Source organism: Phoenix dactylifera, chromosome 6 (assembly GCF_051530095.1).
Source record: "Phoenix dactylifera cultivar Ajwa chromosome 6, Ajwa_hap1_PhDact_Kaust_v1.1, whole genome shotgun sequence".
NCBI lineage: Eukaryota > Viridiplantae > Streptophyta > Magnoliopsida > Arecales > Arecaceae > Phoenix > Phoenix dactylifera.
This window is the reverse complement of record NC_143195.1, coordinates 31440094-31573871: the sequence shown is the minus strand read 5'-3', so window position 1 is coordinate 31573871 and position 133778 is coordinate 31440094. Positions and strand designations below refer to the sequence as shown.

Genomic DNA, 133778 nt, shown 5'->3' with positions numbered 1-133778 from the left:
AAACGGGTTGGGTTATGATCTAATTCAATTATTAAACGGATCAAAATGAGCTAAACATGTTAAAAATTTAAGCTTGAACCAAACCTATCTAATAAACATATTTAGACTGATTGAACTGTTTATGACCCAAACCCGTTTATGTTAAATCCGAACTTGCTTAAAGCAAATTATTCGCAGATCGAGCGATGGATCGGATCATAAATTACCACATTGATTCTTTGATGGATATAATCAAGTAATGGGATCGAATCCCATCTTCATCGAGATCAAAGGTATTGTGCCTATTGTTGTTTATCAAAAATATGAATTTAAAATTTAATAGTACAAGTATTTTCCCCTTTTCCTGTACATAATATTGCAATATAGAAATCTAATACTAGAAAATATTAATTTATAATTTAATAGTGTGAGTTTTTTTTTTCCTATGAATGCTTTTGCAATGTGGAGATCTTATACTAAAAAAAGGAAAAAGTATATAGGTAACATTTAATCTCCCCAATTTTGCAATGACCAATAATATGTACCTCATCATATATGAACTGTCAAACTAGTGCAGCCAATCACAGACCTAAACACTTAGATTCTGCTGTGATTTCTTTCTATAGAATAAAAAAAATGTGAGGCTGTGACTGTGAGTGGTGCAATAATAAAGAAAACATAGAAATTTCACTATAAAAGGGGATGAAGCAGTCTTACTCGCTGGACCTTTCACTGTCGGCCAACAATTTGTTAAAGACTTAAGGCAGAAAAAAAAAGAAAAAGAAATTACGCATGGGCTTGCGTACTTTGTTTATTTAAGATTTCTTTGCAGCCCAAGTCACAATGAGCTGTCCTCCTATAGTGGCATGGTTGCATGATACGGAGAGAATGCACCTCCTTTTCCTGCCACGTGTAACAAACACACGGTAAGCCGCTCGTCCGGTGATCCATGGGACCACCGCACGGTCCCCACGGCGTGGCTCCCGAGAGGGTGGGCCCGGCACATTCGCCACACCCTTGGGCCACCTACACGAGAAGGACAAGTGGGGGCCCACAAATACGACTTGGGGCTTCTACCCCGACAAGTAAACGTGCCCCAACCGTTTTGACCGCCGGGGGGCGGGACATTGGCAGGGCCCCACAACCCAACTTACTTCGTGACGGGCCCGGCCGGCAAACGCCGCTGGCGGGGCCGATCACGCCTTACTCCCGGCCCACCTAATGGACCCAACCAAGGTGCGGCCAAACCAGCACAAGAATCTTTTAATGTTTCCTGGTATATACCATGGACAAGTCCAGGTATTGTTTAAAAACTAGAAGGTTTATTTCAATTACCGAAAGTCTGTGCATAAGCTAACTTTGGATGACTAAGTAGGGAAAGACATAGCCAATTAATCTTATCTCGGTAGTTGTAGCCCATCTTCACTCAGTAAATCCTCGAGAAGGACGTCTCTATCATATCTCTTTGGCAAAGGAAATTTTATATAAAATTTATTAAATTATTTATTTTGTTAGAAAAGGTAGGATTTTTTTTTTCCATTTAGAGTTCTTCTGATAATTTAGCGCTCGATCTAAGAATTAAAAAAGAGGTAGTTCAAACAAATGTGTATAGATGTTCTAAAAGTATTTTAAATTTGTGTATAAAATAGAATATCTACATGCTATTTCCAACAACTAGCAATTTAATTAGTTGTTAGTGGTACTTTTGATATTCCACAATTTCAACTAGCAAATAGCATGTCTCCTTATCATTGACCTCCACCTCCACCTCCCCTTTCTTTATCTCTGCATCCCTCTTTTTTTTCCTTTCATGGCCGAGCAACACCCTTCACTTGCTAGCGACCAAAGACCGATGGTGCATGGGAGCCATAGACAAAATGGGCAGGGCAGAAGAGGAAGAGGATTTATATGGATCTCTCGTAGGTATGTAGATTGCGAGGTACTTTCTGATGGAACTGGTCTACCACTAAGCTAGTAGACCTAATCCAACTAATAATTTCTCACTATATGGAAATCGTATCACTGATGCAACCGCAAGAACAATGCCACAAATATAGGGAACTTAACATGTTTCCTTGGCACATGGACAAAACGCGCTCTCTTGTAGATATACGAGGCCCTTTTTTTTTCTCGAAAGGAAATAGAATATAGAGTCCTCTACCACGTCATCCATCCTGAAGATGGATAATTACATGTCGTGTGTGTCATATTTGGTACCCAGCACGGCTCTTTCAATTTTCTGGATGAGAAAACATGCATCATAGAGGATCCGAACTCTCATAAGCTTATTTGTATATCTCATTAGTTACATATATTTATTATTATTCTTTTCTTCAGCATCCAAAATAGATGCAAACTTTTCTTCAACTTCAGCGGGTTGAGTGAAGCAAGCTCCGACGAAATTTCGTACCTGGCTTTTCAATTAGACAATGAGGATTCCAAAACCATCGCTCTCAAAAATTCTATATTTTGGAACCCTAACGGACTTTGGTAGACCTTTCGAAGAATGGAAATAAAATATTTTCTCCATTAAAAACCAGCCACTCGTTCTGGGGTTGCAGAGTATTTGCCATCGAGTCTTCATTTTTCTTTTTTTTTGGGTACAAATCAAGTTTTCCTCGTCACATAACAAAGGCGAACTATCCTATGCTCGCTGCAAGACCATTGTTCGATCATTTGATTAACAATCATATTAGGGTAAAGTGGCTGCAAGTTAAGGTGAGACAGATAGGAGGCGAGGTCTGGAGGACACCAATCCAAACGGGCATCCTATTCGCACTGCCACGGCCTCATCTCTTTGTGCCTCCTTTTCTCACGTGGCAAGAGTCAAGCCAATTTGGGCAGCCATGACCCCAGTTTGCTCGTAGTGGATGAAATGGGAAATGGCTGAGGCTTTAGAAAGAAATTCTAGGTGTACGGTTCTGGCCGGGAATGTAGTAAGAATCTAAAATCACAATCACTCGTTCTTCCTCACGCCAGAATACCATGAAAAGAAGAAAATCTATTGATAGATACAGCATCGATTTAAGTTTCCCTTTTATTTCAAACGGATGCAACTTTTCTTAAGGATACTAAAGGAGCTATAATCAATATGATGGGACCAAGACCACATTGGGATTTAGGTGGCATATGGAGAACTAGATATGTTCATAGTTCACATCGAACAGGATGAAAGAATAACGTATATAAGACCTGGTCCCCACATGGTTGGTTGATGGGTACATAAATCATTTATCAAATCCTCGTTCATTTTGAACTAGTCATGCATGCATGTGCTTTGTATCCATTAAAAAGCACTTTATTGTCAATGGAATCATAATTATTCATTGAATTAATATTTTTTTTCTCTTAAATTAGTCACTCGTGCTACATTTACTGCCAATATTTCATTGATCTCAGGTTCTGATCAAACTTTTTCGTCATTTAATAGTCCTACATAGTAGATCATTTAATCACTAGGGTTTGCACCTCTCCACAAGGTGAAGAGGAATGTCAAATGATGAATGAACGCTAATTGACGAGAAATATGGTAGGTTCCCTATATGCATTATATGTTTTGAATATCATTTGTTGGTGTAGGGAATGGTAAGTGTTGCTGGAAATTAGACCCGGGGGCAGCCGTCAGCTGAGAGGGCGGAGCTCCGGCGAGAACTTGCGGGCAGCGGTCCGTCGGCGGGCGGCAGTCCGTCGGCGGGCCGCGTCTTCCGTAGGGCCTGCAAAAAAAAAACCGGTGGCCGGGGTTTTCCGGCACCGGCCCTCCGATGCCTAAGTCAGAAGGGGCAAAGTAGTGTTGGGCAACGGGCTGTGCCGGCCCGGCCCGGCCCAGGCCCACCGGCCCAAGGAATAAACGGGCCGTGCCTGGCCCGGCCCGTCCAGCACGGAACGCCAACCCGGCCCGGCCCCAGGCCCGTCTATTGGCGGGCCGGGCCGAGAACGGCACGCCACGGGCCGTGCCAGGCACGGCCCGTAACAGGCGCAAATGGGCCGTGCCAGGCACGGCCCGCAACGGCTCCAGACGGGCCGTGCCAGGCACGGCCCGCAACGGCTCCAGACGGGCCGTGCCTGGCACGGCCCGTCTGGAGAGGGGGGAGGAAAATAGCCGTTTCCAACGGCTATTTTCGGGAAAAAGACCATTAAAAAGACCTTTCGGGAAAATAGCCGTTTCCTAGCCTTCCAGTATGAGTAGTCGGATCCATTGAAGAAAGGGAGTCTTTGGGTGGACTGACCCTCAATGTGAGAAGATCCAAATGGGGTTGTCATTTTGATCTTTTAACTCTTGAGTGGAAGAGTTTTTGGCTCTGATACCACTTGTTGCCCAGATAGACAACCCAAGAGGGGGGGTGAATTGGGTTTTAAAATTAATTTAGATATTTAAAACGTTATGGATGATTAATTAAAAACTATTGCAAGTTATTTAATTAATCCTAAGTGCTGTGAGTGATGTGAGAGTAAGAAGAAAAGAGCCAATCAATCACAAACACAAGGTTTTATAGTGGTTCGGAGCTAACCCTTGCTCCTACGTCCACTCCCCAAGTCTCACTTGGGAATTTCACTATAACCCCCTTGGATTACAGCCGGTTGTTTTGCAAGCTCACAACCAAACTTGTTGTTTTACGAGCTCACAACGAACTCGGTCGGTTTTCCCAGGCTCACCGACTAGAACCAACCCCGATTGTTTCCCGGGCTCACAATCAAACCCTTACACACGTTGGTTTTTAACTTGGCTCACCAACCAACTTTAGTCCCCTTGATTCAATCCCCCGATTGAACCAAGTAAATACAAGTTATAGAAAGAAAGGAAAATAAGCTTCTCAAAAGCAGATGTAAAACAATATAATCAAAAGAGGAGTTTAGAAGCCCTCAAACGCTTTTAAGCTGAAGTAGAGGAATGGCTTCTTGAACTCCGGTCTCCTCTCGAATGAGTAGTCGACTTGAATGCAGGAGGAGGAGGCTTTAATTGCTGGGAAGATGTAGTTGGTTGCAGTAAATGCTGATCTTCCCCTTTTTCGTTGAAGAGCACGTTGCAGAGCTTGAAAGCTTGAATGCTTGGAGTGGAATGGTTGTTCTCTGCCTTGCTACAGTCTTCTGTGGCTATTTAAGCCAACCCCCACGGAAACTAGCCGTTATACTGCTTTTTCTGTCCGTTCTGCACACTCTGCGCAGCCTGACAATATGACCGTTGGTGGGTTGGAGTCGACTCGCGCGATCAGGAGTCGACTCGGCTGTAGCGGGAGTCGACTCAAGCTTTTCCGGAGTCGACTCGGCAACAGTTACAAATTTGAATTAAAGTTGCCGTCACGACTGGGAGTCGACTCGTCTTGACCCGGAGTCGACTCGCCAACTTCTGGAGCTGACCTGGCAATTTTGGAGTCGGCTCATCCACAGAAGTCCGTGGATCCAATTTTGAATTTTGTCCACTTGAGTCGACTCGACTGTCCTTGGAGTCGACTCGAATCTCAGAGCCCGAACTCCCGATCCTCTGTCTTTTGGCTCATCCAGTCTTGGAGTCGACTCGAACTTCCTTGGAGTCGACTCGGCTCTCAGTTTCCGAAAGTTGGTCTTCTGCCTTTTGACGTGAAGCTTGTCTTGGAGTCGACTCGAGCTGTCTGGGAGTCGACTCGAATCTCAGAGGCAGTAACATGGTTTTCTGTCTGTCGATGGTCGCGGAGTCTCGGAGTCGACTCGTGCAATGCGGGAGTCGACTCGAATCTCAGAGTCCCAAAAATGCTCTCTGACTTTTTCCTTGTGTTCCGCTGAGAGTCGACTCATGCTTTCTTTGGAGTCGACCTGCCAACCATCGGAGTCGACTCGCGTTCCACTGGAGTCGACTCGAATCTCAGACCCGAAAAACTGCTCTCTGACTTTTCTTTGTGTACCTCTTGGAGTCGACTCTTACTACCCTGGAGTCGACTCGTTGAACATTGGAGTCGACTCGCGCACTTCAGGAGTCGACTCGTTGACAGGTTCTGAGATGAGGCTTTCTGTTCTTCTTTCTGTTCTCAGTCGGAGTCGACTCGTACTAGTCTGGAGTCGACTCGAGCTCGTGCCAGTGAACTTGATACGCTTGGAGTCGACTCGTGATACTCGGGAGTCGACTCGAGTCTCAGACTTTGGTTCATGCAGCCTTCTTAACTTATCCAAAATACTATGAACCAAGTCTAGAGACACTTGGACAGGATTTTCACTGAAACACTCAATTGAATTCATTAGTAATCACAAGATATACTTGTTGCTGGTGGTCCAAACCGAGAACGATTGGCACAGCGGTGTGAACGGGGTTCCCTTGGAGTTGGGTTGGTTGCGCTCCACCTTCCACCGGGAAACCTGCAAGCAAGCCTCGCACCACCACTGGGGTAGTGGGGGCCCTCCGACGATCAAGTCAGAGAGGATTGAAGGAGAAGGAGAGATAGCAGTAGCAGGTAAGAGAATGCTCTGGAAAACCTTTTCTTCCCTCCCCCCTTCTCCCCCCAGCCGCATATATACCAGGCTGGGGGGTCCTTCTGGGGGGTTGGTCATCGTGTAGCACGATGGAGCTGCCACTGACATGGCCGTTACAGGGCGTCGTGGGGCAACGCTGGGTACGGCCATGACAGGGCGTAGTGGAGCTCCGCTTTGTACGGCTGTTACAGGGGATCGTGGAGCAGCGCCGGATACGACCATTGCAGGGAGTAGTGGAGCAGAGGGCCGCGGCGTGCTTCAGGGAAACAGCCTGTCGTTGTCGAGAGATTACTGACTCGGGGTCGGACTGCTGGATCAAGGGGCAGCCGACTCGGGGTCGGGCTGCGAAGCCGAAGATATCCGACTCGGGGCCGGACAGCTGGATCTAGGGGCAACCGACTCGGGGTCGGGCTGCGAAGCCGAAGATATCCGACTTGGGGTCGGACAGCTGGATCAAGGGGCAGCCGACTCGGGGTCAGGCCGCGGAGCCGAAGATATCCGACTCGGGGTCGGATTACTGGATCAAGGGACTGCCGTAGTCTTCCTGGGTGCGCGTGCCGGTCACGTGGGGCATGGCGGCTAAGTTCCCCCGTAACAGTAGCCCCCCACTTCCGAGCCTGGAACCAGGAGGGGAACGGGTGAAGGGAGTGATGCTTCGAGATTGCCGCCATCCCTCGGAAAGGCGCGCGCGCTTCGAGCTCCCCGCCTCCTTTATGGCGTATAGCGGTTGTCGCTGATCTGGCAGTCTGCGGATTTCGGCGGACATCCTTCCTTAATGGCGTCGATTCGCCTTTGGGGCGCGAGCGATCCTTCGGCAGCCAGGCGTCCTCTGGCGTCACCGAGGCGTCACCCGCCTTTCCACCTATTTAACCGGGGGCCCTCCCCCGTCCGCTCTTCTCTTCACAGGCATCTTCGAGTTTCTCCCTTGTGCTGCTGTCGTTGCCGTCGGACTGTTCGCTCGCTCCTTTGACGCTCTCGGAGCCGTTCTTCCTTCCCTTCCGGTGAGTTGCCCCATTCTTCAATTTAGGGCTCTCCATACTTTCTCCTTCCGTATTAGTGTACTCCAGTCGTTCCGGTCCTTTCCCCCTTCTTGACCCCGTCCTGACCGTAGATTCACTGGCCATTAGGTATGGACGAAGTGAGAGCGGACCGCATTCAGTCGGAGCTGGCCTCCGAAGACTTAGATAGGTTCGTGGCTCGGTACCACCTTCCCGAAGCCTGCAACGTTACGCTCCCGGGGCCTGAGGAGAGGATGTCCCATCCTCCTCCAGGGAAGGTCGCCATCAATGAGGGCATCCTCCAGGCCGGGTTCCGCTTTCCCCCCTCGGACTTAGTCGTGCAGGTGCTTCGGGGTTTAAGAGTGGCGCCGACGCAATTGGTGCCGAACTCATGGCGCGCCCTGACGGCCTTCCAGGTTCTCTGCCGCATGCACGAGGTCCCCGCCACCCTGAATGTCTTTTGGGAATGCTACGGCCTGAACGGCCAACCCCAGGACAGAGGGTGGTGGTGCTTTGCGGCGCGGCGAGGGTGCGGCCTCGTCAAGGAGGCTCCTTCCTCCATTCATGGCTGGAAGGAGCGTTTCTTCTTCATCGACGTAGATCCCTCTTGGGGAATCGGGGCAACCTGGGAGACGCCGATGAAGTCCCCGATTGGCCTATCGAGGTTGTCGAGGGAGGAATCCAATGGCGTCGCCGTCTTGAAGGGGTTGGTCGCCGAGGGCCGGCTCCCCCCGGTGGCTCGCCTTATTTCCGAGGATACTTTGGTGAACGTCGGTCTGAGCTCAGTGCCCGTCGACCGTGAGCCTGCCACCGCTTCTTCTTTTTCAGCTCTTTTCTCCTCTTCCGTTTCTTCCTTCCATCAGTTTCTCAGTTTTTAACCACCCCGTCCTTTTTGCAGAAATCGACGACGTCATACGGTCGGACAAGGCAAAGGCTGTCAGTAGGGTGTCCCTACTGGAAGCGGTCCGGAAGAAGAAACGGACTCCTCCGAGCGGGGTCCCCCCGGCGAAGAAGTCCCGCCAGCAGGCGACTCCGATGCCGACAGACGGCTCAGGGCCCAACGATCAGGGGGACGCTGCGGGCTCAGACCGACAATTGACACCGCATCAGCCCTCTGGTGATGAGACTACTGCTTCTCCGGAGGTGTCACCCGGGCGCGCCCGAGACAGCCGGGTCGGACGCGATCGGTCCCCAGCCCGACCTTCGACTCGGTCGGCTTCGGACGATACGAGAAGGAGGGGCGCGCCGAGGCCCCGGCCGAGCGGGACCCTGTCGATTCCTGGAGCGGCCCCCGCCCCGAGCACGGTCAGCATGGCTCTTCCCCAAGCGATGGGTAAGGGTAAGGCTGCAGAACCACCGTCCGGCTCCGGGGCGAAGTCTGGGTCAGCCTTCACTTTCGCCGGCGCCCGAAACCTCATCGAGACGGTGCTGCTGGAGAGCGACCGTAGGCGGGTCCGGCAGATGGGGATCCCTGACGTCGGAGCTGCCAGCTGCGTCTGTCTCATGTTGGTGAGTGTCCTTTTGGTCGCTTTCGTCATTTATAGGCTCTATTGATGATTTCCGCCTGACGCCCTCATTTTTTCTGTTTCTTAGCTCGCCCAGTACATGATCCGTCTGGAGGAGAGCCACGAGGAACAGGCGAGGCTTCTGGCGAGGGCCGAGAGCCAACTGAAGGCTGTAGAGGAGGGAGGCCAAGCTACGGCGGGGAGGACGACCGGGGACCTCGAGACGAGGCTCCAGGTGGCTGAAGAGCGGGTACTCGGCTTCGCTGCCCTCGAGAGGCAACTGTTGGAGACTCAAGAGCAACTCAAGGTCGCCTCGAGTCTCGAGGGCGAGATCAGGAAGGCGGAGGAGCGGGCCAAAAAGCAGTCCCGGAAGGCTGCCGACTTCCGGGAGAGGTGGGAGAAGGCCCAGCAGTCAGCCGACAACGCCCGCAACCGAACCCGGTCTCTTGAAGCCAAGCTGGGCGAATTGGAGTCGGCCTTGGAGGGGTCCCGCGCGAGCGACCAGGAGCTTCGTTCGCGCCTGGAAGAGGCTGAGGCTGCTCGCATTGCTGCCGAGGCGAAGCACAAGGAGGCTCGGGCTGATCTGCTGAGGGTCTCCTCCGAGGCGGACGACCGGATTGTGGCGAAGGTCATGGAGGCAAAGGCTCAGATTACGGAGCGAGCAGAGGCAGCACTGGCCGAGAAGAGCGCGGAAATCGGGCGTCTGGCGGTACAGGCCTATCGTCAGTCCGCCGAATTCACCCGTGACATGTCGGAGGCGGTACAGGCTTATCGTCAGTCCGACGAGTTCGTCCGTGACATGTCGGACGCGGGGTCCGACTCCTTTGTCTTAGGCTTCGATGAAGGCTTGGCAAGGGTGTCGGCTAAATACCCCGGGATTGACCTGAGTGGGGTCTCCCTCCTCGACTCCCCTCCGGCGCCATTGCCTGCTGATTCTCCTGCCGCCTCCCTACCCCTTGCGGACGTGCCCGACGTTCCCGACCCAGGGGCTCCTCCAAGCTGACCCTCTGTACTTTTCTTTGATCTTTTCTTTGTATGTTGGCGTTTTGCCATGTTGTATGGGTCTCGGCCCTGAAGCAATGAAAGTTAATACAAACAGAGTGTTTCTTCATTTCACTTTCGTCCTTCCTCTTTTTAACTCTTGGTAGCGTCTCGCCGACTCCTGACTCTCGAAGTTCTTCCGGCGCTAGGCCAGGCATCCGAGGGTTAGGCCTCAGGAAATTCTTCCGGCGCTAAGCCAGGCATCCGAGGGTTAGGCCCCAGGAGATTCTTCCGGCGCTAAGCCAGGCATCCGAGGGTTAGGCCTCAGGAAATTCTTCCGGCGGCCAGGCATCCGAGGGTTAGGCCTCAGGAAATTCTTCCGGCGCTAGGCCAGGCATCCGAGGGTTAGGCCTCAGGAAATTCTTCCGGCGCTAGGCCAGGCATCCGAGGGTTAGGCCTCAGGAAATTCTTCCGGCGCTAAGCCAGGCATCCGAGGGTTAGGCCTCAGGAAATTCGTCCGGCGCTAGGCCAGGCATCCGAGGGTTAGGCCTCAGGAAATTCTTCCGGCGCTACGCCAGGCATCCGAGGGTTAGGCCTCAGGAAATTCTTCCGGCGCTAAGCCAGGCATCCGAGGGTTAGGCCTCAGGAAATTCCGCTCGTTGGTCGGCCAAGGCTGGCGCAAGCCGAGGCGACCGGTCGGGGCTTCAGGCTAGTCTGCTCCCGGGATGATCATCGAGTTAGCCTGGCATCCGAGGGCCGAGCCTCGGGAAATTCCGCTCGTTGGTCGGCCAAGGCTGGCGCAAGCCGAGGCGACCGGTCGGGGCTTCAGGCTAGTCTGCTCCCGGAATGGTCATCGGGTTAGCCTGGCATCCGAGGGCCGAGCCTCGGGAAATTCCGCTCGTTGGTCGGCCAAGGCTGGCGCAAGCCGAGGCGACCGGTCGGGGCTTCAGGCTAGTCTGCTCCCGGGATGATCATCGGGTTAGCCTGGCATCCGAGGGCCGAGCCTCGGGAAATTCCGCTCGTTGGTCGGCCAAGGCTGGCGCTAGCCGAGACGACCGGTCGGGGCTTCAGGCTAGTCTGCTCCCGGGATGGTCATCGGGTTAGCCTGGCATCTGAGGGTTGTTAGGCCTCAGGAAAATTCCGCTCGTTGGTCGGCCAAGGCTGGCGCAAGCCGAGGCGACCGGTCGGGGCTTCAGGCTAGTCTGCTCCCGGGATGATCATCGGGTTAGCCTGGCATCCGAGGGCCGAGCCTCGGAAAATTCCGCTCGTTGGTCGGCCAAGGCTGGCGCAAGCCGAGGCGACCGGTCGGGGCTTCAGGCTAGTCTGCTCCCGGGATGGTCATCGGGTTAGCCTGGCATCCGAGGGCCGAGCCTCGGGAAATTCCGCTCGTTGGTCGGCCAAGGCTGGCGCAAGCCGAGGCGACCGATCATCCGAGGGCCGAGCCTCGGAAAATTCCGCTCGTTGGTCGGCCAAGGCTGGCGCAAGCCGAGGCGACCGGTCGGGGCTTCAGGCTAGTCTGCTCCCGGGATGGTCATCGGGTTAGCCTGGCATCCGAGGGCCGAGCCTCGGGAAATTCCGCTCGTTGGTCGGCCAAGGCTGGCGCAAGCCGAGGCGACCGATCGGGGCTTCAGGCTAGTCTGCTCCCGGGATGATCATCGGGTTAGCCTGGCATCTGAGGGCCGAGCCTCGGGAAATTCCGCTCGTTGGTCGGCCAAGGCTGGCGCAAGCCGAGGCGGTCGGTCGGGGCTTCAGGCTAGTCTGCTCCCGGGATGGTCATCGGGTTAGCCTGGCATCCGAGGGCCGAGCCTCGGAAAATTCCGCTCGTTGGTCGGCCAAGGCTGGCGCAAGCCGAGGCGACCGGTCGGGGCTTCAGGCTAGTCTGCTCCCGGGATGGTCATCGGGTTAGCCTGGCATCCGAGGGCCGAGCCTCGGAAAATTCCGCTCGTTGGTCGGCCAAGGCTGGCGCAAGCCGAGGCGACCGGTCGGGGCTTCAGGCTAGTCTGCTCCCGAGATGGTCATCGGGTTAGCCTGGCATCCGAGGGCCGAGCCTCGGGAAATTCCGCTCGTTGGCCACGCGCCTGTCGCTTGCCACTCGACGGAATTTCTCCGTGTCCAGCTACGATCGTGTTTCTCCTCCTCTCCGAGCGTCGCCTGGGGAACACCAGAAGGGCATTAAATACTAATTGAAGCGTTACCTGGAAAATCGGACCGCCAGTTGCTGCTTGCAAGGAGTGTCAGTTAAGCGGCCGCGATACGCGCGTTCTTCGAGGCGGATGCGGCCTGGGCGCGAGCGGAGATACGTGGACCGAGGGATACATGCCGCCCGGAGTGTCCTGCACAAAGAATGCAATTAAGAAGAACGACGCTTAGGAGATCGTGGGAGGATACGCCTCGAGAGCCGGAACGGCTCCGGATTCGGTGCGCCCGCCTTTATTGGAGCCACCCGCATCGGAACGACCGGGGGGCCTCAGTTTGGCTATAAATATAAGTGCAGGTGCGGTGGAGTCTGCCAAGCCGAAGGTATTCAGGTTGCCATGGATCGTGGACCTCCTCTCCGGCGTGTGGCTGGGAAACCCCTGCTGGAGGAACGGGAGGCGCGCCCCTCGCGACTTCCGCCAACTAGCCGTTTCATCTGGGATCAACAAGGAGGTTCTCCCCGGCGGAACTCCGCTCTAGGCGTTTCATCCGGGATCACATCCCCCCTCCTTTCAGTCCCCCCTCCCGATTGAGCTCTGCGCCAGACGCTCCATCCAGGATCGCGCCTCCTCGCGCTCTTCTTCCCTTGTATTCCTTCTCTCCCCTAACCTGGGGAGGACCGGGATATCCCTTGGAGGTGGCGTTCCTCTGGAGGCAGCGGGAACTTCTTCTTCGTCCACTTCTTCTTCGTCCGCGCTGGCTCTTCGTCTTTTTGCGTGAGGCGTCCATGGCGCCTCCGGGGAGAAGCACCCACGCCCGGCGGGATTGCAGCTGCTTCGGATGGAGGGTTCGGGATCCCAGATCTTCAGCTCCACGGAGTCTCCACCTCTTCCTTGCTTTCTTTACTCCCTAATTCCCTCCTGGAAATTCTTTGTAATCACACGAACACACCGTTGTAACCAAGAATTATTGAAATGAAAAGAGTTGTACATTCTTCGAACTGTCTTCCTGGTTTTGTCGTTCTACTGGTAATACACCCGCAGGTTAGCGGAATTCCAGCTCCTTGGAATTTCTCGACCATCTAGGGCCTCCAACTGGTAGGAGCCAGGTCGGTTTACCCAGCGAACCCTATACGGGCCTTCCCAATTCGGCGCCAGCTTCCCACCTTCCGCGGGTTGAGATGCTTTGGCTCGCCTTAGCACCAGATCTCCGATTCTGAAAAGTTTCGGTCGGACCTTGGAGTTATAATATCGGGCCACCCTCCGCTGATACATCGCCATCCGAACCTGCGCCATTTCCCTTGCTTCTTTCAAGAGGTCCAGGTTCCCTCGGAGCTGCTCCGAATTGACCTCAGGTCGGTGCGCGGCCACCCGAGGTGAGGGGAGTCCGAGCTCCACGGGGACGACCGCTTCCGTGCCATAGGTTAGGCTGAATGGCGTCTCCCCGGTAGGGGTCCGATGCGTGGTCCGATACAACCAAAGGACATTCTCGAGTTCTTCGACCCAAGCTTGCCCTGTCCGACCGATTCGCGCCTTAATTCCTTGGAGGATCGTCCGATTTGTGACCTCGGCCTCACCGTTGGTTTGGGGATGCGACACAGATGTGAACCGATGCTCGATCCCGAACTCCTCGCAGAAGTCACGGAAATGCTTGTTGTCGAACTGTCGACCATTATCCGAGATGAGGACCCGAGGTACCCCAAATCGAACAATGATGTTCTTCTTCACGAACTTCCGGACTTGCGCCTCCGTGATAGTGGCCAGCGGCTCTGCTTCTACCCACTTGGTGAAGTAGTCGATTGCAACAATCAAAAATTTCCGCTGGGCTGAAGCGACGGGGAATGGTCCGAGGATATCCATTCCCCACTGTGCGAAGGGCCAGGGTGCGGTGATCGGGGCCAAGGGGACAGAAGAGACTCTCTGGACGTTGGCGTGGCGCTGGCAGGCGTCGCATTTCCGCACGTGATCCTTCGAGTCCTCCAACAAGGTAGGCCAATAATAGCCTTGCCTCATGATCTTGTGCGCTAAGGACCTAGCCCCCAAGTGCGATCCGCAGATGCCCTCGTGGACTTCGCCGAGGACGTAGACCGCCTCCGAGGGGCGGAGGCATCTTAAAAGGGGGGCGGTGAACGAGGTCCGATACAGCCTCCCTTCATAGAGTACGTAGTGGGCGGACTTCTTGACAAGTCGCCGAGCTTGCTCTTCGTCTTCAGGGAGGATCCCTTCGGCGAGGTAGGCGACGAGCGAATCCATCCAAGACGGCTCCGAATCAATCGCCATCACCGCTCCAGCCTCGCCGATGCTCGGCGCATCCAGGGTCTCTAGGTAGATCGCCCTCGACAAGTTGTGCGCCTCTGCGCCCACCAAGCGGGACAACCTGTCGGCCCTGGCGTTTTCGCTTCTGGGGACCTGCTGGAAGTCGACGCTGCCGAGGTCGGGAATGAGCGCTTGCACCTTCCGGACGTAGTTCTGCATGGTCGGGCTCCGGGCCTCGAACTCCCCACGGACCTGCCCGACCACCAGCTTGGAGTCGGTGAAGACCTTCAGACGCCGGATGCCGAGCTCCTTGGTGAGTTTGAGTCTCGCGACTAGGGCCTCGTACTCCGCCTCGTTGTTGGTCACTGGAAATCCAAACCTCAAGGCATACTCGGCTATCACTCCATCAGGACTGGTAAGGACCAGCCCGGCCCCTCCTCCTTCGGGGTTCGACGACCCATCGATGTGAAGCGTCCAGATCGGGAGGTCGAGGCTGGGCGTTTCCGGCGGTCTAGGTTCCGCCTCCTGCACCGTGCACTCAGCGAGGAAGTCCGCGAGCACCTGGGCCTTGATGGCGGGTCGAGGCTGGTAGCGGATGTCGAACTCACCGAGTTCTACTGTCCACTTCACCAGCCGTTCCGCATTCTCGGGGTTGCTGAGGATCTGTCGTAATGGTTGGTCGGTTAAGAGAGTGACCGAATGGGCCTGGAAATAGGGGCGAAGCCTCCTGGTCGCGGTCAGCAGCGCGAAGGCGATCTTTTCAGCCTTCGTGTACCGCGTCTCGGCATCCTGTAGGATCCGGCTGATGTAGTACACGGGCTTCTGGAGCTTTGCCTCTTCTCGAACCAGCACCGCACTGACCGCGGTTGGGGAGACCGCCAGATAGAGGTAGAGCATCTCCCCTTCTTGCGGCTTGGACAGCAGGGGAGGAGACGCCAGATATTCCTTGAGTTGGTCGAACGCTGCTTGACATTCGGCCGTCCAGAGGAAGTCTTTCGGGCGTTTCAACACCTTGAAGAATGGTTGGCAGCGTTCGGCCGATTTTGCCACAAATCGTCCGAGCGCGGCAACCCTTCCAGCGAGCTCCTGAACCTCCTTCACTTTGGTCGGGGGGGACATACCTTGGATAGCCTTGATTTTGTCCGGGTTTGCTTCGATACCCCGCTGGTTGACAATGAAACCAAGGAACCTCCCGGCCGAAGCGCCGAAGGCGCACTTCGCTGGGTTCAGCTTCATGCGAAACTTCCGCAAGGTGGTGAAAGTCTCCTCCAGGTCCGCGATGTGCTGATCTGCATGGCGGCTCTTCACCAGCATATCGTCCACGTACACCTCCATGTTCCGGCCGATTTGCTCTTTAAAGATTTTGTTGACGAGGCGCTGGTAAGTGGCGCCAGCATTCTTCAGACCGAAAGGCATCACCTTGTAGCAGTACAGCCCCCGGTCTGTTATAAAAGCAGTTTTCTCCTCGTCCTGTGGGGCCATCATTATCTGGTTGTAGCCGGAGAAGGCGTTCATGAAAGACAGCAGCTGATATCCGGAAGTCGCGTCGACCAGTTGGTCTATCCGCGGAAGCGGAAAGCTATCCTTGGGGCATGCCTTGTTCAGGTCGGTGTAGTCGACGCACATCCTCCACTTCCCGCTCGCCTTCCGGACAAGTATGACATTTGCCAGCCCCTCGGGGTAACTCACCTCCCTTATGAATCCTGCCTCCAAGAGCTTGTCTACCTCCTGGTCGACCACCCGGATCCGATCTGGGGCACAGTGTCTCTTCTTTTGCTTTACTGGTCGGTGGGTCGGGTCGACGTTGAGGGCGTGAGAAATGACCTTCGGGTCGATCCCGGGTACATCGGCCGCCGACCAGGCAAATACATCGGCATTGGCTCGGAGGAATTCCACCAACCGGGCCCGAGCTCCCGAGTCGAGATTGGCGCCGACCCGGACCGTCCGGTCTGGGCGGCCTTCCTCGAGGGGAACTTCGACCACACCCTCGGCTGGCTCCCCCTGCCGCAAGGCCACCTCGTCTCTGGCATCAAGGGACTCGACGCTTAGGGCTTCCACGGGCTTCTTCCCTTTGAGAGTCGCTAGGAAACATTGCCGTGCGGTCGGTTGGTCACCTCGGACCTCTCCGATCCCAGCCGCCGTGGGGAACCGCATGAGCAAGTGGTACGTAGAGACCACCGCACGAAGGGCGTTCAGTCCAGGTCGTCCGAGGATAGCGTTGTAGGCCGAGGGAACACGGACGACCAAGAACCCGAGTCGCACCGTGGCTTCTGCGGGTGCAACGCCCGCAGTCACAGGCAGCTTAACGACTCCTTCGGCCGGGACAGCGTCACCAGTGAATCCGATGAGGGGGGTGGATGTTTTGTGCAACAATTGTCTGGTCAAGCTCATTTTTTGGAAGGCCTCGTAAAACAAAATATCAGCTGAGCTTCCACTATCAACAAGAACACGCCTTACATCATAGTTTGCCATAGTGAGGGAGATCACCATGGCGTCATCGTGGGGAGTCTGAACCCCCTTTACATCCTCATCAGAAAAGGTGATTACATTACCGACCCTCTGCCTCTTTACGATGGCCGTCCCTGACGCTTCCGCCGAGCCCCCTGCGTTCCTCACGGGCCGTGAGCAGCCCCCAGTGATAGTGTGGATCACGCCCGCAATGGGTCGATTCTGCTCCCGAGGCTCCGGAGGAGCCGGGTCGGCTGGACGCGGGTCCGCGGGGGGACGTCGGTCGTTCACATATCGTCCGAGACGCCCCCGGCGGATGAGAGCCTCGATCTCGTCCCGAAGCTGGAAGCAGTCTTCGGTGTCGTGGCCGTGGTCCCGGTGGTACTCACAGTACGCTCGGGAGGGCCTCCTCCCAGGAATCTTCCGCATCTGTCTCGGGGCCGGGAGGTCCTCCCGCCCCTTGATCTCCATAAGGATCTGGGCCCGGGGAGTCAGGAGAGGGGTGTACCGGTTGAAACGTCGGGGCGGAGAACGAGGGCGTGGGGCGCCGTGGTTCCTCGCCGGCGACGGGCTTCTGCGCCGACGCTGGGGCGTCGGGCTCCTCCTCTGGCGTGCCTCTTTTCGCCTTTTCTTCCCAAGCTTTGGAGGGATCTCGGCGGCCTCCTTGCTCCAGTGGGCGGCCGCCTCCTCGGCGTCCGCATACTGGTTCGCCCGGGACAACAGCTCCGGGAAGCTCCTCGGCAGGCGTTTGTCCAGGGAGAAGGTGAGTCTGCCCTTCCGGAAGCCGCGCTTCAGGGCTGAAAGAGCTACCTCCTGGCTCAGGTTCCGGACCTCCAGCGTAGCCTTGTTGAAGCGGGTGAGATAATCCCGCAGGCTTTCTCCCTCGTTTTGCCGAACATCAAAGAGGGAGTCGGAGACCAGTCGCCGCCGGCTACTGACGGCGAAATGAGTGAAGAAGAGGCGAGTGAACTGGTCGAAGGACTGGATTGAGTTAGCCTCCAGGCCGGCGAACCACGCCCTTGCCGGGCCACGGAGGGTTGCTGGGAAAGCCTTGCAGAGGAGAGGATCTGATGCTTCGTGGAGGAGCATAAGGGTCCTGAAACTCTCGACGTGATCCCACGGGTCCGCTGCCCCGTCATAGGGCTCGATCGCCGGCATCTTGAACCCCGGCGGATTCGGGGTCCGCAGGATCCTCGAGGCTAGCGCCGGCTGGGAGGAGATCTCCAAGTCGGCGAAGGGATCTTTGGAATGGCCCTTCAGGACCTGGAGTTGTCGGTGGAGATCGTCCACCCGCCGGTCCAGGGAGCGCGACCGGTGGGCGGGAGACAAGGAGCGGCAGGAGGGAGACCGACTGGAGCGCGGGTTCCTCGAGGACTGGGGGGTCCGGGAATGCGCCCGGGTCCGCCTCTCGTACCCCGCGCAGCTCCGATGAGAAGGTCCCGGCAGAATGGAACGCGCTCGAGAATCCTCCTCGCGCCGGCGCTCCTCCCCATGGGAGAGGAAGGAGCGCGGGTTGAGGAGAGCAGGCGAACGCTCAGGCAGCAGCGGCTCCTGAGCCCGCTGCGGCGCCCGGGACATCACACCCTGCAGATTCTGCACCGCCTCCGCGAGGGTGCGAACCTGCTGGGCTAGCTGGTCGAACTGAGCAGCTTCGACCGTCTGAATAGGCGGTGGGGCGGTGGAGTGTTGCTGAGAGCGCGTTGGAGATGCAGCGGCCTCCCGGCCGGAGGCGCGAGAGGCCCCGCGACCGGAAGCGTTGGAAGCTCCACGACCACCTCGCCGTGCCATTACGATCGCTCTGAGATCCGGCCCTTCCTCTAGCGCCAACTGTTGCTGGTGGTCCAAACCGAGAACGATTGGCACAGCGGTGTGAACGGGGTTCCCTTGGAGTTGGGTTGGTTGCGCTCCACCTTCCACCGGGAAACCTGCAAGCAAGCCTCGCACCACCACTGGGGTAGTGGGGGCCCTCCGACGATCAAGTCAGAGAGGATTGAAGGAGAAGGAGAGATAGCAGTAGCAGGTAAGAGAATGCTCTGGAAAACCTTTTCTTCCCTCCCCTCTTCTCCACCCAGCCGCATATATACCAGGCTGGGGGGTCCTTCTGGGGGGTTGGTCATCGTGTAGCACGATGGAGCTGCCACTGACATGGCCGTTACAGGGCGTCGTGGGGCAGCGCTGGGTACGGCCATGACAGGGCGTAGTGGAGCTCCACTTTGTACGGCTGTTACAGGGGATCGTGGAGCAGCGCCGGATACGACCGTTGCAGGGAGTAGTGGAGCAGAGGGCCGCGGCGTGCTTCAGGGGAACAGCCTGTCGTTGTCGAGAGATTACCGACTCGGGGTCGGACTGCTGGATCAAGGGGCAGCCGACTCGGGGTCGGGCTGCGAAGCCGAAGATATCCGACTCGGGGTCGGACTACTGGATCAAGGGGCAGCCGACTCGGGGTCGGGCTGCGAAGCCGAAGATATCCGACTCGGGGCCGGACAGCTGGATCTAGGGGCAGCCGACTCGGGGTCGGGCTGCGAAGCCGAAGATATCCGACTTGGGGTCGGACAGCTGGATCAAGGGGCAGCCGACTCGAGGTCAGGCCGCGGAGCCGAAGATATCCGACTCGGGGTCGGATTAGTGGATCAAGGGACTGCCGTAGTCTTCCTGGGTGTGCGTGCCGGTCACGTGGGGCATGGCGGCTAAGTTCCCCCGTAACAATACTCAAATGCTTTGAGCTCATCAAAATCAAATGGGGTTTTAATCAATCACTCCACACATCCCATGTTAGATGGAAATTTATTGCATATTAGATGTGCATGTCATATCTTAAATCTTTCTGTTCAAGCTGGCATGGGCATGATTCAAGATGTGATTTCAAAAATTAGAAATGCAGTTTCTTTTATTCATGCTTCAAGATCAAGACTTCAAGAATTTAAGGAATTATGCATAAATCATGGTAAACATTTTAAAAAATTTAAACTTGATGTAATTACTCGTTAGAACTCCACATATAGCATGATACATGATGCATACCCATATAAAAACTTATTAAGTGCATATATTAATGATCGTGGATTAGGCTTTACATTGTCTGAAACTGATTGGAATAAAGGAAAAATTTTGGAAGATTTTTTGCTTAGTTTTTATAATGCTACCAATGTTCTTTCTGGTATTTATTATCCAACTTCATGTTCATTTTTACAACAAGCATATATAATTAGTCAAAAATTTGCAGAACATAGATATGATGATGTTTTAATGCCTATTATTGACCTAATGGAATCTAAATGGAATGAGTATTGGGACAAGATATGTCTTATGCATAACTTAGCTGCTGTATTTGATCCTAGAGTTAAATTAAATGGCGTGCTAATTTTACTTGATGCATACTCTGAAAATATGAATCAAAATTCTGAATCTGCTAAAGATGAGGTAAAACAACTTCTTTATGATATTTATGCTATATATGATGAAAAAATTCGTGGATCTAGAACACAAATACAAACCTCTATTTCTTCTTCTAGTAGTTCTCGTTCGTCATCTATTTTTTCATTCATTGCACAGAGAAGACACACACATGCTTCAAGTTCCTCTTCATCTTCTTCATCTTTAAGTAGTGAACTAGAATTTTATTTACGAAATGATCTTCATTCTGCATATGATGAAAATCAAATAGAGAATCTAGATGTATTATCTTGGTGGAAGAGTGTTAGAAATCAATATCCTGTTATGTCTGCAATTGCACGCGATATTTTAGCTGTGCCGATGTCCACGGTAGCATCGGAATCCGCTTTTAGTGCAGGTCGGCGTGTTCTTGACGAAAAGAGAAGTAGGATGACGGGCGAAACGGTGGAGATGCTTCTCTGCTTCAAAGATTGGTTGGATGCTGAGGCAAGACTTCAAGATAAAGGTGGACATAATACAACATCCTCTGATGATGATGATACAAACACTACTGAAGACTGAAGACTGAAGAGTGAATACTGATTCACTGAATCACTGATGATTAGTAAGATTTCTTAATTTTTTATAATTGTACATTTTTATTGTATTCTGGAGGTCAGACCAAGGTCCAAACCTCGGCCCTTTCTTATTGTATTCTGGAGGTCAGACCAAGGTCCAAACCTCCCTTCATGTACCATTTTGATTTAAATTAATAAACTGGTAGGGGTCTATGCCAAACCCCCCACCAATGGTGGCTTTATATTCATAAATCCTTAGTTTTCAATATTTATTAATTTATTAAAAAAATTTATGAAGCATTAATTTTTATCGGGCCGGGCCGGGCCCAGGCCCGGACCGTGCCAGACCCGCGGGCCAGCCCGGCCCAGGCCCTTATGGGCCGTGCCGGGCTGGCCCGCGGGCCTAGACCGGGCCGTGCCGGCCCAGGCCCGAAGCGGGCCGTGCCAGGCTCGGCCCGCGGGCCAGTACCCTGTGACCCAGCACAGCCCTCTCAAATGGGCCGTGCCAGGCACGGCCCGGCACTGTAGCGGGCGGGCCATGCCAGGCACGGCCCGCTTCGTGCCGGGCCGTGCCGGGCCGTGGGCGGCCCGGCCCAGTGCCCAACTCTAGGGCAAAGATATATGGAGGAAAATATGTCCAGAGTTTCAGTGTTCCCCCTCTCTAAGGTGGGAGGGTTCTCCTTTTATAGAGGGGCCTTGGATTACCTGTGATGTGACGGGACGGACTTTACCGTATGATTGAGCATGTCGGCTGGATCAATGCAGGATCGTGTGCATTAATGTCTTGCCGTAGGAGGTTAGGCCGGAGCCAGGGAGTTGTCACGGCTGATCAGAGGCAACCGAGCTAATTTGTCGTGGAGGACTTGAGATCCGTAGACATCAGAAGCCATGCGCATTAATTGTTGAGTAAGCCAGAGGTCTGCAAAGTCCATGCGCATTAATTGTTGAGTAAGCCGGAAGTCTGCAGAGACCATGCGCATTAATTGTTGGCGACCGTGGCGGGGGATGGTCTCTGGTCGAACCGCAGAAGGATGTGATCGCGGCGAGTGGATGGCGAGGTTAGGCTTCTGAGGTCGGGAGCTCCCAGGTCGGGCGTTTCAAGGTCGAGTGCCATGCTGGTCGTCCGAGGACGGTCGCCAGGTCGGTCGTCCGAGGTAGGGTGTTTCCGATCACGTGCTGGTCGACACGTTCACGTGCTTTGGGAGGACTCGTATTTTTCTCAATACTACCCTCCGACTTTCGAGTTCGAGCTGCTTGCGAGCTCGGACGTGGGAAGTAGTTGCTTTTATTGCAGTGATCGGGGAGAGAAAGACTTAAATTATACCGGCGCTCCGCATACTGGATTGCACAACAACCTGCATTGGAAGTAATGTATGCATTCGACGTACACAAGGAATTTTTGGAGAAGGCATGCATGTCTTATCACGACATATATCATATGCCTCTCTTAGGAAGATATTTTGGCACGTATGCGTGAGCACAAAGTTCGTGCTATTAGAAAGCAACTTACTTGACTAGTTCCTCTTCGAATTAAATTGGCTCGAGTAGTTAATCTTAAAAGTAGGGTCCACTATACATGGCCCTTGTGTTCATCACTTGATCTACACTCAAAAACAAAGAACTCATAATCTTTTAAAAGTAGGGTCCATTTTAGGCATTTGGCACAAAACCCCCTAACGATTAATATTATTGATATTCCTTTCACTTTTTGATAGCTATGGAAACTATCTTCACAAAATTCAATTGCTTGTAAACAAAATTATGCATTAATATTGTTAATACTGCATGATAGACATGGAACATTTTACAGATACTTCTCTCTAAGATGTAGTCCAACCTCTATGAGCGAATTGCCTTGAACATTTTTATTTCTCCAATCTTCAAACTTAGACAGGAATAGCATTAAAAGAAAAATACCAGTTCAGACGAGGCTACCGGTCTGGGTCGTTCCAAAACGCCGTCTCAGCCACACAGGCGAAAAAATAAAAAATATGTCAGACGCGGGGCCCATCCCTCAGCAATTTGGTGGTCCCACATACAGTTGGCTCCATCTGTCTGTACCCGCAATCCGCGACCGTCGGATCCGATATCAAAACGGTGAAACCCCCTTTCCCAATATTCCCCACGCGGCACCCAGTTCCCTATGCCTGGTCCACCCGATTTTTAAAACCCCACGAACCGCAAGGTCGACGCGTGTCCATTCCACTGTGGGGCCCACAACCTCCTCCGTTGCTTCCGCCACTCGTCCGCGTGATATTTGGCGCCGTTTGGACACCGTGCCCGCAACGTCACCCACGCGTCCCGCACCAACCGATACTAAATGTGGGGCCCTAAGGCGGGCAGCCGATCTTTCACGTGAACGGCCGTCTCGGCCGATCACCCGTGTGCGATCGCTCCGGAAACTACTATGAGATACGCGATCGTGCCTGATCATCCGTGATTGGATATATCAAGGTGGTGGACACGGGCGGGCAGTCAACCAGGAGTGCCTTGCTCGTAGGCCCCACACTCCTAGAAACCGAGTCTAGCTTCGGTTCTCATCTCTCTCCTTTTACCTTGCCTTGGGACCCAGCCCACGTAGTGGTGAGCCCCACAGCTGACGTAATGCATGAGATGGAGGCTTTTGTAAGAGCCGGGCCGGTATGGGCCCCCAACTGGGGCTCTTTTGGGGGTGGCTACGGCAAAGGGAGGAGCTAAGCTAAGCTAGTCCAGCCCGTGTGTGTATTTTGGGAATAAAACCATGTCGGGCCGAGTGCGTAAATCGGGAAGAAAGTTTGGTGAAGTTTCGCGGGGAGAGCGAAAAGGGAACGAAGCGAGGAGCAGGACGGGAATCCTCATCCGCACGCCCACCCTTTAATAATCTTCCATATATCTCCAGCTCCCAGGATGCCCAAATTGTCCCTGGTCGCGTTGCTCAAAAGTTGCCCCGGTGGACCCTAGTTCGGTTCGGACGGCCCACAGGGAGTGCCGGTGGGGTCCATCCAGGAGTTGGAGTTGCCTTGCCGTAGGATGGGCAGGGATGGGGGAATAAAACTAGGTGGGGGTCGGTTTCTAGGGTTTTGTTCGCTCTCGCCTTTTGGTGTGGCTAAGTGATTTGTTATTTGGCAGGCGAGAGGAGGGAAAGGGAAAAGATGTGAGCTTTTTCGAAGCGGGGAGGAGGACGGAGGCCGAGATGGATTCTCAGAAACAGGAGAAGGAGGACGACGACGACCGCCGGAGAACCGACCTGAGAATGGCCGGAGGCGGCAGCGGCGGAGGAGGTGGTGGTGGCGGCGGGACGGCAGTGCCGCCCCCAGCCGCCATACCGGTCCACCGGGTGATAATCCCCAAACCGGAGCCGATCGAGATGATGGGTGGCTTCCAGATACTACGGCGGCCGACCGGGCGGACCAAGGACCGGCACACGAAGGTGGAAGGTCGCGGCCGGAGGATCCGGATGCCGGCCGCCTGCGCCGCCCGGATCTTTCAGTTGACCCGCGAGCTCGGCCACAAGTCCGATGGCGAGACCATCCGGTGGCTCCTCCAGCACGCGGAGCCAGCGATCATCGCCGCCACAGGCACCGGCACGGTCCCCGCCATCGCCACCAACGTCGGCGGGACCCTCAAGATCCCGACCCAGGCCACGTCGACGGCCCCACTGACCTCCACATCCTCCCCCGCCGCGGACGCCACCGGGGAGGACGCCGGCAGGAAGAGGCGGCGAAAGCTCCAGCCCTCCCGCGCAGCGGGGCCCGGCGTAACCGCCGCCGCCTCAGCCTACTACCCCGTCCAGGACCCGCTGCTCCCTGGCGGCGGCGCAATATCCATATCCACGGGGCTGGCCCCCATCGGGGCGGCGCAGGGAATGGTGCCGATGTGGGCTGCCGCTGCTGGCGGCAGATTGATACCGCCGGGCGCGCTGTGGATGATCCCGCCACCCTCCGCCATCGCGGGGCCGTCGAACCAGCCTCAGCTTTGGACTTTCCCGCAGGGCCCGCAGATCATCAACCTGGCAACAGCTCGGCCCATCCCGGCCCTAGCCGCCCCCGCGTCCGCGGAGCCGCCGTCGTCCGCTGCTGTGGGCGGAGGTTCCGCGGCGAGCGCGCCGTCGGCCAGACAAGATAAGGCGGAGCTCCAACTGATGGGCGAGTCCGGCGAGCAACACCATCGCCAGGATCAAAGTCAGGAGCAAAAAGAGAATGAAGAGGTGGAGGAGGAAGAAGAGGAGGAGGAGGAGGAGCTCTCTGAGAGCAGTCCCGAAGATTGAATTCTTTTCGACATAGAGAACTTCTCCCCCTTCTTCTTCTTCTCTCTCTTTTTTCATTTTTTTTTTTTCTTCGTATTTGCTGTTGAACTTAAGTTAACTTGGTCTGTAGTTCGGGGAAGCACGGCGGCCATGTACCATAGCCGGCCATCTCTCTGTATCGGTCGGCACGTGCGCACCTGCGAGATTCGTGTTCTCCAACTTCTACTCAGCTGCTTTTTATCTCGTGTGGGGGTGGTGGTCCCCGTGTTAGAGTTAGGGTCAAACAGCTGAGAGGGTGGGAAGGTGGGTGGTTGCACCGTGAGCCGTGCCAGGGGAAGGGGAGGGTCGGTGGGCCACCACCCTGTCCGTCATGTGAGGCGGGTGGGCACGGGCCCAAGGGCGTGAGGAGGAGCTGTGGGGCGGCCCCCGCGCGTCCTCCGGGATGACGCGTGGTGGTCCCCCGCGGCACCGGGAGGGTGGAGGACGACGGCGGAAGGCACGATAAAGGTGGAGCCTTTTGTTTGTTGGGTGGTGGGGCCCAAAGAGGGGTGTGTGTGGGGTGGGTACACGGGTACACGCGTCCGGTGCTGGGTGGAGTCGGGGAGTTCGGTGGGGCGGGGGACCGGGTCGCCGGCGGTCGATACGTGGATGCGGTGACGTGGACACGGAGCATCCTCTAGTTTGCAGTCCTTCAAAAAGGTCCCACGTCTCTCGGTTGCCTACTGTTGTTTCTAATTGCATGACTGATGAGGAAATGTTTTCTCTTCTAATCATATGTATCACTTAGAATTAGCGTTTAGACTTGTAATTATTTTTTTTCCTCTCAGCTAATCACAAGCTCTGTACGGTCTTTTGTAGTGTGGTGGTGGGATCTTTATGTTGTTTTCACTTTAGTTATCTCCATTTGTGCTTTTCGTGGGATCAGATTTTGAGACATTAGATGGCTGAATTATAATTGGACGAGCTATCCTCTGATGAGAGCTTTTATCTGCGGTGTGTTTGGTCTCGAGGATTTTCACTTTTAAGTGGTGGTAACAATTGTGGTGATAAGAAGGTTTTGAAAATCTAATTAGACATACTTGATATACAACTCAGTCATATAAAATCTTGTGTTACTACTAGGATATTAGGATACAAAATCATAGGTCTGAGTTTGCTATTTATAGAATTTTAATAAGTGATCCTAACAGTGCTGTAAATAGAATTAATGGTTCACGATTCTTCTAGTTTAGCTTTTAACTTATATCTTTTGGTTATTTTAATTTAAGCACCATCTTTTGCTGCCTATAAGATCAAGTTTTACAAATGAAGTCTCTTTGCTTAAATACTAGTTGCTCTATCGTTCTTGTTTGGCCAATTGGTGGTCCAAAGGTCATATTTTATTACTAAATGAGTAATTACATGTGTATTAAGCCAATTTATTCAGCATCCTTATGTGAAATAATTTACAAAACTGAGTTTTGCTGAAGTTCGAACTTTGACTTGAACATCAATGGTGGCATATGTACTAATCATTAAGCCATAATTTATTAATAAGATTCTATAAATGATAAAAACTTCTAACGTGATTAAAGATTACTTTTGGAAAGCAAATATTCATCTATACTATCATGATTATATTTTGCTTACATGCAAGAAAACACAAAAACTACGCTAGCAGAATTTGTAGTTCATGCATTACCTATACTAATATGTAAACATGCCAAAAAAAGAAGAAATTAAATAATAGAGAGTTATAATTAGTGGTAAGGTGTAATCAAGTCAAGCTTGGTTGAGCAAGCATCTGATTAATCTTAGTTTGAAGTTACTTTCAAGCCCGAATTTTGGAATAAGCTTGACTCAGTTAATATTTAAGCAAGCCTAATTCAAGCTTGATTGTAACAAAGCAAATATGAGCCCAATTAACCAGCTTGCCATTCAAGGTCGAGTTGAAATCAGTTTTATCGTGCATCAAGCTTGACCTATGTCAATCAATAATCAAATGATCCGAGCAATTAATATTTGATCACTAAATAAAAAAAGTAAGATGTATTATCGATCCATAAAACATAACAAATTGTTTAACCAATTAACTAAAGCTTTTTCATTGCTGTGCATTGCATGTGCAGATTGAGCTGATTAACAAAAATACTATTTATGTCACATCTCAATAATATAGTTGGCAACCAAAAGCAAATACCACATAGAATAAGCTTGGTAGAATCGGAATAGGTGAAAATTACATGACTTATGCTAAAATTGAACAGAGTTTGGCTATAAAATCATACTTAGACGGTGGTGAAAGTTTTTAAAAATTAAGATACCTGAACCTATATCACTCTCAACCTTTTATTCAATCTACATTTTTTCAATTGGCCTAATACCGGTGACAAACCCGTGCACGTATCTAGATCTCGCCCAGGCAAGCTTAGCAGGCCACCTTCTACCTCGACCAATTAAGCTCCTTAGGGATTTTGAGTTTCTCCGCATGTTGGGAGTGGGATGGAAAAGGGTGGCTGCACATCCTGTTACATGGTTAACGGTGTCCTAGTTTTGCTAGAAGTTTTAGTAAAAAAAAAAAAAAGAGTTTCAAAATGTTGGATCAAGATAAAATTACGGTTTCAACGTCTCAAATTTGGATGATTCTTACCTACACCCTCTTATCTTTAAAATTTTCAAATGAATATTTTAAGTTTCCAAAATGACCCAAAATAGTCTTTCAGTTAACAGAATCGTAACACATGACGATCACATCATATCATAAATCTACAGCAGGCCAAAATGCCCTACTTTTTTTGAGGATCGATTCTTGGTTTAAGAAATAGATATGCGCTCACCGGAGTAAAGTCCCCAAACTTCGTACCATCGACCATCCATTCTATCCATGAATTCAGACCACAAAGATGCCCCCCCAGTGAAGTACAAAGGAGTGAAGAGTGCCTAAGACACCGTCATCCGGCAGTTGCAATCCCCGCCGGAACTGATTGGTAGGTTGGTCTGAAAGATGGCAACGGTCACAACTCAGGCTTCGGTTGCCAAGTTTCTCACAGGCTCTTCCGGCAAACTCGCCGGACAATTCGCCACCGAAATAGTGTGCTCCTTCCATGAGTCCTCTGCTTAATATCATCCTGTTCCTCGTAACAAGAGATTGCATGGGCGACTTCCACAGGCAACAGAGGATGAATCTGTTTGCCATTGCTCGGTTGCCATGAGGAATGTAGAATAATATTTTTTTTTTCTACGGGTTCTTTATACAATATACGTACGAATACACTCAAGAAAAGCAAAAAACATAAGCTCGCAGAGTGCTAGTGGCAACTCCCCTCTTCTAACCACAGGATGTATCTTAAGTAGTGGGCCGTATAGATAGCCACCCAGTCAGCCGTCCCGTTAGTCTCTCTGAATACATGCTTGACCTGAAAGGCCACCCCATCTCTCATCATCATTCCTATGTTCCAAATCAGGAGGTGATTCGTGCTCTCACTACTCAGCCCTTTCCGAATCCATCCAATGACCATGACCGAGTCGTCCTCCAGAATGATCGAACCGACCTGCAGCACATGCTGTGTATGGTGAAAACCTACCGAAGCAGCTTGCAACTCCGCTCCCGAACTGACGTATCAAAAGAATATCATTTTCACTGCAACAAAAATAATGTATTTCCTTCCCCGGTACGTCCTTTTCAGAGTTTGCTGCTAAGGCATGTCATTGCTCATGGAATGATATGTCGGGAGGGCTCATGATCCCAGAATCCAAATTAATATTTGAATAAGGCCACCATGCATTGTTAGGGAGAATAAGACAGAAAATCGAAAAGGAGAAAAGAAAAAGAATCGAAAAAAAAAAAAGAAAAAAGGAGTGGAAAGGCAAGGAAGCCCATCAAGCCAGATGTCAAGGCACGATTCGTAGAATGTTAGAGAACCAAACCCAACTCAAAGCAGCCATAGGCGCAGTTCGAAAGTGGCCACCTGCTCATCTTGCTGCTAGTCCAACTGGAACGACATAATTTACAATTCGAAATTCGAATACAAGAATTTTTTCACATGATAGATCCTCGTAATCTTTTTCCATCACCTGGATTCGTCCCGGAACGGTTTACCGTGCTTCTTGGAAGCGCGTGGCCCTGCTCTCGCCAGCCCAACTGGCACGACATAATTTACAATTCGAATTTTGAATTCAAGAAGTTTTGCACGTGATGGATCCTCGTAATCTTTTCCCATCGGTGTTCCGAGATGGCGGAACCTGTCCTCTCTAACAATGTGGCTAGTCCTGGTAGCTCCAAGAACATATCACAAATCCTCGTATAGAAAAAGAGAGAGAGAGAGAGAGAGAGAGAGAGGGTTATTACAAAATCGAAAAATCCAAATATTCTTTTCTAGATAGTTTTCTTTTTAATTAAGATTGTAGATCATTAGTTTAGGATTGAATTTAATTGGATCAGACTCATGAGGCCCTTATCCTAGCTAAGAAATCTGAATAATATTTTTTAGCTGGCTGTGTTTTTTTTTGGATGCAGATTGTTATGCAATAAAAGCAGCAAATTTCATGGCACTCGTTCCAGATTTAATATTCTTTTATTTTATTTTATTTTCTTTTGCCAGCTAGTTTAGTGAACTTGATTGAATTAATCATGTCTCATAGCAGATATTGCAAATCATATATCACAAGCCACTGTTTATCACAAGCCAACCATATATCAACACTTATGCATGTTATTGTTAAGAATTCCTTGTGTCTCGGCCATGCAAATCTCCTCTCTCACATTTCCCTTATTTTTTTGGGGGGGGGCTTTCTCTGAATCCCACCTTGCCTAGAGGAGGTCTCAACCATAACCGTGTTTGTCCCAAGTCCCAACATTGAGTTCTCCTTTACATCCTCGTGATTGAGAATCCCTCCCAATCTCAACGTTACGGATCTCTGAATAACCATACTCTTGAAGCAATCAAAACAACTAATAGGTTCCTTCGGCAGTCTCTTCGTCATGCGCATTCGTCAAAATTGTCGGCACTAAATAATTGCAGCATTACTCTGCCAAAAGAAATTTTACATTTTATATGGCTTGACAGGAATGTGAGAATCTTCGAGGGCCGAGGGTTCTACCCGAGATCGGTGGTGGACAGAGCCCTAGCACATGCAGCCGAGCTGGTGAGTATTGCAGTTGTGGGCCCACCTGGAGGTGACATGGACATCTGAGGTTCCTCTTTGACTCATTCTACATCTAGGTACGCGATGATACCGATGGTATCCTGGGAGCCCCCACCTCCTAGTTTCTTCAAGGTGAACTTTGACGGCAGTATCTCAGAGGGCAGGAGCAGATGCGGCATGGATTTTGTGATCAGAGACCACGACTTCAGGCTAATTACAGCAGGAGGACGGCGCATCTTTAACGAATCTGTTTCAGTAACGGAGCCGCCAGCGGCTTGAGAGGGCCTCATTCAAGCCAGAGTGCACCTGGGTGCTCGGCGAGTCCTACTAGAGGGAGACTCGGTTATAGTGGTCGACTGGATTCGGAGCGGGCGTGGAGTAAAGCATGTGCCTCTCCTGCTCGACTCACTCATTGTCCCCTTAATCGTATTCAACAGCTGCCCCCGCCCCTACTATCAAAGCGCCTCCTCTTCCGACTGCACTGCATGTTGGGGGTATCTTGGGAGGTGCGGCGTCATCAAGCCAGACATGCACCCTCTTGTTTATGATATATGTCATCTTGTGGGGAAGCTGGACTCGTTCCGAGTTGCGCACGTCTTTCGGAAGACAAACAGTGCGACAGACTAGCACACATCTTTTACAGCACACCACTTTTACAGCACACCACTCTGTGGGTGTCCTCTGAGGGAGACTGGAGCATGTGTCGGTGGCACTAGAGCGTGTTTTGTACTGTGATCACTGAGGGCGTACTCATGACTGATGTAGTGAGTCGCCGGTACATCCAAGCCTAAAAAATTTACATTTTATCAAAGAAAGAAAATTTTAGTTGCTCTCTCTCTCTCTCTCTCTCTCTCTCTCTCTCTCAACAGGAGTTCCGAGAAACTTTGGCAACTCAATACAGGTTTTTAGGCTTCTTAAAGAGGTAACCAACGCAATCTGCTAAAGAACATGAACATGTTGTCTGATGAAATCAGTTCGGACTCCTACCATTTGAACTACTTAAACAACAGCCAACATTTTTCCCAACCTTAAAGCACTATATGATTCCAGTGAATACCAACTGCTTTTGCTTCTGCACATCCAACTTCGGGCGGGCGGTAGAATGATACATGGCTGAAAAAAGCATTTTGGCATAGCAGGTGCCATTGACCTACCTTTTCTGATAGGCGATGAAAGAAATCATCTAAATCCGATGCATGGTTGCAAGATTCAAAGATAAAATGAGTAACATTAATGTGCGAAATAGATAGTCTAATCAACCCTACTTTGACATTTTTTGAATGAAAAACTTGCATTTATTTTGGCATTCTGAAGTACAAGAACAATGAACTGCATATTATCATAAAAATACTTCCCCAAAAAAAAAAAAAAGAACTGACTTGCACATGCACTTTTCCACAAAAATATAGGAACGTGAAATAATACATACCCAAGAAGTCCTCATCTACTCCTATATTACAGACGATGACAACTGGATGACATAAGACTCCTCTAAAACATTCTCTTTGCTGTTCATAGTACTGCACCAGATAGGAAAAGGGTTGTGGCAAGGTTTCAACCATCATTGTCTATGACTTCATGAATGCATAGGCGATCTCACATTAAAACACAACTACATCCATTCTTACCAGAAAAAAAAGGAAACAACTACATTCAGGAGCAGCTGAGTAAACAGAGAGCCGATTTTCAGGCTGCAGGAGTCTTCTGATTTGGTTTGAACACATACTTTATCAGGGACTCCTTAATGGGTAGAAGCTCTGGGAACTCGTTCTTCAACCTGGCGGTACCAAGTTCATTGTTGCTCCTAGGGGCAACTATCACCTTTGCCTGCTCTTCTAGAGAAAAATTCTTCCAAGTGAAGTTTGGATCGATGTAGTCTCTGTACATCTCCAAAATCTCGTTATGGCTAACTACACCAGGATTGGTGAAGTTCCAGATCCCCGTGAGATTTCTCTTTGCCATTTCAATGGAGATGGGGAGAAGTTCATCCAAGATAGTCATGGAGTTGGGGATGTTAACAACCTTCTCATACCGGCTGATCTTGGTGATGAAGTTGCGTGGATTTGAAAGATCTGATGAGATGGGCATCCTAACACGGAGGGTACAAACATTCTCATAATTCTTTAGCAACTCTTCAACCTGTCAAGTGACAGATGCAGTAATCAGCATCAAGAAATCACAATTATACACTAAAAAGAAATTTTCCATAACAGTATTAAAAATTTTATGTAATATGCAATGTATGTTGTGTAATGATATGAACCATCCAGTATGACTTAGGTGGAGGAGCTGAAGCTGATAACAGATTAGAAAGATCTATCATGCAAGATAGAGTCTCTCAAATCATAGTTTTTGTTCCATTGTGTCTTATATATATTTTGGGATCACTAAGAACGAAATTTAGGTGGGCACTAACCGAGTTAAAGTTGGCCTTGAACTCCAAGAGTTACAATCAGTAATGTAGAGTCATCATTGCCTTCTCAAGAGTTCTCTGATTATAGATTAGATCAAGACAAGATATGCCGTCTCGGTACCGGGCCTTGTATTGGTGCCACTCTGTTATTATGTCGATACGCTGAGTATGGAGCCGGTTCGGTATACCAAGTGCCGGTACGCCCTCCATACTGCGTACCAGTACCAAACCGGTATGGTATGGTACGCCCCATATCATTTGGTACGATATGGCATACCCTGGATTAAGATAGTAATGACTAATCTGGATTGAATCCTAGAGTGAATTACATGTCCTTATTCCTGAATGACTTAACTACATCAGTTCGTGGCGCTTCATATTGTGTTATCTCTCTTCTCTTTCCTGTTCATCCTCTCATCTCCATGTTCTATGCTACTTCCTTTGCTCTCTCTAGAGAAGGTATTTTTCTCCATCTCTTATTCCTTTCTATCCCAAAAACCATGAGACTTTCTCTTTTCTTATCTTTTCTTCTGGAAGGGTCTTAAAGACACTTGGCATTTTGGAGGCATCTATTTGGGTTCTTGGATGCCTTTTTGATTTTCTTATACATACTTACATCTTCCCTCGCAGATGAACTATCCATGAAATGTTTACATCAATTCCGTGGCAGAGGAAGTTTTTGCTTGTCTCAGGATAACTTAGACTATTCAAGCAACAAATCATGAAGTTTCTGCCAACTTATTCATGATACATTTGCAAACCAAAACATAAAGAATTCAAAGACAAATTCTCTCCAGCTAGAAGAGATCAACGCCAGCTAGAAAGTCATAGATCTTAGGTCTTCAACTTATATTAGTTTCATGTAATTCGAGAATTAAGTAAAGAACCTAATCTTTAGGAATGTCTTTAGTGATTCATATCTTGAAACTTTTCGTACTGATGATTATAAATCCTTTTTGTCTAGGAACTGGTTCGTTTTTTTATAATTGTCCGCCTTATTTTCAGCAAGACTCGTGTTAACAGTTTCTGCCTTTATTACAGGTTTATTTGGTAGAATGCTAGTGTCCCTAGGGTTTTGTCCGAATTGATTGAGGAGCATATTTATAGCTTGGCTGGGAATACTGATTATCAAAGAAAGTTTCTGAAACACCATCTACTCTTCTTCTTTCCTCTTCCACCTCTGCTTTATCCCTTCGTTTTCTCCTATGACATATTTCTAGTCTCTCCTTAAATGATTGTCGCCGTATCTATTAATTATGTTTAGTCTAAACTATCCAAAAAATCAGACGATAAGATTGTATTCACTTCAGTCCTGAAAATCCAAAGATCTCTTGATAATGTCTAAGCTAAATGGGATTCATCATTTGAGGGAAAGTAGACTACTCAAAAATTTCACATTTTCATTTTGTCATAAGTAATTCAGAAAACTTTTTTAAAGGGAAAAAAAAGAATGAATCAGTGAAAGGTTGGTCCTTATTGGTAACTTGAGAAATAGCCTTTTGTAGCACAGGGTTTTATCCAATATAACAAAGTTTAAAAATAAAACAACTGCCGATTAATGTTAGGAATTAAAGAGTTATTATTACATCAATAATGATGCATGGAAAAGCAATGCCAAGTGGAAAAGGCAAACATGAGGGCATTAGTGAGTTATAGCTCTAGTCAGCGTCAATACGACCATTCAGGTAACACATTAATATTTCCATTGGTCTCGAGATTAACATGCAGTTTGTATTCGAGAAAGCATCTATGTGCTATTACTAAATACTGGCATTAGTAGCTTCGTTAAGAAGAGAATGGATGAGTCTGAAAATTACGTGAGCTAAGAAAGGCAGAAAAAATGTGACTTTCTAGAAAACTAACTAAAGGGAGGCCAGATCACAACAAAGAGCTAAGTTAGCACTGCACTGTCATTTTCAACAGAGCGAATTTTTCAACTAAACAGAGAAGGTGGATGAAGCAGAGATGTGCTCCTAGCATGTAGTATGATCTTCATGCACATATAAAAAACTAGCTCGATGCATGCATTTGCCATATGCATCAGATCTTACATTGAAGCAAATCTCATAGCAACAGCAAAGTCAGTCGGACAGGCAACAAAAGCAGCTTCAAATACGATCCCCTAGCAGAAACTGTTTGATTTCTACAATTTCATTCAAGGAAAAGAAAAAAATTCTGTTATAATATAAAAGTTACAAAAGAACATCCATGTGACAAGTTAACAAACAAAGAATTCTTTTACAATTTTTCAGCATATCTGAAAATTAACATCCAATCTGGTTTCACAGTTAAAGGCAAAATATCCAATTCAAATAGTTATAGAAGTGCACCGAGCCCTAATCAAACTTACACTACCTATATTAAAATATATGCATAAGTTTTTAATTTGACAGAGCATATTGCATTGTGTACTAATACGTCTGTTCTCATAATACTCAAAATGCAAGCTGCCTTATCAGCATTTTCTAAGCACTGCTCTATGTCCTCCCACACAGGCAAATGAAAGGAAGCCTCCATTGGCACCAAGCTTACAGCTTACTCCACCCACCACCTCAAGCTGTCCACATGTCCAACATTCTTTCCGACACCTGATGGCGCCTGTGTATCTGTCCTGCCCTCACTCTTTAGTCCCCCCTACAACTTGTTCAATCTCATGGCCTTCCGATCAAAGATCTTCAAATGCCATACTCCAAAAATCTTTCCTTTAAACTACCAGAAAAGGAACCGAAGCTAATCACATCCATCCTCATCCAAAAAATTGTTTTTCGAAACCTAGATGAAGAACGAGATAAAGAACCCATATTTCATCAACTAGATCTATGAAAACCAACCCAACAACCGAAATGATTTCAGATCCGGCGCTCGACAAACAAATTCTTGAATCTAGAAACCAAAACCCTAGTAAAACTGTGAGATGGAGAGCGAATGGATGGGTCGGATACCATGGCCTTGGTCTTGGAGTAGAAGGATCCGGTGAAGTTGGGAGTGTCCTCCTCCTTGAACCCGATCCCCGATCCCAGCGGGTGGGCGTCATCGTACTCGAAGATACATCCGGTGGCGTAGTTGATGAGCACCAGCGCCCGCTCTCGGCACACGTCGGCCAGCGTCAGCGTCCCCACCACGTTGGCCCGGATGGTCTCCACCTGGTGGGTCTCGCACCAGTCCACGTTGGGTCGGCCGGTCACCCCGGCCGCGTTGAAGACGTGGGTCGGCCCGGCCGCCGCGACGTCCGCCTCCAGCTGGGATCGGTTCTCGAGCCGGCCGTCGCCGTAGGCGTACGGGATGCCCTGCGCCTCGCAGAGTCGGCCCAGCAGGCCGCCAATCCACCCAGTCCGGCCGTAGATCAGGAACTTCAGGCCGGACGCCTCCGCGGTCGAACCGTTGGTCATTAGCCCCATGGCGAGACACCGGCGGAGATCGGGATCTGTGAGCGGGGAGTCGAGGGAGAGGAGTATCGACAGTGGCGCCCCCTTGTAATTATCATAGCCCGAGCTGATATTGTCACGCTTGTTTTTTTGGTGGAGGGGTTGCCGCTTGGGTGGGCATTTGAGCAGGGAAAGGTGGAGATGGTGATAGCATGGTTTATGTTAGTTTACGGGCAGAGAAAATCTCCGGGGAGGTGGGAGGCGTGACTGATGTCAGATAAAGAGAGGGTGTATAGCGTGCATCTGCACGAAAAAAGGAGAAGTTTGCACAGGAAGCTGAACCTCTAGAAACCTCATGACACGCGGGATTCAAGTGTTTTCTTTTTTCTCTCCATTATTTGTAAAATATAAAATAATAATTCAAAAAATTAATAATCAATTTTTTTTATTATATATCAGCAATTAATTTTAATAACGACCAAATTTATCAATACCAATATCATCTCTATCTTGGTTGTCAGAATCTTTCGGAAGCAGTGACGATAATGCCGAAGAGCCTTCGCGCGTCAAGGAGTAGATATAAGTGTAGATCCTCTTCCTGTACTTTTTAGTGGTCCTGATAAGTCAGGTACGTTTGCCGGATTTATTGGTCTTATAGAACCGGAGACCAGCTTTGTTTTATCCTTCTTCTTTTGTAATAAAATTTCGTTTGATCTTTAATCGATTTTGTAATCATAATTAATAAAGTAGTAGTATTATATTTTTTATATATTTTTATTTTTTGTTCTTCGTGTGAATGATTGATTTTTTTATTATAAAAAATTGAGGTTGTCTTATGGATGCTGAGCTTGTTTGAACCAAACTAGAGTATTTTAGAAGTAATCTTAATGCCTATTAAATGAATATGAGAGAAAAAACTCAATCCCTTTCAGAAATTCAGAAAAATTAGAAGAACAATCATAAAAAGTTGATACAAAACATCAAGAATTTTTTTTTAAAAAAAATAAAAGTTATCTAAATATTTAAAGTTCTCTAAACATCCTATGTTTGTGAATCGACCAAATCTGGTATAACTAAATTACCATGTAGAAAAAAACCATGGAAAGAAAAATTATATTCCTCTCAATTTTTCTTTTTAGAAAAATATTCTTAACATATTATTTTCTTCTTAAAAATTATTTTCCTTTTAAGAAAGTATTCTTAACATGTTCTATTACATTAAAAATTTATTTTCTTTTTAAGGAAATAGGAGTTCATGTAGGCATTATTTGGCATATATCGGTGATGTGAGGATGATGACTCATCATTTTAGAGTAGTTGGTTGAGAGTCCATCAAAAAAAACTAGGGAAGAAAAGCGTTGAGAGTTCATAAAAAAACAAAAATCTATTATATTCAATAAAAAAAATGGAAAAAATATGGAAGAAAATTCTTGCTCCTATTTCTTCATAGAAGTGTAATGCCAATCAGTTTTATAGTGATCAAAGCGAGTGTGAGGCTAAAAAAGATCATCGCCTCTATTTCTTTCCACATTTCATACGCACATTGATGCCAAGATGATCGAAGCGATTGAAAGGATAAGTATTACCTTATTTTTCATGATTGATGAGAATTTTATTAGATCGACGGCCTAAGCTGAAAAGTTTTTTTTTCTATTTTTTCTTGAATTATTTACTTGTGTTTGTAATGAGACTGATTGAAGTGTTTTATTTTTAACCAAAAAAAAAAGTGTTTTACATATAAATTTGAAGCATCTAAAGCCTGAAATTGGATTGCTATAGCTAGGAGCAGCTCGGTGATTTTGTGAACTGAAGATGAGCTACTGTATTGCCACAGGTATCCTATGATATAACAAATACGTTATTTGGAGTGCTTATCTGCTTTACATCATCATGCAGAATAGTGAGATTTCGACCAGCCAATTTCCCGACTCCCCTCACACGGCATGCAGCGTTCGGCGGCAAATCAAACTTAAATAATTGATCTCTTTATTTCTTTTTCATGTTATCTTTTTCATGTATCAGTGGGTTTAGATTGAATCGAGCTCAAGACCTCTCCAGCTGAGGAAAGGGAACCCAGCTGGTTGAGCGAGGCTTTGATCACGTCTCACAGCACGTAAGTAGGGCGTTTTGTCGAAGTCATACTCATATCCCTGGATGCACCACGCATCTTGATGAAAAACGTAGCTCATCAGTGTTTTTCCGAAGTCCCAACCATGTATCAACACTTATGTGTCATTGTTAAGAATTCCTTGTGTCTCGACTCCTTATTTTTCGCAAATCTCTTCTCCTCTCGTTTCCCGAAACCTTGTCGAAATCATTAATTCAGGAAAATTTTATTTTTTTGGTAAAACAGGAATTTTTCAATTGCTCCCTCGCTCTCTCATTTTTTGTTGAGCAGTAGGAATTCCCAGAAACTTTGACGACTCTGAAAGTAATACAGGCTCGGGCTTCTCAGCGAGGTGGGGAAACATGAACATGTTGATCGATGCAATCAGTTCAATCAAAGACCACACTCCTGCCGTTTCAACTCCTCGTTAAGAAATTTCTCAACCATGTATATGATTCCAGTGCACACCAACCGCTTTTGCTTCTGTACGTCGAACTTCTGGCTGTAGAGTGCCCAGATCCCAGACCAAATGCAGCTGAAATAACATTTCGGCGTACCAGATGCCATCCCACCTTTTCTAACAGGAAATGAAAGAAATCATCTAAAGTTGATGCACAGACGCAAGATTCAAAGATAAACTATAAAACGCTATTTTGAGAATTGATCATCTAATCGACCTTAATTCTGACATTTTTTGAACCAATAAATTATTATTTTGACATTCTGAAATACAGGAACAGTGAACTACATATAATCATAAAAATACTTCCAAAATAAAAAGACTGACTTGCACGAGCATTTTTCCGCGGAAATCAACTGGATAAGACTCCTTCAGAGTACTGAACCGGAGAGGAAAAAGGCTATCTGGCTATGACAAGCTTTTAACCGTCACTCTTTATTTCTTGATGAATGCATGGCCATCACAAATCGAAACAACTACATTCATTCTTACCAGAAAATTCTACATTCATGATCAGCTGAGTAAACTTAGATCCGATTTTCAGGCTGCAGAAGCATTCTGATTTGGTTTGAACACATACTTTATCAGGGATTCCTTGATGGACAGAAGCTCTGGGAACTCGTTCTTCAACTTGGTGGTATCAAGTTCATTGTTGCTCCGAGGGGCAACTATCACCTTTGCCTGCTCCTCTAGAGAAAAATTCTTCCAAGTGAAGTTTGGGTCAATGTAGTCTCTGTACATCTCCAAGATCTCATTATGGCTAACCGCACCAGGATTGGTGAAGTTCCAGATCCCGGTGAGATTTCTCCTTGCCATTTCAATGGAGATGGGGAGAAGTTCATCCAAGATAGTCATGGAGTTGGGGATGTTGACAACCTTCTCATACCGGGTGATCTTGGTGATGAAGTTGCGAGGATTTGAAAGGTCCGATGAGATGGGCATCCTAACACAGAGGGTACAAACATTCTCATAATTCTTTAGCAGCTCTTCAACCTGTCGGTGACATATGCAGAATCAGCATCAAGAAAGCATAGTATGGCACTTGAAGGAAACCTGTCATGACAGTATTAAAAATTTTATGTATGTGATGTAATGATATGAACCAGCCCGGTATGACTTTAGTAGAGGAACTGAAGTTCGTAACTCATCAGAAAGACCTATTGCAGAAACAAGAGGTTTGTCCATTATAAATGATTTCGGACAGAACCATCTCTAAGAGCATGGTCGGGCCGGCAGAAAGCTTCTAATGTCATATAGTTCAAGACTATTTGAAATGAACTGCTCACAAATCAAATACCCAATACTTCTAGGAGAAGAGGAACTTAGGGTTGCCTGGATAAACCCAACCATATCTAGAAACCAGAACAATAAAGAGATTACCAATGTCATGCACAGAGTGATGCAGACACAAGCAGATGATTGTTTTCTTGGAAAAGGATCCTTTTCTTTTTATTATTGGCTAAAAGCTTGAGAGGACTTCTGTTGAAGTGCAAATTGCTAATTCACCACAATTCGCATGATAGTTTTCTTGACCTCCCTTCTCTCTTTTATCGCTAACTTACTGTTGAAGCCTCTCATTGCTTCTTGGTGCCAAATAGTAACAAAGAATGAATTAAATGATGCTACCACTTCCGTAGTAAAATGTACTAGATGCACCACTCAATAAACTAAAGCATAATTCATGGATATAGAACTAGGTTAGGATGTAAGTGCTTCTTTTTTCATCCGATAATATCACAAGCCAAAGTACAACGAGAAGGAAAAAAACAGAGAAATACATACATGTACCATTCAAAAGTAAATTATCATAGAAGAGAATTTGAGACATGCTTTAGGAAGCGCATGAAATAAGTAACCGAATTGCCCATCAATCATGGTGCAACAGAAATTTATGACAATGTCGATTGGATTATAATTAAAAGAGGGGCAGAACAATCAAAAAACGAGTGGAGGAGTGGGGATGAGAACCGGTAGCTACTGAGCTTAGAGTTATTCCGCTTTATAAACTTCAACATATTGAGAAAAAGATTGGATCTCTTCAACTGGTTCATCTAGTAGTTAACTGGTGAATGGTCTTATTGTTTGGATCTTTTACTCTCAAATCCTCAAAATCCATTGCATATACGTTCTACATGCTCAAAAAAAGGTTCTTGATCTTATACTCCTTTCCTCCTCTTTCTGCCTTTCCCATCTTCCCACCCTCCCTCTCATGTTGATTTTATTCACTAATTTTTTCAGATAACAAATGAGGGTGGGTTACAAGCATAAAAGAAGAACCATCCAACATAAGTACATGAACCAGTGCAAATGATGCAAACACTGTGTCAAAGTAAAGATACCGCTCAACCATTTTTATCTCAGATTTTCATGGCTGTTATTTATATTTGCTTCACTTTCTGCCACAAAAAGTCTAACAGTTATTTCAAAGTTCTGAAATATATTCTCTTATTAATCTTCCTCCGGAATTTATGAATCATAAAAAAAGTTTATCTGAATAACCCCTAAGCTTTTCTATATATTTTTTCCATAACTTCAACATCTGAACTTAGATGCTTTATTAATAATTTTTCAGTATCCAAGCCTTTTAAATTCCCCTTAACTTCCATCTAACATTTGTTTGGTGCAGAAAGATTTGCATCACTTTATAACCCTTTTTGTGTTTCCAAATAAAAAAAACATGCATTACCATGAAATTTATCCCAACTCCAACTCATTTTTAACTTGAAGATCAAAGGGGAAAAACCCATATAAAGAATTGTCAAAGTCCAGATTACCTTCCATAGTTCTTAAGTTGTTGTCTTCACTGAAATCACCTTTTATATCATTACCTCTTCGTATCTTCCTAACCTGACATAAGTCTCTACTTCAAAAACATGCAAAATATCTTTCGCCCAGTCACTAGTATTACATCATGTTTCATTCCACTTTCTAGACAAAATTTAGATCCCTTTGGCATCATTCTATTTTGTTTGCCGTTTGCCGTTTGCCATCCCTTCCAGCAAACAGGATAAGTATTAACCTGCATATTAACCGTCAAGTTCATGAACAAGTCAGACTTGGCTCTCCATATGGCTCATTCATTCTCACATGCTTCAAACATCAGATAAGTTTACACATATAGTTGATTTGAGCTTGGCTAGAGAATTGACTTGTTTGAGCAGCTCAACAGCCCTTCCTGAATGCATATAGTTGAGCTTGGCTTGAGCTCGAGTAGGGTTTGAACCAAGGTATGCCATCTCGGTACCGAGCTCGAGTAGGTGCCACCCTGTTACTATACCGGTACGCTCGGTACAGGGCCGGTTCAGTATACCAAGTATCGGTACATCCCTCGTATCGTGTACCGGCACCGGACTGGTATAGTACGGTGTGCCCCGTACCGTGCAATTCGGTACGGTATGGCATACCTTGGTTTGAGCACCCTTTTTTTAACCAAATCAAAGTTGAACAGCCCAAAGTTTCACAGCTCACTTGCATCCCTACTTAATTTCATTTCAATAGACACAATCACATGCATCACACCAGTTTCGAGTCTCCTAAGAGCTCTTCAAATAACAAAAAGCAGTAAACATTTAATTTACCTCCAAAAACCAAGTGAAATGGTTACCACATACAAGATGTTCAGCTCATGAGCATTAGAGAATTCAAGGCTCAATGATCCTATTTGCAATCATTTTTAATTTCAGCTATTTATGATGGTGGGACTCTTAAGCAAGAAAAATGAAACAGTGTACATGGTGCATTCTTACACTGCAAGAATCCTGTGGGTTTATTTCAAAAAATGAAATTGGTCATCCCCTCCAGAAACACTTTGCAAACATCTTTCAGACCCAAACTGGAATACCTTTTACCTTTCCTAATACACCAACTTCAAATTCAGTCATCACTGGCTTCATATTGACAAAATCGACAATCTTTCAAATTTCAATAGACTTTCTCTAGAAACATAAATTCTAAACTTACTTGACAAGATTCATGTCTCACCCAGCCCATGCCTTTGTATTCAGCCAAGAATCGTCATATATATTTTACCTTACATTCTTAAATTTAATATTGCTCCCCCAATTCCTATTAACTATAATCTTAATATATTTCCTTAACATAGGCTTGTTAACCCTGTTCCCCAGGTTCTTAACATCCTTGGACTTCTATAGAGAGGCAATTTCTGTCTTCAAAACCTGTCAATGGCATGGTGCTGACACTCTGAGTTTACAAAAGAATTTTAGTTCACAAATTCTCAGGCCTCAAGAACGATTGTTCACACACCTTACTTCAAGCCTGCAGAATTATCAAAAGGCCAAGCATTTATTGTCTTAAGCAGTAATGAAGTCCAAATTCTTCTTACTAACCGCTTAGGATTTTTTAAGCCTATGAAACCAGGCTACATAATTATGAGAAGTCTTATCCTGTTAGCATGTGAAGCCCATGAAAGAGCAAAGAATACATGATTTTCTTCTACGCTGTCAAATCTTAATATTTCCATTTATGCAATTATGCATTTGTAATAACCACAGAAAATACAGTTCTTGCTTCACTTTGTACTTCATGCACTCCAATACCCTATATCATTTAGATAATGGTATCACCTTTCTAAATTAAAAAAAAAAAAATTCACTACATCATGCAAGATAGTCTCTCTCAAATCATAGCTTTTTGTTCCATTCTATTTTATATATATTTTGGGAAAAGTAAATAATGAAGTTTTGGTGGGTAATAATCGAATCAAAGCTGACATTGAACTCCTAGAGTTACAATCAGGAAAGTAGAGACTTCATTGCCTTCACGAGTTCTCTGATTATAGATTAGATTAAGATAGTAATCATTAATCTGGATTGAGTTTTAGAGTGAACTACATGTCCTTATTCTTGAATGACTTAACTACATCAGTTCATGGCGCTTCATGTTGGGTTATCACTCTCTTTTCTCTTTCCTGTTAATTCCTCTCATCTCCCTGTTCCCTTCTACTTCCTTTGTTCTATCTAGATAATGAATTTACTCCATTTTTATTCCTTTCTACCCCAAAAACCATGAAAGTTTCTCTTTCTTATTTTTTCTTCTAGAAGGGTCTTAAAGACACTTGGCATTTTGGAGGCATCTACTAGAATTCCAGGATTCCCTTTTGATTTTCTTATACCTACTAACATCTTCCCTTACAGATGAACTATCCATCAATTCCGTGGCAGAGGAAGTTCTGCTTGTCTCAAGAGAACTTAGAAAGACTATTCAAGTAGCAAATCATGAAGTTTCTACCAATTTATTCATGATACAATTGCAAACTGAAACATAAAGAATTCAAAGACTAATTTTCTCCAACTAGAAGAGATTGATGCCAGCTACAAAGTTGTAGATCTTAGGCCTTCCACATATATTAGTTTCATGTAATTCAAAAATTAACTAAAGAATATAATCTTGAGGAATTCTTTAGTGATTCATAGATTGGAACTTCTCATACTAATGACTATAATTCCTCTGTCTAGGAACTGGTTCCTTCTTTTTATAATTGCCGGTTTATTTTTCAGCAGGACTCATGTTAACAATTTGTGCCTTTATTACAGGTTTAATTGATAGAATGCTAATTTCAATAGGATTGCATTCAAATTAATTGAGGAGCATTTATAGCATGGCTGTTAATACTGATTATCAAAGAATGAGTTTCTGAAATACCATCTACTCTTCTTCTTTCCTCTTCCACCTCTGGCTATCCCTTTATTTTGTCCTATGACATATTTCTAGTCTCTCCTTAAATGATTGTTGCAGCATCTCTTAATTCTTTCTAGTCTAAAATATCCAAGAAAAAGCAGACAATAACATTGTATATGCTTCAGTTCTTGAAGAACCAAACATATCTTGATAATGTCTAACTTACACTGTCAGTTAATGTTTGGAATTAAAGAGTTACTATTATACCAATGATGCAAGGAAAAGCAATGCCAAGTGGAAAAGGCGAACATGAGGGCATTAGCAAGTTATTTCACCAGTCAGCCTCAATCATTCAGTTAACACGCTAGTGTTTCCATTTCTCATAGACTAACATGTGGTTTGTATTCAAGTAAGCACCTAATTGTGCTAGCATTAGTTAGTTAAGAAGAGCATGGATGAGTCTGAAAATTAGTTGCACTAAGAAGGACCCAAAAAATTAACTTTCTAGAAAACTAATTAAAGGATGGCCCAATCACAACAAAGAGCTAAGTAACACTGGACTGAATTTTGAAAATATTTCATCAATTTTATATATATGACGGAATTTGCAACTAATAAGATGTGGCGGGTGAAGCAGAGATGTGCCCCTAGCATCTAGTATGATCTTCAAGTGCAAATAAAAAAAAGTGGCTGGATGCATGCATGTAGTCAGACAGGCCACCAAAGCAGCTGCAAATATGATGCCCTAGCAGAAAATGGTTAACTCTACAATTTTATTCAAGGAAAAGAAAAAAACTCTGTTATAATATATAACTTACAAGATAACATCAATATGAAAAAGTTAACAAACGGTAATAGACTACCTGTCTTGTCTGAACTTTCAATAATTTATACTAATCAAGGTTCGCCGTCTCAGTATTGAACCCCGTACTGACACCATTCTATTACAGTATCGGTACGCGGTACAGTATGAGATGGCGAGACGTACCAAGTATTAGTATGGAATGAGACTGCATACCGGTTTGGTATATGTATGATACATCTGGTATGGTACGGTGTCAACCGGCACGGCAAACCTTGGTATTAATTATGTTATAATTTTTCAGCAGTTTATATCTGAAAATCAACATCCACTCTACCGGGGATTGTTCCCGTGGTTCAAAGCCAAATATCCTAATCAGAGTCAAATAAGTGAATGAATGATATAATAGTGTCTCGTCTCCTAATCAAACTTATACTACCTATAATAAAACACATGCAGAAATTTTAAATTTTATAGTGCATATTGCTTATATATATCTTGTTAATATTTCTGGCATCATAATGCTCAAATTGCAAGCAGCCTTATCAGCATTTTCTAAACACTATACATCCTACACAGGCAAATGAAAGGAAGCCTTCACTGGCACCAATCTTACAGCTTATCCCAGCTACCCCCTCGTTCCCTCAAGCTGTCCACATGTCAGACATTCTTTTTCGACACCTGTTGGCACCTGTCTAGCTGTTCTGTCCCCACGCTTTAGTCCTTCCAACAACTTGTTCAATCTCATGATTCCGATCAAAGATCCTCAAAATTCCATAGTCCAAAAACCCTTCTTTCAACAACCAAAAATCTAACATCATCCAGATCTGATAACATTACTTCTTAATATTCCACGAGATAAAGAATCCATATCCCATCAACTAGATCTATGAAAACCAACCCAACAACCGAAATGATTTCCGATCCGGAGCTCGATAAACAAATTATTGAATCAAGAAACCCGAACCCCAATAAAACTGCGAGATGGGAAGAGAAAGGATGGATCGTATACCATGGCCTTCGTCTTAGAGTAGAAAGATCCGGTGAAGTTGGGAATGTCCTCCTCCTTGAACCCGATCCCGGATCCCAGCGGGTGGGCGTCATCGTACTCGAAGATACATCCGGTGGCGTAGTTGACGAGCACCAGCCCCCGCTCGCGGCAGACGTCGGCCAGCGTCAGCGTCCCGACCACGTTGGCGCGTATGGTCTCCACCCGATGGGTCTCGCACCAGTCCACGTTGGGCCGGCCGGTCACCCCGGCCGCGTTGAAGACATGGGTAGGCCCGGCCGCCGCGATGTCCCCCTCCAGCTGGGACCGGTTCTCGAGCCGGCCGGCGCCGTAGACGTACGGGATGCCCTGCGCCTCGCAGAGCCGGCCCAGCAGGCCGCCGATCCACCCGGTCCGGCCGTAGATCAGGAACTTCAGGCCGGACGCCTCCCCGGTCGAGCCGTTGGTCATGATCCCCATGGTGAGATACCGGCGGAGATCGGGATCTGCGAGGGGCGAGTCCAGGGCGGGGAGTATCGAGGAAGGAGATGCGGAGAGCGGCACCGCCACACGGGCGCGAGGCTGATGCCTGGTACTTATCATGGCAGAGATGATATTGTCACGCTTTTTTTTTGTGGAGGGGTTGCGTATCGGCAATGGGGATGGATGGTGGAGATTTGAGCAGGATGGTTTATGTTAGTTTATGGCAAGAGCAATATCTAGATGTCCAGGGAGGTGAGGGAGTAGGTGACTATAGTGTTTTTATTAAGTTGGCACGTGACATAGAGCTCGGATAAATGAGCGGCGAATTTTGATATTGTCACCCCGAGTTTAGATGACAATAATGTTTTTTTTCGTTTCTAACCTTGCTCCGTTAAAAAAAATTATATATATATATATATATAATTTTTTAATTGCTAATAAAAATCGTGTCTCAGAGAAAGGGCTTCCGATTTTGTTTTTATTAAAAGGGAAGATGCCGCTTCCGACACTGCGCATTGGAGAACGCCAGATCTGTTGAGCTGCCATTTGCTCACTTAGTGTTATAAAAATACTTTTTTTAAGCACCGATGTTGGATTCCATGACCACCGACCCTCAAAATGCGTTCCATTAAATTCTTCTTTATTGGTATTACCATTGGAAAGGATGCATCACATTAGATGATAGATTAAACGCATTGGATAGCTCTTCACTCTAATTGAGTCTGACAATGACTAGAGAGGATACACGTTTATCCTCATTAGATAATAATCTCCAAGTTGGGTGAAAATAGGGTTATTAGCCATGGGAACTAAATTTATTTTTAATTTTATTTATTAAAAATCTAAATACCCCAAAACATAGTATGAATAAATTAAAAAAATACTATTTTATATGTTTTCTGCAAACAGAGCGAATTAGAGACTCAATGTAACAACTTGGGATCTCGTCCAAAAAAGCTAGCCAGAAAGTATTTTTTGGCTGTATAAGTATACAAGGTTTTCTTGGCAAATAATCGATGTGAGACTAAACACACACTAGCACAAGTCCAACTAAGAATTCAAATCCATTCAAATCTAATCATAAGCACCACGATAGGCCCGTCAGAGATGGAGAGTGTCTAAAAGAAGTGATATATGCATATAAGCTGACCAGAAGGCAAGGCCTATTAAATTTGGCTCATATAATATTTTCTTGATTTAAGCAACAAATTGTTTAAGCTCAAAATCTATGTGGTTTCAAATCAAATTTCGGTCAACCCAAAGCCCAAACGACAACATATAAAGTTTAACTAAGTTATGAATATATATGCATGTATTGATCGGTAATACACTCTTTATTTGTTTGTCTAACATGTTCTCACAAATAGATACACGCACAACGGGAGCAAACTTACCTTATATAAAAAAAATAGTATTCAAAGAAGGGTTTTATGAGCTTTCTTGTCCCCTCTTTATATTGGGCATGGAAAGAAAGTGGATGGTCCCTCGTTGTCTCGTCCTATTGAGAAGAGCTAAGAAGATCCCAATAAAATCAATTGCCCGTCTTTGATGACATCTTCAACACATTTCCTACCCAACATCACCTTCGTAAAAAAAGCATAACTAACTTGGCATGTTTGTTCGTTTTTAGCCTCTTCATTCCCTTCTTATCCATGAACCTTGTCTCCGATAGGCCTAATCAAGTTAGCACCTCGTGGCAGCCAGTGTAACCCTATTGGGCCAATGTTTTTGGATAACAAACACGTCTAGCTGGGGGAAGGGCTAGGTGAGTGCCAACTCAAAGGTAGGGCTGCAATCAAGCTAAGTCAAGTCGAGTATCTAGAAGCTGAAATTTGACTCGATTCAAAATACTCGAACTCGAAACTTAACTCGAGATCGATTGAGCTTTAATGCCCAAGCTTGAACTTGACTTAAAAAAAAAAAACAATGCGAATATCAACTGAGCCATGCTCTTGCTTGACTTCGAACTTTAGTCATAATTTAAAAAAATGTGATTAAAACAAAATATAACATAATACCATATTTTTTAAATATTAAATTAATAATATATTATAAAATAAAATATGATTTTATTAAAAATATATACTTAATTAGGCTTACGAGATCTTTGGTTGAATATTTTGTTACTCGAACTCGATTCGAAAAATTATTTGAGCGGCTCGAGCTCGGTAATAATCGAATTGATTCGAGTTTGAATTCGAGTCGAGCTTGAGCAACCTGCACGCTATTCGGCTTATTTGCACCTAGCTTGAAGGGCATGAAGTTGTTCAAAAGGCCGCGTTTGGAGTCCATGATAAGGCTTGGGGGAATGTCAACGTGATAAAAGACAGCAATCTACCTGGAAAAGTGTTCGAGAGGACAAAATAATGGACTCCTACATCGGCACGAAATCCCTCTCTCTCTCCCTCTCTCTCTCTCTCTCTCTCTCTCTCTCTCTCGCTTCATATTCTTACCTTCTTTTGGTCAAGGCCTAGGACCAAACCAAGGTACAGACGTAGGCCAGCGTTGCCAAGAAAGGGTAGTGCTGGAGAATAGATCGATGCCGTTGAGAATAGAGTAGTTTGGTTTGTAATTGATGAGAGAAATAAATTCAAGAGGGTTAATTCTGTTGGGGGGAAAAATGGACCACCCCACAAATACAATTAAAGCACCCAAATCCGACAGCGAGCCGAGCTCGGAAGGCTGCCGAGCACAGCAGGCTGCCGAGCTCAGAAGGCTGACGAGGCCGAGCTCAGAAGGCTGACGAGGCCGAGCTCAGAAGGCTGCCGAGCACAGAAGGCTGCCGAGCTCAGAAGGCTGCCGAGGCCGAGCTCAGAAGGCTGCCGAGCACAGAAGGCCGAGCTCATAGGCCGAGCCGAGCTCAGAAGGCTGCCGAGGCCGAGCTCCGAAGGCTGCCGAGCACAGAAGGCCGAGCTCATAGGCCGAGCCGAGCTCAGAAGGCTGCCGAGCACAGAAAGCTGCCGAGCTCAGAAGGCTGCCGAGGCCGAGCTCAGAAGGCTGCCGAGCTCAGAAGGCCGAGCACAGAAGGTCGAGCTGACCTCAGAAGGCCGACCTCGTCATCTGTATGCTGCGGCCATGCCATGCAGCAGCCTCACCGCACCATGCTTTGCTTGCCAGCCACGCCACGACATATCAATCAGGAACCATACCCTGCTACGACTGTCAACGCCTCACCATTCCCAAGAATGTACTGCACTGCGCGCCACAAGCAAGCTCTGGCTACGCGCCATCTCCTCCCATGATGGGAACGGGCCATCCACGGCAACTCATTACTTCACACGCCCACATCCAATCGTGACGGTAACCCATTAATTCGCCCAGTCACATCACAGGTAACCCTGCCACCCTCCCTATAAAAAGGGAGGCTTCTTCCTCCCGAGGGGGGGGGCTCCTAACTCTAATTTTCTGGCTTGGACTGCTACATACGAACTACATCTCCTTCTCCAAAATTAAGCCCCCCTCTGACTTAAGCATCGGAGGGCCGACGCCGGGGAGCCCGGCCACCGGCTTCTTGCAGGTCTCCCGGAGGACGCCGCCCGCCGACGGACCGCCACCCGCCATTCTCGCGCCGGAGCTCCTCCTCCTCAGCCGACGGCCGCCCCCGGGTCCAATTTCCAGCAACAGTTGGCGCTAGAGGAAGGGCCCGAGTTCGCTGCCATGAAGCTAAGAAGCAAAGGGGCTTCCAACGCCTCTCGACGTCCTCCACCCAGTCCTGAGCATTCCGTCCGGAACTCACCACCTCCGGCCGAGTCAACCCCTCAGGTTCGGCCGGAGCAATTTGATGCCCTGGTGCAGCAAGTGCAGGCGTTGGCTACCGCCGTCCAAAGCTTGCAACCCAGGGGCATCCCAGCAGCACCGCCTCCCCCGGCTCCAGTTCAACCGGAGCCCCCTACAAGCAGGCTTCCTCTTCGAGGTCAGGACTCTCAAGTCCAGGCCTCCCTCTGGAGAGAGCACCCAGTCAGAGATCACGGAGGCTGGCCACAGCCTTCGGAAGCTGAGTCGGTTCCAGGGCAACCTGCACCCGAACGGACCGCTGCAGCGATCCCCCAGAATGATGAACTCGACAAGAAGGTCGAAAAGCTGGAGCGCCAAATTCAGGCACTCCACGGGAGAAAATCAGGACGTGATAACGACTTCGAGTTCACTACGAAGTCTCCCTTCTCCCCGGAGATCGAAGATGAACCGGTCCCACCACGGTTCAAGATGCCCCAGGTGGAGCCTTACAACGGCAGGGCCGACCCCCTTGACCACCTGGAAAGTTATCGGGCCTTAATGGCCCTACAAGGAGCCTCGGAGGCCATGATGTGCAAAGCCTTTCCAGCAACGCTCCGAGGACCGGCCCGGCTTTGGTTCACCGGGTTGAAGCCGAGTACTGTCTCCTCCTTTGAGCAGCTCGGCAGGCAGTTTGCCAGTAATTTTGCCGCTAGCCAGCCCCAGCGGCGGACGTCGGACTCCCTCCTTGACATCAAACAAGAGGAGGGAGAGTCCTTCAAGGAGTACTTGGATCGGTTTACTGCCGCAACATGGGAAGTCCGGGAGCTGGACCAGTCAATCGCCATGTCGGCACTAAAGACTGGAGCCCGGTCTTACAGGTTCCTCTTCTCTATCGAGAAGAACTTCCCTGCGGACCTCACCGAAATGTTGACCCGAGCTCGCAAATACGCCAAGGCTGAGGAAGCCATGGCCTCTCGGCGGGAGGAAGCCGAACGACCTGCCAAGATGCAGAAGAAGCACCAGGAGCACTCCCAACCAAGTAGCAGATTCCCCTGGCATGAGAAAGAGCCTCCTTGGCCCAAGAGCCTAGCTCGCCCGGGGTCTCCCCTCCAAAAATTTCAGACGTACACTCCTCTCACATCCACCCGAGCAGAAATCCTCATGGAGATTGAGGGTCGGGGCTACCTCCGACCTCCATTGAGAATGTGTCCGTCAGAGTTGCAGAAGCACTCGAAGAAGTACTGCCGCTTCCACCGAAATTACGGCCATGACACGGAAGATTGCTACCGGCTCCGTGACGAGATCGAGGCACTCATCTGCCGAGGTCGACTGGGTCGGTTCGTCCGTGACTAAAAGGGGGGAGCCAGAAGAACGGGACCCTGAGCTCCCTTTATGAAGACCAAAAGGGTGTTGAAACCCCTCATAGCCATGCTGTAGTTATTGCAAAGTCTGACGTAAAAGGACTTGTGGATAATAAAAGCACTACGGACATCTTGATGCCTTCCAATGGTTGTAAAACAACTGGAGAAAATGAGCAACCCTCTGGCCGGCTTCACAGAAGGTCTCATACCTGCGAAAGGGGTTCTCGGCCTGCTAATCACGGCTGTGCGCGCGCCCCGAGAAAGTACTGTGAAGCTAAACTTTTTTGTAGCCCAGGTCGGCTCGGCCTTCAACGCTATTATTGGCCGACCAGGCTCTCTCCGAGCTGCGGTCCCTATCTGCCACCCCCTCGTGCAGTTCTCCACTAGCCGAGCTTAACATGGAGAAGAAGACGCTCAATATAGCTCCTATATACTACATATCAACGACTCTGTGGCCTTGGGGGGCAGTGCCGCAGCCCAAAACTCAACGCCTACCTCCTAAGGGTCTCCAACGACTCTCCGCCGGTGCTGAGCTAAGTCCTGAGGGACTTCGAAGCTCGGGAATCGTCAAAATGCCTACAAAAGGTACGAGACGTCACTTCGGCTTTAAATAATTTCAATATTCAATATATTCCCAGGTCGGAGAAGGCCAAAGCTGACCTCCGAATATCTACATCTCCAACGTCGCCCTGATCTGAGTGGGGGCGCACGGTCGCCAACGGACAAGGTCCATCGTCTCCGGATATCTACATCTCCAACGTCGCCCCGATCTGAGTGGGGGCGCACGGTCGCCAACGGACGAGGTCCGTCGTCTCCGGATATCTACATCTCCAACGTCGCCCCGACCTGAGTGGGGGCGCACGGTCGCCAACGGACAAGGTCCGTCGTCTCCGGATATCTACATCTCCAACGTCGCCCCGATCTGAGTGGGGGCGCACGGTCGCCAACGGACAAGGTCCATCGTCTCCGGATATCTACATCTCCAACGTCGCCCCGATCTGAGTGGGGGCGCACGGTCGCCAACGGACAAGGTCCGTCGTCTCCGGATATCTGCATCTCCAACGTCGCCCCGATCTGAGTGGGGGCGCTGCTGAGTCGAGCACAAGCCAAAGAAGGCCGCTAAGTCAACCTGGAGCACTTAACTCCAACTGCATTAGAGGTACATCCTACTTGGCACGTACATCTCTATACATATTTGGCTATATTACAGGATGATCGACGACTGGACTACTTCCTTCGCCCGAGCCAAAAAGCAGCTCGAACTCGGAAGTCGGGGGGTAGTGTTGGGGGAAAAAATGGACCACCCCACAAATACAATTAAAGCACCCAAATCCGACAGCGAGCCGAGCTCGGAAGGCTGCCGAGCACAGCAGGCTGCCGAGCTCAGAAGGCTGACGAGGCCGAGCTCAGAAGGCTGACGAGGCCGAGCTCAGAAGGCTGCCGAGCACAGAAGGCTGCCGAGCTCAGAAGGCTGCCGAGGCCGAGCTCAGAAGGCTGCCGAGCACAGAAGGCCGAGCTCATAGGCCGAGCCGAGCTCAGAAGGCTGCCGAGGCCGAGCTCCGAAGGCTGCCGAGCACAGAAGGCCGAGCTCATAGGCCGAGCCGAGCTCAGAAGGCTGCCGAGCACAGAAAGCTGCCGAGCTCAGAAGGCTGCCGAGGCCGAGCTCAGAAGGCTGCCGAGCTCAGAAGGCCGAGCACAGAAGGTCGAGCTGACCTCAGAAGGCCGACCTCGTCATCTGTATGCTGCGGCCATGCCCTGCAGCAGCCTCACCGCACCATGCTTTGCTTGCCAGCCACGCCACGACATATCAATCAGGAACCATACCCTGCTACGACTGTCAACGCCTCACCATTCCCAAGAATGTACTGCACTGCGCGCCACAAGCAAGCTCTGGCTACGCGCCATCTCCTCCCATGATGGGAACGGGCCATCCACGGCAACTCATTACTTCACACGCCCACATCCAATCGTGACGGTAACCCATTAATTCGCCCAGTCACATCACAGGTAACCCTGCCACCCTCCCTATAAAAAGGGAGGCTTCTTCCTCCCGAGGGGGGGGCTCCTAACTCTAATTTTCTGGCTTGGACTGCTACATACGAACTACATCTCCTTCTCCAAAATTAAGCCCCCCTCTGACTTAAGCATCGGAGGGCCGGCGCCGGGGAGCCCGGCCACCGGCTTCTTGCAGGTCTCCCGGAGGACGCCGCCCGCCGACGGACCGCCACCCGCCATTCTCGCGCCGGAGCTCCTCCTCCTCAGCCGACGGCCGCCCCCGGGTCCAATTTCCAGCAACAAATTCAATTGGGAAAAAGAACGAACTCAAGATGAAAAGGCGAGAGCAAGAATAAGTTTTAGAGAGTTAAATAGTGATGTGGTTTCCAGATACAGATCCTGATCATTGAAGCAGAGTAGGGAAAGGTGCGAAGATGATGCGATTTAATAAGAGAAGAATAGATTCCAGAAAGGTATCAAAAGTTGATATCAAAAGTAGTATTCATGCAAAAAAACGTATTTTAGTGAATCGAAGACCAAATCAAAGCTTCTTGATGAAAGCTACGGTTGCGTTAAACATGCAAAAATTAAAATAAAATAAAAATAAAAAGTAAAAAATATATAAACAGATTTTTTTGAGAGTAAATATACAATAGGACATTTTTATAGGTATATATATACTGGTAGAGATAATATTATTTCAGGCTAAATTGGGCGACTCCCTTTTCTCTCCGAACGCGGGTCCAAGGCACTCGGAGTTGCGATGGCCGACGACGAGATGGTCTTTTCGGGAGAAACCCTAGAATCTCTCCTCGAAGCATCGAAGACCCCGGAGGGCCGCTGGCATCTCGCCTCCGCCGGAACCCTAGACGCCATCCTCCGACTCCCCTCCTTCCCTCCCCACACCCTCCTCCACTACCTCCGCCTCCTTAGGAACCTCTGCGCTGGCGAGGCCGCCAACCAGGACTCCTTCATCGAATCTGGTGGGCCCGATCGGATCGCCGCTATCCTCCTGGGGCCGCTGCCGGCCCCGCCGGAGGTCTTGCGCGCCGGGCTGCAGCTATTGGGGAATGTCGCCCTGGCCGGGGAGGCGCACCGGTCTGCCGTCTGGGCCCGGTTTTTCCCGTCAGGGTTCTTGGAGTTGGCTCGGGTCCGGGAGCCCGGGGTCTGCGATCCCCTGTGCATGGTCTTGGACACGTGCTGTTCCTCCGATGGAGGGCGTTGGAGGTTGGAAGAGCTTTGCGGGTTCGAAAAGGGGCTGCCCATCCTCCTGGAAATCATCACGACGGCTTCCACTGGTGCGTCTCTCTCGTCTTTCCATCCTTCTTTCTGATTTACAGGAAGAGGAGTCTTTATACCCTAAATCCTAGGGATTTTTTTTTTTTTTGAGGAACTTGAAGTGCGTGTTGGATTTTTATTGTTCTGATTGTAGATTATTGGCATTGGATCAGGAAACGAGGGGACTTGGGTCGTCACTTTTCCATCATCGTGATTATAATTTCTTAGAGTTTGCACCACGGATTCGCCAGAATGCAATCTTCTTCATAGCTTAATTCGGAGAAAGCCTCCCTTTTATTTATCTGCATGATCTCCTGATCCAATATCTACTCTCTTGTTTTTACCTTTTCTTTTTATCTTGATCTCTAGTCTATTAGAAAAGTTGATTACCATTTTGATTTCATGTTCTTAACCAGTGCATTTTTTGAGTTCTGAAACCCTTCAAAATGTTCACAATTGTTTCCACCTTACCCAATTATAAGCCAGCCCAAGTTCAAAAAATGTATCTTTGAAGGTTATATGACTTTAATTCATATTTTTTCTAACTTCTTGCCAAATTATTTTTCCTCATCTTTCTGAACTAGATTGGTTGGCCAATGGATTGGTTGACTGTGGCAAGGCCTTGCTTGGTCGATTAATACTTGAGATCAACTAAAAATATTTTCTTTTTTTTTCTGGGAGGTGAGGTGGGTGATTAGATTGATCAGACAATTGATATGTTGAAAAATATGTTATCCATGTTATGGACCAGATTGATCAGGCAATTTATTGATCAACCATTGGCAAATTGTTGCTTGGTCATCAGTATTTTATTGCTCGTGCAATTGATAATCAACAATTTAGTAAACTGCAAGATATTAAAATAGTCTATAGAGAAACTATTGAGAAATGACGAGAAAACAGAAAATCAATTAAGTGAGAGGTTGAATGCTCAAACTTAATTAAATAAGAAGTTGTATGCTGTAAGGTACTGAAATGCTTAAAAGAAGACACAAAAATTTAGGAAGGTAACATGATCAACGATGAGTAAAGATAGTGATATAACATGGCATGATTAAAGTACATAACAGGCGAAGTGGCTAGAGAGTAACCATCTCTACTATTTGACCGATTTCTTCCTATGCAATCTCCAATCCTCACTTGTTGGTAAGTACCCCTTTGTAATCAGACAATTGATTGACCAACCATGACAAGGTGTTTCTAGGTCAATCGATATTTGAATCTGGTTGATTGGTCCAAGAAAAATGTTTTCACTTGTTGTCACTTTCATCCCATGCAATATCTGAATCAATCTCCTTGTACCACTTGTTCCCACTTTCTTCACATGCAATCTCCACACAACTTAGCTACTTGATGATTGATTCTTCATCCAATCTTCACATGCCATATGCCCTTGCCACATCGTTTAAAATAAACAAACAATTGAGTTGTTTTGGTGCAAACATTTAGGAACCAGCTTATCATGCAGGGCTTTCGTACCGGCCCGTACCATCTCATATAGACAACATCATACTATATCGGTAAGGTACGGGTATGCTATCGAGGTTTGGTTCGGTGAATGAGCCAAATTGATCCATACTTAAATGAACCTAGCAAAACCATCTTGTACCGCTTGGTACTAAACTGTACCTTTTCAGGTGGTATCATGGTTTAGAGTGAGAAAAGGTATTGGAAGTCTGTCTTGGTACGAGGTGCATACCATTTTGTACTGAAATAGTAATGTACTGTACAGTTCTTGGTATTAATTTTGTGGACCTTAGTAATAAGTAATCTTAAAGTGTTGAAGTTTGTGCATGTGCTCATACATTAGGTTGGATTACTATTTTAGAAGATTTTTATCTTATGTTTGTGTTAACACTTGAAGAGAGCCCAAATTATTTCACTGAGCTATTGTCCTTTCTTGTTTATTGTGTTGTTATTAAAGAAGGCATGTACAAGTTGCTTCCAATGTCCACTTGTTTGACTTGTAACTCTTGACAACCACATTCTGGTTTCTATTACAGCTGGTCATCATGAAGAGTGGCTGGAGTGGCTACTCTCTAAAGTTTGCATTGAGGATCCATATTTTTTCCTTTTGTTTTCAAAGTTAGGCCCATCAAATGTTTCACATAACTCCAGTGGTGTTGAATACCAATATACTGTATTTACCAATGAGCAAGCATTCCTTTTAGGTGTGCTTTCGAAATGCTTGACTGAGAGACCTGAAGATATCACCATTTCCAATGATTTTGCACTTGATATATTGAAAATCTTGAAGGCTGCTTCTACAATTGTGGATTTTAATTCCCGAGGTAGCTCTGCTCTTCCAACTGGTTCTCCTGCAATTGATGTACTAGGATACTCGCTCGCCATTTTGAGGGATATATGTGCTTGGGAGAATCCTACATCACCAGCCACTGAGACCCTCATTGACTCACTGCTATCAGCTGGCTTTCTGGAACTTCTTTTGAGTTATCTACATCAGCTTGAGCCCCCATCAACTGTCAGAAAATCTATAATTCATGTAAAAGACCAAATAATACAACAACCAATAACTGATTCTTCAAAGGTCTGCCCGTACAAAGGGTATCGGAGAGATGTTGTTTCTGTGATTGGAAATTGTCTACACCGAAGAAAGCAAGTTCAGGATGAGACCAGACTTCTGAATGGGATTCCATTGCTATTGCAGCAGTGTGTTGTTGATGAAGATAATCCATTCTTGAGAGAATGGGGATTGCTGGCTGTAAGGAATTTGCTGGAAGGAAATGAGGAAAACCAATGTGCGGTAGCTCAACTTGAGCTGCAAGAGCCTGTGACCTCACCTGAAATTGCTGGATTAGGTCTAAAAGTGGAGGTAGACAAGGAAAGCGGACGTGCAAAGCTGGTCAATATTTCATAATGTATGTTGTTTTCTAACTTGAGCTTATGATGCACATTAGCCTTTCAAATTAGGGATCTGGCAGAAAAAGATATCTTTTGCATCATGGTGCCACTGCTTACAACTCATGACCTTTCTCTTTTCTGTATTAATGAATAATTAACGAGAACCACTTCTGGATTTTGCCATGAAGATTTGCTCTTGGATAAGCTCTGCCAATTATAAAAAGAGAAACCTCAGCATCATTATGAAGTGGATTCCCGCATTCTAGTCTCTTATATATATGTCTTATATATATGGACCTACAATGATATTACCCAAGGGAATCATAAATTCAAATTACCAATTTTTTTGAGCAATCAACTATGACATTTGATTGGAGAGGAATGAGATTTGTTGATTTTGTTTTCATTGATGACTAGAAGTTTGCATATTCTATATTTCTATTCTACCTAAATTTAGTTGAGATGTGACATCTGATCTAATACTGAAGATATAACATCTTATTTGATCCAAATTATTTATACTAAAAAATCATAAAATTCATATGTGGTCAATTTGGCAACCAAAAGAGGTAAACTGTTACAACATTATTGATATTTCACGTTATAAAAACCTAAATCAAATTATTGATATTTCAACCAGGTATATTTTCAGGGTTTTTTTTTTCATCAAATGATCCATGCCCGATGCAGATTATGTTTCTTCTTAAATGATATCATTTTAAAGAATGTTATTACAAAAGTTCACACAGGCTATGAATGGGAGTGCTTTGTCATGGACAAGTTATGACAATCATGAGTACCACAATAGTAGGCATAATCAGGAGTGAGGTAGGGGTGGTATCTAACTCAACTTGGAAAAGCTCTATGACAGAGAAGAACGGGACTTTCTTCTCAATATTATGGAGTGTATTACGTTTAGTGTTGCATGGATGTGGATAGATGAATCAGATTCAGATACATATCCAAGTGTCTAACTCAGCAAGAGGGAAAAAGAGAGTCTATGGGGATATGCAGGATAACATATAAATCTAATTAAATTATATTTTTACCTTTTAAACATTATTTGTTTAAACATTAAAAAGATATTGTTAAAAAGATATTATTTGTTAAGATCTTTCAGTGTACATGTTTCTTATTCAAACTTCCAAATTAATTAAGGATATTAGCAAAATAATATTTTACAAAAAGTTATTCCAAAACCTACATCCTTACCAAATATCGGAAAGAACAACTACTCAAAACTCATTGTTGGAAGAGTTTAACTCATTCATTGTTGGAAGGGTTCAATTTTTTTCAATCTTTGAAGTGGCTACCAAAAAACTTCATAAGTATCCATTTCTCCAATATGTATCCGACTTGGATATGTATCCGACATAGATTTTTGGAGTTGAACGTGAATGTCAGTAATACTGATTATATTTCAAAAGAGGAAGTGCAAATGAATGGGAAGATGCACAAGATACGTGATGAATAGTTCATCTTTTTGGATTATTAGGGCCATAATTCAATTTAGAACAAGATTTTCTCTTTTTTTATAAAATGAGAAAAAAGCTAATAAAATGGATCTCATTAGAATGTGGGTCTAGGAATTTGTTGCTATTCAGGAATTTTAAGTTGCTTCAAAATGGTTATTAATTCGACTATGCTAGAAGTCTCTCTAGGGTTGATTAAGAAGACCAAGGGTATATTAATGTTTCACAACTATGGATAGTACGAATGCTAAAATTTCAATGTGATATCTGACTCTCAGTTGCTGAATGATTGAAGAAGGATGATTTTGCATCCCTTCTAGAATGATTTGACAAAAAACATGCTAGTTAAAAGGTAATAACCTCTGGTTGTAGAATTACATCACTGACATTTATTATAACTCTTCAAACCTTCCCTTAACATCTACTAGCTAGCCCTGTCTCATTTAAATGGGTTTGACATAGATCAATTTAAATTCGTCATTTTTTAAAATAAGATTCCAAATTAAACTAGATTCAATGGAATCTGTGAATTGAGATGCCTTTTTTTTGTGTGGAGATAAGTAATCGCACTTCCACCTATTCATGTCTGGGTATAATACACCTTGATATTTGTAAGAGGTCCATAAGTTACCCTCATTTATAGCTATATTTGTGATAGGTCCCATCTTTTCTCTTATTCTAAAACTTACATGTTCTTCTAATTCTTCAACTTTCTTCTTACTTCTGTCCTTTCTACAGCCATATGTGGAAGAGAAAACATGGAGATCCTTAAGGGACAATTTCAGACAATTTTAGGTGAAAGTTTAATGGAGATTGTAATGACCTAGGACCTTATCCAAAAGCCTAGACAGAAATTGTAATTTGGGGTCTCCTTAGCCCTCTTAGTATCCAGGACCTCCCTAATGCGCATCAAATATGAGGATAAACACATGAACACACAGGTTCTCATACGCTCTTTAGGCTTTTCAGAAAATTTTTAAGAATCGATGTTGTAAAAACATGCAATGATGCCTTTTCAGCTGAGTAAGGGACATCATCCGCAGATCCGAGAAAGTCGAAGCTTTCTCTGTGTCTTGCGCAGTATTTGCCTTTCTGATTGACTGAGGCAAGCCTGACGGAATAGTCTTTTAGACCTACCTCTAGCTTGCCTCGGAATACCACCCAACGGAGCGGCGGCTCCCCGTGTCCTTTCTACCCAACAGGACAAGAGTATACAGGTCCGCCAGGGGCGAATAAGAGCTCGTCGAACCTAGATTCTTGACTGGGAAGCTCAGCTTGGGAGACAGATGCAAAAGGAGGTGATCTTGTTGCTGACCGAGTCTTGACCTCACTCCTGGCTCTCGAAATGCTCAATCAAGCTTTCCACTGATTCCTACCAACCAAGGCTGCAAGTGCGTGCTGTTGGACATCTTCTATGGATCTGTCCTTTGCAACAAGGAAAAACATATGAGCAGGATAAATGTCAATGCTCATTTTACTGGTACAAATTTGAAGTTTCATGGGAAATGGTTGTCAAGCTTCCAACACTGTTCAGCTCTTTTAGCACAATAAATTTGCAGCTTCTAGACCAGATGTCTGTAGAGGTTAGCGTAATATTATAAAGCCTTTCAATAGAATGCCATGAGAGCAGGCTGCCTCCTACCTCTTTGAGCCATCCATGTTAAATATAAATTTATGATTGATATATCACTCATATTTATTCCATTTCTCAGATATACTATTAGTTATGGCTGGGAACTGTCAGCCACTTAATTGTGATTACAAAATTGTCACTGACATATTACCATTGAATAGTCAATCATGTCATCTTGTATTGTATGAGAACTATGCTTAAGTTGGAGATATCTTTGCCTTTTCTATTTTGTTTAGTCGGTCTTGTATTTGAGGACATTGGATACAATATATATTTCCTTTTTTTTTGAAAATTCTTTTCATCGGCTATTAGCCAATTCCATATTATAATATGTTGGAAGTAAACATATATGCAAAGCGGTTATCAATGGAAGGGACATGGCATAGTCAATCACAACAGCAATTCTGTTGTGTTAGGTGCAGACATGTTCCTTATCTTTGATTGTATGTTCCATATCTTTATCACAATTTTTTGATGTAGCTCTCTAAATATTCCTGGCTTGTTCATTTTGGAAGCTATCATGATAGTATCGGGCATTGTGCTAGTGTTGGACATGGGTCCAAATGGTTCAAATGGGGTTCCGATGAATGGTCACATATTTGTAATGTGCATCACCCAAGGAAAATAGTGAATTGTTACGGCTTTAGCTAGCTGTAGTTTTTTTGCCTGGGAAGCTTAACCAGTTGTACTATAGGATTTGATCATTAAATGCCTATGCTGTATTTCTAGCCACTGTAATGGCTTTGGTTGGTACAGGGGATATTTTAAAATTAGTTTTAAGAAAAGTTCTAAATTTTCTTCTCGGCCAATTCAATTAAGTGCTTGTTTGATTTTAAGGAAATCTACAGAAAAGGAAAGGAAAAGTAAAACTTTTCATGGAAAGGTAAAGTTTTCTAGAGATGCAGTAGTAAGTTTTCCAAATTTTCAATTTTCTATTGAAACAAACAAATGGAAATTTAGTTTTCCGAGGAAAACAAGTTCCCTATGCTAATTCTCCTCGTAACTGAATATTATCTGAGGGTTTCTTTTATTATTCATTTTTTTTTAATTTCATCATATTCTATAACATAATGGACATGGTGTTTATACAGGTATGCCCTACATAATTTTGTTTACAACATTATTAGTTTAAGCCACAGAAATGGGAATATACTTCTTCAGCATAATATCCAAGATAATGTAAACCAGCTAAACAACGTTGAATCCATTCTTTCTGTTTTGTCCAACAGGTCTAGTCTTGCTGGTTTACTCTAATATTGCTTCTATTAGAACCATAAACATTTGTGGAGTAGACCTCATCAGTCTTTCCATCAGCCCTGACATTTGTTCTGTTTACTGTCTTATTCTCACCAGAATTCCTCAATAAAAACAGGTCTACTTTTTTGGCAGTCCAGAATTAAGTTCAATTTAATGCAGTGAGGAGAATTCAACTTAGATTTTCATTCAAATTCCTCACCAGGAACTTTCCAGTAGAAATGATGTTTTGAGAGAATGGTCTGATTACAAATAAATTTTTTATCAATGAATTTGTTCAGTATAACACTTCTAAGCTCATCTTGATGCTCTTGGTGGATCCAGTTACCTGGTCAACCATCAGGAACCCTCCGTTAATGTACATGGATATCTGTCTTACATAATTCTGCATCTACTTACTTGATTTGTACTGTAATACTTTCTTCAAATGCTTTATGTACAGTTTGGACTAGAGTGTTATATTATTGAGGAGCAACGGCTGCTTTATGCCATTTAAGGATTCTAACTGGTGGGAGATGGTTGGGTTATGCCTACTAGGCGGTGCTTGCATGCTCCTGCTATGGGTATGTAACGAAAACATAAGAGCTATTACTTCTGATTGGACCTTGGATGTTGCAGATGTTGAATTGCAAATTTGGGTAAAAAAGAACAGTATCTCTTTTGCTTATCATCCATTTTATCTAATGGTGTAACTCAAGAGTGTTCCTCTTCACAGATCCTCTTCACAGGCACAGAAGGCTGTCCATGGAGATGCTCGTACACTGAGAATGTCTTTTTGGCTTCATGCAGGCAAAGCGGATGACTATCTTTCGTCACTCCTGACAGGTGAAAGAAGTCGTGCCATGCCACTTATTGACTGACTGTTGCTGCTGCTGCTGTAATTGGATGATCATGTATCTTTTGACAGGCGACTGTTAGTCATCTATTAGTACAAGTATATAATGTATAGCGAGAACACTGGATACCTTCATAGCTTCAATGAACTCAGGTGCAATGCATGTGGCCAAGATCAGAATATCTTTAAATGGTTAAATATTGTTTTGGCCTTGATTGATAATAACAATTAATTTTTGATGGATGTAATGCATTACGTGGAAATTCAACATTCTAAGCCTGTTTTTAAGTCGACTTTCAACATTCACTCTCAGCTATACGACTGACACAATTAGACTGAGGTATGGACTGATGATGGCAACTTCCATCACTTCTCAGGATATTGATTCTTGCCATGGTTTGAGTGTCACTTTATTACTGGCCATTTTATTCGTCTGTATTTTGATGATCATTTAATTTTGAGTTCCTGGTCTCTCTTTATGTGTAAGACAAGAAACAACTGTATAGAATCGATGCCAACTGTATATCAGAGACGATTTGTTAAATGGAACTTACTATATGCGTGCTATCTTTTGTCAAGACGGTTAGGGATAGGAGTCGATTTACCCCGGTTTTCATTCCATGATGCATCCTTATTATAGGATTGTTACCTTTTCATTTTAAAATTTGCTTGCATATTGATTGTTATTATTGGTTCGGGCAATTAAGGTAGCTTGTCAAAATCGAGAGATGGAGGCCTATGTTCTAGCTCCGGCGCCTGACCGATTTTTCACCTCTTGTTTGTAGATGATTGTCTTCTACTAGTCAAGGTGAGGGCGAGGGATATGCGGGCCTTCAAGGGTGTGTTGGCGGATTACTACGAGGCTTCAGGGTAGAGAGTGAACTTTCAGAAATCAACCATCTACTTCAGCCCGAGGACGGAGGTGCTAGTGAGGCAGAAGATCAGGGGAATCCTCGAGATGCCGAAGCAGGAGTCATGGAGCTACCTCAGGGTACCTATTATGGGAGGAGGTTGCAAGTGGCGGATTGTTTCGAGCTGGTGCAGCGGGTCTAGGACATGCTAGAGGGCTGGAAAGCATAATCCCTATCTATGATGGGCAGGCTGACGCTAGTCAGGTCGGTTTGTGTTCCATGCTTGTCTACTTCATGTCCAATAATGTTGTCCTTAAGGCAGTGCTAATAGGGATCGAGCGACTTCTTTGGAACTTCCTATGGGGTTCGCACGGAGGTGGCCATGGAGTGCACTTGTTGGTCTAGGAGAGTCTGCGCGCCATTCCGCGAGGGAGGCTGGGGGTGCAATCCCTTCTGGAGAGACGAGAGGCGCTCATTGCTTGTTATGCGATTAGGTTTATCTTTGGGCCGTAGGTTTTTGGGGCCAGATTATAGCAGCTAGGTACGGTTGGGTATGGACTAATGGGGCGATTCTGAGTAGATAAAGATTGTAGCGGGAGATTTGTAGGTATATGCCCCCTGCCTTAGTGAACACTATATGGCTGATTGGAGATGGGCAAAGCGTGGATGTAGTGGACCATGGGTGGACTCTTTTTCTTTGAGACTCTGGCCAACCATAGTCAGCATCGAGACTGCTAACGGACTCCGAATCTGCAATCTCGTTAGCCCGAAGAGGGCAGAGTGGGATGTCGGCAAGATTGGTCAGCTATTTAGAGAGCACCTTGCATAGCGTGTCCGATCGCTCCCAGTTCTGGGGTGTGCTGGCCCAGATGTGAGAGTTTGAAGCACGTCCTGCAAAGCCAGTGTCAGAGTGGGAGATATCTTCTGCGCCCTCCAGTAGGAGCACAGGCATGGGCAAGATTGTGCTTGGATTTGGAGTTTTGGACTCCACCCATAGGTAGCTTTATTTCTGTGGAAGGTAGCCTGGGAGTGCTTGCCGACGAGATTAATATTGAGTAGAGGACTGGGCGTTCAACCCTACTGTCTAGATTGCAGAGCGGACGAGATGGTGGATCATGCCCTATTCCAGTGTGTGTGGGCTAGAAGAGTCTGGAGACTTGTCGAGATCCCGCAGGATGCTTGGAGCTAGATGGGACCTTTCCTGCAGGCAATTCGTCGGTGATCCGATGCCCCCTAGATGCGCTGGGTTGCCGTTGGGGCGACCTGCATGACTTATTAGATTTGGTTAACTAAGAACACTTGGACGTTTAGCGAGAGCAGTCCGTCTTCGAGGTTCATTATGGAGTGTGCTCGGGTATAGGCAGCGGAGATCATTCATGCAGGCTTGGCACATGGACCCTTGATAGCTCAGGACACCTGAGGCCCCCCTTCTGCTCGGGTAGCACCTCGTAGAGTACTTTTTACCTAGAAGCTCTCACCCCTGAGCTTTCTCAAGGTCAATTTCGATAGATGCGTGTTGGATGGTGGCAGGAGAGGAGGTGTTGGTTTTGTCATTAGGGGCCCGAACTCTAAGGAAGTGGCTACTGGTAGCTGCTAAATCTTCGATATCTCAACTTCGAGAGCAGAGTTGCGGGCGGCATGGGTCGGCCTGAGCCATATTCGGCACGTACTATAGGCCAGCTCAATCATATTGGAGGGCGACTCGGCCACTGTAATTAGCTGGATCCAGGGTGGCCCTGGTGGTGGTGGAGAGGGACACCCTCTGCTTCGTGATATTCGGCTATGGTGCGTGATGGTGTGGTTTTTCAGGCTAAGCATATATTTAGAGAGGCTAATGGGGTTGCGGACTGGGTGACCTCTTATGTGGCCAATTATTTCGGAGGTACTATGTGGATTGGGGAGGGAAGCCTAGAGCGCTCCGAAACTTGCTATTTTTTAATTTTATTAAGTGTATCTCTACTCAAACTGTATAAATCATCCGCTTCAGTAAAGAAAAAAAAAAGAAGAAAGTGTATTGTTTGTAGTAAGCTTGGTAACTTTACCGCAGAGGTTTTGAATTGTTTCATTCAGTTATGCGATTCTAGTTGAAGAAGGATTCGTCCAGATAGCTCTCCACTATATTATGCAGCCAAAACTTATGATTTTTCCTTAAAAAATAGGGTTAAAAGGTCAAGCATTTATTTATCAGCATGCCTGGTAACTTTCAGAGACTTCCTTCATGAGTTTGTATGCATTATCACTGTTCTTTATGTTACCTGGTGTATTCATCGAATGTATCGGAAAGGATTGCAACAATGTAGCATGAGACGAGTGTTTGTAGGTCAAAATATGTTTTGATATTCTGTTGGTTCAGGGACCAAGTCACTCTTTGGGGGCTGATGACAATGCAAGCTCAAGTCCCAGGGCTTCCGGGGATAGGTGGCTCCGGGTGCCAAGCTGGCGCGTTTGCCTCTCATATGAGGATGAAGGCAGGATAAGACGGGGACAAAGACCCTTATCCTGTTATCAAACTGGGCCCAAGTGGTTTTCCAAAGTCTTCAGTAGTCAATATATTCGTTTCTGATCCAGGATGTCAGGTACGGGTTATCCTACATAAAAATTAATGGAGACTTTACTCTTACTTGACTGAATTAGATATAAAAAGTGCTTCAGGCCAAAGCAAACAAACCAGCCCCTTACCAGCGGCAACTTATTTATGCACCAAAATGCAAAAGCAACATCTAAGACATTACATATTCCGTAATGGCCCGAGCTTCATGCAGCATGCACTTCGCCCCATGGATGTGAAGGATAGCCATTCCCTCCACCGGAGCAACCTGTAGTGCAGAACTACCACCACAAATTTTCCAAACAAACTCAATGAATAAAAGCTAGTCAAAGCTCAAATTGGATGATTATTAAGGCTATCAAATTAGTTAATGATTGAAACACACACACAAAAAAAAGGAAAAAAAAGAACAAGTAGAGTGTATCAATTTCGTGATCTAGTTTCACTTAATTGTTTTACTTTTTGTTAGAAGAAAAGTTGGACTTGGCTTAATTCACTTTATTGAAACTAAAAGCAAAATAATACGAGGATGGCCTGAAGGGGCCGAAAAACAGACTAGAAACCAATAATAATAATTCCAAACTTGAGAGGGCGGACAAGTCCTAGCTTCTTCACCTTGGAAGAAAGTTAAATTGGATTTCATTAAGTCCATATTATCCAACTTAAGTTGATCCAAATAGCTTTAGTTATTCATTGCTCTTCGGGTCTCGACGGATATTAATGATCATGAAGGGAAGCGAGCATCTGTTTCTTCTTTTCAGACCAAAAAAGTAAAAAACATATATAAGAACAACAAACAAGTAGATTGAATAATCTCCAAAACTAGTTTCTCGATCACGGTCTCATAACATCGTTTGAACATGAGGTCACCGATCAGGCACTTTGGGCTCAGAGAGTTTATAAATAGTTAGTTTAGATCCAGATGACACTGATTTGCATGTAGGATGCTTTTGCGGAACAACGAGAAACATTAATCTTTAAGAAAATTGCTATAAGACCCACCAAGTAAACCCCTTATTGTTCCCATATCAGTTCCTCTCATTTCTCTGATGCTCATTTTCAATTTGGGCTGCGTGAACCATTGTCCTAGGCATGTGCCATCCGACAAAGTAAATGATCAGTCTAGAGCTGTTAACGAGCCGAGCTGAGCTGAACCGAGCCTGAGAGAGCTCGGCTCGGCTCGTTTCACAGAAGCTCGGGCTCGGTAACGAGCTGTATATTGGGCTCGAGCTCGAGCTTGCTTGGCAAAGTAAAGGCTCGGGCTTGAGCTCGTAAAGCTCATTTCAATTACAAGCTCCAGAACGAGCCCGAGCTCGGGCTCATAATCGGGCTCGAGCTCGGGCTCGATAACATACTATTTTTCTCTATGTGGTCAGATTTTTATGAATTATGGTACTGAAATAAGATCTTTCAATGAGAAACTAGAGCACGTTTGGGCCCGTGAGCTGCTCGGGCTCGAGTGTAAACGAGCCTCATATTGGGCTCGGGCTCGTTTGACTAAGGAGCCGAGCCCGAGCAGCTCGGCTCATTAACTGCCCTAATGATCACATCAGGAAGCCCTGATAGGTTGATGCCACTTAATACTACTCATTGTGTAAAAAGATTGTGTGAGAATGCAGAAAAAGATAAATACCAGGGGACTGATAAATTATTTTTGGGGTGATAAATATAATGTTTCGTACACAAGAAGCCTGTACAGGTATTTACATTACAATGCCTCGTCAATGTGACAGATGTTTGTTCTTTCTCAACAATAAGAAAAAATATAAATCCTGACACAAATTTTATAAAAAAAACGTTGAAGTGAAAATTCAACTTTTTCAACATGAACTTCTGTTGTACATGCATCCTATATCAATGGCTGAGGCCTACTTAGTCCAGTGTAAGAATGTCCAAAGAAGTCTACACGGATCACTTGAGATAACTTATATTGTAAGATTTTCTTGAATGGCAAGAAAAGATCCACAAATGTTTCCACCCATGTCTGGGAATGTCTCGCATCCAGGAAGAGACTTCACCTTGCCTTTTCTGTCAACGCTCACAGGGTACTTTAGGAGGTGGCCTCTCATTTCAGTAATTTCATCAGCCACATACTGTTTCCAGTTCTGCTCTCCCATATCCCGGACTCGTCTCATGCATTCAAGGCTCTCTGGACGAGTGAAGCATTCCTCGAGCGTTCCAGTGTGCTCAGCCCATAGTGACATCCTATAGCCATAGATCTACATGTTTGGCCACTAGTCAGATGCCATTTCTTGAGCAGTTAATAGAAATGACACAAAAATTCTTATAGAAAGTCAATCATCATAGTCATAACTGATCAGTGCATTTGAAAGATCCACAGAAGAATATTAGCCGTCATTTTTACTTATGGAGAGTTTCAGCTACAATAAAATATAAAAAGATGGTATTAAATGTCAATGAGCTGCAGGTAGTTTTACAAGGAATAAAGCAGAAACAAAATTCAAAAGATAACTGCAGGATAAGAAAAATATAGAATAGTATGGCACAGGAAATGCATTAGACCACAAAGAATTGCTAGGCATATGGAGTGTAACATGATGGAAGACAGAAGAGCCAATAGATGTCTCTAGATAGACTGTTGTAGGTCCAATGAACAGGCAGTGATAGTGAAACCCAAGATTCACACCAGGGCAAAGCTAATACAAAAATAAGGCTCAGATGTAACAGATCCCTGAAGTGGATATCATGCACTGCCACAGATGGGAGCTACGCCTAACATAGATGAATCTTTAAAGCAGCATTACCAAGATATTTACAAGAAGGTGCTGCACTTATACATATAAAGATGTGTTAAAATCTGACTAAGATTAAGAATTGCTGCTCTTACCTGACCATGAGGACCAGAGAGCTTTCTTGCCCACGTATGCTGGGGCTGGTATGCACCCATTGCAATCTCAGTGTCTCTAGTACCCTCCAGTGACCTTTGATTGATGTTTGCCGAACCCAGTATCACATATTCATCATCCACTATCATACCTTTAGAATGTACATATATCATGAAACGCCGATTCTTCTTGGCAAGTGCCTAGAAAATCAAAACGATATTGTTAAGACTAAACACCAAGCAAATACTCTCTCACACACATACATACATGCATTCACACCAAAAGTCTTCAGCGAGGCCTTGGCCCTGATGCATTACCACATCAGCAGCATTACACATCCAACATCCTGAGCTCACATAAACTAAGACAATTTGCAGACTTTAGATTTTCTTCTTCATTAGCTGTAAATAAATTTAACTTCTCAAACAGCTTGTCATATATGTGTGTGTATGTGTGTGTGTGTGTGTGTCAAGAAAGTGGATCAGATGATTATAATAATTTGATGAAATTAAGTTTTTGAAAAAGAGGTACTACTTCGTTGGTCTAGGCTGACAAATAGACCATGCTTATGAAAAATTATCTTCAAACTTCCACAGTAGACTGTAAAATTTTTGAACTTGAATGTCGATCAAGCAAGGTAGCTAAAGCTGAATACAAATCCAAACATAAAAACACATAAGCATCACTATCCACTCTTAAGCCAAAACAGTAATCAAAAGGTTGTCATACTATGGTAACATGACTGCAGCATATTAACAATAGAAAATTAAGAAAACCAGTAAAAATATGAGAGACAAAAACGAATACTCCTTAAGAATAAGGGTTCTTACTTGAGGAGTGTTTGCTGACTTTGGAGTGTTTGCTGACTTTGGACTTCCATCTGAAAAATGATTTAGGTCTGGCACTTCACGATTACCAAGGCAAAAGAAGTTCAAATAGTCTTGTGGCTCATATGTGTTCTCCAGGCCCACTTCTTTCAAGGCCCTATAAATTGTCTCATACATCATCTGCATTGTTTTATTCTGCAGCACCCAGCAAAAACCATAACTATACTGCAGTGATCGCAATTTTAGTGATAATGCAGACAGATTCAATGTAATGATCAGAATAAAAAGGAAATGCAATATCAAAATGATGCACATAAATTAGGTGTTTCTTAGATGTTTCCAACAGAACAAATTCCAATGGAGGCAACAAAGCACTTGTACATCCTGGTTCCACTGATAATCTAGGAAGAATATCATCAACCCATGAAACATACATGTGTAAGGTATCAAAACAAGGAAAGAATATCTAACACCGCAAAATGATTCAAAAGAACAAATCTAAATGCCTTTATTATATATGCCTTACACGGCAAGGAAACTATCCTTTGTACGTCATTGAGGATGTACTTCACTGGTTTTTCTCCACCTCAATCTCAGTATCATTTTTCCAGTTGTATCCAAATACTGAAACATTAAGACTGAATAAGCTCATGGAGTATTTGAGCACTTAGAACATAGTTTCAGTTTTCTTTTCCAAGGGGTCATATTCATGATTTTTTTCGTATATTAACAACTTATTTCCATAATTCAGGTGGTAGACTAACCCACAGAGAATTGACCCTTCCAAGAATTCATTACAGACAAGTTAGGTTGACTGTTCAGCATGAAAAGGTGCATGCAATTTAAACAATGGTTATTAGTATATGCAATTACATGGATGTTTTGTTAGTACTAATATAAACGTTCAGCGAGAGTTCATAGTTTGCTTGATACAAGTAAACATTTGATATTTATGCCTTCTAGAAGACAATCATATTTGGAACCAGTGGAGGAATATTACCCCATCTTAAAGGACTAGTTAAAGTAGGGCAAAAATAATATCAAGGTGCTAATGCCTTGAATCTTCTTGTACAATAAAGGCATAAAAGTTAGATGCTTTTTTAATGTATCCTTTAGTGCTTGAAATAGAGAAGGTCCTGTGCTGGTTGACGGATGCTAAGTCAACCTTAGGTATATATCAAGTACTTGATCTGAGAAGAATGGATAATCCTCTTCACCTATTAGAGTACTTGTGACGTATCCACTTGTCACTAAGGAAGATAATGAGACTATAATTTGGGTGCAAGGCAAGAACTGGGCCTAGGCCAGCCCAAGGCTCATCGTGCCCAGTCGGCTTCAAGGCGGATCATGGACTAGGCCCAGGGCAATTAAGGTCAGATTAAATAAGGCATGAAGGAACTTCGGGCTAAGCTCAGGTTGATTCTTGGATTGGCCCAGCCCGGCCCAAAGCCTGATCCTAGAATCATGCCCGACGCCAACTCGAACTAGCACAAACCTTGCCCAAGGCCCATATCCAATTAGGGCCATAAGAAGTATAGAAATCTCGGAGGATCCGACTGACCTCGTCGTGCTTCTTGGCGAGGATGCAACCCAAGGAGGGTGTTGAGGGATTGAACCAAGTGTTTGGGGGTGGTACGGTTTGGTATACCCTAAATCGAGTTGTTCAGGGCGATACGGTTCAGTATGCTTAAAATCGGATGGTTTAGGCTAGTATGCCATTCCTTGGATTGGATAAAGGGGAAAGCAAAGACCTTGAAGGTGCAAATGGAACGTTGGCCTGGTAGAAGAGGACGATGGTGGGGGAGAGGAGATGATCGGAGGAGAGGTCGAGGTAGGGGGGAGCGGAAGTTGTTGAGCTTGGAGCAGAGGGCGGCAAAGGAACCGAAGGTGGCAACAGAAAAGCGGTTTGGTCAACGTTGGAAGCAAGGGAGAGGTTCGTGGTGCATCAGATCTTGATGATGCAGGCATGACCGAGATCAGTTAGTAGTCATGGTGGTGCCGTTGGTGAGAAGCCATCAGTGACAACGATGGGGTCCCTCTCTCTCCTTTCATCTCTCTCTCTCTAATTTCAGCCTCTCGTTGGCGGAGGGGAAGTTGGCATGGTGGTTAGGGTTTTGGCCCGATGGTGTTTTGGGTTGGGCTGAGCTCGGGCTCCGATCGAACTAGGGTTGAGATTTTGAAGAAGAAAAAATCGAGCCTAAGCCTATCCTGAAGCCCAAAAATTTCAGTCAGGCTTCGACAGAGACGTGCCTAGCCCAGCCCAATTCCATCCCTATCACGGTGCAACTACCAAAACTGTATGACAACATTTGAAAGGATGAAGAATACATGAGCCATACATGAGCCATGCATACTGCACCATCTTCATGCCTGTCATATAGACTCCACTAGGGGGGATGCAAATCTCAAAGGTGGATGCTAGCAATATAGCTCAAATGACTTGTCTTTTCCGAATTCAGGAACCGTTGAGCATTTCAGAAGATGAGCAAAGTACTAGCGACCATAAAATGCTGATATATATGAAGCGAACAATTACAACTATGATAATTGGTCTCGATGATTGATCATGTCTGATGTTGAGGGAAACAACAAATCAATACCTTTTTCTTTTTCTTTTTGTTGCATCTCTTCTATGCTTGTGTGGCACAACAATTTACTTTTGTGTTATGGAAGAACACTTCATTTCTAATGCAGCAGAACATAATATTCGGCTAGCCACATTTCATGGCAACAAACAGACGAAGCAACAAAGGATAAAATGGTTAAAATTGAAAAAACTTGGCGAGAGGTATTCTTGTAAACAAAATCATAAGAAATGAGTTCGTGGTAAGGGATGATAAAATGAAGGTATGACATGTAAAAAAAACCAGTATAAATTTATAGATGAGTGAAAATATTCAGATATAGTATATGGTGGGCAGACCTACACCATTCTTCCGGCAGCTGGTTTCCAAAATGAAGTTATAGCAATTGTTCAAGAAAGCTACAAGTATCATAAGTTCACATCTGCTGATGACTGTAATGAATTTGCAAGAAAAAAAACATATATGAATTTTTACCTTCAAAAACATCACTCCATCATTAAATACTTGCTGAAACCTTGCCTTGTTAGTTATTACAAATTCTGATTTCACAATTCTGTCCAGTTTCTTTGATAATAATGTTCCTTATTGCTTGCCCTTTATACTTGATGCTCATATTTGCTTCCTGTAGCCATTATTTATCAAACATGCCTAGGTCCAATTTCCCCACAATATCATAAAAAATGTAACTTTGCCTAATAAAGCATGAAAAAAATATTTTTTTGCAAGTGTTTTTCATGAAGAGTGTAGCATAATCAAAATAGGATAACCTTAAATTGGGATTTTTTTCACTTTGCTTTCTCGTCATTGACTTTGCTCATACAAAGATTTACATCTTCTGAAGTCGCTGACAGTACGATATACAAGGTGTACTTATAAAATGGTGAAGAATAATTGAGAATGCAAAATTTATTTAAAAAAGTAAAAGATGTTTCAAAGCTTGTCCATCTATTAGAAAAAGGTTCTCTTGAATAAATATCATCGAAATGCATTATTTTTCTAAGCATGCTTTTATGTATAACTAGAATGTCTCTATATAGCACTGCATATCATTCAGCGCTTATGCCACAGAAGCATGACAAACAAAAACTTCAAAATTATCTGCACATGAAAAGCATAAATACATGGGCACAATAAAATAAGGAAGCTTAAAGATCGAAAATACAAGAAATTTACAACATTAGCAAATGGAAAACTTGAAAGTTTAAATTCTCACTCCAACAAGCACCTAAGGAGACTAAAAGCTACATACCTATGAAAGAACTAAAGGAAGTCCTGGCAACAAAATGATTAAGGAATAATATAAAAATAGAAAACCCAACTTTCTAATAATTTTGATTCACTTGAGATGTCATATATCATTTCTACAAATAATGAATGAACAACAAACAGCCACATAGTAGCATAACTATAACACTAATATATTTTGTAACACAGCATGTAATTTCAGGTAGTTAGATCTAACCTGCCAATAAAGAATCCTCTGTGTAGCAGCACCAGTAGGATTACCCTCGGGCCACATGGGAATAACTATATATGCAGAAAACCGCTCATTTGCTTTAATTTTATGTGCAATTTTAAGAGCAATTTCAATTGGTATTAAATTGTTTGCACCTGGATAATAAACAAAAAGGAAAATGTTTCCTCATAAGAACCAATACAATGGAAGTACAAGAATTGAAAAGATGTAGCAGCCTTTATAAACAAATGTGAACTCAAAAGGCACAAAACCCATACAAATAGACAAGACATTTTAGCAGGAAAAAAAATGACACTTATGACATCCTCATAAGAAAATACGCATCTGAAACTATCTGAGCACTATCTTAAGCTGAAAGCTTTAATTAAGGATCAAACGCTGGGCTTGAATCGTCCACATAGTGTAGTGCACATGTAATGCATAAGCAGACAAGAAGTCCAGATTAGATGGACATTCTTTGGTATTTACAACCCTATTTCCGATCTACATATGCAGAGCATGACAAAACAGAAATACTGATTATGGAAAATCTCTAACGTCCTATAAATCCAGCTTACACTAAAGAAATCAAAAGAAAATTTTGCATATCTTCAATTGAATACCTTGAGGAGTGAAACCCAAAGTTTTTGATTGCTCTTTGGCATATATATGCAAATTCTCAACTTTTCTGTTGGCATGGTGCATAGGATTAGGTTTAGGCATGAATTCTTAAATCAAGTTACATAAATTTACTTCTAAAAGATATAGCTAAGATCTTGGTATGCCCTAATTTAAAATACAGGCTCTTTTCCATCTATCTAGGTATTATATATCCACAACAGGTCCTGAAATACAGTGGACACCCCTTGGTTGAGGACTTATTTGCAGATGCTCACAGGTTTTTAATATTAAGACTGCAATAAAAATTGAAGCAGGCAATAAAATCAACCAACTACTTGCACAATGAATCCCCTTTACTTTATAGAAGCCCTTTTACTTTATACTACTATATAAGTAGTTTTAAACTACTTACACTATATAAGTAGTCTAAAACCTTAACTTTATATAGTAGTTGGTTGATTTTATTGCCACTTTTCTTTATATAATAGTTTAAAACCAACCTGATACTATATAAGTAGTATAAATACAAAACCAACATATTTATTTATATAAAGCAACCACTTATATGGAAGCCCCTTTACTTTTAAACTAGAATGCCAATATTTTGCTTTTTCCATATGGTTTTGTATTTTCAAATTCCTAAAACAATTTAATTTGAAAAAGTTGGTTTCTTTTCTGTAGGCTAGAGAAATAGGATTAGCAATTTCAACTCACAAATGGCATAAATTGGCATTTGCCTATTCATCATGCTACGACTAGTGTTACCTGGACACTTGCATCCAACTCCAAAAATCCATGTCAACTCCATATCCAAGTTGGATGGTATCAGAAACTTGGATGCTCATGAAGTTCTATGGTTGCAACTTTCAGAGATTGGTGGAGATTTAAACCCTTTCAACAGTAAAATTGATCCTCAATGTTCATGTTAGAAGTGCTTATTTGAATACATATCAAACACTTCGACACTCATGAAATTCTATGATGGCCACTTTCAAATATTGGTGGTGAGTTAAGCTCTTCTTTTTAGTGATTGGCCAAGGATGTAGGTATCAAGGAATGCAGAACTGTCACCCTATTTGGGGTGTACCAGCAGAAAATCGGAATAGTTCCGGCATTCAAAATGAAAAACCGGCAAGAGGGGGAGAGGGAGAAGGAAAGAGAGGAAAAAAGAGAGAGAGAGAGGAAGGCAGAGGTAGAGGGGGGGAGGGCCGCCGGAGGGCTAGGGAGGGGCTCTGCCCTCCGGACCCTTGTTTCTTTCAAAATAGGGGTCTGTTGGGACCCCTTTTTTTATTTTGAAAATTTTAAATGCTGACGTCACTTAAAATTTTTAAAATAAAAAAGAAGCCTAAATTTTAAGTGAAGTTGGCAACCCCCTTTTTCGAACAAAATAGGGATTCGGACGGCGGAGCCCCCCCTTCGGCCCTCTGGGGCCCTCCGGAGGTCCTCTTCCCTCTCCCTCCTCCCTTTTTCTCTCTCTTGATCTCTCTTGCCCTCTCTGCTGTGTCAGTATGGGCCCAGTACAGAATAGCATAGGGTGTACCGAACCATGTTGTTGGTCGACCGGTACGGGCTCTGGTACCAGCACGGCGAACCTTGGGAGGTATTGAAATAATCTTGCAAAATGTTATTTTTCTATATCCTCAAGTTAATTACAAAATTTAGATGAGAAGCATGTACAATGAAATATTTTCACAAACAATATCTTTTCATTATTTATTTTTAATATTTAAACAAGCAATATTAAAGATACAAAAATCTAATTAACTTAAAATGCATCCATGTATCTCCTTTTTTCTTTTTGTTGAGTTAGACACTTGGATACATGTCCGAATCTGATTCTATATCTGTATCCATGCAATATTGGCTATGACTAAGTGCTTGTAAATTTCAATAACCTTATATGAATCAAAATTTAGTTAAAATTTAAACATTATGACCTTTTTTGTCAAAAAGTGGTATTAAGAGTTTGAGAACCTTACATTCTTTAAGGTTATATTTATATTGTACCACCAAATCACGATCATCTATTGGTAAATTATTTCAATGATTTTTATGTTTTTTAGTTGGCATGTGCAAAGCATGTGCCACCGAACTAGTCTAATTTTAAAAGTGAAAGACCTTTTACCACCAATAGATTGTACACAAAGAGCCTTCTAAGAAGAGGCAACAAGTAGAATCCACGATTTTCAAACATTAGATGAACTTAAAAATATGTACTACCAAAATAATTGAACATTTAACTTTCTTGTAAATGATGCTTACCTAAGTCGTTGTTCGAATCCCAATTAAATGATGAACCTAGGAAGTATTGATTCTCAATATAAATGAAGTGTTGGGCAGCACGGATGGCATTTACATAAGCTGTATGTATGCTCATGTCAATCAATACATTTTTCCCACAAACGAGGTTCTGTTGGATAAAATTATCACAGTTGATGTTACTTAAAAGAAAACAGCGATGGATAGTTATATATGGATAGTGGATTCTATATCTTTTTACATACCTTGGTCGGAGCATTTCTTGGATCCTTTGGGAAGCCTTTCACAGAATTTGAATCAATTGAACGGAAAACCTGAGATTTGTATGGAACAGGAAGATTAGGAAAAAAAATCATGAAATCAAGAAATGATATCAGTCAAGAATTCAGTGAAGAATTACAACGTGCTTTACCTGAACATGCCAGGTCTCTGGATCATTATCATTTAGACGTGGCAAGTCTTGAATCCCAATGATATACGGTATTCTTTCAATTCTGAGCAATGCATCATCAAATGACCTCTTCAATTTTTTAATCCCATGGCGTTTTGAAGCTTTTAACCAACGCTCCTTAAAGTTTGTCAGAATGTCATAAGCTGCTGGACCATCAATTCTAGAATGCAAATCATGCCATGGTTCCCTTGGGCCACTGGCATCAGGTCCCTAAGTGGAAATATAAATTATTACAAGAAAGTTCCAACTTCCAAGTTATGCTTAAAACTTTACAAAAATCAAATTATATTTGATCAAAAAGAAGCATAATTTGATTTCATCGAGTTGGTTGATTCTTATCTCTAGTATTTTTATGGAAACTGAGCTGGGCACTCTAGGCATTATTCCTTTAGTTTAGCAACAGACATGCGATTTATAATATCAGCAAGATTTTTTCCTTATTTATTTCTGTTTATAATTCCCAAAATCTTTTTAAGAGTCCCAGTCAAGAAAGCAGAGAAGAAAGCAAAATCTTTTCTTCTTTCTTCTCCTCCTCAAACGCATGCTTTATTTAAAGTCCTAATTGGGAAAAATATAAAAGAGCAGAAGCCTTACCTTGAGGGCACATACACTAATGTTTTTCCTCTCTTTTGGATAGAGCAATTGGACATTTTTACCTTGGTGAAGATATTTTGGAATGCAGATGCAGGATCGCAGCCAGCCATCAAATACTCTATCTTGTGAAACCACAACCATCAATCCAATTCTTCATTTGAATTAGCCACATGGACATGAGTACATGCATCTAACTTATTGATTGATGAGATCCAGTTAACACTTTCTTAGCTCTTATTGCAGTAATATTAAAAGAGCCTTAGGGTAGTTACATCATACATACTTCCCCATATTTGGTGTAAACTGTGCCAAACCACACTCCAACCGCATCAAACTTTGCTAGCTCACAAACTTAATTGAATTGGGCATCAACTGTTAATCCACACCTGCTTGAACCAAAATGTACTAACCTATGCCCGCTTAGACTGAATGCCTTCCTGAACCAGCACATGTACCAACTTGTATGGTTGTATCTATTACTGTAACAACCCAGGACCTCACCCAAGATGGCTAGCCAGAAGGTATTATTTGGGTTCTTTGATCCTGTATAAGTACCCAAGATCTACCCAGCGAATAACTGATGTGTGACTAAACACATGCCTGCACGGGTCCTCACATACTCCCCCCGTTTAAGTCCTGACGTCCTCATCAGACTAAGGGTTCAAATCCATTCGAATCTAATAACAAACACCACGATCAGCCCGTGGTCAGCTCCAATAGATCCGTGCTGCAGTGTTCCCTAGTACACATAGGTTATGGGCCGGGTCCGCTCTGATACCATTTGTAACAATCCAGGACCTCACCCAAAATGGCTAGCCGGAAAGTATTATTTGGGTTCTTTAATCCTGTATAAGTACCCAAGATCTACCCAGTGAATAACCGATGTAGGACTAAACACAAGCCCGCACGGGTCCTCACAATTACCCACGTCAACCACCAGGAGAACCCTGCAGCTTTGAATGCAGCATCTCCTCTATCAAGTGAACTGCCACCGGATGGCTATTGCTTCACTGGTATTTACATTTAGTTGGTTGATGGGATGACAGCTGTGTTCAGTCCATAATATTTTCGTCCTAAACAACTCTGGGAAAAACTTGATTTTGCAAGAGCTGAGCTGGGAGAAGCAAGAGATGACGAGGCTTTGATAAGTGGATAGGCAGACATAACATCTAATAGTTATATACTCTAAAATGCAATGTTTGCAAGTCTCTTGACAAAAATCACAGTCACTCTCTCTCTAAAAAAAGACCTCCTGGGAATTTATTAAAACACCATCATGTAGTTCTAGGAGCTAGAAAAAGAAGCAAAAGCCAAACATACTTGAAGGAGATGACTATTGGGTACCAATATGGGCATTCTGGAAGTATCCTTCATGGGCTGAGGTGTCTGTGGAATACCTGTGCAGATGGATGTAGGGAACAGAATCTATAGAGAATTTTAAAGGCATGCTTGGACTGTTCAAATAGGTTTGATGCATTCAAAGGACATGATGCCTGTTAATGGAGACTTCATTGCTGTTTTTATTTGGTAAAAATAAATGCAGTTTTTATTCCCTTAAAGATCTGAAAATTTGAAGATCGGAAATCTTGGACGCAGCAGACAAGGAGCATATTAAGTTATTTTTGCATGCAGATATATGGAGAAATGTGAGAGAGATAGAGAGAGGTGGGAAGGGGAGGGGCTCGGCTCTCGGGCCAAGTTTCTCTCCAAGATGGAAGTAGGGTTAGGAAGGGAAGGGGAAAAAAATGAGGTGAATCGAATAAATGGATTAAGCGGCGAAGGGAAATGAGAGAAGAGGTTGAAGTGATGATACCTCGTACCCAATTGATTTGTTTAATGGTGGTATGACATGGAGGAAGTAAAAAAGAAAGGACTGTTGCGATGTTACAAAATATATTCAGCTGATTTCTTTAATTTGATGGCAGTACATAAAGATATCAGATACGAAATATAAATGATTAATTTCATTAATTGGATGGCAGCAAAAATCCTCGGGTATAGAGTTTTATGTTAACTTTCCCTTTAGTCTAAGTCTACGAGGTAAAATGAAATCCTGAAGTAGTACAGAAGTCTCAAACAAAGACACAACTTATGTATGCCAGTCCTGTTTCTTCTCTCACTGGCAACCACTATTTCACATTACCTTGCCCGTCAATGAGATAAAGAATAGCAGAATCACACCTGCTATATCATTTTTCATGAAATTTCTGTGCTACTATAGCATGGTTCAGCAGAGCAAAGTTACACTAATGTATTGATAAATTTCTACAAACTAGACAGTCTAAACATACAAAAGAAAAAAAGAGCTAAAATTATAATAATAACTATTTAATAACTTTTCAATATATAAATTTGCATGGATGCTTCATTGGCACTCCCATCCCCTAACCTTTTAAACCTTGCCAAGTCCCTAAACTTGCACACACTTTTGTTTACTTAGAATAGGACAAAGCGACAGATCCAAAGAAAGTAACTGCCTATGACAAGCGTAGTGAATGGATTTGGATGTAGTACTAGGTGAAGAGAGGTATTTGAGGTTTAGTTGGATGATTAAGATGATCCCAACTAAACCAAACTATCAAAGGCAATAAGGTCTGTTGGTAGATATTGGAGTGGCACTTCCATACATAGCATGACAAACTATCAAGAATTGTCAAAGTGAATAACTATCGGGCACACCATTTTGCCTCTTTCACATTAATTAAATAACTAGCAAACTAATGAAAAAATTTATATCTAGTCTGCTACTGGTTTGGCGATTTATTTTTCTTCTTGCTTTACTGCATACCTATGAGAAGGTAAGAAAAGGCTCCATAGTCTTGCTACTTAACACACCAAAGTCAAGTCAGAAGAATAACAAATAAAACAGAATAAAATCAGAAAACATCAGGTATGCAGCCAATAAGGTTGAACAATTACCACAAAGTTAGGTTGGTGATAGTCATCCTTATGCAATGTCTGTAGTGTCCTAAATATAGGATGTTTTGGAGTATCATATCGCCCACCGCATAAATCAAGCCCTCCAATAAAAGCAATAATTTTTCTTTTATTATTTCCAGCATCAGCATCCACAATCACAGTTTTCTGATGATGAGTATAGATAGCTCCAGTTTCCTGACATCCAAGAATTCAGATTAGTAGTTCGCAGATATACTGGATTCATATCCAAGAATAAGGCAATGTTTATGGTACACCAATTGGATACTAGGCTTGCATGGTCCATGTAACTTTTTATTAAGTACAAAAGAACAGAACATCCTTCTATGACATGAGAAGCTTATCAGGCGAAAATGATGATTACGAACAAAATCAATATATATAAATTAAAATCTTATTCACATGACAATGCAACTGTCAGACTGGAATTCATGAGACAAATGCTGGCAACATTGAATGAACTTAGGAAAGCAGGGAACAAATGTTTCCGTGCATAGCATGTAATTGCAAGTTCATTAAGGCAATAATGTGATAATTCAAACTCTAGAAATTGAGAGATAAAATAAGGCCAGATTGGACAAACTTGGAAAAAAAACTAAAGCACTAAGGAAGAAGGAACAAGTCATAAATGTTTTGGATCAGAACAATTAGATTGTACATGCACACATGTTAAGGCCATTCAATTGTCACAGGCAGTCAATTTCCTTACTCAACTAAATGTTTGAGTATTTATCAGTGATTCAAATACAGGTCCATATAATGCCATTCTACATGATTGCTAGCATGATGTAGGGGTACCATTATGCGTCACTTAATATCAAAGCATACTACAACATAATATGATACAATTTGTTACTTGTCTGCATGTGATCAGACTGCCAAAACACAGTTGAACTACCTTAAGGCCCTCTTTTGTTCCCAAATAATTTTAACCAACACATTTTAATAATGTTATCCGAAAAGCTACTTATTCCTGGTTAATCAGCCAACCTCCCCCTCAAATAGGTTCAACCTGGTTTAACTGATAAGCACCAAAAAGGTGCTTTTCAGTTTTTTTAAAATCCCTAAAGTGCCCCTCATCATCAGGGCTTTACAAGTCTGAGAGAACAAAAAGTTATTTGGCTGAATATGTCTGAATAATTCTGAAAAATTGCATGCCAGAATGTGGGAATTTGAGGTCACATGAACTACTTTTTTCTGTGGACAAACTTTCCAGTCAGGCCTATGGATGGAATCCCTTTAGATCTTTGGGCCCACTATTCAAATAAGCATAGGGGGGCTTTATTCAGATTTATTCATTTGGGAACCAAACAGGGTCCGAGTCAACTACATTTCGATAGGACAAGTACCGAATTATTACTCTCTCCAAAAGATCCCCATTCTTTCTATAGCCTCTTTTTTTTGTTTCAATTTACTAAATCCAATATAATGCTACTTCACGCTAATTTGAAGTAGGGTTGGCGGAATCGTCCCGAACCGGACAGTTCCGGCCATTCTGAGCCGTATCGGAGGCTCACAGGTACGGTTCTGGCAACGAAAATGAAAACCGTTGTTGGAGACAGAGAAGGAGAAGGAAAGAGAGGAAAGAAGAGAGCGAGTGGGGGAGGGAGGGAGACGGAGATGGAGGTAAGCTGGTGGAGAGGGTGGATGCTGGCGAAGGCTGGCGCCTAGGCGAGAGGTGAGACCGCTGCCGGTTCTCTTGTTTCATTTGAAACAGAAAAATCGGCCGCAGCCTCTCCTTCCGCCCAGGCGCCGGCCTCTGCTGACTTATGTCGGCCCTTCGCCAGCCTCCACCACCATCCACCGGCCTTCTCTCTCCTTCCCTCCCCCTTCTCTCTCTCTCTCTCTCTCTCTCTCTTTTCTCTCTCCCACGGTCTGTGTCACCCACTCCTCGGTCGGTATAGGCCCGGCCCGGCATGGCACGGGCCCGTACTGACTCGTGCCACCAGAGAACCGGTACGGTGCCCGGTACCGGTTCCGCCGATCTTGATTTGAAAGTTTGGCTTCTTAAAAAAGTGTAATGGATGTGGAATATGAAAAACAAAAACCATCGTTCTTACTATTGTTACCATTGCTTAAGAAGCTAGATTTGTTCTAATGTCATTAGCATGAATCAGTACTGAGAACATTTTTTATTGCTAAAAAGCCAGCGGAACTATAAAATCAGATTTAATGCAAAAAAATAAGAAGCTATCCCACTATACTGGTGGTGTTGCATATCTTTCCATGATGATGAATTTTGAGTATCAGCATCATATGGCACCTTGACAATCATGAATCCAAAATCAGTGCTGATAAGTTCTTAAAATTCAGTTGCAATGCCACCAATTCTTGCATCATATAACAAGGCTTAGTTCTTACTGAGATTTACTGAGAAAGAAAAGCAAATATAGGAGATTACTAGAAAACAAAGATACCCAACATCAGCTATCAATTTACAATTTTATGTTGACCCATGCAAATCCCAAAGTTCAAACGCAACAAAAGAAATATTTCCTTACACCAAAAAACCTTATTCATATAGTTGACTTTCCAACAAATACAAATCCAAGCTCCCAAGCCATTCACACATGCCATCACATGGCTATCTCGACCAGAACAACTCATCCATCTCCATCTCCTGGCATTTGATATTCAAAAGCTGTACAGCCAATAGTCTCTATTGTATAATTAGAGTTTAATGATCATTTCCACCTCGCTCACCCGCACTACCTTATTTTACAAGATTAGGCCCTTCTGTTCCTGTGCCAATGAATTTTCAGCAACCCTCCCACACCAAAAAGTATCTGACTCTCCATCTTTATAGATCCCCTATGCCTATGATAAATCCCCATTTTGCACCTATATTTAACATGCCAATATAGTATTGAAAAAGTTTTCTTAAAAATATGATGAATCTTCTATAAGGCAATCATTAAAGAAATTTTGAACTCATACATTACATAACAAGGAATCATCATAAGGGAGCATGAATTTTCAACAAAAAAAGATCAATGCCTAAATGAATTATCGAAAACAGTGAGAGCTGGAACCTGAATAGAAATAGAAAATATCCCTGTACGAATTTAAGCCAACTAGGAACCTGCTGATATGATGTCAACTATAGTTTCAAATAACACAAAATAGTAGTAGGCTAAAGATACGAGTAACTGTGTGGCTTAAGCAAAGATTGCTTTCTGATGAAATCAAAGCAGCTCGCATAAGATGTAATATCCGGGCCCAATTTGAGCCCAAAACCTTTTTGGGCCCGTACTTGAGCATTGGGCCAGGACACCTAATGGACCTAACTAGGGCCCATTGTTGGTGGCTGCTATCCCATACCCTAAGGATGGATGTGACTAGGGTAGGGACAGCTGGGAAGCTGTGGAGGGCCCAGCTGTTAGGCCCTTCACGAGGGGAAGCTGGGGGTGACACTTCACCCCAGCTAAAGGTGGCTACAGCCCCCTAGGTCTCTCTCTCTGTGTGTGTACCGTACCCCTTCCTCCTCCTTCCTTCCTCTGTTCTCTGAGAGAGGGTTTGCCAAACCTACTTCCGTCGCCGGAGAAGATGCTCGTGGCTTCTTCCAAAAGCTAGGTAAGCCCTCTACCTTTTCTCCTCTTGACTTGATCGGGATAACAGAGAAAGAAAGAAACACGGAGAGAGAAAGAAAAGGGAAGAAAGAGGGCTCACTGCATGCGGCCGCGAGCGGCGCCGGCGACACCGCTGGCTCCGACCGCGAGCACCACGACCTCCACGGGGAACAGCCGTGGGAAACGGCCACGGGCATCCCGCGTTGCCACTGGTTTTTCCTGGCGTCTCTTCCCCGTGGGAGAAGAGAAGGCCGTCGCAGGCGCGGCCGTGGGCTCAGCCGCAGGCGCGGCTGTGGACACCGCGAGCCCAGCCGTGGCACCGCCGACTGTGGCTCGGCCCTCCCAAACTCCCCTTCTTCCTTCACAGGGGAAGAATGAAGAGAGGAAGAGAGAGGGTTTGGGAGTGAGAGAGAGAATATGGGAGGTTGGTGAAGGGAGGAAGAAGAAAAAGAAGAGAGGAAGAGGGGACTCATCCTCGTCGTCGTGTGCGGCGGCCGCCGGCTTCGGCCGCGAGCACCGTCGACGCAGGCGGGGCCGAGAGTGCCGCAGGCTCGGCCAGGGATCCCGCAGGGCTTGGCCGCGGATGCCGCCGGTCGTGGCCCGTCCCCCTCCGCTCGCCATCCTCCCCTCCGCTCGCCGTTCCCTTCCGCTCGCCATCCCCCCCTTTCCGCTCGCCGTCCTCCCTTCGTCGGAGAAGAGAGGAAGGGGAGATTGGGATGAAAGAGAAGAAGGGAGGAGAAGAAACTTCGGGAAGAAGAAAAGAAACAGAGAAGAAAAAAAAAGAAAAGAAAAAAAGAAGAAAAAGAAAAGAAAAAGGAGAAGGGAAGAAAAGGAAAGAAAAAAAAAAAGGAAGAGAAAAGAAAAAGAAAAAAAAAAGAGAGAAGAGAGAAGAAAAGAGATCCTTAACGGGTCTGCCTAGCGGGTCGGATCCGAGTCCGGATCCGAAACCCGTTAGGCCTAAATTCTTTAATTCGATTTGGGTGAATCCGATGAAGGATTGATTCAAGCCCAATCGAGTTAAACGGGTCAATTAAGCCTAATTGGTGTTGAATTTGAACCCAATTAAGCTGAGTTGGTCTCAGCAGACCTAATCCATTGTGAATCAGGCCCAATTCATGCCCAATTCAACTGACAGAAGGTCGAATTGACCTTGGGCTAACTTCGACTCAGGCCCAGATGAGCCACATTGACCAAATCAGAGGACCCAATTGGCTAGAAAAGGTTGGACCCAATTATAAACGAGGCCCAATCCTTTAATTAAAAAACCCAATCAACCCATGTGGACCCAATCTGGTTTTAAATCGAACCCCAAAGGCTTCAAATTGGACTTGGGCTAAATCCTTGGATGGGATCCAAGCAAGTAAGTTCATAGTATGATGAACTAAGAGATGTTATAATAAATGAATGGGGAATAATGTAAACCCTATGATGTTGTTTTAGGTGATTAAGGATTTGTCACCTGGACTTGAGCAATTTGGAAAGCGAATTGAAGTAAGTAATCTGTCTTAATCTTATCGTAGATCTTGTATTACATTTTATAAGATGAACCAGTATTTTTCATACAATTTGAATTGTATACATGATTTGTGAAGAAAGTGAGTAATCTACCTTAATCTTATCGTAGATCTTGTATTACGTTTTATAAGATGAACCAGTGTTTTTCATACAATTTGAATTGTATACATGATTTGTGAAGAAAGTAAGTAACCTGTCCTAATCCTGTTATGGATCATGTCATGTTATTAATGTTTCCTAAGCATTTATTTTAAGAATATATGTTTCATGCATGATATGTTACAATGCATAAGTAACTTGCATGATCCTAGAAGCTATGGCTATGTATGCAACATGATGATACTGATATTTTAATCATGCATGTAAGTTTATAAAGTCTTAGCTAGCCCAGAGGCACTATAATGGGCTCAAAGATGCTACTGAGAATGACTGAGCCGCCAGTGGCTGAATAGTAACTGAGCTTGCTCCGCCAGTGGCTGAATAGTAACTGAGCTGCCCCGCCAGTGGCTGAATAGTAACTGAGCCTGCCCCGCCAGTGGCTGAATTGGAATTGGGCCTGCCCCGCCAGTGGCTGAATAGTAACTGAGCTTGCCCTGCCAGTGGCTGAATAGTAACTGAGCCTGCCCCGCCAGTGGCTGAATAGTAACTGAGCTGGCCCCGCCAGTGGTCGAGTCTGACTTCGCAGTAGCATCCGAGAGAAAAAGGACCACGGCATGCCGGGGGCACGGTTTCATATGCATATATTATGAAAATTTTTGTGATTTGCACTACTGCTTTGTTTAAATCGCATACTTATTGTGCCATGATGATTATTAGATGAATATGCATGTCAGCTTCTCAAATCCTGCATAAACATGGTTACCATTATGTTCGATCCGGTAAGATTATGTATGATTACTTACTGAGCCGTGTAGCTCATATCCGTTCATTTACTTTTTCTTTCAGATCCTTACCACTGATAGCTGCCAGAGACACGTTAATTTGGTATCAGGGCTTCTTTCTTTTGGGGTAAAGCAAGTATACTTTTGTGTACATAAACTACATAGAAGCTCTGTATTTGGGTACTGACCAGCATGTTGTACTAAGAATGCTTTCATATGAAAAGATTCGGTTGGTTTGACTACCCTGTTACCCAGGTATGAGGCTGCGTGCTATTGTGGGCGGTAGTCGGCAATAGCACGGCCGTGTCACGGATCCGGGTCCGGGGCGTGACATAAGATACTAGAAGAAGAAAATGTAGAGTTTTAAGAATGCAGCATTTTTCTAGTTTAGCAAGGCCATTTTGCAGAGATGTACAAGGCACTGAAAGTGTTTTGATGAATCATATCTTGCATGATGTTTACTCCATTGTGGAGTCATGACAACTATATGACTTCCTGTATCTGGTATGGGTTTTGGCCATGAAAGCTTTTTTTTTTTATTTGTTTTCAATGGGATGCATAAATTCAAAAATTTAAAGTATTTAAACAAATAGCAATCATGATATCTTTTCAGTTAACTTCATCAAAGAAAAAATCAATCAAATAAAGTAATAAACCCATGAATCAGTGAAAAAGGTTTCTAAAAACCTGGACTCTACTCTTTAAAGCTATTTACATAAGCACATGGTTTTGGAAATTCTACCATAACTCTACTTTCTTCCATAAGTATTCTAGTAACCTCATCAAGAGTGAAGAAAAAGTTTCTTGTAAAACTCCGATCTTAGGTGCCGCCTTTAAAACAAGTATTGCACCATAATTAAGAAACCAACACAAAGATATTACATGGACAATTAGCACAAACAAGCTCAGCATATGTCCAAGTCGCACCTACCAAAAAAGAAATATATCCAGAACCCCTTTATATACCAGCCTGCTGCCAGAATGGGATAAGTCCTACAACCACCACCAACCACACATTGTTTACAAACATCAATATTTAGCTTCATTATCAAAACTTATACGCAATTTATTATTGCATGAATAACATAAAATAATACTACAAGTACCAAGCATCCATACTGCCACATACACAGAACAAAAGCAACCATATTAAATATTTTGAAAATTCCATAGGTAGATCATAAAATTGACAGTATAAAGAAAATTAATAATCGAGATAACACTATGCCCATGCCAAGCCAAAATGGGAAATAAGCTAATTATTGAAAGCTAACCTGCTGTTTCACCCAGCTGTGTCGTTTTCCAGCAGAACGAGGACAAAGCAACACCTGCACGGAAGAATGCTTGAAAAATCGCCGAGTCTCCTCATCACGGGTTCCCATTAAGCCATCCTACATACATAACACTGATGAGCACAGTTTCAAGTGACATGTATAGATGCCTTCCATACCAAATTTAGAGGCTTCAGCACCATGACATGTCATTCAAAAATATTCATATCCAAAATTAACTATGAAGATAATTAACTGGTTAAAAACAATGAGACAGGTAATAAATGTTTATAATGCAACCCAATAAGCTATGCTAAAGATAATAAGTATATGTTAGAAAATTTGGAGGCAGGAATGCATATTAAGAGCACAATATTCTTATATCCTATTGTTACCTGATTCCTTTCTCTCTAGATCTTCTAACCATCAGGGGGAAGCATGACTTTCCTTCAGAAAGTGGGGGTTTGGAGGTAATTGAACCCAAGGAATCCATACCATAGATGCTAAGGAATGTGTTTCTCGCTCCAATTGGGGTTTAATGAGAAACCGATACAAAGTACGTTTTGTGAGATGCAGAATTTGAGTTCCCCTCATCATATCCCACTTGATAAGACCATAATTTCAAGAAACACGCAACCAGGAAATGAATGAGATTTGCACGGGAAACTCATAGGGAAGCAAATTCTATCATGATATTTATAGCCAGTCCAACATTGTGCACCTAATTCTCTCAATTTGTACTTCTAGGAACACCAAAACCTATATTTTAATTAATTAAAAAGTGAAAAAGATAACCCAAAATGGGGATTCAACATATAAGCAACAGGAAAAGAAAGGGAAAAGCTTCCTCAAAGAAAAAAGTTACCTACTTGATATCCAACTGCACCAATGCTCCTTGGTACAGCATTCAGTTTGATGCCACTGTAAAGCAAGCCATAAGGAGGTTACAACATAGCTGTGTAATTTTTTGCTATGTGTTACACTAGTACCTGAAGACTTGATTACAAAAACCCCTCTCTCCCATGGTAGATCAATTTTCTGTTTTATGAAAGAGACTAAGAGAGTGATATCTAATTAAGAAAGGGGTTCCTTAATGACTAGTTTCTTTGTTGTTTCCCTATGACTTCTTTGTTATTTTTCATGTAGTCTTTACATTTATCTATATATATTATGTTGTCACTCCCCAGTTCTCGCATTGGGATTCTTTTTCGAGCATTGTTTCACACTTCCTGCTCATGTATTGTTTCTCACATTCGTTTTCTTTCATGCAGTTATGATCCATGGTACTCAAATGAGCGGTTGTATTTCATTACAATTAGCATTCACTTGAATCTCACCATAATGAGTCCTCAAAAATCTCCCAAGATGAAGATCTGCCGTAACATTTGCATTGCTAAGGACGTGTGCATAATGGATTCTTGTCTTTGTTCATTTCTTATATAATATTTAACATAGAGAAGCGTAAGCGTTTGAGCTTTATGGTATTGAGTAATCACCAACACTAGTAAGAACAAAAGAGAATGCCATAAGAAAGAAGCAAGGTTGTAAGGTTGGATGTGAAGCAACAAAATAGTTTCATGACCAAGAATGTTGAGGCAGCTATGTCGTATACTAAGAAAGATAGATTTGCAGATGAACATTAGAAGATGCTTAAGTGGTGAAGCGATAAAATATGAAATGACAAAAAATATATTGAGATGGTGAAATAACAAGCAACAATAGTCTAAAGAATATAAAAAGAAATGGGGATCATTTTTTCCAAGAAAAGATGTAGGAGAGTAACGCCTAAGAGAACCTCTTGTTTGGGTTGACAAAATAGCTTTCAATATGGACAAATATTGAAAAGGCATCTGTAATCTGATGCATAATATTTTGGAATATGACTTCAGGGTTCTGATTCTTAGAAGTGGCAATAAAAATTCATTCATTCAAGCAAATTTAGAACAGCTGCACACGATAGGTACAACAACATTGTTTGCCCCAGAAATCTTAGCCACCACATAAAGACTTTGCCATCCCACTACTTGAAGTTGATCATAAAAATCCCTACAATCAAAACATAAATTTAGGTCCTAATTTCCATGACTAAGAATAAAAATATTAGAATGCTTCATATATTTTAGCTTATATCGCAACAATATTTTTTATACTGGACTAGATTAAATATTTTATTTAGAATATCACTACTATGAAAATCATGGTAGCCAATATTTACCATGAGTTACATGAGCAAGTAAGACTGCACTTGCTAAGTTTTTAACCATTATGTCTGCTTTCATTAAATATAAATACATGTTGAGAAAAAGATTAAGGCTAACCTAGCTTTTGCATGTATAACTTAACCTTGTAATAGTCCTCAGTGCAACTTAAGTTCAGAGATCACTGACATGCAAATCAGTGTCAAGATTAAGTATTTTTCACAAAAAAATAGTAATGGAAAAATCTCAAAGGCAACCAGAAGAAACGGTGTTTGACACCTAAATGATTGCAGTTGGAGTGGAGGGCCACATGCCAAAGTTGTGGCCCCCCACCTAATAAGCAGAGATTTCAGGTGTGCTAACCCTGTTTCTTCAAGGTGTTTGTGAGGTTGTTTCTCAGTTTAGCTTCAGTCTATATATTTAACCAACTAATGATTGACAATATAGGTTAAAAGTCAGAAATGATTTTATAAATGATTCTGAAATTATTCATCTAGCAGCAGAAAGGAAATAACTGCAAAACTAAGCCAAATATCAACCCAATTCATGATATTATGCAAAGAAAAAAATGGTCATTACAATGTCCAATCAACAACAAGAAATTTAATTTGATATACTAGGAATAAATGGGATTTGTTCTCTTCACCACCAAAAGCTACAAAGATTTGGATAGTCGCATCACATTAAGCCCCAACAAAAGCACATAACAAGGCATATTCATTTAAATCATGATCATTCGGAAAAGTGTAGAAGCACTATGAAACAGAAAGGGTTGTGAAGCCTTACTGTTTGATAACCGAGAATGTTCCTTGAAGTTGGATCATCCCACACAAGAAGCAACACTCTCACCCCTTCCTGAGACTTGGTCTTTAGGAGATCCCCTAGAGTACAATCACACCCATAACCAGCATCCCGCACCAGATGCACTGTGTGGAACACCGACCACCCGGTAATGTAAACCAGATGGGAAGCCTGGCTGATTGCATCAAAGATGTCACGCCAACACTTCCCATGTACATAATGCATCCCATGGTCCAGCCTCAGGTCCGGAAGGCAACCGTCAGGAACATGAGCATCTTGATAAAGTGTGACCTTATTGCCTTTCCAGAGAGGGAAATAGGTACCCGGCACGCCATGGTAGTCGGGACCAGCGCCGACCCCATTATGGTACATGCTGAGCCTCTCTATTGGGATGTACTGTATCACAAGCGTCAGTACAGCGCCTGGCTTGCAAGGCTTACCGTTGGGAGCGAGAATTGGGTAAGTCCCTTCCACCCTCTGGCCAGAGTAGATCGACTCCACCGGGATCGAAACAGTTCCAATGAGCTGCGCACCTACAACATCATTATCCTTGACCACGAACTGGACGTCGGCGGCATGATGCGCGACCGGGACATTGAAATGCTGCATCCAGTTGGGGTTCTCGCTGTTGCTAACTACATAAGTCCGTCCGACGACGGCACCGCACACCGTGATGGACACGTAGGGGTCGCTGGTCATCGACGACAGGTGCTCCATCTTGCCGCTGAGAGAGCTAGTGAGCCGCTTGCCGAGCATGTCCCCCAGGGTCTTGGAGAACATGTCCATGTTGGGGAGGTTCCTCGCCTCGCACACCCACACGTCGAGGCTGCCGTGGAGGAGCAAGACCTTGAGGGAAGCCTTGAGGCCACTGGTGTCTTCGTAGGGGACCAACTGGAGGTTCTGCCCGTGGTTGGAACCGCCTTGGGGGACGAGAGGGCTGCTGAAGGAGGTCTGCGGCAAGAGGGACGGCGGAGCTTGGGGGAAGCTGCCGGAGAAGGACATCGAGGGGCGGTGGTGGGATCCGGCGATGGAGGGGAGATCGGGAGGCTGATCGGAGAGGCGGATGTTGGCAAGAAGATCATTCAGGGGATAGATCGAAGATGTTGATGGGGAATCGGTCAGGGACGGACGGGCGGAGAGGGAAGGATTGTCGGGTGGTGGGCTATGGGTGGAGAAGCTATCGGGGCGGGAGGGAGGGTAGGAGGGCGGGGGGGCGACGGGGGCGGTGGGCTCGTAGCGGGAGCTGCCGGCGTCGTGGAAGCTGGGGGAATTGGGATGCGAATCGTAGGGCATAGAATGATGGGGCCTGGGATAGGGGCGGGGTAAGAGATAGGGATAGGGATTGAGGGGCTGGGGATTGTAGTAGGGATCGTAGGAGGGAGAGGGAGAAGAAACGGAGGCCGGGGGGAAGGCCGGCGGGGGGTAATCCAAAGGATCGGAGTGGTTGAATTGGGGGTCTGGATTCATGGTAGGGGACGGGAAGGAGTTGGAAGGGTGGAGGTAGGGAGGGGGCCGGTGGTGGTAAGGGTCGGGGTTGGGAGGAGGGGGGTAGCCGTAGGGGTATGAATAAGGGTTGCCATAGTTGTCCATGGAGGAGGAGATCTTGTTCTGTTTTCTTCTTCCTCGGTTTTCCCTTGCCGCTGCGAACGTCTCACGTAGTGGAATTCTTTCTTCTTGGAGCTTAATCCTCTCTGAGAAACGTCGAAAGGATTCCTTTGTGAGCGTTGAAATAGTCACGTGCCCTTGTTCATATTGTCTCCAGTATGACGCGAGGGGGAAAGGAAGAAAGAGAGGGGAGACGTTATAAACGAGAGAGGCGTAATAAGAAGGGGATCGAAGTGGTCTCGAAGGACCGTCGGGTGGGCTAGGTAGGTCTTGAGGAGGGAGAAGTACCCGGGGGCGGCAAGCACAGAAACTTGTCGTTGCAGTGGAATTTGTCCTCTAAGACCGAGGAAATATAGCAAATGGGATAGAGAAATAGCGGAAAAAATATCAGAGAGATGTTACTGATTCGGATTTGGAACGGTAAAAGTTATAAAAAAAAGAAAAAAAAAATAGAACTTGCAGGAACAAACGGAACCACAGTTGACTCTTACGGCAATCGTTTTTTTTTTCTTATTTTATCCAATTTATAATATTTTTTTACTAAAATAATGATTGATGGGGGCAAAATGGATCGTTTTGTGCCGACCGGATAATACCTCATCCCTGCTCAGAACCGGCCCAATCTCAGGCCCCGCCGAAGGCTCAGTTGATCTCGGCCGGATCTCTCCGCTATTACGACCAGTCGTCACCTCTTCTAATACCTATAATGACGTTCCGAGCCGAAGCTCAGAATGCCCTGCTGAGTCAACTACGAGCCAAAAAGCTCCTTCGACCACGGGACTATTCGCCGAGCACCCTGACCGAGCTCAGGGCGTTTTTTATATTCGCCGACGCTCCCCGACCGAGCTCGGGGCACCCCTTATATTCGTCGACGCGCTCCGACCGAGCTTAGGACTCCCTTTATATTCGCCGACGCGCCTCCGACCGAGCTCGGGACGTCCTTTATATCTACCGATACGCCCCGACCCCGAGCTCGGGGCGTCCTTAATATTCGACGACATGCCCCGGCCAAGTTCGGGGCGCCCCATCTAACAACGCACCTCGACTCTTGAACTCGGGGCGCCCTACCGAGTAAACCTCAGAATCAGGGATGCTAGGCCGACCTCAGCACCCGCCAGGCTGACCTCGCCAAATATATGATGCAACCTCTCATCGAGCTTAGCTTCACCCACGACCACATCTACGTGCGTGCCCACGTCCACCTACATGGCCATACATTGCAACGCCACCATGCTATGCTTTGCTTGCTAGTCAACGACAGTTAAGGACAACGCCATGCTGCTCCAGCCATACCCCATCATACTCACCAATACGTTACCATTTACAGGAACGGCCTACATCGCGCGCCTCAAGCAAGCTCTAGCTATGCGCCATCTGTCTAAAACTCATCTCCTTCAATGATGAGAACGGGCCATACCTTCGCCACCTGGACACCTTTACGGAGACTATAAATAGCCCCATCAGGTAACACTACATGGACCTTTTTTGGACCAACTGAAATCCATCCTAACTTGAGCATCGGAGGGTCCTCATCGGAACAACTGGTGAGGCTTTTATGCAGGTACGCCATCGTGCAGGAAGTGGCTCTCTTCTTTCTCCGCTCCGGCCAGCAGCTCCCTCGACTCCCTCGACGTCGTCACCCTCGAGCCAAGTTTGAACCACAACAAAGACTATTTTAATGATTATAACAATTGTCTCATAATAGTGTAAAACTGATAATGACATAAAAATAAGAGTGTTATATCTGAATCCATACTCAATCGAAAACTTTTTAGTTATTAAAAAATTATTTTAGATTTATTTTTTAAAAAATAATACTATCTTATCTGGAATACAGTATAAGTATAAATAATGAAGGTTCCTTTTCATTACATAACAATGCATGCGGAGGAACCATAACAATCTTGTTAATCTAAGGTTCCTTGTATTATAGCATGAAGAGTGAAAGAGAATTCTTAGGGAGCATAGAAAAGAGCTGGGACTAGGTAGAACAGTAGAGGGTCCTATTATTTCATGAAGAAATTGAGACACCCTCAGGGATTTACAACCTTGCAATCATTCTCTGTACCATAACGCGAGTAGTGAAAGTGAATTCTTAGCGTGCATATAAAGGTACAAAAGAAAGATTGTTTTTCTCCGTACAGTGTAGATCGGAAAACCTACGGAACTTATTTGGTTCGCGGAAAAATTAAAAAAAATATATGATCAACATAAAAATAAAATTTTAGTTAATTGAAGTTTTCAAAAAAAAAAGAGATAGAAAGTAGCATTTTTATGGAAATCAGATTCTTATGTTTTATGAGAAAAAAAATTCGCATAGAAAATCTATTTTCCCACCAATTAGAAATTGAAGTATTTTTTTTTTCAAAATTATCCTTAAGCTATTAAAATGTATGAATAATGTCTTTCTCTTCATTAAGAGTATCATATATATTTCACATAATTTTTTTTAAAAAGTAGATATTTAATCAAATATAAGCCACTCTGAAATATATTATTTTTTTATAAACCATACATATTAACATCATAAGAATCAACTTTCTAGAAAAAATATTTCGGTAAGAAGAATTTCTTCTGACGAACCAAACGAGTTCGTAGAATTAAAAGCATGATAACCAAATTTTTTTAACTCTCGAGATGCCAACAGAAGTAAAGCATAATTTTAGATAAAGTATCTCTTTACATCCAGACACATGATTTGTAATTTGTCTGCGTATATGACGAATTGATTAAAGCAAAAAAAAAATTGGCACACTGTTGCCATGCATGGTGTTAGATCCCACATCACAAAGGGTGCAAGTCCCACTTGGTTATCGGGGTACATAGTGGTACTAGAGAAGATGAAGTACAGCACGGCCATGAGGAACCTTATTGGGTTATGGCAGGGGCCCGCCCCTGTTGTGAGTGGGGTCACCTCGTGAGCCTGTGACACCTGGCACCATGTCTTTTGACACCCAGTCTGACATCTTAGCCACAGTTGAAACTTAGCATATCTGGCCCCAATGTTACCAAAAGCTGAACGAGCCTCAACAATTTGATTCAATCCATTTTTAGTCAAAACTAACACAAATCTTCAATCTACATTTAAAAAAACTTGAACAAAATGGAATATATGGTTATATTCTAGGACCAACAAAAACCAAAAGTCCACATATCAGCACCTAACGTACCGACTTCGCAGTGGGAAACCCTTCTAATTAGAAACTGAAAAGCTGTTCGAAAGTTAGCTCAACCGAAAGTCAAACAAACCTAAAATAAAAGTAAAAAGCTGAAGGATGTGCTGTTCATACAGAACCATAATTTCTAAAGCTTGCCCAATGTGTCTGGGATGCGACCATTAAAATTGTTCAAGTAAAGATCCAAGCTCGCCAAGTTTGTTGAGTTCCCATGCTCATTAGGAGTTCTTGCACTTATGTTATTACTGTAGAGCTCCCTTGCCACAAAACACATCATTCAGAAACCTGTTCATATTAACAATTTATAAGCTAAAAAGGCATGCAGGAAAAATGGATTACTAGTGATCACTAAAAAAAAATTGTAAAACAATTTACAGTCAATCATGCCCTCTTCTACAACGCATGCAACCATGGCAGGAGGTCGATGGCACATAGAAATTTCAAGTCATGGATGTGAAGGTATATCAAGATTTTTCATGTTGTTCACAGAACCCAAAAAAACCCATTAATCAAGTTCGTTAGGAGGGATGGACTGAGCACCAACCCATCTCTGGCTTTTTTTGCATATTCCCAACTTGTACCAGTGCATCAGGCAACGGACTTCATAAAACAGCTCTTTTTGAGTTTTATTCCGACACCCATTTATAAGGTACATGAATTAAATCATATTTTTCAGTTTTTAGAAAGCCAAAGTTTGACTTCCCTAAACTAATAAAATAATGCCAGGTTTGGGTTGTATCTTTTGCATGGCTATCTTTTTCCGCGACATCAATCGTTGGATCGCATAATGGCCGTTTCAAGATCCATGCAGAAAGATAGAAGAAAGAGATCGGAGTGCTTTGAGATCTATTCAAGTTGCGGTCGAATGGTTGATGTTGTGAAAAAAAGATCAATTATTCTTTTGCACGGAAGATACAACTAGTACCCAATAACCCTACATCATATCAAAAGAACTTATTGAAGCAAATCATGCCAAACATGTTTGAGGAAAGTTTACTTGAATACAACCATTATGCAAAGGACACTCACCGACAACACTTCATAAAAAGAAAATCTAAAACCCTAATTTGCAAACACCCAGCTTATAAATTCACATGAAAATACTGATCAGAAGCAACAAACGAAATCGAGCACAAATGGCGGCATGGAGGATTGGAAGAAGATTGCAGATAATTTCCATCATTTTTTTCAAGGAAAGTTTTGGTCTTTCTCCACTTTGAGAGAAGAGAATGCAGGAAATAATTCGAGATGAGATGAGAGGGCAACAATCCTAAACAAGCCGGATGAGACTCACAAAAATGTGAATTTTGATTGACGTGGTGCACATAGTATAGAGTATGATTTCTTAAGAGAGAGGGAGAGAGATTCAGAGTCTAATGGTCTGTGGGGAGAATGGCGGGGTGTGTAGTCATGGCAGGGAGAACGGAGGGGGCTTAGTCAAAGCGAGTGGTTGGAATCGTTGACCGGACAAACCCGGTTCCCTCACCTAATCTTGGGTCAACGGTTCAACCAACGATAATATTTATTTATTTATTTTTTTAACAGAATGGCTGCTGCCTGGGCAGCCTAAGTCTTTTACCATTAAGCAAAAATACCTACAAAATCTAGACTATTTCACAATAATTTTTTGTGCTTTCTAATATTGATAATTAGTTAAAATATTACAAATCTTAAAATATAAAGTTATAATAATAATTTAATTATTTATTTTTAAAATGATTGCAAAAATCTATATTGTAAGAAAATATGTAAAACTTATTAATATTTTGAACTATTATAAATAAATTTTTTTTGAAAATATCTAAAAACAAACAAACATATTTTTATTTTCTACAAAAAGGAAAATAGATTGATTTTTTTAAAAATAATAAATTATTGAAATATCGTAATTTATTTAAAATTATTTTATCTAATGATATAGATGCTTGTATGAGCATAATAAATTTTGGTAATAATATGGTGTTAAATTCTGATGGAGATAATAATAACATTATGTATTAAAATCTTGAGTCTATCATTTTTCTTTCATATATTTTTTAGGGTCTATTTAGGAAATCTAATAGGATTAGGTTGGATTTTTTGTTGGATCATGGAGTAGAGTAGGACCCATGTCAATCCAATACTCCTCTAGCCCAAATCATATGGGAGGAAAAAAAGACCTCCACAAAACTTTTTATCCCCGTATAGATCAAGAGGCCCACAAATTGGATTTAGGCTAAGACCATGCGGGCTTTTACAATCCTGGTTGGGTAAGCCAAGAGACCCAATTTCTACAAGAAGTATAATCCAATCTTGCTGGATTTCTCAAACATGTCTTTAGTTGTTTTTCTATCCTATAACCTAGATGGGTGGAATCTAAGTTGACCTGTCCAAATCAAGCAATTCAAGCATTCATCCCAATTGGTTGAAAGATTTTTTTTTTCCTCAAAATTTTGGGTTCCTTAATGACCCAACCTGCTAGGGCTCTTTAGTATGGGGTGTAATCAAGCCAATCTTGATTAGGCTTGGTACAAAATTAATTTTGAGCTTGAACTGTAAGATCCAGTTTGATTCATTTACTATTATTTCAAGCTCGATTGGTACTTAATTTCGAGTCAAGTTGGGTATGAGCCTATTTGATCATCTTGATAATCTTAACCTGAGCTATAATTAACTCGAGATTAAATGAAACTTGGTTCAAGCTCGAATAAAACTACAATTCCTGATTTTAAACTTCAAGATTTGCTTCAAACCTTAGTTAATAATTAGTTGATACTATTACAACCCAGAACCTCACTTAAAAAGATTAATCGACAGGTATCACTCAAAATTTTTGATCTTGTATAAGTATTCAATATCTATCTAGTGCATAACCAATATGGGACTAAACATACAGCTACGCAAGTTTTTACATTTTAAGCCACGATGTTCTCTCCAGGCTAAAGGTCTAAATCCATTCAAATCCAACCATAAGTACCATAAATCCAATCACATACATCATAATTAGTCCATGGACAACTTAAATAGACTTTTGTTGTAGTATCTCCTAATCCATATGGGCTATGGGCCGAATCTACTCTAATACTGTATCCATCACATCCAAAACCTATCAATTTTAGACTAAAGTGTGATACTATGGTTTGCCACCATGAACCAAGGTGTGGTATTATGAATTTATGTATTGTCAATTTTAGACTAAAGTGTGACACAATGGCTTGCTAGCATGGGCCAAAGTGTAGTGTTATAGTTTGCTAGTCATAGACCGAAATATGACACAATGGTTTGCCACCACGAGGTCAAAGAATAGTTTTATAAGGTGAAGCATGATCATTAATGGTCCAAAGCCAAAAAGATGATTGACGATGGATCCAAATTTTACTAATCAGAAAATGACAGATATATTATTACTTAATATATCACTGTTGAATAGAACATCCATTTTGATGGTATATGATAAATTATTTGTAAATAACATAATTATTTGACGATATATAATATATTGGATAGTTGGTAAGTAATTTTATGATATTTATATTTATTACAATATTGATTATTTACCATTTTTTATTTAAAATTATTTATTTATATTGATGTATGTGTGCGGGACTTTTTCATAGCCGCATGATGATTAGTGTCACATAGTTTGGGAATGATGTTCCAGCGAAGAAATTATTAGTGCATTTTTAATATCCGATGAATAATCGAAATATGTTGCTGATGATTTTTATTATTTGTTGCCACGGAATTATACATTAGATTTCATATGATAATCGATAGAATTATTTATTAAATTAATTTAATATTATAAAAAATTATTTATTTTATAACATTATACCGTGTTATGGAGCTCACGATTTGGGGCATGGCAATACCCGGGAAGAGCCTCTTTGGGAAAAAATTCCAAGCTCCCAGTTTCCATGCCGACCTATGGATTTCTCCCCGCCATCGAGATGCTTCTGGATTCCGAATTCCTGTTCCGCTTCTTAAGCCATATCTGGCCCTTACCTAAGGGGCACGTCCATCAAGATATTATATATATATATATATATATATATATATATATATATATATATATATATATATATATTGATAGAATATATATATTATATAACGTTATTTTATTCTTCTAGCAAGTAGCATTAAAGTAAAACAAGAAATAGGAAGGGGTTGAAGGCCTTGGAAGGGAAGTCTGGGGACAGAAAAAAGCCTCAAAATAAGATGGTAGGATTTCTTCGAACCTTAACCGCGGCCTCCGCCCTCCCAGCAGCCGCGATCGCAGCAGTCACTATATCTTCCTCCTCCTTCTCTTCTCAACTCCCCCCCAAACCCCATCTCCCAGTTCTCGCCCCTCTTCGTCTCGGATCGACGCCCAATACCTTGGCCGGCCCGAGAAACCCGAGTCGCCCCCAGGCCGCACTCCACATGGACTCCCTCGCGACCGACCTCAAGCCCTCCGACCAGGTTTGCCTTTTTTCCTCCCAATCTAAATTCCTCAATGAATCCTTGACCTTTCTTTCTAACTCTTTCTAGATTTTTTCTTCCAGCACGATGGGAATCTTCCAGAGTTGATGGTGAGTTGATTTGCTTTCTTGTCTTTTCTGTTTTTCCTGCTTCTTGTATCCGTTTTTCCAGTTGAAAAGATTGTTGTTTTCCCTCTATTTCCCAAAAGAATTACCGGTAGATTGCTTTGTCTTTTCTGTTTTTCCTGGTTCTTGTATTTATTTTTCCTGTTCGAATGATTGTTGTATTCCCTCTATTTCCCAAAATTCTGGTAGATTGCTTATTAACCCTTTGTCGGGCAAATAGGCATGTCCTTGATGTAGCCATATCATCTTCGTGGTAACATATTAAGCTTTTATTTGAATAGAAACTATCCGCCGCGCAAATTTTTAAGTCATTTCATTGACATCGAGTTACTAATAGGATTTTAAATAAAGTGTTGAGGATGTTTATATTGATATTATTTTGCAACCGCGTATTACTCTGGGTATTAATTTATATGGTGCGTGTTTCAGGGACTGATTAGCTATGTGTTTACAGTGACCGAACGAATTGAGGGGTGGAGTAAAGTGTGAGGATTTCACTTTATTCTGCCATGATGGCAAGGGTCACTTGGTAGTTAAAGATGCAAGAAAAGAAATTGAAAACACTGAGAGATTGTTCAAATATAATGAATATTTAGTTTAGCCATCTTAAGAAGATGCTATTGCTTCTTGTAAAGGTTACTTTCTTTGTATTTATGAAGGAAAAATGTTTTACTGTTTAATTGTCTCCTCGCTTTTGCTAACATTTTGCAGGAACTGAGCATCAAACCCGTATATAGATGTGCACAAGGATGTAGGTCTATCTGTATATATAGATGAATAATCAAACACACATAATTTGAACAGAGGCATATCTTTATAGTTGTAGCTAGTAAGCTAAATGATCGTAATGATTGATTGAGCTTGTGATGCATGGTCATGTTATTGGCAAATGAATGGGTTAGTGTGGATATTTGAAATAAAAATCAATTTATTAATGGAGGATCAAGAGGTAGATGTGCTGATAATTGTTACCAGTTCATAGTTTTGATAGTTTGGTTTCAAAAGTAGGGTCCAGAGATTTATGGTGTTGTATTATTTAAGAAACAATGCTCTTGCTCCTTTGCTCCCAGTCCACGTGCCACTTTAAACCTTTGGCAGTATAAATCTCTTCATTTCCTCCCTTAAATATTGTTTCTTATCATTTTTAAACATTGTTTTCTATGTTAACATAGTGGCTTGTGGCTTAAAATTTATAGTTGTAATATGATGGAGTTGGAGGCAATACGCACCCTTCATCAAAAAAATGTGATGCAGTTGAACAGTTGATAAAATACATTGGTTAAACAATTTAAAGAGAGAATGGTTGGTGCCTTGTATGAGTGTTTACTTACATTTACTATTCAGTGTGGCCTTGTTGTCTTGTTCAATAATAAACACTTAAAATATGTGTACCACCCACTTGTCTGTTTGGTCTAATGCTCATTTACGCTAGTTTGCTAAAGGTGCCTATTGGTTTAGAAGTCATAGGAAGCAAGTACCATATCTACAGAAGAGATTGTTTGGTTGTGCCATATTTTAAATAGTTAGGAATGCAATTTGTTGTTCCTTTAGGAACAAGGTGCATCACTTTAAGAGAGTGTTTTGGATACTCAAGGCATGTTCAGGAGGATAATATTGTTGGAGCTTCTTTATGAAAGATAAAAGAAGGAGCTGACAAAGAGGGGCTGGGTTAATAATATTGGAGAGAGACTCTTCGATGGCATCCATGTATTAAAATGATAATCATCACTGTGAATGATGATATAGAGCCTCCATAATATATGGGGATTATGTAATTTTCAGTACAGTTAATTTTGTACTCGGCCCATCTTCTGCCTCCTTGAAGTCCTATCTAGTTAAATTTACAGTTAAAATGCTGATGGCCTAGTTGGTTATCCTCTTGTAGCACTTGTGGGGCATCCAAGCACCTCATAAAAGGGCTAAAACTTATAATTTAAGATTGGAGTCTTAGTTATCATCATCATGATGATCTCAAGTGTGGGTATCTGCTTTTAGTTACACATGAAAATATAACAAAACACATGTCGCATTCATGCCATAGAAATCAAGCATCAATTTAGTTAGGACAGGATGTTAGAGTTTCATCTATGATCTAAATTTCTTCCTAGAGCTGGTATCTGTACCTCAGAAACTAAAATAAACCAGATATCATTCATACATTTGTCATTGGCAACATCCTTTGTGAACACAAGTTTGAGTTTTCTCCTTTTTGTTTCGTTATATTTTATTTCTTAAACTGCGATATCAATGTGATCTTTAGTTCCTACTTTCTAATGTGTGGACCTTGATGAATTCTTCATTTATATTTATAACAAGTTTCAACTTCCTTTGGTTAGATTACGGTCAATCGCATAAGAAAGTTTTCTATGTGAAATTTTAAGTTGCATAGCTTTTGGATTTTATAATGCAAATTATCCTATTCTTATTGAAAATCTCTTGTTATCACTTCAGACAGAATTCATGGTGGATATGAAATGTGAGGGTTGTGTTTCAGCAGTAAAAGATAAGCTCCTAAAGCTTGGTGGTATGTGATCATATACACCAAAAGTGTATTGATACAATCTTGTCACACATTTGGATTATATCTCAGTTGTTCTTTTTTGTCACATGTCCTAATTTACTGGGATTAATCTGTTGTAACGTTGGTTTGCATGACCTGATGACACTGTCTGCAAATAGGAGTAAAAGGGGTTGACATTGATTTGAGTAATCAAGTGGTAAGAGTTATTGGAATTCTCCCAGTGAAAGTCATGGTAGATGCTCTGGAGCAGACAGGTCGACATGCCAGGTTGATTGGCCAAGGCAACCCTAATGGTAGGTATATGAACTCTCTGTATGCTCATCCTTGAAACAACAGTTCAAAATTGACTTGTTCTAGATCTTTTCCTTCTTTCCATCCTTTTTTTTCCCTATTTCTCATGGTCTACTTCTGTTGAATTTTGCTGCTCCTTAAACTTTAGTTGCAAAATGTGTATTTATGAAGTTAGCCTGTGTAGTTTAGTTGTTACATAATATTGTCCTCTGGCATTGTTGGACTAATCTCTGTAAAAATGTATAATCAGAGCAAGCCAGTTTTTCGTGTTTATTTCATATATAAGATTTGTCTCAAGTAATTGTCAATATTAAATATCAGTATGGCCAGCATGTTATTATTCATGAAATAGAGTACCTTTTTATATGCTAGTCTATTAAATACCATTTTTCATATAATTAGAAAATTGTTAATTTGGTTTTGTAGCTACACCATAAATTAGAAATGTTCATGATATGAAGCTTTCAATAACCAAAAAAAATTATGCCATCAATACTGCATGAGTAATTCGATGGGAAGTAAGAAGGAAAGATACTTCGAATCAATTCCTTGACATTGTGAAGGACATCCATGCAAAGATAGAAAGCATCGTAATTAGTTGTGGTAAGGAATGTGAATTTTATCATGTGAGCTTAGCACAGAGGTCAGCCTCAAGTGCACATATATTTACTTTACTTAAAATATAACTTAAGGAAGATATTTTGTCATGTAACCTATTTGCAGATGATTTATTGTTGTTTGATGACAACTGAGGAAGGTTAAATGTCAAATTAGAAATATGGAACAAAATCCTTAAAAGAGACTAAAAATTAGTAGGATGAAAAATAATAATATAGAATGCAATTTCAGAGGAAATGGAAATGAAAAGGTACTACTTAAGATCGATGAAAAGAGATATCATGGAGTAACTGGTTTCTTTATCATACCAAAAAAGGGAGAGACAAAGGCATATCTCTACTATGTATAATGCAAATGCCCAAAATGGCTATATGTGTGTCATAAGTCTCTGCATTGCATTTCCCTCTTCCAAATACGCTCTTTTCTGGTTATTTGATAGATACATGCCTTAGTGATTCAATTGAAACGTGTAAATGTTAATAAAGCATGTAATGCTGTATGGCTTGACAATTGGGCAAAAAGAGGGACCAAGAAAGCAAATATGAACATAAAACAAACTAAAATGTCTAGAGGGATGTGGTGGAAATAGGAAGGATTAATGTGTGAAATGAGCATATCCAAGGAGGCATTAGAGTTGCACTGAATTCATTGAAATGCCATGGGCATTTGCTTGAGGACCCTGATTCTTCAGGTTGCTTCCTTTGAGGGTTGAAGGACATATATAATGCAAATGGTCCCCATGGTCAGACATGTGCAGTGAGGCTAATCACTGCATGTCATGTCCCTTTTTGTAAATACGCTCGTTTTTAGTTTATAAACCCCTCAAAATTGACACTCTTGTTATGGCCAAGAAAGTAAAAGAAATACCTAAACAAAAATGTGGAATGTGTTTATCAAATCTAGACCATTCATGATCACAATTGATGCGATAACTACCATTACCAAGTCCTCTTTCCTCTAAAATAAAATAAACCACATTTGTTGCATGTGTTGAACACTTGTATAATATAATTAAAGTTGGGTAAATCAAGTGACAAAGTGCTTCTAGAGTATTATGTAATCAACACATGCCTTGGTGACTCAAGTGGAATTCGTAAATGCTAATAAGGTATGTCATTTTGTAGACTTGAGAATTGAGTAACAAAGAGAGCCTAGGAAAGTTAGACGAACATAGAACAAACTTGAATATCAAGATGGATGTAGTAAAACTAGAAAGGTTTAGTGTTTGAGATGAATATATTTAAGGAGGTGTTTGCACGAAATTCAGTATAAACTAATGGAGAATTCATTGAGATGATACGGGCATTTGCAATAAAGATTTTAGGAGAGTCTGTTATTGAGAGGTTATCTAGTTTGTGTAGAAGGGCTAGAATAGTTTACAAGTATAGAGGGAGGGGGGATGGGAGGGAAGACCCGACCTAACACGATAGCAGTTACAATTAAGGATTTGTGAGGACTTATGGTACCTGGATAGGAATGATTGCAAATGTTGGTTCATGAAACCAACCCAAATAGTTGGGAAAGGCTTATGGTTATAGTTTCATTACTAGTTGGCCATACTTAGGATCCTTTCTAAAAGAATTTGTGTGTATCTAAAGCATCCAGAGCATGTGAAGGTCTGAATATTCTGGCATTACTCCTAATTTAAGTGTTATTGGCCAAATCGAAGTGTCTCTTTGCACAAACATAACCTTGTATATAAAGATAATTCAGTCTTTCATTTTGATTTGATCTCCTATAGCTTATTGGCATGTTTGCCTTAATAGTGATAGTATTCCTGTATTTTCCTATTGAGAAAACATGCTATTCAAAATGTATTCAAACCAAAAATGTTGCAAATTACTAGTTGATGTGGAAACTATACATTTACTTTAATACATTTGATAATTTTTACCTGCACTCTTACCTGAACTGACTGACTAATTACTGTTATTTTGTAGATTTTTTAGTTTCTGCAGCTGTTGCTGAGTTCAAAGGTCCTATCATATATGGTGTTGTACGCTTGGCTCAGGTGAACATGGAATTGGCCAGAATTGAAGCCAGCTTTAGTGGTTTATCACCTGGTAAGCATGGGTGGTCCATAAATGAATTTGGAGATTTGACTAGAGGAGCAGCAAGCACTGGGAAAGTGTTCAATCCACCAGATTATACCTCTCAAAAGGTATCACCTACCATGCTTATTTTGTGTGTGCAAACATTTCCTTGTTGGAGGTATTAATAACCATAATTGTTACATGTGTGTACGTGTTCAAGGGCAGGTGAGTGGTGCATGTATTTATGGTGCACTATTCTACCATGGTTTCCTACAACTGGTTTCATTAAATATTGAACTTAGGACTTCTCTATTACTTAATTTACTTTATATTAGTTGGGATCAAGGCTTGTCGAACTGATTTCGGAGATTGTACTAGCCGGTGATTGGTTTGGTATGGTATAGGTCCAATACCATACAGTTCCGAGGCATATTGATTGGTATGGAGAGAGAGGGTGGGGGGGTTGGGGGGGGGGGGGGCGAGAGCTGTGGGAAACTCTAACCCTAACCCTAGCGGGCGGAGAGAGAGAGAGAGTAATAAAGAGGGAGAGAGAGAAATGAGGAGGGCCGAGGAAGACGTTAACCCTAAAAGAGAGAGAGAGAGAGAGAGAGAGAGAGAGAGAGAGAGAGAGAGGAACTTAAAATTTGAAGAAATAAGGTGAGCACTCCTCAATCTCATCGGCATTCACAAACGGCAAGGGAGCCCATGGTTCTCTCCACTGTCGCCATCAGCTGGGGGACGAGCAGTCTGTGAAGGAGGCTGAGGTGGAGCAGGAGGGCCTCATCTCAACTGCTCAAGGGTCGGAGGAGGAGGACCTTGGTGGGGATTTGGGGCTAGGGTTTCTTCAAATTCTTTGTCATGAAAGAGACCGAAGGTTGGAGATTCTCTTCTTTTGGCCGACGTTGGCAATGGTGGAGTGGGGGAAGAGGAGGTCTTATTGTTTGTGAGCAGTTTTTTGTGTGTGTGTGTGTGGGGGGGAGGGGGGGGGGGGGGGGTTCATGAGTAGGGGAGGAGAGCGCTCTCTCGAGCCATCGTGACTTGCGAGCAGGAGGGCGGTTGGGGTTAATAAGCGATAAACTAGGGGTGGGGGTGGTTTAATAAGCGAACCGGGTTGGTTTTATAAGTTAACTGGAGGGTAGGGGAGGGGGTTTATCACTGAACCATTCCGACTTGGTTTTGGTTTAAACCAAGGGCCCATTGTTAAATAGGTATTTACACAATCTGACCCATACATCAGGTTGGCTCAGCTTGAGTTGATATATAATTGATATATAATTGAAAATTAGCCCAAATTGCGCCTGTTTTACACTGACATTGATATATAATTGAAAATTACTACTACCTGTAGTCCAATAGGATGATAGTTAACACATTTTAATGGCAATGGTGCTTAAGGAACATGAGGGGTGGCTGAATCCAATTCTCACTTTTGTAATTACACTTGATGCTTTCCGATGCAAGGAGTGAAATCTGTGGAAAACATATTTATGAAGTGCTATGGGCTAAAAGGGTGTGGTCCTTCAAAACCTCAATTAATAAATAGTGCAACAGATAGTGTTGGGTCATATTAAACTCTTATGGTATGGGCTGCTTGAAGGTGGCAAGTGAGCCCAGCGGAGGTGCTGATGCAGCAGTTTGGATTGGGGTCATTAGGTTTATCTGGAGGGCCCACGTGAAATTATTAAAACCATTTAAAGACCACATGATGGAAGAGCTGCTATGGGTGATGTCACAATGATCATTATGAATACCTAGGGAAGACAGATAATGTTGAATCATATTGAACTCTTGTGGTGTGTGCTCTTTGAAGGTGGCAAGTGAGCCCAGCAGACGTGCTGGAACAGCAGTTTATATTGGGTTCATAAGGTTTCTCTGGGGGACCCATGTGAAAATATTAGAACCAGACCACATAATGGAAGAGCTGCTATGAGTAATGTTACAATGATCATTATGATTACCTAGAGAAGAGAAACAGAAAACATTTGGACTAGTTTTTCATGATATTTTGAGGCTATTTCTCTTGAAGATTAAGTATATTTTGAAATGACAATGTGCTAGTTATATCTACCAAAAGATCTACTAACTTGTTTGAAAATGATGACAAGACAAATGCTTTAGTTAAAATGGCTTTCTCTTATAAATTTGTGGTGTTTGGATTGTGGTGTAGCGAGGGGAAGATGCTCTTGTGGGTTCTGGTTTAGGACTGGGAGTTTATGTTGCACAAAATGGAAGCCTTTTGGTAATACCTTAAAGAGAAATTACAGAGAAAGGAGTGGCAATCTGTTCCGCTTCCAGCATGATTTATATGAATGTGTCTTGATGAATTTGTTAATCTAGGTCTTTTACAAGTGCAGCATCTTCCATGTTTGGCTATTTGGCTTATGCTGTCTGTAGTAAGGTTATATCTGTGCAGTAGAGTGCTAGATCCACAGGACATAGGATTTTTGGAACTCAAACTAGTAATTGAAGCTTCCATGTAGAGTTTTAGCTTTGTATTTCTAGCATCTTCCGTTGAACAACCGTTGCAAAGGAGATGAGAAGCTCACAGGACAGGCATTAAGGTCACTATTAAAATGTTCATTCACTTGTTAAAGGTGGTGCAGTGAAAACTGACCAAGTGGAGCAGCGTGTTTTTGGTGTTTTTAAGTGTGACATTCATGTGAGCAGTCTTCATTTGAGGGGTTGACGTTATATTTGTCCGACTATTTTGTGAGCAAGTTGGATTAACCCCTCCTCCCCTGCTCTCTCTCTTAAAAGAAAAGAAAGGGAAAAGAACAAGAAAAATAGAGGTACACTGGAAACTATAAATGCTGTCATCCGCACTAACCTAACATGATGAAAAACCTTTCTCCGCCCCTCTTGTGTGATCACATCAAGTCATAATCTGCGAGAAGGGAAGTACCTTAACCACCATACCACATCTTGAACTTCCCTCTTATATCTTTTTATTCTCCTATGTCTTTTTAAATAGAAAATCAACCATTTATTTCTAGATTCTGCATAATGATGGTGTCTTGATCATGTATAGATCTGCATGTCATCACAGGCAATAATAGATTCTAAACGATCACTTGCTTTATTTAAGCACTTCAATTTACATTTGCTTTTTAAATTATTGATCTATTTGATTTGTCCCCCTTGCCAAGAAAGTATTGATAGCGTAGGGCACTTGTTGTTGATCAGTTCTCTGTTATGTACAGCTACTGGGTGACCTGGGAACATTGGAAGCTAATGAGACAGGTGAAGCCCACTTCATGGATGCTAAACAGATGATTAGGGTTGCTGATCTTATTGGTCGGGCCATTGTGGTTTATGAAACCGAGGACAAATCAGACTCGGGCATTGCAGCTGCAGTAATAGCAAGAAGTGCGGGAGTTGGTGAGAACTACAAAAGGATCTGCACCTGTGACGGTGTAACCATATGGGAGTCAAGCTAGATTTTGTTCAAATAGTTAGGTCTTGTGGCTGATTATGCTGGACACGTTTAACTCTTTTTGAGGTTTTTCCTTCTTATATGTTGCTGTTTCGCGACTTACCTGCAAACAAATGAGGAGACAAACTCTGCTAAATAAATACGAGCTTTGGATCAACTGCTACCTAATGATTCGTAATTTAAACAGCGTAAACTTCACAAACTCATCAGATTTCCATTGATAAGTGAGAAAATTTTGTAAGGTAGACCAAACTCTTCTACTTAATGGATGATTCTCTTGCCGTTCACCATGGCTACTGTCACAGGGCCAAAACTTGCACATGAATTTTTGCACTGAGGCCTGTCACTCAAAGCAATGTGGAGCCAAACACACCAGATCATAAATTAATCATGCCAACTCTTTATTGAAATTTCTTAGGCCCAAAAGATCTGCCCCAACGTCTCTCACAATCTCACTCTAGGATATGCACTCACAATGCTTATCAAAGAGCCTGCAAGCAGGGATATTTGTATGCGGCGGACAACTCTTTCAACCATTGGAAACTTTCCAAAACTGCCGTAAATCGCTTGGTCTGAGTTTTGGACAGCAGCTTGCACCTGCGTGCCAGCAGCTTGCGTGCCCGAGTTCTACGCAACTTAGCCAAGGGTGCGCTTGTCCGAGCCTGGCGTACGCACCCACTCGTCCCAGCGCGGGCTCATGCCTATGTGTTCATGCCTTGTGTGCGCCTTGGCCCAAGTCCACGCACGCTTGCATGTCGTCTAGCCATCCGAGCATCGGACCAAACTGGGGGCACCTTGCTGCGGCATGACTCCAAGCCACACCTTTATTCACTTAGGTTGCCCCGACAAAAAGGCACCAGCCGTGCCAAATAGCAGGGTTCTGATAGCTACCATTGATCAGTCTTTCTAACCAGTACTTGGGAAATGATTTATTTCAGTGTCAGCCATGTTATTACAACTAGACTCCGAGCTAAATAAATACCATCACTCCATATCAGGGCTTTGAAATCAAGTGTTGGTAGGGGGGAATTTTATTCTGAAGGTGACTTTGTAAGACCGCTTCCATCTCTGGTGAGTGAAGTGCATGGTATTTGGCCCTACCGCCACATCCACGTCCCGGAAGGGTGTAACCCTGTCGTGGTATGTTGAGATTGGAGGGCAAACATTTGTGACAGTTATGCAGTGTTAACACAGGGGCTGGTTGCTTTCTAGACGCAGCCAGTGCTTGCAGGTCCGGTTGAAGGACTTGGTAAATACCTTTAGCTGCAATGGTGTCAGTTTCTGAGTGCAGAGAAAATCCCAACTAATCTCCCAGGCTAATTTTGTAGGCAAAGTCAAGGTCTACAGGGGTTCGAATGTGCAATAGTTGCAGCATCCCTTTAGAGCTCTAAAAGTATTGTCATGAATATAGGCAGTGGTCATGAGAGCTAATTTTATGGTAGTTGGCTGACCTTGAGCAATGCAGCAACCCTTCTGACATGCGGGCTCGACATCGAGCTCCTTGATATGAAGCTGAACCTGACTCGCTGGTGGTCCGCAAGCAAGCTTGACGGTCTAGCATCACCACTCCAGGCTGCATGAAAGTTCACGCCCGGCACCACAACATCCGGCTCGAGTATTTCCAGAGTGATGATATTCGGCCCTTTGGAGGAGAATGCCACTACCAAATTTGTCAGAATCGCAGTTGGACGAGAGCCAATCCTACTGTCCGGCAGCCTCTCCATCGGCGACCGTCGGCAAGTGGTGGCTATATCAGCCCCAAGCTTCTTTCCACTAGCAGCAGCTACGTTGGTTAGAATCATGACAATTCCGCTGGCATCCTTCCCCTCTCGATCCTTCTGCACCTGTGGGCTGATGCCACAGTCACATATCATGATCTTTTCACCCACTACTTGTGGATCCAACATCCCCAGCGGCCTCGGGACCTCGGGTCTAAGAGGCAAAAATCATCCAAGACTTTATTAAAAGAAATGGTAATTACAAAGAGGGTAAGTTATAAAAAGTAGAGAGTCATCCAGACCAGCAGGTGTCAGTTGTAACCAAACAAATTTACGAGAAAACAGAGAAGATAGCTATATGTTAGCTATGTATCAGCCAAAATAGAAACAAAAGGAAAGGACTATGTGACTATATGGAAACAAAAACAACTGCCGCCCATATAAACCAAAGGATACTACAACTGCCGCCCATCCATATAAACTAAAGGATACACACCACGCAAACTTATCCCCTAGGCTAGCTAACAGTAGACAGGAGAGATCCAGCGGGCCATGTTGGCGAGGTTGATGGGTCCCAACGCGTGCAACGCCTATCCGCATCCCAGGAGGTTGGCGCCTCGCATGGGTGTGCTCGCGACCATGGTGCCGCGTAGGTCCTGTGCTCGTCTGAGCTTCTTTCTTGGGGTGGTAGAGTTACCTTAACTAATGCAGCATTATCGCCACACCTTCCTATTATATGTCCATCTTCAAGCTTTTGAGATGGGTTCTCAACAGAACCCATCAAATGAGACGAGCTTTTCTTTGGAAAGGAAGAGAAAGTATTAGTGGATTTTATTATCTAGTGAATTAGGAGAGTGTTTGTCATGCTAAAGTGGATTTTATTACCTCATTGTGTTATGCTCCACTCGCTTCCTTCGTTCAACTTCATCCAAAAAAAAAAGAAAAAAAGGAAAAAAAAGGGTTGCTGAGCTTGTAAACTCAAGACAAACTCACCATCCCCCTAACTGTCTGCTCTTTTGGGTCATGATCTTTTGGGATGACCAATCATTGTTAAATCTTCTCGGATTTGTGCTCGAAGCACAGACGATTGCCAAGGGGAAGGGTTTTCCAAATGTTGTGGTCGAGTGTGACCACCAAGCTCTTGTCCAGTTGGTTCATTGTCCAAGGGAGGATCCGGAAGATCTTCCAACTCATCCATATCTATCGGATATTCATGCACTGAATACTGCTATGGCCGATATGATTCCTGAGGGCAACCAGAAAGCAGATTACCTGGCCAACATGGCTAGCCAACCAATGATCGAATGTTATGGACTAATAATTTTCTTCCTAAGGTCGTCACGAGATCCAAGGCTAATGCGGGTTTACGTGTCATGGAAAATGGGCAAATCTTTGCTATGCATTAACATTTTTATATACCAAGCACACAAACAAACTCTTTTTTTGGTGGAAAGTACATGAACAAACTCATGCAAGGATTTCGGCGAAGACGTTTTACACTTAATTATATTCAGGTCACTTTTTCCTTCTCCATAACAGAATTACCAGTACACCAAATAACATTACTCTATGTATTTTCATCTTAGAAAAGCATGAAGATGGAGACCCTGATCAATGTGAAGGGTTATGGTGGTCCTATAATGGGCAACCTTTCCCTCGTCACCAAGCTTGAATATGAAGAAGCGGAGGAGGACAGCTGCAAATATCTTCATCTGTCTATAAGCGAACTCCTTTCCCAAACAAATTCTTGGACCAGCCTACATACAAACGAGAATTTCAGAAGTTAGTTATGACAATCAAGATCTTAATTTGGCATGAAATCCGCAACTGGATTGATTAACTCAAAAACATGCAACTAAACAATCAAAATCTTCATTCAGGGACTATCTCAGGCATATGTATTCCGTGGACCGTCTATAAAGCCAAAAACTAGACTAATGAAAATTATTTAAACATAAAGTAGTCCAATGGCAAATCAAACGACCAAAATGGAGTGCCGGAGACAAGTTGTTACCCAAATGATTCAAGGAAGAATGAAATTTCTGCATTACCCTCTTGTTTTCTTACCTGGAAGGCTGTGAACTTATAAGGACTTTCAGCTTGGAAAGTTCCATTATCGTCGAGCCACCTTTCTGGTCGAAAACACTCGGCATCCTTGCCCCATAAGTATTCCATTCTACCCATTGCATAAGGTTGATAAAACACGACGTCCCCTTTCCTCACATTAAAGCCATTAGGAAGGATGTCATCTGAAAAGCAAACCTTGTTATCCTGCAACAAAGCAGAGAATTCAGAGGAATGACTGTCATGTTACAGCATTATGATGACCAAATCAGTATATAACTAAGCTTTATATGGATAAAGTTAATTTATACTTTTTACTTACTAAGGGAACGGCAGGATATAGTCTTAAGGTTTCTGAGAGTGAAGCATGAAGGTAGTGCATCTTGTTAAGAGATTCATCGGTAATACATTTGGCAAACTCATCGAAGTTTGCATCCTCATTAGCTTCAGTTACTTCCTTGACTTCTTGAGAAATCTTTTCTTGAATTGAAGGATTTTTGCAAAGCATATAGAAGAACCATGATAGAGTGCCCGCTGTGGTGTCTTTACCAGCGATCAGAAAATTCAGTACTATGTCTCTTAAATACTGATAGCTCATATTTTGCGGATCCCTCCTGCTCTCCTCCAAAAACCTTAATAGGATATCTTCTTTCTTTTCCTGTAATTGAAAGAGATCAATATTAACTTCTATGAGTTCGTATTAAAATAATATTAGTCCAGTATCCACTTACTAAATCATTCCTTCCATTTGAACATTGTTCAGCTCGCTTATCGATCAACTTGTATATGAAATCATTGACAACTTTGATTCTTTCCTTGAGTATCGCTTCAGAACCTATGTTCAAAAGCTTCATGATCTTCCAAAAGACATTAACATAACGTAGCATAATGAACTCGCTTGAATCATCAAATGCATTTGCAAATATGCTTCCATCATAAGAATCATGCAAACAGTCAAGATCAGTTCCAAACCCAACTTTAAATATAGAGTCCATTGTTGACTTCATGAACAAGTCCTGTAAAGATATTGAAATCGTAAGCACTTTTTTGTGGGGAGGTTAACCTCCCTAGTCTCGTCAAAATGAAATCATAAGCACTTCTAAATTAAGGTATCTTCTTTCTTTGACTTGGTTAAATAGAAGTAGCAAAATGTGAAAATGCAATGAAGTTGAAACTTACTTGAATATTCAATTTTTTATTCGAAACCGCACTTTCAGAAATTATATGAGCAAGCTTTGCTGCATTACTTTTGAAAACAGCACCACTAAAGTCTCTTAAAACTTTTGTTGAGAATTCATAGCTTGCAAGCTTTCGTTGGTGGCGCCATTTATCACCATCTACTGCAAAGATGCCATCTCCAAATAGATCTTTCGAATTTTGATAGTTAAACAATCCCTGTGACAACTTATCACATAATTATCATGTACATTTCAATTTGGTCAAATAATCTCTTAATTAGTGAAAAGATCTGCAATTCATCTGATATAATTTGGACTATGACCTAGATGAGCAGCAGTTTAAGTTTGAACGTCACATAGAATCAAGAACATATGTATCATGTAACTGATAAGTTCCTTGCAAATGAATTTTGGAAAATTATGTGACCATAAACTGCATAATATTGCTTACCAAATGTAAATAATGTAGTGCCAGGACAAGTATTAATCTTATATTATTTGGAGTTTGATCTTGAAAATTGTGGCGTTTATATTATCTGTTGCGGGGGTCGGCACTGCCGGAGCCCTCTTACAACAGCATAGTCCCCACTGGTCTTGGACAGAGAAAGCGACCGCGTCCCTCCCGAGGTATTGTCCGCTTTGGGGGTTGGCACTGCCGGAGCCCTCCTCACAGTTTTGTCCCACAAAAAGGTCCTCGGGAGGAAAGGTTTTGGCCTCCCCATTATAATGGCACGGACCTTTCCGCTATCCGGCGATGTGGGACTAAATTCGGATGTCCCCCCCCCACAATATAACACCCTAGCGGGAAGGTCCTGTGTCGGTTTTTTACCCGGACAGCCTTCCAGGCCTAGAGGGTAGCCTGCGGCAAGGGGCATCCCCTTCCTGGCGCGCCATCTGTTGCGGGGGTCGGCACTGCCGGAGCCCTCCTACAACAGCATAATCCCCACCGGTCCTGGACAGAGAAAGCGACCGCGTCCCTCCCGAGGTATTGTCCGCTTTGGGGATCGGCACTGCCGGAGCCCTCCTCACGGTTTTGTCCCACAAAAGAGCCCTCGAAAGGAAAGGTTTTGGCCTCCCCATTATAAGGGTACGGACCTTTTCACTATCCGGCAACAATATTATCCATGTGGTCTAGATGGAAATGGCCATAAAGGCTAGGAAATTCTTGCTCAAAACAGCATTGAATGTATGACTCAATGATTCCAATAGTCAAATCCATATTGTTGAAGCCTTATGTGTTTCTTTTGTTGGCCGGAAGAAGAGATGTTCTCTAAGTTTGCAGTTAACATCTTCTTCCAGTCATCAAGCGGTGCAATTAAGTGACATATCTATTACTAAAAATAGCACATGCTATTCAACCATCAAAATTGAAATCATCATTATCAAACCCATAGATTTTCTTAATAAAACAAGAGTGACTTGAATCTTTTAAATTACACCAAAAGAAACATTGAATATTTAGTCTTTTTTGAGAATTTGTTCCTAAGTTTTCTTGATAATCTCCAAAAATATAGACACAGTTTATCCTTGGCAAGTTTAAGAAAGAACAATATTTATAAAAAATCTCTATGCAAATATAGCGAGAAAGATAGAAAAGTTTATGAATCAGTCATTCAAGAAAGTTATAGAACAATCATCAGCTCAGCTGGTTTTTCGCATTGAACTCCCTAGGAAAAAGATCCCCGGTTCATTCTTGGATGGTGGCAGCTAACTACTGTATTGCCCAAAAAAAGTGACAGATCGCTTCGGTTATGTAAGTTAAACTCTAAGATAATATATATATATATATATAGAGATAGATAGATAGATAGATAGATATATAGATAGATAGAGAGATAGATATGCAATGACAGTTTGTCATAGATAAGTTACCTAATCACTCACTCAAAAAAAAAAGTTACCTAATCCCATCTATTAACCTTTTTGGAAAAAAAAAGATAATCATTCCTCTTTCTTGGAGGAATATGAACATAAAATAGTTATTAAGATAAATTTGAAAATGAAGCGCATATAATAAGACCAACCAGTTTGTCTCAACCTGATCGCTATCACACCTCAATCATCTAATGAAAAACCTAAACGGCTTTAGCAACAATATTATTCATATACTATTTGTTTTTTTTTCCTGATCAAATCATCTAAACCGACCATTCTGGAGTTAGATCAACAAATAGGTGAATAGTAGGTTTTATGGAAAAAGCTCCTAAGGAAGTAGAATAGGGCCGATTTGGTAATGCTTTTGGAGGCACTTTTTAGCCCTCCAAATACACTTTTAAGCTATTTTGTGGTGTTTGGTAAAAAAATTAAAAGTGTTTTATGGTTCTCAAAAAATTTGAAAAATATCTACTTAGGAAAAGCTCCACTCCCTGAAACCTTTACTTGGTTAGACTTGAGAAGCTATTTTTGGTTTAACAAAAATTTCGTAATGACCAAAATACCCATGCTAATATATTGAATCATATTATATTATATTATTACATTATTATATCATATTATGTTATTATAATAATAGAATAATGCATAACTATATCATATCATATCATATCATATTATTATGCTATACTGCATAATATTATAATATTATGATACATTATATTACAGTATTATATTTTATTATATAATACTATGCAATATCTTTTAATATTATCTGCCGTATTAAAAGTACTTTCTCAGTTTGGTTACAAAAAACAAATGTACAAGTTCCATAGTAGTTTAGCAGTATAATTACCAAACAACAAATAACTCTTTTATTAAAAGCTCTACTACTAACGACAATCCCAAATAGGGTTTAAATTTGCTCCTAAGTTAATAATTCAGACTTTGATGAGCTTAGCCAAACCAATTGCCTTTTTTGTCAAATCATGTGCAAATTGACTATGTTTTAATGAGCCATCGCCACAGACATAATATTGACAGAAATCTATCAGCAGCCTGCCTAATTGCTTCCTTGATGTTATCGGCCCTTATTTTTATGCTTTGTTTTCCTTTTCTAGATTGTATATTCTCTACTTTTGAATTTTAATGTTCGTCCCATTTGGCTGAAATGTTTTTGTCAGTTCTTGGACGTCCCCGCCCATCCTAGGGTGCCTCCGTAGGAGGACTTGGAGAACAAATAAAAATTCTTTTATAAAAGAGGACAATTTTTGTTTATGTTTTTGTTTTTGAGGAAATACAGTTTTTTAAATGCTGTTCAGATTTTTAGAACTGAGAGTGACACTAAACATGCAGAGGGTGGGTGTAGCCAAGACCATAATAATGGCATCCTATTTCTCCAATTGAAGATCTCTCCTGAGTTATTGGGGAGATTGGGTAAGGCCATAAGGTATGAAATCAATGAAATTTTCTGCAACTGAGGTTGTATGCACTTTCATGGGAAGCTAATGATATAAATACAATTACCTATATGATTCAGAGAGAGAGCAGCATCTATTGAAATTGTCCAGGTCAAATATTTGAACAAGATCATCAAAAGCCAAACCTAGAACCTCCTTTCACAGGGAGGAGTGGAGCAAGCATCCATATTACTAAGAAAAAAAACTGCTGTAAAGATGGAAACATAGACCTAGGCTTGAAACAGTAGGAACTTCATTTTTTGCACTCCATTACCTAGCTTCTATTGCCAGAATAAAGCTGGTTGGTCAGTGGCCAACCATTTCTTCCAAAAAGAAATATATTACGGGCGATACCTTGCCATAGTTTGGGAAGTTGGTCTTGAGGATGTACTCGATGACCGTTGGATCGGTGGTGTAGATCTGCTGGCGGAAAGGCGCAAGTAGCTTGAAGGTCATGTGCTTGCGAGAAAGCTCGGTGTGGTAGTCATGGAGCCTGCGGAAGTTGAAGAACTGATGGAAAACGGTGCCAGCGACCGGAGGGTATCTCTTCCCATGGCTGCTACCTCTTCGGAAGATTCTCGAGACACAATACAGTGCGAGCAGCCCGAGGGCGACTGTGGCAGAGAGAGATGCCAGATCGGAAGAGAAATCCATGGCCCTTCTAAGGGGTAGTGAAGAGAGGACGGATGGGATGGTAGTTGGCAACTGAGTGGGATCTATGTTATAGGGGAAGGGCATCTTTTTGGCACTGGAGTACCAAGGCTTTTTATTTCTTTGGAACTACGTTTCTCGTCTGCTTCGATGACGCTGCCACATTTATCACAGGTCACCCATGACGCAAAAAAACAACATACGTATGGACTTTAGTGGGATCGCGTTATTATCGCTTTTGGTGAAACGCCGGTTTGTTGTTCTCGGTGTCCGTTTACTTTTCTTTTGCGTCGCCATTCCGGCCTCCGAGAAATGTCTCGGAGCAAGGAGTGCCATTCGCCCACGCCGAATCGGTGTAGTTTCTCTGTCTCTTTCGAATGCATTATTTGGATCTTTGTCCTAAATTAGTGAAAATTTCAAGACACCGAGAATGACAGCAGGAAACGAGCTGAGGAGAAGGCGATACGAGCTGGGCCATGGTGATGGTCAGATGGGCTAAATCAGATGGGCCATCAACGATGGTCGGTCCATAGACGTGCCGAAGGATAGTTGAGTGACAGAGCAACCGATCAGTAGGCTGCCAGTGACGGTGGACACGACGCGGTTAGCCGGTCTCAGGGTTAGAGATTTGATGGAGTCGGAGGGAGGCCGATGGAGAGAGGGGTTGATTCGGGAGGTTTTTGGGGAGCAGGTGGCAGAGATGGTCCTGGCTCTACCAGTTCTTGCCCGGAAGAGGCCAGACAGACTAGTCTGGATGCCGACATGGAGGCGCAGGTGCGCGCCAAGGATATTCACCTGCTGATGACTCGAGAGTCAGGCCGGTAGATAGAGGGGGGATGGATTTGGAGGATGCGGATTCACCCGCGTGTGGAGCTTTTCATCTGGAAGATGGCATGGGGTTGCTTATCGACCAGGAGCTTGTTAGCAAGGCGAAGGGTAAGGATCACTCAGGGTTGTGAGGTGTGCATAGATACCGAGAAGACTATTGATCATGTTCTGCTGCCGTGTCCCAGAGCCAGGGAGATTTGGAGGAGATCACCTGACCTACTGCTCCACTCAATCGAGTTGGTACAGTATTTGATTCATTGGCTGAGAGTTTCCATACGGAGGCCTAGTACTGTTGAGGCGGAGATTCGTTGGGCATATTTGGCTTATTATATTTGGTTGGACAGGAATGCTAGCCTGTTCGAGGGAAGGAGGTTACCCCCAAGGATGGTGGTGGACAGAGTTATAGGTCATGTGAGGGAGATCACTAAAGTTGCCGCGAGGTTCTCTTCTGGGATGGCCAGGGACATCTGGGGTCCTCTTTCCGCTATCACAGCGCCCAGGTTTGCTCTTGTTTCTTGGATACCCCCACTCCTTGGTTATCTCAAAGTAAACTTTGATGGTAGTATGTTAGTGGACGAGTTATCCGGAGGAGTTAGTTTTGTGATCAGAGATCATCTCGGAAGGATGATAGTAGCTGATGGCCATCGTACGCCTGGACTTACTGTTGTTGGGACGGAGCTGCGGGCAGCTTGGGAGGGGATACCCTATGCGAGGCGGGTACTTGGTGCTGAGCATATATGCCTTGAGGGGAACTCCTCTGTTGTGATTGACTGGGTTCGGAGAGTGGACAGATATGGTGATAGTCATCCTCTTATCCGCAATACGCATAGGTTGGCTCAGGAGCTGAGCGACTTTCAGGCTTTACACGTATTTCGGGAGGCGAACAGCGTAGCAGACTAGATTGCCTCATTTGTTGTCTGCCACTCCGAAAAGATCATATGGACATCTGTAGGTGAGATACCTCTTACTCTGTATTCTTTATTTTCTTCTTATATGGCTGGATATACTTATGTTAGAGTTATATAAAATGCCGTTTTTACTATAAAAAAAAAATCAAAAGTTGCTCATCTGGTTTATATCAAAAAAAAAAAAAAAAAAAGATGTTCATCTAGATAAAGCAAAATAAGTCAATTATTTTCGCCAGCTGAAGCGTGTAGGTAACGATGAGAGAGTGAAGGCCAACTAAAAGCTTGAGGTATCAAACCAAACTCCAAGAATTGTTCTGAAGAAACCAGGTTCTACCTTTTTTTTCTCCTAACTCCATCATTGGTCTCATAAAACATATGAAATCTGGATCCAGGTTTGGTACAAGTGCATACATAAATAGGATCCAACCCGATCCAGTAATAGAAATTGAGATCGAGTATCATCAAACTCATCCTGCTTGGATCAAGAACCGGTCCGAGCTTTTCAGGGACTGCCCCTGGTCCCACCTTTCGTCCTAAGGCGTGTACGCTGCCGAAGATAATCCAAGCCGGCCAAGTAGAATGCCTCCAACAAACTAAGACAAACCTTCATCTCCGGTGATGACTTCGATGAATAATGGCGACGATGGAAGTATTTACTCCAAGATAAATTTCGTCAATTTCTATGGCTGAGTCAATGACTAGCAAAATATAGGTTGCTGATATATCCTTAGTGGAAAGAGATTCTAGTCTCATCCATCTGTGGGATATGAGGGAGACTAAGGAGCTAATGGAAGCGAGCACGCACATAAGCTCAACAAGTTGGTTTGCTTTTTCTTGCTTGTAATTTGGATGCCGGTAATAATATCTTGTGTTGATACAAGAAACTTGAGTCTGGTCCCATTTCCACTTTAATATTCAGCTGGACTTTCATTCATACTAATTCTCAAAAAGGAAGAAAGATATTTTTTTTATAAAAAAGAAAAAAAAAATATTCCAAGCTATGTTGCTAAAATTTGTCAGAAATAAGTGTTAGAAATATAAACTAAAAAATATATTATACTTCTAATAATACAAGTATTAATTGGCGTCATTTTAAGTTATTATATTTCTTCTCACACTAATTACTGTTAATCGGAACAATTTTGTTGTCATCCGAGATTAAATAAGTAGATGCCAACTTGGGCCAACCTGATTTTAGACTGACTTGTAGTCAAGGGTCGAGCTTGGGCCACATATGATTGGATAGATTACAAGAGGAGTTGAGATTGGGACAAGTATCCAGTGGCAAGGGCCAAGCCCAAGACCATCTTGCATCCCATCCAATCTACTCATCCAAACGCTTGTGAGTAAGATAAAGCCCTATACCAGTTCTGCTTGTCTTCTGTGGCATTCTGGCATGAAACCGCAGCTTTTGGATCTCTTTGTTGTTGTGCAGTCTTTAGCATGAAATTGTAGCATGAATTAAAGTTGTAGATTTTGGATCTCTATATATAGTCTTTAGCTTCCATAGTCAGCAAATTCAAGCTCTAAAACATAAGAGAAAAAATCCAACTAGATAGACTGCTTATATTTTCTTCTTTCGTGGAACTCCCAACAGAGTATGGTTTTTCAGCGAAGCAACATTGCCAGTCTCTCACGATAGACTGGTCTTTGTGGTACAACGTAAGAAATGTACTGTTGAAAAAATAATTCATCAAGGATCGGTATCACGTCCAACTGGAGCTCCCAAATTAGGTGCAGGGTCGCCATTCTCAGACGGCGGAAGCTATACTGAAGTACTTGAAGGGAAGGAAGAAACCACCACTTTCCCTCTGGCCCTCCCTGTTTCAAGATATCGGAAAGCTTCGATCACGTCATTAAAATGGTACGGCCCTGTTGGATCGATCACAGCCTTTATCTTCCCACTCTCCAAGTAAGGCCTAAGCCTCTCCAAGATGTCCCCCCTCACCGTCAAGCTCGAGAATTTGGCCTTCGGATTTGTAGGGGGCCATGTTATATCCACCACCGGTGCGTCTTCTTTGGCCACCACGAAGGAATTCTTGCTCTCTCCTGGTAATAAACACAAGGATTCAATTAAACAACCGGAGAGAAAAAATGAATACATAGACATGAAATGATATGCTTTTTTTACGGTACCAATAGTGTCATAAACAAAATCGAATTTCTCGGTGATCTCCTCATATTTTGTAGCAGTGTAGTCTATAACCATGTCAGCTCCTAAGCTCTTCACAAACTCAACCTTGCTGCTGCTACAAGTTGCTACCACCCTAGAAGCACCGAAGTAATGCTTGGCTAGCTGAACTACAAGCGTCCCAACGCCGCCAGCTCCGCCGACGATAAAAACGCTCCGACCTGCTTGGAAATTGGCTGTCTCAAACCCTTCTAAGGCAGTTTGCAGAGCCAGAGGAAGGCTTCCGGCCTCCTCAAAGGAAAGATTGTCTGGTTTTAGAGCTACCAAGTTCTCTTCTACTGCAACATACTCGGCAAGCGTCCCTAGTTGCTTCAGTTTCTCAGGGACGTTGAAATCCTGTATGTTGCCATAGACCTCCTCACCAACTTTGAACTTTGAAACACCAGGGGCCATGTCAGCCACTATTCCAGCCATGTCACAACCAGGAACTACCTTTAAAAAAAAAAAAAAAGAAGAAGAAGATTGCGATGGTGTGTTGAGAGAATTTGAAGACCAAATTAAGATGACTGCTTACGGGCAAACCAGATGCAAAGATGGCTAGCTGGCGCCGTTTGAAATCGATCGGATTCAGAGCAGCAGCTCGGACTTGGACAAGGAGTTGGTTTTGTTGGAGAATTGGAAGGGGGAAGTCTCCCATCTTGAGGACCTCTTTGGGGCCATACTCTTCGTAAAACCACGCCTTCTGCATCTCATCTACTAGCTCAAAGTCCCTCTTATATTTGAACTCTGTTTAAACGCCAGCATATGAAGCATGGACAGGAGCCGTCAGAGATTAGAGAAGAATCGCAAGAACTTTGATTGGCACAGCAGAGAAGGGAAGTATATCATCTGGTTGGAATCTGGATTTTACAAGGGTAGGAAATTGACGTGTGGCTGTGGAAGAGAGGCAGAGTTGTAGATGTTGCCTGCGCCAACTACTAGTCATCATCAAGACCTAATTAGTAGAAAGTAGAACGATGATGCAGGGTGGACTGGGCAGTCCGGCTCAAAGTGATAAATGTAAAATTTCAGAGTGCACTTGAGAGCTCGACGGATGCTTTTAGAGGGTAATTCAGCCGCAGTGATTGATTGGATCAGGTGCGGGCATGCCAGATCAGAGCTACACTCATTAGTCTGGAACGTTTGCCATCTTTTGGAGAGTCTCGACTCATTCGGGGTCGTACATGTATTTTGAAAGACGAACAATGCGGCAGACTGGATCACCTCCTTCGCAACACATGGAGCCTTTTTATGAAATGGTACTAACTTCATTCCATAGGGACTAGCTCGTGTTTTATATTCTGAATGCTCGTGGCGTACTCACACCCGAGTGTAGTGAGACGCCGGTAAAAAAAAAAATCCCCAACATCATGCATATGAATTTTGAACTTCGAATTTAAATCAAATTAAGATACCCGCGTTAATCACAGCCATATAACTGATGCAATTTGCACAAATAATTAGTACACGCACGTAAGTGTTTTCTTGAACACCGGCAAGACCTTCCTCTTCTTCTCCTGACTCTATGATGGCTCTCTATACGACAAGCAAGAGAATTAGGCCCGAACCAATGGACCCTCCCATTATTGGAGAGGGACCAAATCTTTATATAATTAATCCAATGGACCCTCCCATTAATTATTGGATACGACAGATCTGCACTAAACCATCCAACCACATCTTATTAATAAGGTGTGCATAAATCCATAATATATGGATGATATCTCAAATTGGGCCACCCTCCCATTATTGGAGACGACATATCTACACTAAACCATCCAACCACATCTTATTAATAAGGTGTGCATAAATCCATAATATATGGATCATATCTCAAATTGGGCCCGAACATACATGTCTAGTTAAACTGTATATTTTCAGCCATAATATATGTGTTAAGCCTATAGAGTTCAGAACCATTAAAGCAAGATTATTTTTTGAATATAGAAGCTTACATACCAAAAAAAAAAAAAAAAACTAGCTAGAACGTATTTTTTAGAATCCTTAGTTTTGTATAAGTACCTAAGATCTCCTTAGCGAATAATCAATATGGGACTAAACATATGCACATACGGATCCTCACATACTTTCCCCATTTAAACCCTAATTTTCTCGTCGGGCTAAGAATCCAAATCCATTTAAATCTAATCACAAGCACTACGATCAATCCATGGTCAACCTCATGCTGAGTCCGTGCTGTAATGTCTCCTAATCCACATTAGCCATAAGCTTATTATTTGTAACTACTCAGGATCTTATCCAAAAAAGCTAGTTGAAAGGTATCAATTGGATTCCTTGATCCTGTACAAGGGCCCAAGATTTATTGAATGCATAACCGATGTAGGACTAAACCTATACCTGTATAGATTCTCAAATACTCTCTCCATTTAAGCTCTGGCATCCTCACTAGGCTATGAGTTCAAATCCTTTCAAATCTAATCACAAAGCACCACAACCGGCCTGTGATTAGCCCCAATAGAGTTATGCTGCAATGTTCTCTAGTCTATATAGGCCATAAGCTATGTCCATTCTGATATCATTTTATAACAATCCAAAACTTTATCCACAAAAGTTAATCAAAAAATATTTTTTAGGTTTCTTAATTTTATATAAGTACTCAAAATCTTTATAACGAATAATCAATATGGGCCTAAACATATGTCCGCACAAGTCTTCATATTTATTTCATCATTGCTTTACAAAACTAGGTGGTTTTACCTCCTTTTCCGTAAAAAAATATTATTGCTTCATAAAAGTCAAAATATTAACTGTCGTTTCAATAAGTACCGTTCTAAAATGGTTTCACTATTTTGGAAAAATAACTACCGTAGTACATTTTTCCCTCTTCATCTGTAAATACAGAACTATTCAGCAGAATATAAAAGCAAAAAAAAAAAAAGGTTTTGGGAAGAGGAGGGGGGGGGGGGGGGGGGGGGGGGGGGGGCTTTCCAGAAAAGCAAAAACACATTATTTACAGAATTATGATAAATATTGCACACTTGTTTAACAATATTTTGGTATAATTATCTGTAAACTTTTCCAAAGTTTCATAAAATTTAAGTACACGTTCTAAGTATTCTGTTGAGATTCTATATAATTATCTGAAGCCTGCTAGAGGATATGATCAGCTTGGGAAGAAACCTATCTAATTCAGATACACATTTGTTCCCTTGGACGATCTTGTCTTAATATTGGTAACTTCACGTATAACGGAGTAACCTGAAATTTCATGTACATAGCAGAAACGATAGTATAATTTGCTAGCAGTCTAATACGCCATAATTGTTGGTTTGTGATCAAAAGCGTGGAGATTTAGTGGACCCTTCATGGCTGAACCTGAGGTTTATGACTTCCTACTTTCAAGAAAGCTAATCTAGAACAGCTGTTTGCTGATTGGTACAAAACTAGCAGCATAGCCTTCAAAGAACAAAGCTGGTAGCCAACTCAGAAATTTAACAAGATCTCACCCAAAAAAAACTAATTAAAAAATATTATTTGGATTACTTAATCCTATATAACCATCCAAGATCTACCAAGTGTATATTCGATGTAGAACTAAACACAAGCATAATTTCTCGCATACTCTTCTCATTTAAGCTTTAGCATTTTCGCTAAGCAAAGAGTCCAAATCCATTCAAATCCAATTATAACTAATACAAATCCAATCACAAACATCACAATCAGCCAGTTTAAGTGGGCTCGTGGTACAGTGTTCTCTAGTCTATATGGGCTGTAGGCTGGATCCGCTCTGATAACACTGATAACAACTTAGGACCTCATCCATAAAAGCTAGCCAAAAGATGTTATTTGGATTTTTTTTTTATAATATCCAAAATCTACATAGTGTAATACTGATGTGGAACTAAATCTATCCTTGCATGGATACTCACAGAAAACATCCCGATTCTCTGTTTTCAGCTGATGTCATCGTGCTTCCGTTGTATATTCCTCCAATAATCCGTCGTCTCCTTGTAAATGTCTATTCCTCCCTTTACACTTAAAAAAACACTCTTGAGAGTGGATCCCATCTTTCACATCAGTGGAGGATTTCGGGCTTATGTTTTCCTGTCCAGGATTTGGAGCTGATTTGAATGCGGGATCTATTGGTGACTCAAACTACAGCGGAGCATGCGCATGTGGTTCGCCAGGCCCATCGCTCGCTCAATCGACATCGGAGTCTTGGACCACGCCATCTTAGGACAGCCTGATTTGAGCTTATATAAGGACCCGAGTGGGATCCGAGCCTAACCAGGCGTGACAATTTGCAAGCCCACGACTTCGGCCCCCAACTCACGGCCAGCACAGAATACGGGACCGTACTCTTCGCAATGCAATAAAAAAATAAATAAAATTTAAATTCCAAAAAATCTAATTTTATAGAACACATTAACAGTTGTTCTTTTGCACATAAAAATACAAAATTATGATAGAAATAATCATGAAAGCCAGCACAATTATATTATTGTTAACTAAACATTAACACGAGAACTTTATCTGGGGGATTTTGTAAAATCATTCTTTTTATTTTAATTTTGAGAAAAAGGTCGCTTGTATTTAATGCAAATATATATATATAAGACATTGCTGGATCATTATTCTGGTGCCCTCATACGACTGCACAATTTAGCAATTCCTAGTACTGATGATGAGTGCATAGATAATATACATTGATGCACATGTAAAATTTTTCTGCCGGAGTCATGACAACAAGGACGCGATAGTCTAACAAAGGCCAGAAAAAAAAAAATAAGTAACAAAAAAATAAAGCTGGCCCATTTTATGAAAATGAACACAGAGTGGATTTTCTTGCAAGATCGTCATTTAACTTCAGATATTATTTTTCAAGGACGCCTCGTCAACAACAAAAAGGGGGGATACCAGAGTCATCTAGAACACCTTGGCGTTGGCACCATCTTTGTTTACTTACGACATTTTCCTCTTCAACTTCATGAACATTAATGCTGCTGCTACGTAAAACATATCATACACTTGGTCAACATATCGGAAATATGCAATCCTCCAATTCTTCTTAAATATTAGGATACCAAATACTGCCCAGAATCCAACGACGAGGCCAAGTACTGCTCCAATGTAAAACCACAGCATTTCAGTGATACTGTCGTCAGCACTATCGTTGCCACGGGGGGAGACCGGAGCCTGAGATGTTTCCTCCCCTGGACACTTTTTCGCCAATGGAAATCCGCATAGATTATCATTGCCGATATAAATAGTGGGGTCATCAAGTGTTTGAAGTTGATTGCCTGATGGAATTCTACCTGATAACTTGTTGTCTGACAAGTTCAAATGACTTAAAGAGCTCAACATAGACATGCTCGAAGGAATTGTACCAGATAGTCTGTTCTTCGATAAATCAAGAGATTCTAAAGACTTCAGATTGCCGATCTTTTCAGGGATTTTCCCTGTAAATTGGTTGTGGGATAAGTTCAAGCCCTGTAATTGAACAAGATCTGTCAGCCCCGCAGGAATCTCTCCACTTAGTTTATTGTCTGAGAAGTCTATAAACGCGACCAAGGTAAGAATTTTTTCGTACTGGAGGTCTCTCCCCTTAACATCCAGCAGCAAGCTCTCTTGATGGCTGAAAATATCATACTCACCTGCTACTGTATACACAACAGAGAAAGTGCTCTCTATGACATTGATAGTTGGCTCTTGTTTCGTGATCATGGCACTGAGATTGCCGACAGATGGAGGTATAGGTCCTGATAGACCATTGTCAGCAAGGTCGAGGATCTGGAGAGTAGACAGACGCATCAGCTGCGGAGGTATGCGACCGGAGAACATATTTGAGTGCAAGCGAAGAAACATCAAAGATGAGAGGTCATCTCCAATCCATGCTGGAATACGCCCGGAGAGCATATTTTCGCCGAGGTCGATTAAAATCAAAGAGCTGCAGTTCCTCAAGGCCAAAGGGATCTCCCCAGAGAGGTTATTGTGGTTTAAGTGAAGCGTTTCGAGAAATCGAAGATGGCCAATCGAATTGGGAATCTTTCCCGAAAGATTATTATTCGCCAGATTCAAGGTCGCTAATTTCGTGAAAGAACTTTCATCTTGGCATGCAGGGAGACCCCCCGTGATAAAATTGTTTGAAAGATCAAGGGCACCTGAAATAGTGGAATTGCAAAGTGATGAGGGAATGGTACCATGAAGAAGATTGCTAGAAAGCAGTAAGCTCGTCAATTGAGGCATTGCTTCCATGTAGCTTGGGGGGATGGTTCCTGAAAATAAATTGTAGGAGAGATCCAGGTACTCCATCTCGGCAGAAAAACCAGGCAGCGGGCCTTCGAACTGATTGGAACTCAGGCTCACCAAGTAGGCACTGGAAAATTTGAAAAACTTTGGCAGCCTTCCAGTGATTATATTGTATGAAAGGTCTAACAAAGAAATATTAGAGGCTAGATTCCAAAACCAGCCTGGGACGCTGCCGACGATCCCCGTATGAGACAAGCCTATCTCCGAGAGGTTTTTCTGGGTTCGAAGCCATGGGGGGATATCAGGCCCCAGTTGGCATGAACCCAGACCAAGGATTTGGAGCTGAAAAGGAGGAATCCAGAGAGAGGAGAGATTCAAAACCAGAGAATTGGAGGTCAGACTCAGCGCCGTCAGTCTCCCGAGGTGGCCGAAATGACCTTCGAATACCACACCGTTGAAGGAGTTGAAGGACAAGTCCAAAGATTCTAGCCTTGAGAGCCGCCCGATCTCTTTGGGTATGGTACCACTCATGCTGTTGTGGGCCAGAGAGAATTTCCTGAGTCTTGTTAGCTGCGCAATCCGAGGGGGAAGGCCTCCGCTTAAATTATTGTACTTCAAATCTAACTCCTCCAACCCTGCTGTTCCGCATCGAGACCAACCTTCCAACAGCTCACTGATGCCTCCGGTAATGTTGTTGACCGACAAATCAAGCGTGCGCAAGCTGCAAATGTTTCCCAAGGCCGCCGGTATCTCGCCTTGGAGCTCATTGTCATCCATGTAGAGGGCCTCGAGGGAAGTCATGTTTCCCAAAGAAGCAGGAATTGGGCCATGAAAACTGTTGGAATGGAGATCTAGGAACTCTAGGCTGGTCATATTGAACAACCAGTCAGGTAAAACAGAATGAAAACCATTGTCTGAGAGGTCGAGGCTCGCGAGAGATGTGAGATTGTTATGCGATATAGATGTTCTCTTGCCAGGGAGGTCACAGCCCGCCAGACGCAACACAGCTAGTGTTGGAACCATGTTAATCGAAGTGAGCCAATCTGCCACCTTATCGAGGCTTGTTTCAGATAAGTCGAGCAGTTGCAAGGAAGAGAGACCAGGAAGCCACTGGAGATTGTCGATTTCCAGATCTTCAGAAGAACTGAGATCGAGGTAACGAAGGCTTGAGAGGTTACCGAGCTGAGGAGGAAGCTTGCCGGGGGAGTTGATTGCGTCGGAGAGGTTAAGATACACCAAATGTGTTAGGCTGCCGATGGATGGTAAAAATCTTTCCAAGTTGACGGAATTCAAGCTGAGATCAAGGTGAATTAAATGGGTTAGATTGGCCAAGGAAGGATCTACATCACCACTCAGCGACGGGAGGCTATCGCCATAGCATATGGAGGGGCCGAGGTCGAGGAGGACGACGTGGCCCGTGCGAGCGTCACAGCCTACGCCCCTCCAGCTGCAGCAGTCATCGCCATGCCATGAAGAGAGAAGGTTGGCAGGATCCGCGAGCCGCTGCTTAAAGCTTAAGAGGGCATCCCTCTCCCTCTTGCTGCAGCCCGGCTTGTGGTGTCGTTCGGCAGCAAGGGCCAGTTGAGTGGCAGCAGCGAATGGAAGGACATAGAGCAAGATAAGATGGAGGATGAACACAGCTGTGGTGGTTCGGCCCATTTCCCTATGAATCTCGGAAGCATTTGGTGTCCGAGTTCTATCCAGTGGTGTGGCCTGGCCTTTTGTAGACTCACGGAGAGCTAAAGAAAAATCTGCACGGCATCCTTAAGCAGTGTCTGAACCGAAATCTTATAGTCATCTTGGCACTGTTTGACAACTCTGCTATCCAGCTAATGGAGCGTTTAAAGCTTGGACTCGTGATCTCATTGGTTATTTGAAGATAGCGTAGCATGCGTCAAGATGCCATAGTTATTTTATTGGCTAATGCCATGCTGTCTACATCACCTTTTACTAACTCGTCAATGTAGACTAAGTAACGAAATTTTGCTTGATATTGGCAAATCCTAGCCCCAAAGCAAAATATAGCTAGTACATCTTGCATAATACCAAATATCCACGATGGGTCCAAAATCTAATTTCATATGAGTTTTTTTATTTTTTTTTGAGATAATTGAACGGGGATTCTTGGAACAATAGATTTTTAAAATAACCTAAGAGGGATTTAAATTCAGGTAACTAATAATAACTTCTTGAAATTTTATTAATCTATTCAGCTAGCTAGCAGATATACCTGTCTCATGAGTCACATCGAACTATTTTTTTAAGAGATATTATATTCAACCACCCATTTTTATCATTCTGTATGAGATAAATATTTGATGAATAAAATTATAAAAATGAGTATATATTATATTCTATACCAATTACAACTGTTTATTTTTATGGTGCTCTACCCAAATAAATACTTGATAAATAAAATTTATAAAAGTAAATATTTGTGATTGGTAGCGTGCAGGTAGGCTATATCATGTATGCTGCATAATTTTTCGTGAGCAGATATCCAATTGAATTTATTCGGACAAATTATTTTCTTTTCCCCTGCATCTTTGTTTTTTTTTTTTGGCACAAACGCCATCTTAGTTCAAAGCTGCCGACAAAGTCTGATGCTAGTTTCCTAGGATCTTTCAAGTTGAATTATTTCCAGGCACAAGATCAAATCGTACACGCGTTTCCTTCTCCCTGTTGGAACGGACTCGCCAGGAGAGTCCGAGTCTTTTGCGCAAGTGAAGAAGAAGCCCAATCCCAGAAATTCGTAGTTGTCACAATAGCTATAAATTTGAAATTCAAATTTGAATTGTTGGAACGAACTCACCAGAAGAGTCCGAGTCTTTTGCGCAAGTGAAGGAGAAGCTCAATTCCAAAAATTTGTAGCCGCCACAATAGCTGTAAATTTGAATTTCAAATTTATTTAAATTTGAATTTCATAAACATTTAAATTTGGACTCACCAAAAGAGAAATTCTTAGTTGTCATAACAGCTGTCAAATTTGGACTCACCAGAAGAGAAATTCTTAGCTGTCATAATAGCTGAAATTTGAAATTCAAATTTGAATTTTAAATACGCTATACTTATATAAATATGTAAATATGATGAATGTAAAATTAAGAGAAAACAAAAAGTTCTTTCCCTCAACTCTCATTTTGAATTTATTTATGTTAAAATCACCACTTGTCCTATAAATTTATAAGATGAGGTAGATTTATTTATATATTTTATATTTTCTTACATTCTCCTCACATGGGAGCCGGACTTTCTTTTAATGGATGAGCCCAATAAGTAAAATTTTTTAATAATAGGGTTAAAGAGTGCATGTTCAAACTCAGGACCTCTGCTCTGATACCATATTAAAATCATCACTTCTCAATGTAAGAAAATATAAAATATATAAATAATTCTACCTCATTTTATTAGCTTAAGTTTTTAGGACAACTGGCGTAACAGAGCAGGGATCTTGAGTAGCTAAAAATTCTTTTTCTGATGAGTTCAAATTTAAATAAATTTAAAATTTAAATTTAAATTTATGGCTGTTGCGACAGACACGAATTTTTATAATCGACATTTTTTTTTTTCTACTTGCCTAAAACATTCGGACTCTTCTGGTGAGACCGTCCAACACTCCGCCAGGTCGGTCGTTCGTGCAATGTGCAGATCTTCCATCTCTAAGAGGCGTAGATTCCCAAAGAAAAAATGGGTCGTCGATTGTGACGGGACTCGGAAACGTGGCGACCAAGTTCTTTTGACATCGGCGTCAATGACGTCAACGGTGTGGATGGTCCTGCAATAAAACCATTATACGGACGATGAGAATATTTGCACTTACAATCCAAAAAAGAAAAAACCTTGTACTAGTTTATTTTTTTTATTTCAAACGTACTCGGTATTCCCACATTTTGGGCGATACGTATATGGATCTGATTTTTGGTGCGACATGTGGATATATATATATATATAATATAATTGGATAGATTTGAGTTGTTAAACCTAAATCAAACAAGGTAATAAAGATGAGTTTTGTTTTTTGTTTGTTGGATTTGAATTTAATTGAATCCATAATAGAATATTCAATAAATCAATGCTATATCGGTCTTTCATTTTACATATTTTTTATTTAGTTACTCTATCATTTTTGGGCCAAACAATCTACAACCAGGAAATCCTAATTAAATACCTATAGTTGTGATGATCTGGATGTTAGGATGATAGTGATAACAACAAACACCCAATTTTTTTATTTTTAAGAAAAATAAAAACACAAAAATCTAGTTTATTTTTTCTTAGAGACAGATAAACTGAAAACTTGTATCAACGTATATTTGATCCGATCAGATAGAAGGAAGATTTACTTCAACCCGCTTAAGTCGAATATCTCAAAAGATAACTAGAAGAAGACAGATAATCGGAAGAAGATAGAAAAATTTTGAAAATGAGGTTTAAATCTCCTTTTCTTTCATTAATCCTTAAAAAAATAAGGTACATAGAGGTCCGCCCAAACATAATTTGGGTTGGATTCTTCTTTCTAAATCTAATAGGATTATTTTTCCTAAAATAGATATCTCTAGTAAAAAAAAGCTAAAAATCTTGAGGAGGTAGATCTCGACTTCTACATTAACTACACGTTCTGTCACTCCGCTTAATTTTTCTCGGAAGAGAGTATGCCCAATTAAAGTTTAACCCCCCCAAAAAAAAAAGGTTTTACGAGCCTGTTTCAGAGTGTAAACGATGGAATTTCATCCTAATTAAAGTTTCTACTTGTAGATCTCGAAAAGATACCTAATTTTAAAATAAAAATTATCTCAATCGGGCAGCATATGATCAAGTTATGGCCTCCGAAAATTTAGAATGTGACTAAGCTTCCCGATGTGGTGGATCTTGCTCTTCAATCATGTCCAGTCTTGCTTGTAGTGGCCAAAATAATCCATATCGAGTTTGGTGATCCTCCTAAATATCCAAAGTGGTCTACATCGGGTCCAATGATCCTTCTAGATCAAAACTCCCATTATTTAGAAAATTTAACTCATGCTGTATCAGAACTAAAGATGGGAAAACGCCTGTTTTCTTGCTTCACGACTGAACCACTTAGTTTTGTTTGGAGAGTGGAGTTGTTATGGAAGCCATAATCCAAAGCTATTTAATTTTTGAGAGTTATGGATAGAGGTCTAAAGTAGCTCCCTCTCAAATATTAATAAATGCTGGAAAATTGATATTGCATATATGGTTGTTGGGTTGGTTTTTTTTTTTTTTTTTGCTTAAACGGATGTTTAACACTACTCTGGTATGAATACATAAAAAAAAAAGAGAAAACAATATGTCTCTAAAAGCTTTAGGCACACGTGCCTAAGAAGTTCAGAGTACTTTATTTAAGTGATCGGCCACAAAAGAGGCTATCTAATTTATATCTCGTATCCCAAAATAGGGATACGTTTACCTCTGAGAAACTTGAGTAGTCACAAAAAAATTTAAATCTTTGTGACGCCAATCCTTTAAAATTAGGGCTGCTAATGGAACAAGTCCGATGGACTCGGCCCATTTATGATAAGGTTGAAAAGACTAAGGTCGAGACATCTCATCA

At 43.1% G+C, this 133778-nt stretch overlaps 9 protein-coding genes across 16 annotated transcripts; 3 read left to right on the top strand and 6 right to left on the bottom strand.

Annotated features, from left to right (window-relative positions):
* Nucleotides 1–23618: 23618 nt before the first annotated feature.
* On the top strand, nucleotides 23619–25904 carry LOC103696613 (transcription factor PCF2-like). Its single transcript, XM_008778294.6, has one exon. It carries the CDS (start codon nucleotides 23863–23865, stop codon nucleotides 24934–24936), a length of 1074 nt encoding a protein of 357 aa, XP_008776516.3. The 5' UTR covers nucleotides 23619–23862; the 3' UTR covers nucleotides 24937–25904.
* A 5510-nt stretch (nucleotides 25905–31414) lies between these two features.
* Nucleotides 31415–36190, bottom strand: LOC103696614 (bifunctional dTDP-4-dehydrorhamnose 3,5-epimerase/dTDP-4-dehydrorhamnose reductase-like). Its single transcript, XM_008778295.5, has 2 exons — nucleotides 35395–36190; nucleotides 31415–32178 (listed from the first exon to the last, which is right to left on the bottom strand). Exons 1-2 carry the CDS (start codon nucleotides 35848–35850, stop codon nucleotides 31726–31728), a joined length of 909 nt encoding a protein of 302 aa, XP_008776517.3. The 5' UTR covers nucleotides 35851–36190; the 3' UTR covers nucleotides 31415–31725.
* A 2385-nt stretch (nucleotides 36191–38575) lies between these two features.
* LOC103696615 (bifunctional dTDP-4-dehydrorhamnose 3,5-epimerase/dTDP-4-dehydrorhamnose reductase-like) lies at nucleotides 38576–46412 on the bottom strand. Its single transcript, XM_008778296.5, has 2 exons — nucleotides 45836–46412; nucleotides 38576–39377 (listed from the first exon to the last, which is right to left on the bottom strand). The coding sequence occupies exons 1-2, from the start codon at nucleotides 46289–46291 to the stop codon at nucleotides 38925–38927; spliced, it is 909 nt and encodes a 302-aa protein (XP_008776518.4). The 5' UTR covers nucleotides 46292–46412; the 3' UTR covers nucleotides 38576–38924.
* Nucleotides 46413–54049: 7637 nt separating this feature from the next.
* MEE50 (ARM repeat superfamily protein) lies at nucleotides 54050–62974 on the top strand. 6 transcript variants are annotated; one of them, XR_015988078.1, is made up of 5 exons: nucleotides 54050–54662; nucleotides 56646–57521; nucleotides 59715–60559; nucleotides 62306–62501; nucleotides 62579–62974. XR_015988078.1 is itself a non-coding variant. In XM_008778300.4 (3 exons), exons 1-2 carry the CDS (start codon nucleotides 54128–54130, stop codon nucleotides 57518–57520), a joined length of 1410 nt encoding a protein of 469 aa, XP_008776522.3. In that variant the 5' UTR covers nucleotides 54050–54127; the 3' UTR covers nucleotide 57521; nucleotides 62653–62974. The 6 variants fall into 6 exon arrangements, 2 of the variants coding, with proteins under 2 accessions (XP_008776522.3, XP_026656761.3); XR_003383360.4 differs by lacking the exon at nucleotides 59715–60559 and having other exon boundaries at nucleotides 62306–62426; nucleotides 62653–62974; XR_003383358.4 differs by lacking the exon at nucleotides 59715–60559 and having other exon boundaries at nucleotides 62306–62426.
* Nucleotides 62975–67738: 4764 nt separating this feature from the next.
* Nucleotides 67739–92857, bottom strand: LOC103696618 (phospholipase D gamma 1). Of its 2 annotated transcripts, XM_039126653.2 has the most exons (10): nucleotides 90894–92857; nucleotides 87913–88029; nucleotides 80656–80850; nucleotides 77104–77352; nucleotides 76937–77005; nucleotides 76695–76842; nucleotides 73818–73966; nucleotides 69774–69965; nucleotides 68946–69143; nucleotides 67739–68316 (listed from the first exon to the last, which is right to left on the bottom strand). In XM_039126653.2, exons 1-10 carry the CDS (start codon nucleotides 92496–92498, stop codon nucleotides 68023–68025), a joined length of 3216 nt encoding a protein of 1071 aa, XP_038982581.2. In that variant the 5' UTR covers nucleotides 92499–92857; the 3' UTR covers nucleotides 67739–68022. The 2 variants fall into 2 exon arrangements, with proteins under 2 accessions (XP_038982581.2, XP_088579785.1); XM_088723659.2 differs by lacking the exons at nucleotides 67739–68316; nucleotides 68946–69143; nucleotides 69774–69965 and adding an exon at nucleotides 72748–72977.
* Nucleotides 92858–99799: 6942 nt separating this feature from the next.
* Nucleotides 99800–109307, top strand: CCS (copper chaperone for SOD1). The gene is made up of 6 exons (XM_008805068.4): nucleotides 99800–100129; nucleotides 100213–100239; nucleotides 102706–102778; nucleotides 102934–103068; nucleotides 105625–105845; nucleotides 108918–109307. The coding sequence occupies exons 1-6, from the start codon at nucleotides 99887–99889 to the stop codon at nucleotides 109152–109154; spliced, it is 936 nt and encodes a 311-aa protein (XP_008803290.3). The 5' UTR covers nucleotides 99800–99886; the 3' UTR covers nucleotides 109155–109307.
* A 2942-nt stretch (nucleotides 109308–112249) lies between these two features.
* Nucleotides 112250–118233, bottom strand: LOC103716882 (cytochrome P450 704C1-like). The gene is made up of 6 exons (XM_008805069.4): nucleotides 117797–118233; nucleotides 114112–114327; nucleotides 113664–113948; nucleotides 113255–113590; nucleotides 112936–113139; nucleotides 112250–112625 (listed from the first exon to the last, which is right to left on the bottom strand). Exons 1-6 carry the CDS (start codon nucleotides 118178–118180, stop codon nucleotides 112446–112448), a joined length of 1605 nt encoding a protein of 534 aa, XP_008803291.3. The 5' UTR covers nucleotides 118181–118233; the 3' UTR covers nucleotides 112250–112445.
* A 3130-nt stretch (nucleotides 118234–121363) lies between these two features.
* LOC103716883 (2-methylene-furan-3-one reductase-like) lies at nucleotides 121364–123034 on the bottom strand. 2 transcript variants are annotated; one of them, XM_008805070.5, is made up of 3 exons: nucleotides 122535–123034; nucleotides 121966–122452; nucleotides 121364–121878 (listed from the first exon to the last, which is right to left on the bottom strand). In XM_008805070.5, the coding sequence occupies exons 1-3, from the start codon at nucleotides 122706–122708 to the stop codon at nucleotides 121595–121597; spliced, it is 945 nt and encodes a 314-aa protein (XP_008803292.3). In that variant the 5' UTR covers nucleotides 122709–123034; the 3' UTR covers nucleotides 121364–121594. The 2 variants fall into 2 exon arrangements, with proteins under 2 accessions (XP_008803292.3, XP_017700636.3); XM_017845147.4 differs by having other exon boundaries at nucleotides 121966–122448; nucleotides 122535–122666.
* Nucleotides 123035–126639: 3605 nt separating this feature from the next.
* Nucleotides 126640–129967, bottom strand: LOC103716884 (receptor-like protein EIX2). The gene has a single exon (XM_008805073.5). It carries the CDS (start codon nucleotides 129866–129868, stop codon nucleotides 126923–126925), a length of 2946 nt encoding a protein of 981 aa, XP_008803295.3. The 5' UTR covers nucleotides 129869–129967; the 3' UTR covers nucleotides 126640–126922.
* Between the last annotated feature and the right edge of the window lie 3811 nt (nucleotides 129968–133778).

Coding starts and splice junctions, on each gene's coding strand:
- LOC103696613 (XM_008778294.6), top strand. CDS start 23,863: ATGGATTCTCAGAAACAGGAGAAGGAGGACGACGACGACCGCCGGAGA.
- LOC103696614 (XM_008778295.5), bottom strand. CDS start 35,850: ATGGGGCTAATGACCAACGGTTCGACCGCGGAGGCGTCCGGCCTGAAG. Junction 32,179..35,394: donor ACTCCAAGACCAAGGCCATG/GTATCCGACCCA, acceptor GTCACTTGACAG/GTTGAAGAGTTGCTAAAGAA.
- LOC103696615 (XM_008778296.5), bottom strand. CDS start 46,291: ATGGGGATCATGACCAACGGCTCGACCGGGGAGGCGTCCGGCCTGAAG. Junction 39,378..45,835: donor ACTCTAAGACGAAGGCCATG/GTATACGATCCA, acceptor TGTCACCGACAG/GTTGAAGAGCTGCTAAAGAA.
- MEE50 (XM_008778300.4), top strand. CDS start 54,128: ATGGCCGACGACGAGATGGTCTTTTCGGGAGAAACCCTAGAATCTCTC. Junction 54,663..56,645: donor CATCACGACGGCTTCCACTG/GTGCGTCTCTCT, acceptor TTTCTATTACAG/CTGGTCATCATGAAGAGTGG.
- LOC103696618 (XM_039126653.2), bottom strand. CDS start 92,498: ATGGACAACTATGGCAACCCTTATTCATACCCCTACGGCTACCCCCCT. Junction 77,006..77,103: donor CAGAGACCTGGCATGTTCAG/GTAAAGCACGTT, acceptor TACAAATCTCAG/GTTTTCCGTTCAATTGATTC. Junction 69,144..69,773: donor AGTCAGCAAACACTCCTCAA/GTAAGAACCCTT, acceptor TTGATTTTCTAG/GCACTTGCCAAGAAGAATCG.
- CCS (XM_008805068.4), top strand. CDS start 99,887: ATGGTAGGATTTCTTCGAACCTTAACCGCGGCCTCCGCCCTCCCAGCA. Junction 100,130..100,212: donor ACCTCAAGCCCTCCGACCAG/GTTTGCCTTTTT, acceptor TTTTTCTTCCAG/CACGATGGGAATCTTCCAGA. Junction 103,069..105,624: donor TGGCCAAGGCAACCCTAATG/GTAGGTATATGA, acceptor GTTATTTTGTAG/ATTTTTTAGTTTCTGCAGCT.
- LOC103716882 (XM_008805069.4), bottom strand. CDS start 118,180: ATGCCCTTCCCCTATAACATAGATCCCACTCAGTTGCCAACTACCATC. Junction 113,591..113,663: donor CAAATGGAAGGAATGATTTA/GTAAGTGGATAC, acceptor TTTCAATTACAG/GAAAAGAAAGAAGATATCCT. Junction 113,140..113,254: donor TATATCCTGCCGTTCCCTTA/GTAAGTAAAAAG, acceptor GCTTTGTTGCAG/GATAACAAGGTTTGCTTTTC.
- LOC103716883 (XM_008805070.5), bottom strand. CDS start 122,708: ATGCAGAAGGCGTGGTTTTACGAAGAGTATGGCCCCAAAGAGGTCCTC. Junction 122,453..122,534: donor TCTTTGCATCTGGTTTGCCC/GTAAGCAGTCAT, acceptor TTTTTTTTAAAG/GTAGTTCCTGGTTGTGACAT. Junction 121,879..121,965: donor TTTTGTTTATGACACTATTG/GTACCGTAAAAA, acceptor GTTTATTACCAG/GAGAGAGCAAGAATTCCTTC.
- LOC103716884 (XM_008805073.5), bottom strand. CDS start 129,868: ATGGGCCGAACCACCACAGCTGTGTTCATCCTCCATCTTATCTTGCTC.